This window comes from Lepisosteus platostomus, unplaced genomic scaffold (genome assembly GCF_059453375.1).
Source record: "Lepisosteus platostomus isolate fLepPlt1 unplaced genomic scaffold, fLepPlt1.hap1 Scaffold_66_H1, whole genome shotgun sequence".
NCBI lineage: Eukaryota > Metazoa > Chordata > Actinopteri > Semionotiformes > Lepisosteidae > Lepisosteus > Lepisosteus platostomus.
In genome coordinates, this window is record NW_028291680.1 from 62,254 (window position 1) to 205,394 (window position 143,141).

Here is a 143,141-nt window from a genome sequence, read left to right on the forward strand (position 1 = left end):
AGCGTTTAATAATTTCCTAAAATGAAAATGATTTACTTTATTTCCCTCACGGGATCAATAAAAGTATCTTTCATCTGTCTAAACTATGGGACAGAATTCTGGGGTCTCCCCATACCAGAGATTATGGTAGGGCTTCAGAATGGTGATTGGCTGACACCATCTGACACCCCTCTGATTGGAGAAAAAAGACGTGCTGGTTTGCTATATATACTGTACCAGGAAGAGGATTTCTTTCTATTCAAAATGTGTATTTTAAAAGTTTAAGAAGTAAAAACCTTACAGCGTACACAGATTTCTAAACTGATCAGGATCGTTATCTTTGTCTTATGCATAATAATGTTCACCGCTCTGTCCAGCAAATTAATAATAAACTTTATTTTATATAGCTTTTTAAACGAATAAGTAATTAGATTGCTCATAAACCTAATCACTTGCTTTTTCTTTTTATTTAGGCTCAGATTTCAACTATAGATCGTATTATTAATAACCATAATAACAACCAACCAACAAAAACAACCATATAAACATAATACCAACCAAAAACATAGATAACAACCACAATACAAAATCAAATAATCAAACCATTTTACTCTCGCAAAGTCCTCCAATTATCATAATCCCGCCCCTTATGCAAAACCAAACCTTCCTCCCATCCCAGTTTATCCTGTTTATCATAAACAAAATCCACCTCAATTTTCAACATAAAGCATTACACAAAATCAATACCTCAACACTCCATACTCAACAACGATAATTCACAAACAGCCAGAACATGTAACTACACATTCCCAAACAGACCTAAGTTCCATAGCCCCGCTGTTTATGCAAAACCAACATCCCTCCCCTGTTCTCTCTCTCCCCTGGCGGTTGTAATTGTTTTTATTTTCAAATAAATTTTAGCAAAGTCATGTATTTTAAAAATCTTAATATTTTTATATTTATGTCTTTATTTAGTGGTTTCATTAGTGACGAAGGCTAAACTTTCTTGGAAAAATGTCTTTTATGTAAACCATGTTTGCTATTAATTCATTCAGGGCTAAAATATGCTCATTGTCTTCTAATGAAAGAAGGGTTCCTTTCGCCGTAGTCGGGAGCCTAGCCTTTAACTAGTAAGTACTGTACTTACTGGGTTTTTGAGGGGGGGGAGGTGTCTTTCGCTGGAAATCTCGCCTCCTACTTTGAAAATACCCGTGAAACCGGTTCAATTCGTCACAGCCAGCACTCCTGCAGAGAGGGGGGTTGTACTTGCAGTGTATACAGTACACGCGTTATGCTCTTCGTTAATGTCTGTGAAGTTTTATTTAATCTCTGAGCCATACTGATTCTTCTGGAAGCCAGTTTCCACCAGGGAGTAAAAAAAAAACCACACTATGGTATTCTCTTCAATGCAGTGCAGTTAAAAACATACCTCTGATGCTGCTCCTAAATGAATATCGTTTATGACCATCAGAAGCTTTATGCTCCTTTTCTTTTTTCCAGTGGATTGAACAGGGAGAGGCATTTCATGATGTACTTTTCATTGATGAAACAACAGTGGCTCTGGAACAGTTTTCAACCAAGTCGTTTTATAAAAAGGGGAGATATGTACACGTTACTGAAGCTAAAAGTTTAGCCTTTGTCACTAATGTAACCACTAAATAAAGACGTATAGAAATCCCTACGTTACAGACTGTATATGGCTGGTATTGGTGGTTTAAAGAAAAAATACACACCAGTATTCCACTTTCTCCCTAAACATTTTTAGGATCAGAGTCTTACATGTGGTTATTTCAGAAACGTTTGTACGTGCTCCTTCTGACCATGTTACTGTTTACTGTTACTGACCATATTAAGTTTAAGTGCCTGTGGGCACTTTTCCTTTCCGTGGGGGGTGGACCGTCTTTCATTAGAAGGTTAGTCTGTTCTACTCTGAGAATGTAGAGGGGGTGGAAAGTGCCCGCGGTCATTTAATTAGTATTAAAATTCATACTGATTCCCGACATAGGAATATTCGTGTGTGGTCAAAAAATGGCATAAAAACGACAAAGTGAAGGCTGTGAAAACATTCACAATGTACTTTATACACAAAGCAAATATACCCCCCCCCACCCCCCTCTCAATTCAATTCAAGCTGCTTTATTAGCATGACAGATGGGTACAATCAGTGTTGGGTATTTACTTTGCTTTGAGATGCCACTTTTAGGTGATATATAAAATCAAGGCTTTAACTTGCTTTAACTCCGCAAGTAGTTCAGGTGGGTAGCTGCGTCAGCATGCGTAGGCTGCAAAGGAACAAGTAATAGGTTTATTCCATGCTGAAAAAAAGAAGAAAGAGAACACAACGTTTCGGCCGTGGAGCCTTCTTCAGGTGTGAGAGAGACAGGGCAGTAGGCAAAGGTAAAGTAGCGGGAGAACAAAGGTTGGGGGGAGGAGGAGTGAGAGGCGGGAGCAGGGGACAGAAAGAGAGGCCAATCAAGAGGTGTGAAGGCAGAATGGGTGCAGAGAGGTGTGAAATGAAACTTCCAATGAATGGAGAAAATTTAAAAGAACAGTAATCTGTCGTTAAGGGAAGGGAGAATGTGTGATCCTAACTGCAGAATAATTTTAGTTTCGGTGGTCTTTCTGATGTATGAGTTCGGAAAACCGTCTTTGAGAACACAGACGGAGAGATTAGTGTGGTCGTGGCCGTCAGAGGTGAAATCCCAAAATAAAGAGGTGTTTTCAGAGGTGTTTGATCCCAAAATAAATCTAAACGGGGAGAAAGCTATGCTGAAAGTTTATTAAGATACAGTTTAACTTGGAGCTCGTCGTCAGCTCAGCCTGGCACACGCCTTCTTCAAATAAAAGTGCCACCTGAATCACATGACTCCCAATTACCCATTCTTGTCAGACACTTTTTCTCTTAAATCATTCTCTTCAGCATCAACTGATTCAATAAAGTAAGTGTATATTGCACAAGGCCACTGTATTGTAAAATTCCCTCTCCCAAGCTATAAAAACCTGACACTATAAGCTCACAATCCTTCCTTGTAGAATTTCATATATTATGTGCTTTTCAGTGAAATGTTTTAACCTTTGTATTACCTCCATGCGATATCTACTCCCGACTTGCAGGTGATACAGCGAGCTCTGTTGCAAGGGAAAGTGCCTGGTGTGGATGGTTGTTGAGGGCGGTCAAGGGAGCTGTGAACAAGGAGGTTACGCAGATTAGGTGGGACTCAGACTCAGACTCCGACTCAGACTCCGCAAGTCTGAGTTCTTGTGTCTGTCCTATCCGAACCCGAAAGTATTACAATATGTATCTTTATAGCAGGTGGTGTACAGCTTTTTAGTATAGATTACACCTTTCTAAAATGTATTTAAAAAATAAAAACGATTACAATCTAATCTTTCCACGTTTGATCCCAAAATAAATCTAAACGGGGAGAAAGCTATGCTGAAAGTTTATTAAGATACTTAGAAGACAAAGATATCAATTTATGTTGCATTTGTCTGATTGTGAATCAAAAAACACATATATTTAAACCCGCATTTGCGATTTAAATCAAAACGTTATTTAAATCAATATAAATGTTTATATTGTAATGCCTAGGTGACTATTCATTGTTATTAAAATGACTTAAATTCGATCATGTTGTGATATTTAGAAATATAAATTTGTTTGGTGCGAGTGAGGTTTTATTTAATCTCTGACTCAGTGATGGCCTGGCATGGTGAGGTGCGCTGGCAGCTATGTGGTGTTACGCAGTGGTGGCCTGACACGGTGAGGTGCCCTGGCAGCTGTATGATGCAGTGGTGGCCGGGCACGGTGAGGTGCGCTTGCAGCTATGTGACGCAGTGGTGGCCTGACACGGTGAGGTGCCCTGGCAGCTGTATGATGCAGTGGTGGCCTGGCACGGTGAGGTGCGCTTGCAGCTATGTGACGCAGTGGTGGCCTGGCACGGTGAGGTGCGCTGGCAGCTGTGTGATGCAGTGGTGGCCTGGCACAGTGAGGTGCGCTTGCAGCTATGTGACGCAGTGGTGGCCTGGCACGGTGAGGTGCGCTGGCAGCTGTGTGATGCAGTGGTGGCCGGGCACGGTGAGGTGCGCTGGCAGCTGTGTGATGCAGTGATGGTCGGGTATGTAGAGGTGCACTGGCAGCTGTGTGGTGTGAAGCAGTGGTGGCCTGGCACGGTGAGGTGTGCTGGCAGCTGTGTGATGCAGTGGTGGCCTGGCACGGTGAGGTGCGCTTGCAGCTATGTGACGCAGTGGTGGCCTGGCACGGTGAGGTGCGCTGGCAGCTGTGTGATGCAGTGGTGGTCGGGTATGTAGAGGTGCACTGGCAGCTGTGTGTTGTGACGCAGTGGTGGCCTGGCACGGTGAGTTGCGCTGGCAGCTGTGTGGTGTGATGCAGTGGTGGCCTGGCATGGTGAGGTGCGCTGGCAGCTATGTGGTGTTACGCAGTGGTGGCCTGACACGGTGAGGTGCCCTGGCAGCTGTATGATGCAGTGGTGGCCTGGCACGGTGAGGTGCGCATGCAGCTATGTGATGCAGTGGTGGCCTGGCACAGTGAGGTGCGCTGGCAGCTGTGTGATGCAGTGGTGGCCAGGCACGGTGAGTTGCGCTGGCAGCTGTGTGGTGTGACGCAGTGGTGGCCTGGCACGGTGAGGTGCACTGGCAGCTGTGTGATGCAGTGGTGGTCGGGTATGTAGAGGTGCACTGGCAGCTGTGTGTTGTGACGCAGTGGTGGCCTGGCACGGTGAGGTGCGCTGGCAGCTGTGTGATGCAGTGGTGGCCTGGCACGGTGAGGTGCACTGGCAGCTGTGTGATGCAGTGGTGGTCAGGTATGTAGAGGTGCACTGGCAGCTGTGTGTTGTGATGCAGTGGTGGCCTGGCACGGTGAGGTGCACTGGCAGCTGTGTGATGCAGTGGTGGCCTGGCACGGTGAGGTGCGCTGGCAGCTGTGTGATACAGTGGTGGTCGGGTATGTAGAGGTGCACTGGCAGCTGTGTGTTGTGACGCAGTGGTGGCCTGGCACGGTGAGGTGCGCTGGCATATAATGAATATATTCATGTGCATCCAACACACAGTTCAACGCTAGCAACTACACAAAATCTAAAATCTGAGCTCAACTTGCCACTTACAGCACCAGCTAACTTTAGTAGTGACATTTTCATGGATCTTTTTAACAATAACATTTACAACATCAGACTTCAGACACAATTAAACAGGCCTCAAAAAAGTCTGGTACAAACATTTTCAGCATGGTGAAACATGGTGAACATTTCCACCACTGCGTCACACCACACAGCTGCCAGCGCACCTCACCGTGCCAGGCCACCACTGCATTACCCAGCTGCCAGCGCACCTCACCGTGCCAGGCCACCACTGCGTCACAACACACAGCTGCCAGTGCACCTCTACATACCCGACCACCACTGCATCACACAGCTGCCAGCGCACCTCACCGTGCCAGGCCACCACTGCATCACCCAGCTGCCAGCGCACCTCACCGTGCCAGGCCACCACTGCGTCACATAGCTGCAAGTGCACCTCACCGTGCCAGGCCACCACTGCATCATACAGCTGCCAGGGCACCTCACCGTGTCACACATATTTCAGCGCCATATATTTCATGGATATTATGGAATATAATGGATGGATATCTTAGTTATCTTTCTAGTTCACAGGTTTGCATGCATAATTTAATTTTGAAAGCCACTGAGACATCAGGTACTACTGTTGTATTTATGAAAAAGAAACAAAACAAAAAACATACTAACAACTGTGCCATCCTACTCCTTAGTTAATACATTTTATTATTCATAAACAGTTAACATTGTTAGCAAAATATTTTGAATTATATTTAACCCTATTTTTTCTTTAGTTTTTTATTTAACTTATTATATGATAGTCAGACTTAATGTATATTTGAACAATGAAAATATATTTTTACAAGATTTTACATTAAGCACTTAAAATTAATATGGTTAATAATAGTAAACTGTAACATGCTGTAACAAGATCGGTTAAACTGCGAAGAAAATGCTTTTAGAGAGAAAATGTTTCAGGTGTGAAGAACATAGATCTCCAATGCAATTTCAACCAAACCTGTTCCCACACACCCTGCCCCCACTACCATTAGAATATACACAAACATTTTAGCGTTTCATTCTGAGCAGAAGACCCTCACACCTGAAAAGTGCTGGCTGTGACGAATTAAAACGGTTTTACAGGTTTCAATCGCAGACCATGTGACATGGGACTCAGTAAACTACAGTAACACCGTATTTGATAACGCTATAAAAACGCTATAAAATAATGTGACTTGGCACAGAACAAGTTTACAGCACAGTACAAAAATAAATGCTGACCATGACTTTAGAAGCATAAATTGCCTTACACTCAATTTAAACACAAGCTGTCTTTAGCCCTCTAAGCTGGTTCATACAGAAATGTAGAGATCCAGGCTCAGAACACACAGCTTCATTAGCGAATACATATGCAGGACAACTAGAGAAGACGTTTTATAGAGGATGGATTTTTAGAAACATCCCATCAGACATCCCATCATATTCACAACGTGAAATCTAGAAAATAATATTACCTAACCAAAATCCGCAATATGGAAACAGAACCTGTGTAATTGTTGATAGATGATGTACTCGTAACATTTTTTCAAGACGAACTACAACATTTAAAAAATGACTTGTATGTACTTGATATCTCTAATCAATCCACGGGTCCCAGCACAAAACGAAACTAAAACGCATACCGTTTCGCGCTTCTTATTAGTTGCTCAAAAGTAATTTGACCGTATGAAATGCATAATATAAACCTAGAAACATATACGTGAGCAGTACTTAAGCACTGTAGTATCGGTGTTAAGACATACCTCTCAAATACTGTAAATCAAGTTAAAAATATCTCAAGACCGATTCTGGTCATAATGAAACCATGTTTCGTGTATGTTTTCTTTAAAGTACCGAGACCAGCCATATACTGTATGTTTATGTTCCAAAATTAATATCGTTTATGGCCTTCACACGCGTTGCAGTATGCTCCTATTCTTTTTATGCTCAGCTACTAAGATTTCCCTTCAGTGGTAAAATTAGATATGAATATTCAATACTTCAACGGGCACAGTTAAGACATTAAATATACATACTGTATACAGTACAGTTTTCATACGGTAATATGTTTATGTTACGCGATTAAAAAATAAATAAATAAAAATGAGAAGTCCAGCACCAGCTGGATTCAAACACACAACCTGCCAGTTGGTAGTCACGTACCTAGACCAGTAGGCTACAAGACAGCTCGCATGGACAGGCAGACGAAACAGCCCTACACAGCCCTGCCGCAGTACACGGATATAATCATACCGTTATTAAATTCTTGAGATACGCGATTCCATATTATATTCCCTTTTAATCAAATTCTAAAAGTATGCTTGTTGAGCTTACAATGTTTAGGGAGAAATGGAATACTGGTGTGTATTTTTTTCTTTAAAGTGCCGATTCCTGGAACACCCCTCTGAAGTGGTTCCATAGGAAAAGAAAGCGTTGATAAATACAAGTGTCTTTTAATACACTCTTTGCTGTGCTCTTGAGGATCCTTGTGATATTTTAAGCTCTAGTTGAATGATAGGTGTCGCATTTTAAATCATTTTTGTAGTTAGAAATTATGAAACGCCGTGTTAAAAGCAAGGAAGTTTTTATGACCGTTGAAGTAAAACAAAATGCCTGACAAAGTATGGCTTGGACAGATTCCAAGTGCTTGTACAAATGTGCTAAAGAAATTATACTTTGAGTATACAGCTTGTCCAAAGTCATCCATTATTAATACTATTAGTAATATCTTCAGTAAAGGCTTTGATGCATAAATATTTCTGATAAAGGTAGGTTGTGTACTTTTGTCCAACTGAGCAATCTTGCTTTCATAAAATATACCAACATTTTAATGACTGATGATTAACATGCTGTAATACACAGTTCAAAATTAAAGGCTCAAATGCTGTACATGAGAGGTTAAGCTCCCCCTGGCGGTTTTACAAAGCGACGCCGGATAGTTAGTCACGTGACACACGTGAACCGCATGATACCCCGGTGGGCGTGTCGCGGTATGCCGCGAAATACCTCACCCATTTTGAATGGCTGCATCTGTACACCGATACCTAGTGTTCTCGGTGCACTCCCAGTGTTCAGAGGATACCCAGTGTTCCCAGTGCACACCCAGTGTTCAGAGGATACCCAGTGTTCCCAGTGCACGCCTAGTGTTCAGAGGATACCCAGTGTTCCCAGTGCACGCCCAGTGTTCAGAGGATACCCAGTGTTCCCAGTGCACGCCCAGTGTTCAGAGGATACCCAGTGTTCCCAGTGTTTGAGTTCTGCTTCTCCGGTGTTTCCTCTAAAGCAGCTTTCCTCCCCCGGAAATGCAGTTGGCCTTTCTTACCCAGAGGGGAAAGCATTCCTTCTCTGATCTAGGGTGTTTTTTTTTGTCTGTCTTCTATATCTGTTACCTTGTTTAACAATCGCTAGCTACCGTCATTAGCCATTTTTAATAAAGGTCGTACTTTCGGGTCATTGCAGTTTGCACAGGCCCTGCTTCCTGTCGAAGAGGACATCTTGAACAAGAGTTTAACCTGCCCAGTGTAGACTTCAGAAACCCTTAATAGGTCTCCACCAACATATCCTGCGTTTTTCTGAAGGAAATACAAATGAAATGTAATATGAGCGTTATGTAACACAAGCATGATGTAGTATTGTGAGGATCACTTAGGGATAATTGTGTCTGGGCTCTGCCCACGACATCAGGGCACAACAAAGGCATCCCTTCTGTCCCCTTTAACCAATGTGCAAATAACTTATCTTTTATTCCTCATTTATGTAGAGGCTGGAGATCCTTAATGAAGTTATATACTTTCTCACCTGAACAATCAGTGCAACATGCATCACGATCTGAAAGAGAAACAGAGTTTGATGACGCCCTGCACAGCCATCCTGGCTACCTCAGCCCCTGCTGTCCCCTTTAAACAGCATATAATTTATTTTTAATTTATATAGAGGTCGGAAACCCTTAATGAAGTTATATACTTTCTCACCTGAACAATTAGCGCTGCTTTTATTAAAGTCTGAAAGAGAAACAGAGTTTGATTAGGTACAGAAAAGCCATCCTGGCCCAGTGTTCCCTAGTGCCTAGTGTTCAGAGGATACCCAGTGTTCCCAGTGCACGCCCAGTGTTCAGAGGACACCCAGTGTTCCCAGTGCACACCCTTGAAGTGGTGTTCCAGCCATACTCACTGTGACTTGTGGGAGCAGGAGTGGTGGTGCTGGATGTTCTTAAGTCTGGGAATGAATGAAAGACGTTAGTTCAGCACCAGCTCCAGACACCAGGTGGAGAGCTGACTTTGGTGTTGCAGGGAGAGCTTTTAAAAAATCGTTTGACAGCCCAGACTGATTAATTGATTGGTTCAGTTAATCCGGTGTTCAGAGGGTGCCCAGAGCACTCCCGGTGTTCACAGGATGCCCAGAGCACTCCCAGTGTTCAAAGGATGCCCAGCGCACTCCTAGTGTTCACAGTGTACACCCAGTGTTCAGAGGATATCCAGTGTTCCCAGTGTTCAGAGGATACTCAGTGTTCCCAGCGCACCCCCACTGTTCAGAGGATATGCAGTGTTCCCAGTGCACGCCCAGTGTTCAGAGGATATGCAGTGTTCCCAGTGCACCCCCAGTGTTCAGAGGATACCCAGTGTTCCCAGTGCATGCCCAGTGTTCAGAGGATACCCAGTGTTCCCAGTGCACGCCCAGTGTTCAGAGGATACTCAGTGTTCTCAGTGCACGCCCAGTGTTCAGAGGATACCCAGTGTTCCCAGTGCACACCCTTGAAGTGGTGTTCCAGCCATACTCAATGTGACTTGTGGGAGCAGGAGTGGTGGTGCTGGATGTTGTTTAGTCTGGGAATGAATGAAAGACGTTAGTTCAGCACCAACTCCAGAAACCAGTGGGAGAGCTGACTTTGGTTTTGCAGGGAGAGCTTTTAAAAAATCATTTGACAGCCCAGACTGATGAATTGATCATTGACATTTTGACTGATCTAATTGCTTGCTGGGTTGTCAGAGGGTTGGCTGATCTGACAGATCGATTCACTGATTTATCCCAGGCAGTTCCTGGTCCAGTCAGTCCGGGGGTCTGTGACTCTGGTCCAGTCAGTCCGGGGGTCTGTGACTCTGGTCCAGTCAGTCCACGGGGTCTGTGACTCTGGTCCAGTCAGTCCAGTGGTCTGTGTCCCCGGTCCAGTAAGTCCAGGGGTCTGTGTCCCCGGTCCAGTTCTGGACACTCCACTCAGAGCTCTTCCCAGGTCAGGGGGATCCCCTCCAGACCCCCCAGTGTGCAGCCCCACCTGGATGATGCTCCAGTCCGCTCAGCACACAGCAGCTCTCAGTGGGGAGGAGAGCAGAGGGATGGAGCCAGTTCAGAGAGGGGGGTGATAAGGAGGCCATGATGGGTCAAGACCAGGGGGGGAATCAGGCCAGGACACTGGGGTAACACCCCTACTGTCCTCCAGAAACACCCCGGGATTGTTAATGACCACAGAGAGTCAGGACCTCGGTTTGACGTCTCATCCGAAGGACAGCGCCTGTTTACAGTCCAGTGTCCCCGTCACTATACTGGGGCATCAGGACCCACACAGACCGCAGGGTGTGCGCCCCTTGCCGGCCTCACTAACACCTCTCCCAGCAGCAACCTCAGTTTTTCCCAGGAGTCTCCCCTCCAGGTACTGACCAGGCTTCCACCTGCTGGGCTCCAGTGGGGAGGGGGCTGCCAGCTGGGAGCTGCAGGGTGAGATGGCTGCTGGGCAAACGAGGGCTAAAGAGTTTCCTAGGACACCCTGGACTTCGTGGTCGACTTCCTGCTCTTCAGACGGAGGTGGCTTGAAATCTGTCCCGTTTCAAGGAGTATTGGACACGATGCCCCCCCTGCTATATCCCCGCCAACTGGTGGCACGCCGACGACGAGGGCTCTCGGCCTCAATCCGTCAACCACAAACTCTCCGGGATGAAAGAGAAGGACAGACTCTGTTCGTTAGTTTCGGGGGGGAGGGAAAAAAACAAAAGCTAAACAGATTTTTTTTAAATTTTTTTATTGATGCTTAACAAAAGAACAAAAATTACAATACAGATCAATGTCAAGGGTTTATTTAGTGACCCCCCCCCATCTTACAATCATCACAGGACCTTAAAATAATACTTAATAATACAAGGTCCCTTAGCTTCAGTCCAGACTGGGGTCTGGGGTCCCTCAGCTTCAGTCCAGACTGGGGTCCCTCAGCTTCAGTCCAGACTGGGGTCTGGGGTCCCTCAGCTTCAGTCCAGTCCAGTTTGGGGCCCCGCAGCTTCAGTCCAGCACAGACTGGGGTCCCTCAGCTTCGGTCCAGCACAGACTGGGGTCCCTCAGCTTCGGTCCAGTCCAGTCTGGGGCCCCTCAGCTACAGTCCAGTCCAGTCTGGTGTCCCTCAGCTTCAGTCCAGCACAGACTGGGGTCCCTCAGCTTCGGTCCAGCACAGTCTGGGGTCCCTCAGCTTCAGTCCAGACTGGGGTCCCTCAGCTTCGGTCCAGCACAGTCTGGTGTCCCTCAGCTCCAGTCCAGTCCAGTCTGGTGTCCCTCAGCTCCGGTCCAGTGCAGTCTGGGGTCTCTCAGCTTCGGTCCAGCACAGTCTGGTGTCCCTCAGCTCCAGTCCAGTCCAGTCTGGTGTCCCTTGGCTCCAGTCCAGTCCAGTCTGGTGTCCCTCAGCTCCAGTCCAGTCCAGTCCAGTCCTTGGTGGGGAAGGCGACTCCGATCTTAGCTGGCACAGAACCAGGAAAGGAACCTAGAAAGAATATTGTTATTGCAGGTGTGAGGGACACAGACACAGACGTCACCATGACATCAAACAGCAAGAGGAGACTTGCTTGACTCTTCCTTGAATCACAGACACGACCGGGCGGCGCCCCCCTGTCTGCTCACCTGCACCTCCTCTTCTTCTTCTTGTCCTTCCCGGCAGCCTGCTCCTCCTCTCCCTCGCTCTTCCTCTCCTGACCTACAGTCTCCACCGCCTCCATCAGCTCGTCCTGATCATCGCTCTCCACCGACACGCAGCTCAGGGAGTTTAAAAAGACGCACCAGCGCTTCTGAAGCAGAGACAGGAGAGTCACGTTAAGAGTCGGACTGGACACTCCAGTACATGAACACTGCACTGAGAGAGAGAGAGGGGTTCATACAGACACACAACTGGAAACTCCAGTACATGAACACTGCACTGAGAGAGAGAGAGAGGGGTTCATACAGACACACTGACTGGACACTCCAGTACATGAACACTGCACTGAGAGAGAGGGGTTCATACAGACACACTGACTGGACACTGACTGGACACTGGACAAGAGTAAAGAGAGGATCAGAGCATTACCCACCTTCTAATTCTTCTGTCTCACAGGAGGTGCTGATTGGACCTCCTCCAGCTGGAGTCCGAGGAGGGAGAGAGGGGGCAGGAGAGGGACAGCACAGGGAGAGGAAGAGAGAGACAGGTGAGTCAAGTGTCCCAAGAGCACAGAGACTCTGCTGAGATCACACTCGCGGTGAGTGAGCCTGGGTGTAGCCCACTAATACTGACCCACTGGACACCACAGGACAGAGAGGAGGAGGAGTAGAGAGACACACTGCCTGGACACCACAGGACAGAGAGGAGGAGGAGAGAGTCACACTGCCTGGACACCACAGGACAGAGAGGAGGAGGAGAGAGACATACTGACTGGACACCACAGGACAGAAAGGAGGAGGAGAGAGACACACTGACTGGACACCACAGGACAGAGAGGAGGAGGAGAGAGACACACTGAGGACAGAGAGGAGGAGGAGAGAGACACTGACAGACAGGGCTGAAAGAGAGAGAGACACTGAGACCCAGGGACAGACAAGACGGCGAAACTCCACCACAGACAGGACAGGAGGCAGGGTGGGACCAGCACTGACCTTCTTCCTCTCTCCTGCCGGAGGAGCTGTCTCCACCTCCTCTTCCTCCTGCAAGTCAAGAGACAGGCTGAGAGAGAGACGGGCTGGTGGGACATCGGCGAACAGAGCTGAAGGCAGAGAGTCAGGGAGACAGGCCCAGCTGGGACAACGCAGGACAGACAGAGAGACAGACAGAAAGGAAGGAGAGAGAGACAGAGATGAAGGCACAGAAAGACAGCGGGCAAAGAGAAAGATTGAGATTGAGGGACAAACAAACCGAGAGAGAGAGAGGAAGGAGAGAGAGAGAGACAGATCGAGGGACAGACAGACTGACAGACGGGGCTGAAAGAGAGAGACAGAGAGGCAGGGACAGACAGACAGCAGGGCGAGAGAGAGACAGAGATCGAGGGACAATAATTTGGTTTCGAAATTTATTCTGAAAATATACAATCATTCACTCCTGAAAAATATCGAGTTCAAATTATACATTATGTACAATATTGTAATCAACATATGGCTAATCATCAAAAATAAAAATAAAAAACTGTACTGGGGGACACAGCTGGCTGTGCTGCTCTGGACAGAACACACTGAGGTCCAGTTTCCACCTCCTGCAGGATCAAACGGCACCTCAACTGGCTCTCCAGTGAACAGAGGGACAGACAGAGAGGCTTCAGGCTGCAGGGTGACAGTGTCTCTGTGAGCTGAAAGACGATCAGGACAGAGGATGATATAAGAACACACTCTGTCAAGAATATAGAGCCCTCTAGTGACCCTACTGTAGACCTGCTTACCACCCACAGTGACGATCACAGTGCTGATACTGCTTCCCTTAAGGTCTCTCTCTGTGTAGTTGCCTTGATCAGCTGGAGTGAGGGAGCGGAGTGTCAGAGAGCTGTTCTGCACTGACACTCACTGTTCGTACCTGGGGCCAGGGAGCCCTGCGCTGCTCAGTAAGACTATACGAGACTGGACAGATCCTGCAGGATCAAACAGCACCTCCACTGGACCAGCAGTGTGGAGAGGGAGAGAGAGAGAGGCACCAGGCTGCAGGCTATGGACTTCCAAGTGAGCTGAAAAGGGACAGGTAGAAACATGTTGAATATTTAGTTTTACAACAATACCTTGAGTTTGGACTGCGATCAGCTTCATTTTGTATTTCAGCTGTGAAAATGCAATTTCAAAAATGCTCGCCCCAGTCATGTTAGGTTCAAGTTACAGTTGCATCACAACTCAATACATTTGCAATTCACTTCAAATGTTGTTTTTGTTTGATCCAGTCTGTCCTCACCTAAAGGAGATACTTACTTTTAACACCTTTTATTTCTTTTGGGAGGTTAACTGGCTTCTGAGATAATTGTTCCTGGTGTTTGTGCTGTGTATGCCTTGCAATGGAGGGGTGAGAAAAAATTGACTTATTACATTATAATGAATAATAATTGCTTACACTTATATAGTGCTTTTCTGGACACTCCACTCAAAGCGCTTTCCAGGACATGGGGACTCCCCTCCACCACCACCAATGTGCAGCATCCACCTGGATGATGCGACGGCAGCCATAGTGCACCAGAACGCTCCCCACACACCAGCTATCAGTGGGGAGGAGAGCAGAGTAATGAAGCCAATTCATAAATGGGGGTTATTAGGAGGCCATGATTGGTAAGGGCCAATGGGAAATTTGGCCAGGACACCGGGGTTACACCCCTACTCTTTTCGAGAAACACCCTGGGATTTTTAATGACCACAGAGAGTCAGGACCTCGGTTTTACGTCTCATCCGAAGGACGGCGCCAGTTTACAGTCCAGTGTCCACATCACTAGACTGGGGCATTAGGACCCACACAGACCGCAGGGTGAGCACCCCCTGCTGGCCCCATTAACACCTCTTCCAGCAGCCACCTTAGTTATTATTGTCGAGAAAGAAAGAATATTAGGAACATGAAAAGGCTGAATGTCTTAAATGCATTTTTTATACTGAAACAGAGAGGCACACACACGTCATTACAAACACACACCCGCACAGAGACGTCCTCAAGCGCCTTGTTCACAATTATGGGCTCCAACAGGAACAAAAAACGCCAGCCTGACAACTCGAGCATTCAAACCAAGAACCCAAACGTTGGCAGCCTGTGCAGAAAAGCATAAAGAACCACAAGCCTTCTCTTTTGGGAGGAAAAGCACACAGTCCCTCCCTCACACTCCTGATTTCCTTAAATAGCTCATTCTTCATCTCTGGCTCCTACATACAGTATAGCAGCACTCAGTCTGCTTTGAATAAGTCATAAGTCCAAGATTTGTTTTATCTGTTCCTCTTGTCTAGGCCTAGAGCTGCTTTTCATAAAAGAGCTGTTTGCATAAATAGCTAGGGTTACAGCTGAAGACACCAGCTTCATCCCCCAGTGTGTTATACGTCGGGAGCAAGAGAAGAGGGCCAGGCTGTGCCTTTTCATAGATTTTTCTTCTGAAAAGTCGGGTTCTCGGAGGCAGATTTAGCCCCTCATGCATTGTAGAGATAGACAGGCGCTCACAGCTAGAGAGATAGACACAGTTAGAGCTGCACCTTCACACAGAGTCAGACCTGTACAGAGACGTCCTCTTGTTTAAACAAATACACAAACCTGATGGTGCTCACAATGATCCAGACACACACACACACACACACACACACACACACACACACACACACACACACACGTGACATCAGCAGTCACTCTCGCACACTGGACCCCAGCTCAGTCCTCACCTCCAGCTCCTGCGAACCGCTTCGAACAAACTGCATGAAGAAAATTAGGTTGCGTTCCGGTAGCAGGCCATCCTGGGCACCAGTGTGAGTTACACACTCATTTGTAAAAGCCCTTCCGCATCGTCGGGCATGCTTCACAGTGCCGGACCTGGGGTGTGGGTGCTGTCTGTGTGGAGTTTGCATGTTCTCTCCCTGGTCTGTGGGGGTTTCCTCCAGGTGCTCCAGTTTCCACCCACAGTCTAGGGACAGGCTGCCACTTTCACTGGGCAGTGCACCGTCGCCGTGGCAGCATGGTGGGTCGGATCTGATTTCAGTCTTTATTCCCTTTTTTAGAGATCCTGTAACCAGGACCTGTTCACTGCCACGATGGACAGGGAAGCACGTCATCACTGGACATCCTCTTACCTCCTGTGGCAAAGGGCAGCTGATGAAGCTTTGTGCTCGCCGGATCATGGCAATCGCCACTCCACCCTGATCCTGGCTCAGCACAGGGCACCTGGGTTCACTCCCTTCAGACTAAAGAGACTCAGTTTCTTCAATCTGTCAGTGTGAGACACTCCCTTCAGACTAAAGAGACTCAGTTCCTCCGGCCTGTCAGTGTGAGACACTCCCTTCAGACTAAAGAGACTCAGTTCCTCCGGCCTGTCAGTGTGAGACACTCCCTTCAGACTAAAGAGACTCAGTTTCTTCAATCTGTCGGTGTGGGACGCCTACACCAGCTTCGAACGCCTGTACACAATACCGCGGACCGCCTGCCAGACCAAATTCTGGGCTTGCAGCAAACCACCCATTACATACACCGGTGTCTTCCCCGGGCCAGAGGAATTCAGGAACTCACGTTTACTCCGTCATCTCAGGCGATTCTCGCAGGGAGCAGAGACTTCCCAATCGATCAGAGAGAGTCGGGACTTTTTTTTTTAAAAAAGAGGAGTCCTTACCTCTTAGTAATGTGAGCGCTGACCGTCTCTCATGCGGATGGGAAGTTCTGCGCCTTCTGGAGCATCCGCCGACTACGCCAAATTTGTTGTAACAGAAGGAATAAGGTTCTGGATCCCGAGATGAAGTAAAACAGATGACTGTATTGCACGCAAGGAACAATAAAGCCGAAGTCTTGTTTCCCGCAAGAAACAACAAAACGGAAGTATTGTTCGATGTGCCGGTACAAACTTTTAGGTTACATAGTCCTTCCTAGCTGCTTCAGACGTCATTCGGTGTTATGGTAAGGGGGGGGTCATGATATTTGGCCAGTTAAGAGACCCTGGCCAAATGGTCAGTTTAAGATTATGCCCCCTCGCATCTGGAATCCTCATCAGTTAACCCCCTTTCCTGCCATAAACCCCTGTTGCTGCTAGGCGGCGCAGTCGTCGTGCACAAAGAATGCTTTGAAAAGCGTCAAAGGCAAGTCATTCCGAGTTGGTCGTTTGTGTTTTCCGTTCAGACGCGAAATGCTGAAATGATCTCTCGGCTCCTCGGTTGTCATTTCTGCTCCGTAAAGGGATCACAGCACGCGTCGGCTTCCAGCACGCTGGGTCGGGACACGATGCCGGGGGTCAGAGAGAGCGACGTCTTCCTCGTTAGTATAGTGGCAAGTATCCCTGCCTGTCACGCGGGAGACCGGGGTTCGATTCCCCGACGGGGAGTAACTTGCTTTTCTTTCACCTCCTTAGAGAAATGACTGCCTTTCAATTTTCTGTTTTCTTTCACAGCGTCGTGCACCTTTTCATTGCTCTCGCTTTCAGAGCCTCCGCACGGCACACGACTCGACATCAGGAAGCACATTGAAGTGAAAGCAGGAAGCGCTGCGACATGCACTGTGCAGATCCCGCCACACTAAGAGGTGAGTGGGTCTGTTCGATGCACAAAGAACGCTTTGAGAAGCGTCAAAGGCAAGTCATTCCGAGTTGGTCGTTTGTGTTTTCCGTTCAGACGCGAAATGCTGAAATGATCTTTCGGCTCTTCGGTTGTCATTTCTGCTCCGTAAAGAAATCACAGCACGCGTCGGCTTCCAGCACGGTGGGTCGGAGAGAGCGATGTCTTCCTCGTTAGTATAGGACCTGTCACCTGTCCCCACTTGTCACGCGGGAGACTGGGGTACATCAGGACGCGCATTGAAGTGAAAGCAGGATGCGCTGTGACATGCACTGTGCAGATCCCGCCACACTAAGAGGTGAGTGGGTCTGTTCGATCACAGCGCTAGGCGAATCCCCAATCCCCTTTTGTGCCTGGCGACAAAAGACGTCTGTTTCCACCCGGTTTCGAACCGGTGCTGATCTTTTGGAAAGCAGGAGGCAAAACCGAGTCGAACCGCCTGGGTGAAAACCAGGAACCCTAACCGCTAGACTATATGGCAGCGAACAACCATGCTGTTCCCGGCATCATGCAAGCAAACTACATAAATATGAGAAAACACGCAAGAGAGTTGTCACTCAGAGTGTCGAAGGGTCGATGTATACTGGGGCTCAGTTGAAATGCAACGTCAGGACTTTTCCGAATTATGTCACACGAAGAGAGCACAGCCCTTTCCGCCTTGCCGCGTGTGTCTCGGTAACTCGCTGTGATCGTATAGTGGTCAGTACTTTGCGTTGTGGCCACAACAACTCCTGTTCGAATCCGGGTCACGGCAGAATAGGGGCGTCTGCTTTTACTACTCACACGAATGAAGGCAAAAAAAGCCAATCGATGTGAATGAACAGCGCTTTACAGAGGAGTACTGCCTGACTGGATCGTTGATGAACGACAGAGGCCACTCCGACCTCTTCTCGGTTTTCTTCAATGACTTACTAAGGATTTTCTTCACATTCGCCCATGCAGGGGAAGCCAGTTACACCAAAGCAAATGCAGGAAAGTGCATTTCAAGCAGAGACAAGGAGGGACTTGTTTACACCGAGAGTGGGCGGAGAATGGAACAATGCGCCCAGTCCTGTTGCTGGAGCCAATTCTTGATGAGCTCTTGGGCTCACTAAGAGGCCCCCGCTGGATGCTAATCTTTCTGTTGTTCTTGCAGGTCCTGCGCTGCTTTTGAGCCGACAGAGCTCGTCCTGGTCTGTCGGCACAGCCCAATTGCAAATGATCGGCTCCGCGTACAGAAGGAACGTGCGTTTGGTACAAGAGTGCACGAAGGCACCGGAAATACATTGGGAACAAATGACCGGTCGCTCAAGACCTCTGTGAAGTACAGGAGCGTGCAAAACAAGGCTGTTTCCGCCCGGTCTCGAACCGGGGACTTTTCGCGTGTTAGGCGAACGTGATAGCCGCTACACTACGGAAACCTGCAGGGACCGCTGCTGGTGTCTCGCTTGCGTTTCGGGCTGAGAAAGGGACGCGTCACTTTAGGAAGGGGGCGCTGGAGAGAGGAACAAAGGGCGCGATGAAACAAAATGCCGAAACCCGGGATCGAACCAGGGACCTTTAGATCTTCAGTCTAACGCTCTCCCAACTGAGCTATGAGTAGCTATGAGTAGAATCCACAAGAGAGAGTTCTCACCTGAATAAGGTCTTTATTTCAATATTGCAATACTGGGAGCCCTGCTGCCACTTCGCAAAGTGCAACCAGAGACTCAATTTGTTACAAGCAGTACAGGGTTTTTATAAGACGTTGCGCTGTAAAAAAATTCAGCACTTGGTCCCTTCTAAAACTTCCCCTTTCTCTAAGAGAAAACAGATTACATCATAGAGCGAGAGAAGAAAAACTAGATTTGTTATTCAAAGCTTATCAGTTACTTTCAGCTAATTCTAATGACCCAGACAGCATATATTGTTTTGGTACATTGTCTTCTAAACTAACCTAAACAGTGTACTTTGTTGACGAACTGTTTTCTAAAATTCTGCACGCACTGTAGCACAGCAGTTACATCCTTGAAATATATTATCTAAAAGCACCAATATATTTTTTCAAAGCTCTCTACATTTTTAAGAATCAATTTACTTATTAGATTTCCACTTCAATTCCCTCCTTTTTATTCTTGAAAATGATTAAAAGTTAGATTCTTCATATGGACTCCCAGGAGGCTCCCATACTTCGGATTCTTGCGTTCTTACCAGAACATACTGATGCACAAACATATTCATTACCATATTTCAAAGCATTGGAATAATATATTTTGTACAGCAACACAAAAACAGAAAGACAAGTATCACAGCTACTATAATCGGTGTTAGTAACTTAAAGAAAAACATTCCCCCTGGCCCAAACAGTGATTCTAACCAGGAGAGAAATGGGTGAGGCTGTAGAATGAGGCATTAAAACACATACATAACAAGATGCATTACATTTCTTTAACTTTACAGTATGATTTATAAATTTGTACCACAAATTACTCATACCCCCCTCATTATCAGTTTCATTCAGCCAGTTTGTATACAAAGAGGCTTCGCGTTTAGATTCTTCCTCTTTCTGGGCTTCTGGGTGACAGGCTTCCACATAAAAAGGAAAAAGGCTGTGCACATCAGTCCCAAGCATGTGATCCCCATCTATCCCTGTGGAGACATCACTCCTGCTCTTTGCTCAGTTCGTTTGTGACCTTTTTACAGTGGGAAGCATGAATTCAGGGCACCTGGCACAACCCCCTCCACCTGAGTGAACACCATTTCTTTTTCCTGTCTTTCACCAGAATCCAGTCTCCTTATTCACGCATTAGTTCTTACAGCACAGGTAAATCCCTGTGGGCTGGAGCCCAGCATTTTTCTTAGGATTTTTTTACAAGATTGGTCAACAGCTGGGTAATAACTCTTAGAAAAATCTACACATTGTTCCACTGCCTCAGCTGTGCCGTTTTGCAGAACAATTCTAGCTGAAGTTGTAAAATTTCTCTTTGGTCCGTTCCTGCAAAACATCTTATTATGAACAAACAAACCATAATAATAATGTGCATCTATGGGAATCACTCCCAAGGGTAACCCCCCTTAAAACTATATTGTTCTACCCATCAGGTTCTGCCACTAGATAAGAGAACCTTTCCCATGAAATCATTTTTTGACCTTCATGATCCCTTCAGGGCGTACAATTAGCACAGAAGCAGCAGCTTTAGTCCACATGTTTTTCAAGCAGGATATTAACAGTATGATCATAACGAATAATACCAGACACACAAATATGTATTGAACCAGAGACCCGCTCCAGGTTCCTAGCACAGACTGTAGCCATGCACCAATGCCCCAATTATCTGGATTATAATTATGATATATATTTTTCTTCATCATAGATGTGCTTTGCTAAGTCATTAATTTGCTAATAATTGTCTAGAATACAAGTACTGTTTAGTCTTTGCTCACCTAAACAGCTGTCTATCACCCTAATAGAGAATGGCCTAAAACTGTGATTATAGCGAGGAGCATACAGTTATTTCCATTCTAATACATCTGAGTTACACTCAGACTAAAAGCAGGGCTATTTACCCATGCCAGTAAACCTAAATAATCACCTCTATCAAAGGGGATTACTCCCATGAGCATCTTTTATAGCAATACAATCCCAACATGAGCTCCGATTATTATTTGTGGCTGACTGATAAAGTATTGATTCCATATCCCCATTTTATCAAAGTAAAACTCATTACACTTAACAGGTACACTGTCATCCCCCTTCAGGAAGCTCAACAAACACAGAAACAGTTACAATATAATAATTAATGTTCACTCAGTCTCTGGTGCAGTGGTTCGGTGTCGGCGCAATGCGTAGATCCAGCGATCTCATCCTGTCACTCAGATGGCAGAGTCGGTAGTCAGTTGCACTTGATATGGTCCTTCCCAGCAGGGTTGCAACATCTGGCAGGGTATATCTTCCTCACCTACACCCCACTCGCCAGGTATCAGGTCGTGTCTTCCCTCTACTGGAGGTCTCCAAGTGTCCAGCACCTGTTCACCAGCCCCATGCACCACTTCAATTAACAACCTACAATACTACAATAGAGAATTAGCAAATTCAACAATCCATTAGCCAAATTCATCCCTCCAGGAAGTTTTGTTGATTGGCTTGTGATGACATCAAACAGGCTCTATTACACAGTTCTGTTTGATCCAGCCCGCATCCCATGGCGCTCCTTCAGTCTGATGTCTAGTCGATCTTTTAGAGTTCTGTTCCTTCATTGCACTGTTCCAGCAGACTGAGGGTGATCTCAGTCCATCTCACCCCGAATAATGCAGCCACAGCCTGTCCCTTGATCATAATACAAGCGGTAGGTCAGTGCCCACCGAGGGCTTATCTCCATCATCAAGTGTTTGGTAGACACAGAGGCAGTGACAGCAACCCACTGGGAAAACAGATGATAAGAGCCAAGGTTTCCCTTTACAATTGTAAATTGTAAACATTTGCTACTGCGTGAAAGGTTTCTCAGGAGCAGGCCTTTTGAGCTGTAGCACCTGCACCTGAACTGTAGTTGAGTTCCTTTGATAAGCATCACATTGAGTTACCACATAAGTGGCTACTGCTTCAAACACGGTCCCCACCCAGGTGTCCGACAGAGTGCATTTGTCGAGCTACAAAGGGCATTAGGCTGTGAGGGCATGCAGAGCGTCCAGTGTGCTGGCAGCACCACACTCTTTTCTAACCATGTCCTTTTCTCTGCTTTAGAGGCCTCAGCCTGAATATCCTGTAGCTGTCCCCTTTTCACCAACAGAGGTCTCACAGGGGTCTCAGACTCCTGTTCTACCTGGACTGTGCACCTGACAGCTACATCTGCAAAGTTGTTCCCTCGAGTTACTGGAAACATTTCTTTATTATGTGATTTATACTTTACCACAGCTACTTCAGCCAGTAGCTGCAAAGCCTGCACAACACATAAACACGGCCCCTTGGCCACCGCATCAAGGGGTCCTGAATAATAATAACCCACCAGACGATGCCTATCTCCATGCTCCTGCACCAGCACAATGGCTCACAACCCATTTCTTTCACTTACAGACAGATTACATACAGATGATACGTCTGAGGGAATCCAGTCCAGGGCCAGTGCCTGCAAAAAAGCTTGTCTCAAAACATCAAAACCGGTTTCTGCTGCAGGGGTCAAGGCAATTTTGTCTTTAGACTGCACTACCCCCCTTAAACCAATACGTCACTGGACAAGCTCGTTCTGAGAAGGCATTCACCCTGGCTTTATCATGTAGTTGGTTTTATACTCCTTTTTTTTTCAAGATCCAGTACTTGGAGTAGCCCGGCCTTATGGATTCCCTCATTAGGTAAAACAATCACAATATCACATAACTCTATTGAGTTAGGTTTACATAAATGCTATTTCATGCAGTAATTCCTTATAAAATGCTACAGTCTGGGCCTAAAATAGGTCTGGGGTGTCCCCCACCCACATCAGTAGTTGAAACTGTACATCTTTACCCAAGCAGACTCTGACAGCTTATATTTGCTTTAAACACAACCCTTGCACTCCTTCTCCTGTAGCCTCCTGTTACCTATTAGAAAACTTTATATCACATTTTTATGCTGTTTTAGTCTAAAAACAGAACAGCTGTGCTCCTGTGTCCCCCAGTTACTGCACACTGTAAGATTATTTCACTTTTATTTCATTCCTGAGATAAATTTAGGAAGGCTAAAGAGGGGTTTACTAGATTAAAGCTGTTAGTTCACGCACGGCTCTCGTTTCAGCTTCTGACATGTTCTTTAATTGTGAAATCAAGCATCTTTCTTCCAGATTTTTTTTTAGTAACTGCACACCAGCTTATTAGTAGTTTTGTCTTTGGGGTTTTATATCTCGGTATAACATGAAAGTCGCACAATAGTTTCGACAAACTGGCGGCTCCCTTTTCTCCTCCTTGGGAGTCTTTTTACCTCCCATTTGCAGCGCTCGCACTTCTGCATGCATGCTTCGCGAGTTATTAAATCAAATCTGTCTCCACTGTCCGTAATATCAGGAAAGCATAGTTGTACATTCTTGGCAACATCAGGTTTTAACACACTCAAGTAAATTTGGTTTATTACTGTGGAAGTATCTTCATTCACTTCCTTTTCATCGGCTAACCCCGAGTATACTATCCATAAAGCTATAAACCTTTCTGTAAAATCTGAAAACATCCTCACTTCCTTCTGCTGACATGCTGTTACTTTTCTCTAATCAGTTTTCGGTGGGTAATGCTCTTTCAAAAATCTCCACACTTATTCCCACCCTTCTCCCAGATTCTCTCTTAAGGCATTCTATTTCTTCTTTTGCTGTTTCTTTTTCTGCATATATAACTTCGTTTCGTTCAGCCATTGCTTTTAGCTTTTCCATCAGGGATTTTTGCGTCTCATCTATGATATTCTGTTGAATTCTCAAATATTCCTCTAAATATTGTTTATTTTTATCCAAATGTTCATACACTTTTCTACATTCCTGTTCAGCCTAAATTCCGTCTGACATATTTCTTTTAAGTTTCACTTTGGATTAATCAAACTTTTTTTTTTCTTCACACCAAACCATTTTCACGTCTCCCACGCGCCCCGCGGAACCCCCCAGTTGAGACAAACTGACGAACGATCACAATTCGGGAACACGGACCAGGTTCCAAATCCTGGCTTTAAACACACAGTTGAATCGAGTTACCATTTTCGGCTCTTCTGCGAGTACAGTTCTAGTAACTACCTTCAGCCGTACTGCAGTCGTGTACCAGGATGCAACACCTGGATTTTTTCGCATGGGCAGGGCGAGATGCTATTCCTTCAGCAATCCCTCCTTTTCTACCCCACCTTCACAAAACAGGCATCTAAAACACATACACCATTAACTCATTTTTCTGTTGTACTCGCTTCAGCTTCAGGAAAACCCTGAACCCACCACAGCAACATGGAGAGGACAAGGGACTTTTTAGAAAAGAGGAGTCCTTACCTCTTTTTAGAAGCGGCCGCCTAACTTTTCCTCTCCATGTCCGTGTGGTTTAATTTAGATGGATACTTCTTCATCATTTGGGTCACGTATCCGCCAATCTGCCTCCTCCTTTTTAGAGGACGTTGTAAACCTTTAGGAACAATATGATCTAGCAACAAGGTTATGTCACTGTAATTAAGCTTAAGACAATCAAGAAAAAGGCGCTTGCCTTTCTTCTAAATTCTTTACGATCATCAGGCAATTTAGGAAAAGACTTAACTAATGCAAATAATTCACCAGGAGACCAATGTCAATGTACTGTACATATGCTGGAGTTCCTTCTGGACCTGGAAAAGTGCACATTGGCATTTCACAAATAAGTGGCTCCGGACCGCTTTCTAATTTCGGTGGAGACTTTTTCTTTTTAGTACGCATGGCCATGACTTTAGCTGCAGCTTGCTGTTCTTTAGTTTCAAGACTAGTCTTATTTGAAGCTTCCCATTATTTCTGTGATTCCTCTTTCCATTACATAAGTTTTCCAATTCAATTTCTTTCCTTTCTTCTCCTTCTCTTCTAAGTTTCCCCTTCTTCAGGAAACTTCTTTTTCCTAATTCAACTTTCCTCTGTCCATTCTGATTCACTTACAAAGATCCTTCATAGTTATGGGCCCCTAATTATCATATATAAATTATGTGCAAATTCCCTTACACCTATTACCCTAGCTTTACAGTTCATGAACATAATTTTTTTTTACTCTAACCCAGGCTATAATTGTTTCTCTGAATTTGTCGTACATATACTTTTGCTGGACTGCTCAGTCCCATTTTCGTCTCTGAATTTTAATTTCCCATTTTTACCGATCGGTGCCTTACTTAGAACCTTATCACATTAACTACTCCTCAGAGCAAAAACCACACGTCTGTGTTAAGATAAGTTCTTTATATGAGTCCCAGACTCATCAAACCCGCGTGAGAACACCCCTGTGGCTCGCTTCTCAAACTATTAATTTTAAAGGATCACTTAATGACGTCAGACAGCTGCCAATTCTCCAGACGCGTCTCTGGAAGGATAAACAGTTTATCCTCCGAGGTTCGTCCAATTTGCTAAAATTGTCCGGGTCCGGATGAAGTTTCAGCAGCCGTTCGCGCTCAGGTTTGTGATCCCGGATGAGCCCCCAAATTGTCATGGAAATATAACTATCAAGGAAGCCACAAGAGAGAGTTCTCACCTGAGTAAGGTCTTTATTTCAATATTGCAATATTGGGAGCCCTGCTGCCACTTCGCAAAGTGCAACCAGAGACTCAATTTGTTACAAGCAGTACAGGGTTTTTATAAGACGTTGTGCTGTAAAAAACTTCAGCACTTGGTCCCTTCTAAAACTTCCCCTTTCTCTAAGAGAAAACAGATTACATCATAGAGCGAGAGAAGAAAAACTAGATTTGTCATTCAAAGCTTATCAGTTACTTTCAGCTAATTCTAATGACCCAGACAGCATATATTGTTTTGGTACATTGTCTTCTAAACTAACCTAAACAGTGTACTTTGTTGACGAACTGTTTTCTAAAATTCTGCACGCACTGTAGCACAGCAGTTACATCCTTGAAATATATTATCTAAAAGCACCAATATATTTTTTCAAAGCTCTCTACATTTTTAAGAATCAATTTACTTATTAGATTTCCACTTCACCGGCATCATGCAAGCAAACTACATAAATATGAGAAAACACGCAAGAGAGTTGTCACTCAAAGTGTCGAAGGGTCGATGTATACTGGGGCTCAGTTGAAATGCAACGTCAGGACTTTTCCGAATTATGTCACACGAAGAGAGCACAGCCCTTTCCGCCTTGCCGCGTGTGTCTCGGTAGCTCGCTGTGATCGTATAGTGGTCAGTACTTTGCGTTGTGGCCACAACAACCCCGGTTCGAATCCGGGTCACGGCAGAATAGGGGCGTCTGCTTTTACTACTTGCACGAATGAAGGCAAAAAAAAAGCCAATCGATGTGAACGAACGGCACTTTACAGAGGAGTACTGCCTGACTGGATCGTTGATGAACGACAGAGGCCACTCCGACCTCTTCTCGGTTTTCTTCAATGACTTACTAAGGATCTTCTTCACATTCGCCCACGCAGGGGAAGCCAGTTACACCAAAGCAAACGCAGGAAAGTGCATTTCAAGCAGAGACCAGGAGGGACTTGTTTACACCGAGAGTGGGCAGAGAATGGAACAATGCGCCCAGCCCTGTTGCTGGAGCCGATTCTTGATGAGCTCTTGGGCTCACTAAGAGGCCCCCGCTGGATACTAATCTTTCTGTTGTTCTTGCAGGTCCTGCGCTGCTTTTGAGCCGACAGAGCTCGTCCTGGTCTGTCGGCACAGCCCAATTGCAAATGATCGGCTCCGCATACAGAAGGAACGTGCGTTTGGTACAAGAGTGCACGAAGGCACCGGAAATACATTGGGAACAAATGACCGGTCGCTCAAGACCTCTGTGAAGTACAGGAGCGTGCAAAACGAGGCTGTTTCCACCCGGTCTCGAACCGGGGACCTTTCACGTGTTAGGCGAACGTGATAGCCGCTACACTACGGAAACCTGGAGGGACCGCTGCTGGTGTCTCGCTTGCGTTTCGGGCTGAGAAAGGGACGCGTCACTTTAGGCAGGGGGCGCTGGAGAGAGGAACAAAGGGCGCGATGAAACAAAATGCCGAAACCCGGGATCTTTAGATCTTCAGTCTAACGCTCTCCCAACTGAGCTATTTCGGCGGTGCGCAAAGCCCACAGCCACCTGCTCCAGCCCTGCTGTGTTGTGGCATGAGCGCACCAAGAGTAGCGGGAGAGTGTTGCAGGAACTTCACTCAGAAGGAAAGCCACCCAGCTGCGCCCTCTGAGCTCTGTCCAGCGCATCTTCCTCGCATGGACTCCTGCCTGCGACGGGCAGGAAACAATTAGCAAGAACAGAACGACACCCCATGGGTGTCTCATGACCGCACCTTAGGTTGTGACACGTGCAGGTGTGAGGGGTTGCCGGGCTACTTTGGAGCAGAGCTTGGGCGGAGGGGGCGGGAAAGCAGACAAAGAGGTGACACCTCAAGGTCTGCACGATCACAGCTCTCCGCCGCCCCAGGCTTCCGCTCGATAAGCTACTGGACACACCCGCCCCTCCTCACACAGACCGTGGAAAAGCCCCCGAGTGGGAGGGCTCGCTCTTCCTCCCAGGAGCTCTTGGACACGACGCCCAGACAGGGCGCGGGGAGCCGCCGCCTGCAAACACGGCTCCAGGCAGGACTCCACTCCGCAGGAGCCGCAGAGCAGAGGAGATGAGGGCAGCTTAGCTCCTGTGCAGAGACCTGAGCTGTTGCTGTGGATGCTGTGTTTTCTGCACTCGGGGTAGGAGTGAATGTTGAGTTGCCCTTAGAAATGAAGCAGAGCACTTCAACGGCACGGGTGTGTGTGTGTGTGTGCGCCCTGGTGATTCTGGGAGACAGATCGAACCTGGGCTAAAAGAGAGGGGGCTTAGCCCTCTTCCATTTGCTAGTTCAAAGTTGTACAACCCATTTGTATCTGCTAGGCGGCGCAGTCGTCGTGCACAAAGAACGCTTTGAAAAGCGTCAAAGGCAAGTCATTCCGAGTTGGTCGTTTGTGTTTTCCGTTCAGACGCGAAATGCTGAAATGATCTCTCGGCTCCTCGGTTGTCATTTCTGCTCCATAAAGGGATCACACCACGCGTCGGCTTCCAGCATGCTGGGTCGGGACACGATGCCGGGGCTTGGAAAGAGCGATGTCTTCCTCGTTAGTATAGTGGCAAGTATCCCCGCCTGTCACGCGGGAGACCGGGGTTTGATTCCCCGACGGGGAGTAGCTTTTCTTTCACCTCCTTAGAGAAATGACTGCCTTTCACTTCTCTGTTTTCTTTCACAGCGTCGTGCATCTTTTCATTGCTCTCGCTTTCAGAGCCTCCGCACGGCACACGACTCGACATCAGGAAGCACATTGAAGTGAAAGCAGGAAGCGCTGCGACATGCACTGTGCAGATCCCGCCACACTAAGAGGTGAGTGGGTCTGTTCGATGCACAAAGAACGCTTTGAGAAGCGTCAAAGGCAAGTCATTCTGAGTTGGTCGTTTGTGTTTTCCGTTCAGACGCGAAATGCTGAAATGATCTCTCGGCTCCTCGGTTGTCATTTCTGCTCCGTAAAGGGATCACAGCACGCGTCGGCTTCCAGCACGGTGGGTCGGGACACGATGCCGGGGGTTGGAGAGAGCGATGTCTTCCTCGTTAGTATAGGACCTGTCACCTGTCCCCACCTGTCACGCGGGAGACTGGGGTACATCAGGACGCGCATTGAAGTGAAAGCAGGATGCGCTGTGACATGCACTGTGCAGATCCCGCCACACTAAGAGGTGAGTGGGTCTGTTGATCACAGCGCTAGGCGAATCCCCAATCCCCTTTTGTGCCTGGCGACAAAAGATGTCTGTTTCCGCCCGGTTTCGAACCGGGGACCTTTCGCGTGTGAGGCGAACGTGATAACCACTACACTACGGAAACGGTGGTAAGACGTGCCCAGCGGCCCAGCGCTGAGCTTCTCCAATGCGATTCAGCTGCTTCCAGTGCCTTTATTGGAGTGCGCTGATGGACCGTGCTCTCTCTCCAGAGACCAGCACGCCTGTCATGGACGGAGCAGGAAAGGCGGCGCCACATTCTACAGCCCTCTCCACGCAATCGACGAAATCGGGCTACTGAAGTGGAGAAATTCGCCTCTCCAGAAAGTGCAAATATCATATAAACGGTGGTAAGACGTGCCCAGCGGCCCAGCGCTGAGCTTCGCCAATGCGATTCAGCTGCTTCCAGTGCCTTTATTGGAGTGCGCTGATGGACCGTGCTCTCTATCCAGAGACCAGCACGCCTGTCATGGACGGAGCAGGAAAGGCGGCGCCACATTCTACAGCCCTCTCCACGCAATCGACGAAATCGGGCTACTGAAGTGGAGAAAATCGCCTCTCCAGAAAGTGCAAATATCATCTTGGAGACTATAAATCCTATTGCCGAAGGTCAGCCCTGTCTACCAGAGTAACCCTCCCACAGCGATGATCAGCTCGTCTCACACGCGAGAAGTTTCGGTTGGAAACAAGCGCCCCCTCTTCTCGCACGTTTTGCACGTTCGAGTAGTTTTAATGCGACTCTTTCGTACACGGTGCTGATCTTTTGGAAAGCAGGAGGCAAAACCAAGTCGAACCGCCTGGGTGAAAACCAGGAACCCTAACCGCTAGACTATATGGCAGCGAACAACCATGCTGTTCCCGGCATCATGCAAGCAAACTACATAAATATGAGAAAACACGCAAGAGAGTTGTCACTCAGAGTGTCGAAAGGTCGATGTATACTGGGGCTCAGTTGAAATGCAACGTCAGGACTTTTCCGAATTATGTCACACGAAGAGAGCACAGCCCTTTCCGCCCTGCCGCGCGTGTCTCGGTAACTCGCTGTGATTGTATAGTGGTCAGTACTTTGCGTTGTGGCCGCAACAACCCCGGTTCGAATCCGGGTCACGGCAGAATAGGGGCGTCTGCTTTTACTACTCGCACGAATGAAGGCAAAAAAAAAGCTAATCGATGTGAACGAACGGCGCTTTACAGAGGAGTACTGCCTGACTGGATCGTTGATGAACGACAGAGGCCACTCCGACCTCTTCTCGGTTTTCTTCAATGACTTACTAAGGATCTTCTTCACATTCGCCTATGCAGGGGAAGCCAGTTACACCAAAGCAAACGCAGGAAAGTGCATTTCAAGCAGAGACCAGGAGGGACTTGTTTACACCGAGAGTGGGCGGAGAATGGAACAATGCGCCCAGCCCTGTTGCTGGAGCCGATTCTTGATGAGCTCTTGGGCTCACTAAGAGGCCCCCGCTGGATGCTAATCTTTCTGTTGTTCTTGCAGGTCCTGCGCTGCTTTTGAGCCGACAGAGCTCGTCCTGGTCTGTCGGCACAGCCCAATTGCAAATGATCGGCTCCGCGTACAGAAGGAACGTGCGTTTGGTACAAGAGTGCACGAAGGCACCGGAAATACATTGGGAACAAATGACCGGTCGCTCAAGACCTCTGTGAAGTACAGGAGGGTGCAAAACGAGACTGTTTCCGCCCGGTCTCGAACCGGGGACCTTTCGCGTGTTAGGCGAACGTGATAGCCGCTACACTACGGAAACCTGCAGGGACCGCTGCTGGTGTCTCGCTTGCGTTTCGGGCTGAGAAAGGGACGCGTCACTTTAGGCAGGGGGCGCTGGAGAGAGGAACAAAGGGCGCGATGAAACAAAATGCCGAAACCCGGGATCTTTAGATCTTCAGTCTAACGCTCTCCCAACTGAGCTATTTCGGCGGTGCGCAAAGCCCACAGCCACCTGCTCCAGCCTTGCTGTGTTGTGGCATGAGCGCACCAAGAGTAGCGGGAGAGTGTTGCAGGAACGTCACTCAGAAGGAAAGCAACCCAGCTGCGCCCTTTGAGCTCTGTCCAGCGCATCTTCCTCGCATGGACTCCTGCCTGCGACGGGCAGGAAACAATTAGCAAGAACAGAACGACACCCCATGGGTGTCTCATGACCGCACCTTAGGTTGTGACACGTGCAGGTGTGAGGGGTTGCCGGGCTACTTTGGAGCAGAGCTTGGGCGGAGGGGGGGCGGGAAAGCAGACAAAGAGGTGACACCTCAAGGTCTGCACGATCACAGCTCTCCGCCGCCCCAGGCTTCCGCTCGATAAGCTACTGGACACACCCGCCCCTCCTCACATAGACTGTGGAAAAGCCCCCGAGTGGGAGGGCTCTCTCTTCCTCCCAGGAGCTCTTGGACACGACGCACAGACAGGGCGCGGGGAGCCGCCGTCTGCAAACACGGCTCCAGGCGGGACTCCACTCCGCAGGAGCCGCAGAGCAGAGGAGATGAGGGCAGCTTAGCTCCTGTGCAGAGACCTGAGCTGTTGTTGCTGTGGATGCTGTCTTTTCTGTTCTCGGGGTAGGACATCAGGAAGCACATTGAAGCGCTGCGACATGCACTGTACAGATCCCGCCACTACTGGGCCCGATTTCCCCGGATCGAAACCGGGCGGAAACAGGCCCGTTTCGTTTGTTGCCACGCACACTGTTTGGGGGTTCGCCTAGCGCTGTGATCGAACAGACCCACTCACCTCTTAGTGTGGCGGGATCTGCACAGTGGATGTCGCAGCGCATCCTGCTTTCACTTCAATGCATGTCCTGATGTACCCTGGTCTCCCGCGTGACAGGTGGGGATACTTGCCACTATACTAACGAGGAAGACATCGCTCTCTGCTTAGTGTGCAAAACACTTACTTGCAGCATTGTGGGTGCTGTGGTTTAAATGATATTGGTTTGTGAACAGAATACCCCTATCCCAGTACATTGTGCCAGATTAAATAAACACACGAGAAAAAGAGATTCAGAACGCAAAGCTGTGTCAGTGTTCTGTGTAAAAAGTCGGTATGAACATCATGGGAGCTGTTTTTAATAAGCTGCTGAGTAAAGAATATTTTCATCTTCCTGCTGTCAGTAGTATTAAGTTGACTCTTACCTGAATGAAAACTGGACGTAAAGGAAGGGTTTCAGAATTCAGACAAAGCTTTATTCCCGTGCTTACAGTCTGAGTAATTTGAGACTGCGCTATTCTGTTGCCTATGGTCATATACGGGTTTTTCGCATGAAGCCGTATTGAACAGTATTTCTCGCGTTGTGAACTTGTGTATACAGCGGTCCCCCGGGTTCCAGTTAGTGCGTAATTACGCATCGATGAAAAACCGGAGGTTTAAAAAAAGATAATTAGCTCACTGATACTTTGATGTAGAGGCTGTGGAAATATCCACGTCGTGGTATTTAAAATGCAATTGGTTTGAAGGCGTTCTGTGCTTCCGTTGCGAAGATATGGACAAAAGACTATTCGTGCTTGGTCCAAGAAATGTAATATAAACGAAAAAGTAAAGGCTGAGAAAGCATTCACAATGTATTTTATGCACAAAGCAAGTATTCTCGCGATTCTAAGAGGTTTCGTGTAAACGCTACAGGCGTGGCAAAATCGTTTTCGAACTTCAAGCTAACTTTACCCCGGTGTTTTACCCTGCTCCTTTCTACACTGAACTGGTCATTTGGACACCGTAAGACAAGAGAGACACATTTCTATGTAATCAGGAAACCAGGAATCCTAACCGTTAGCCCGTTAGTGCCACAGAAAAAAAAAAAACGTTTCAGCAAGATAAAATTGCAGGATAAACACATTTTTTATTTTTCGTAGCGCTTGTGTTTTGTTTGATTTAGCGAATTTTATACACTTTATTTCTGACACATGACTTAAAAGGCTGGTAGAGTATATTTAATACAAGAGCGCTGAACAACAATTTTTATCTACCGTATTGTCATGTTTTTTTAAAAAAGCAAGTTAAATGCATATATAGTAAATGTTTTTCTTTTTCATATAATAGTGTTTATGGTCTGATAAACGTAATTCATTATTTAACGGACATTTGGTATAATTAAAAAAAATACTAATTCACGAATGTAAACATTTTTTACAATAACGTGTTCTATTGTGATCTTGCGCCCCATGCAGCAATATCACCAGACAGTTTAATGGTCTGTCGTCCTTTTACAGTTCTGGGTTTTATTCTGTCTTCAGATGCACCAGATGTATTTTTAAAATACGCAAATAACAATTCTGGTGCTGCGAGGCATTCTGATTAATTCAGATTCACTATTCACGTGTGTTATAGATATCATATAATGTTTTTGTATCCACGCAAAACCTCGCATGAAGTTGATAAACTTTGCTTGTAACATATTTAACAAGGTACAGTGCCAAACAATTAAAATACATCATAAAAGTACCCAAACTCATCTAATTTATGTATTTGAAACAAACGGATGGGAGACTTTAATATGGCTTTCTGGGAATTCACTTTTAGGAGTTTTCGGAAGTCAGGACCCAGATATACAGTGAGGGAGGAGTGCTTTGACTTCCTGCTTTCAGCTCGTGCATTGTTTCTACTTGTGACCACCAACAGAGAGAGCTTTAGCGGTTCACAGAAACGTCCCAGGAGTTTTCTGGGTTAAGATGGAAGAATAAATTTAATAAATGGAGATGTTATTGCCGCTGGGGAGTATGAAGGCGGTTTAGCGAGGCGGTGGCGTGTGGAGGGAGGAGACGCGCATTCCGCATGGGCAGCGCAGAGCAATGAGTCACACCTGCTGCGCGCTGAGTCCTGTCCTATATAACCGCTGAGCCCGGACACCCACAGCCTCTCCAGCCAGTGCTGGTGTTTTTTTTTTAAATAATACTTCAGAAGGTGCAGAAACGGACTCTTTTGCTCAGTTGAGGCTATAGGAATCTGTGTTTCTTTTCAGGCTGTCAGGAATAGAGCTTATTATATTTTTTTTTCTCAGACTAAACAGTATCATTGGGCTGAATTTCAGTTAAACGCCTAGTTTAGGAAGATCAAGAATGAGTTAGGGAAGACAGAGGTGGAGACTAATGGAAGTTATGAAAGCCATTAATGGGTTGTCTCTGCTTGAGCTTGATTTACACCTTCATAGTGCAAAGTCTAGGGGTTAATTGCAACAAACTGAAAGTGAAGTACTAACAGGCGTTCAACCCGTGTTTAGTACGCAGCTGTGGTCTGAAGTTGTGCTCCACCTTAAGTCCAATTGCAACGAACGTTGCTGCTGTGCTTAGTCCAGCACCGTACTAAACCTGTTCTCAATTGCAACGAACACAGAGTAATAGTTGTTGCCCTCTAGAAGTGACTAAACTAGTGAATTATTTTAAACCACCTCTTAATATGGCTTGAGCAACTTAGTACCGTACTTGGTGTAACGAAGAATCGCATTAGAAGGCTCCAGAATATAGGGGAAATAATATCGTTACCACGTACTGAATTTATGCGTCCGTCGCTTGGAAACATTGTAATATTTAATTAAAATTGCTTAACACTCATACCACATTAATCAACTTCGTTATTAATAAATGTGGGTATTTACAAAAGTGACACTTACTTATTATGTTGAATGTTAATCATTACTAGTAGCTGTGAAGTTTAAGGTGCTAGGGAGTGAAGAGAACAGAACTTAAGCTATTATTTATATAAATGTAGCGTGAGGCTTTTATGTGTTCTATAAAATCGAGGAGTCAACTGGATAGATTTGTTAAATATTTTAGTGATGGGTCTCCGTATTTGTGGTTATCGGAGGAAAGCAGGGATGAGGAGGAAATAGGTGGCACCCAAGTATGTTAAAGGAAAAAACTCGGCATCTTAAAAGTGATTTATGATGGTTTACAGTCCCTTTTCTGTCCTGTGGCTGTGATCCAATGACTCGTTCAATGTGGCTTCTTGTGTTTTTATGACTCCTGTTATAGTGCTGGTATTGTAATGTAGTTGGATAGTGCAAAGGTGTCAGAAGATACCGTTATAAAGGATAAGCATGAGTTAGCAAAACAACACGCCAGCAAGCACTTCCCCACTTTGAAAGGAAGATGCTGGAACTGATTCTGAGAAGGTCAGACGAACAATAATTGTTGTATATATTTGCTCAGGTAGTTTTATAAGTTTAATTTTCAGTTAAGTTCTGTTAAAAATAAATGAATGTCAAATCAATACAGTAGTGTCCTGTCTCAAGCCCACAGCCGCAGTTCTCATTTGTTTTGTGACTTATTGCAATTGAGTATCCCTCATTTGGTGAATTGTAGCCTCAATGCAATTCTTACATTTAAAAACTATATTTAAACTAAATTTCCTGACTAATTTTAAACAAGAGAAAGTAATTAGCATGGCCTATGAATTAACCTACTTATCAGATGCAATGTTCTGATGCACAGTCCCCTGCAATTCGGGCTAAATAGTACAACAACAGTGCTGAGCCCTGTGAACTGGATTAAGCACAAGATGAGCTGAGCTCCAACTTTGTTCCAAATGTTTATTAAGCACAAGTGGAGCTGAACTGAAAGGAAGACATTGGAACTGACTAAAAAATAACTTAATTTGAAATGTACACTCCTACTGATACAGGAGAGAGAGAAAATCAAAGTTCTGAAAAGTAAACACAAGGCACACCCTGCTAAAGAAATGTATTGCCTTTAAAAAAAAATGCTTAAGTCAGAGGAACACTTGTTTTTTTCTGTACGCAGTCTACCGCGAGTTACCGGTAAATACTGCTAGTTACCGTAAATTCACCTATAATACAGCAAGCAAAATAATAGTATCCAGAATTTCGGCAAGGTGGAGCTAATAAAGCTCAACCTCTCATGTTTGAGCTGTCGCCATCAAAGTCTTTAACGAAGATATTACTAATAGTAGTAATAATGAATGACCTTGGACAAGCTGTAAGTGTAAACTCAAAGTATTGCCCTGGTCCACATTCTTTTTTTTATTGACCGTCTTTGTAAAAGTAACACCACAGCATTTCGCAATCACGCATTTGTTTCCAATCATGCAAAGTACAGTAATTTTTGAGAATCGATCCACCATGCTTTTCACATGCTCATAAAAGAGATTGATTTAGGAACATAAACATATTACCGTATGCAAACTGTACTGTATACAGTATGTATATGTATATTTAATGTCTTAAATATGTGCCCGTTTAAGTATTGAATATGGAATTTTACCACTGAAGGGAAATCTTAGTGCCTGAGCATAAAAAGAATAGGAGCATACTGCAACGCGTGTGAAGGCCATAAACGATATTAATTTTGGAACTTAAACATACAGTATATGGCTGGTCTCGGTACTTTAAAGAAAACATACACACCAGTATTCCATTTCTCCCTAAAAATTTTAAGCATCGAAGTCTTTAACTAACGTGATACCGGAGTCAACAAGCATACTTTTAGAATTTGATTAAAAGGGAATATAATATAGAATCGCGTATCTCAAGAAATTAATAACGATATGATTATATTCGTGTACTGCGACAGGGCTGTGTAGGGCTGTTTCGCCTCTCTCTTCATGCGACTTCCCTTGTAGCCCACTGGTCTACGTGCCCGATTACCAACTCACGGGTTGTATGTTCAAATCCAGCTGGTGCTGGACTTTTCTTTTAACAAACATTTCTTCGAAAAAATAGAATAGCAATATTATGGACAATCAATTGACTTTTATATTTCAAAATATCACAACATGATTGATTCTAAGTCATTTTTGATAACAATGAATAGTCACCTTCTTCCCTTCTGACAACAGTCCCTGCTTCTGCTTCCTGCTTCTGTTGTGTGTGTGTAATAGAGTAAATTTTTATAGAGAAATGGAGGCTGGACAGTATGCGTTACAATATAAACATTTAGATTGATTTAAATCGTGTTTTGATTTAAATCGCAAATGCATGTTTAATTATATGTGTTTTTTTAATCATAATCAGACTAATGCAACATAAATTGATACAGTATGATACAGTACAATCGTTTTTATTTTTCAAATACGTTTTAGAAAAGTGTAATCTATACCTGCCCAGACTGTACGCCTTCCTATACCCCGCCCTGACCACTTTCACTCCTGTCCTGCTCTTCCCCGCGCACCCCAGCCGGGCACTCTTCGGCCTCTGCCCGGGACGAATGTATATTTTGATCTTTACACCCGGCGTGGCACCGAGGGAGCGTCTACATTTATAACTTAGTTTTTAAAATTAGTCAAGCAATATGAAGCATCTCCTTTTACTTTTTAGTCCCTTAAATACATTGAGCACAGCTTTCTCACCACTTAAGATTACTTTTTGATACCATCCTTACACAAAGCAGGAACTTTCCGATGACATACAGTACAAGTGGAAAGATTACAGATTTTAATCCTCTTTAATTTTGTTACGTTATACGTTTTAGGAACATTTCATCTAAACAAACACCACAAAACTATTCTCGATTGTATTTCTGAATGTTATGTTACATCTACAGTAGTTCACTGCTTTAAATACATCGAATTAAGAAAGCTAGATGTAGCACTTTAGATCTTTTTTTCTGAACCAGGGAAAATCTGATCATGTTTCTCTATAACAATAATAAAAAACATTATTTTACATATCACCTTTAAAAGTGGCATCTCAAAGCAAAAAAGTAGATGGTAAAAACAGTTAAAAGGGACCAAAGTAAATACCAGACAAACGCAAACACGTTTTTAATAGAAATGCTTTTATTCATTCAGCAGAGAGTGAGAGGGACATCCAGCAGAGAGAGACACACACACAGGTTCCATTGACAAACGTAATTGTTTTTTTACATTCCTCTTGTCTAACAGGAATGTTTTGTTTGTGGACAGACTGTTAGACGAGAGGAAAAGAGCACCTCCTTCTACGAAGCATTTAGTTGATCCGATCACGAATTATTTTCCAGTCACACAAAGTAAGGGTTGAGAATCTCCGATTCACCATGCTACTAATGGTTTCCCGGAGATTGCAAGGCAAGGCACTTTTGCCTCTGGACCCATCGAAATTTACAGACGTGGTCCACCCCCAGTAAATTTCAAAAGTCACAAGATTTCGAAACATGAGGGCGGCGTAGCGGTCGGCTCTTGCTTTCCCGTCTATGCCGATGCACTGCAAGTACAACCCCCCCTCCATCTCCTGAGTGATGGGTAGCAGTTGGACATCTGGGAGAATTATTCGTCCCACTGGCTTCTGTGAATTCCGCTGTGCTTCCTGGGGGGAGATAGACGGGGGGGACAGCATCAACCAATTCCCATGCGGTGGTGAACGGAGAGGCCGGGATGGAGTGTCCTGAGGCGGTGTGTGCTCTGCGGGGGGCAGAGCTTCCGCCAGGCATTGCAATCTGCGCGGCGGGGAGAGGCACTTTTCGGGAGACAGCTGCTCAACTGTTTGACTGCTGGAACATACTGTCTCCTTCCTCTCCATTTTCAGGAGTGTCTCTAGCCTCCCAGTCCTCCCCAGTAATGCATCGTACTGCTCCCGCTGCTGCCGAAATGTCTCCACACAGATGCTGCTTCTACAGGTTGGCACCCTGGCCAGTGGCCGAGAGCAGAGACCCACGGCCTGTGGCAAAATAACATAATTCATGTAAGAAATAAAGTCACACAGTAGTATTCATCAGTCGCGGAACAGAAGTCAAAATAAACTTTTCTTTTTTACTGTCCTGGTGGTAGATCATTTCGCCCGTGCCGTGTTTTCTTGAAGAACAGGCTACGAAGAAATAATTATAATTGAATTTAAAATTCAAAACGGCAATAATACCTTGTAATATACGCTGTAATCACGTATTTCAGATGAAGTCTGCTGTATTTGCTTACCCTTCGCTCTTTGGAAGCTGGGGCGGCAGAAGCACCCCGTCTCTTCCCGTAAAAGGTCTTGGTCTCCATACTGTACTGTGGTCGCTGTAGTGCAGGTTCGCAGTTTTTTTTGTGATGGGAGCTCACCCAATCCCTTTGTGTATTTATGCTATATTCACATGTACGGCTAGAATGTTCATTGTCTTCCAATGAAAGGCGGGTGCCTCTTGCCGAAGTCGGGAGACATTAGAGGCTTGCCACACCCGGACTGTTAAACCAACGCATTAGCACGTCAAACCCCATTGAGGAGCCGGGCGCAATAATTGTTTTGTCCCTTGATTTACTGATCTGCATTAATCATGGAAATCGAGTTCCTGCTCTTTGCAGACGACCTGGTCCCGCTGTCGCCCACAGAACAGAGGCTGCGCCAGAACCTGGCGCTGCTGGAGCAGCACTGTCAGACCTGGGCGCCAACAGTCAATCTGGACAAGACCAGAGTTATGGTTTTCCAGAAAAAAAGCGAGAACTCAGGGAAACAGGTACAAATTCACACTTAACAACACATTAACACCTAACAACGGGAGCAGGGACGAATAAGGCCAGTACCCACTATTGTTAAACATACAGAAAAGATTATTAAAGTATTGAATATTAGTATTGGCTTTAGTATTAGCCATACAGAAAATTAAAGTGCCCCTTTTCCATTCAGCAGGTGCCTGAGCCGCTGTGTCTTATCTTCTGACAGTCACCGTTGTGAATGTCTGTAGAGTGTATCTTATTTTTAGTACTAAAATAAATACTTAGTACTTTAGTACTAAGTACTAAAATACTAGTACCGAGGGAGCGTCTGCATTTATAATTTCGTTTTTAAAATTAGTCAAGCAATATGAAGCATCTCCTTTTACTTTTAAGTCCCTTAAATACATTGACCACAGCTACTCACCACTTAAGATTGCTTTTTGATACCATCCTTACACAAAGCAGAAACTTTCCGATGACATACAGTACAAGTGGAAAGATTACAGATTTTAATCCTCTTTAATTTTGTTACGTTATACGTTTTAGGAACGTTTCATCTAAACAAACACCACAAAACTATTCTCGATTGTATTTCTGAATGTTATGTTACACCTACAGTAGTTCACTGCTTTAAATACATCGAATTAAGAAAGTTATGTGTAGGACTTTAGATCTTTTTTTCTGAAGCAAGGAAAATCTAATCATGTTTCTCTATAACAATAATAAAAAACTTTATTTTACATATCACCTTTAAAAGTGGCATCTCAAAGCAATACAGTAGATCGAAAAACAGTTAAAAGGGACCAAAGTAAATACCAGACAAACACAAACGCGTTTTTAATAAAATGCTTTTATTCATTCAGCAGAGAGTGAGAGGGACATCCAGCAGAGAGAGACACACACACCGTTTTCCATTGACAAAATTGTTTTTTTTCAATTCCTCTTGTCAAACAGGAATGTTTTGTTTGTGGACAGAGTGTTAGACCAGAGGAAAAGAGCGCCTCCTTCTACGAATGCATTTTGTTGATCCGATCACTAATTCTTTTCCAGTCGCACAAAGTAAGGGTTGTAAAGCGCGAAGTAAAGCGCTGATTCTTATGGAATGTGTTCCGCCGGGGATTCAAAAAAATTATTTGACAAAATTTGTTTTTTTTCAATTCCTCTTGTCTAACAGGAATGTTTTGTTTGTGGACAGATTGTCCACAAACGTGAGACTGTCTTTCTCAGACTTACATTCCCAAATGTCCCCCGCCCCGGTCAACAATCCTAGGAAGAACACGAAACAGCCTGTTAATAAAATTTTTACAATTTTGTTCGGTCAGTTCTTCCTCCCAGAATTTATAGATTGCATCGATCAGTTCCTGCTTTGTGACGGGCTTAGCAGTTTTCCGAACGTAGTCTTTGAACGAATGCCAAACCATCTCTATCGGATTTAGATCTGGGGATTCGGCTGGAGTTTTCACACATTTCACTCCTTCTGCTCTGAGCCTCGCCCATGCTGCTGTGTGTTTCGGATCGTTGTCTTGAAAGAGACGGTGCCTTGATCCAAACTGCTCCCTGATATGTGGGGCAGCATGCTGTGGGACCACGACTTCCTCGAAGAATACACGGTCCATAATTCCTTCGAAAATAAGAAGTGGTCCCGGGCCTCTTCTAGATATACCCCGCAGACGTGAACCTTCAGTGGATGTTTGGGTTTTGGCTTGTCCACATATCTCCCCATTTTTGAAAACTGTTCCAGAGACACTGTTGTTTCGTTGGTGAAAAGTACATCCTGAAATGCCCCCCCCTGTTCAATCCATTGGAGCGCTTGCTTAAGTCTTTCCTCTTTGTTTTTTAGCCTTATCATGGGTCATGTGTTGGTTTTTCTGTATCTCCATCCAAGCCTCCTTTGTACTCTTCTTATCGATGTCGGGCTAATATTCGCACCGAGGTCAGCCCATAGCCGTCTTTGGACTTGCATCGCCGGTAGCTCATCATTTTCATCGGTCAGTTTGTTGATAGCTCGCACAATAGGACTTGAAAAAAAAGAGATCAGCAGTTAGCTTTAAAAATAATGTGCGTAGTTGTATTTACATGCAAGAAAGGTATTTTTAGAAATTTATTTACCTTTGAATCATCCTCGGTTTAGATTCTCTTTGCCTCCTCTCCCCTTTATAATGCCGTCTCACTGTGCTTTCAGAAACGAAGATGTCCATCGAAGCCAACTGCTGTACATTGTCCCGTGTTGACTTCCCGTTTCTTTTCATCTTCATTATTTGGTGTGAGAGAGTCTTCGTGATTTTGGTCATTGTCCGTCTCCTTACCAAAGCGATACAGTGGTGCAGCTTGAATTCTGTACCTATATACTGTATGGTATGGTACAGATAAAACTTACACCATACCGATGAGCTAATGCCAGGTAAAGACACTCCTATTTTATTTAAAACACAATACGCCAGGAAATGTGTCTGATGCATTAGCAAGTTAAAACAATTGGGTTCGAAAACCTGGGTGTAACACCATTTCCTTTTTCTGATCACTCGCTTTCTGGATACACATCTCACCTGTCCTGTTCTTTGTTTTCCTGGTTTGCTGATTATGCCTGCTGCGGTCCACTCCTACCCTCACACCTAAAGAATACCATTTTAAATTTCTTGGCACAGTTCATTAACCATTGTATGTGCTGTCTGTGCCCAAAATGCAATTTAAAAAAAGTCAAAAACCGCGCTCAAAATGCAATTTAGAGCTTTCTGGCAAGAGGAGACACCCAAATCAATGTAACATGCCACAGTTTGTGCATGAACAGGGTTATACTGCCTATTCCCTTTGATACCCGATTAAAAAAAAAATAAAAAATAAAAATAAATATAAAAAAAAATAAAAAATGTTTTGAATCCCTGGTGGAACCGGGCATCCATATGAATCAAGTAACAGGTTTATTCCATGCTGAAAAAAAAAAGAAAAAGTTATAAATGCAGACGCTCCCTCGGTGCCGCGCCGGGTGTAAATATCAAAATATACATTCGTCCCGGGCCGAGGCCGAAGAGCACCCGGCTGGGGTGCGCGGGGAAGAGCAGGACAGGAGTGAAAGGCGAGGTTAAGGAAGGTGTACAGCCTGGGCAGGTATAGATTACACTTTTCTAAAACGTACTTGAAAAATAAAAACGATTACAACCTAATCCTTCCACGTTTGATCCCAAAATCCCAAGAGATATAAATCTAAACGAGTAGAAAGCTATGCTGAAAGTTTATTAAGATACTTAGAAGACAAAGATACTGTATCAATTTATGTTGCATTAGCCTGATTATGATAAAAAAACACATAATTAAACACACGTTTGCGATTTAAATCAAAACATGATTTAAATCAATATAAATGTGTATATTGTAACGCATACTGTCCAGCCTCCATTTCTCTATAAAAATTTACTCTATTACACACACACAATTGAAGCAGGAAGCAGAAGCAGGGACCGTTGTCAGAAGGGAAGAAGGTGACTATTCATTGTTATCAAAAATGACTTAGAATCGATCATGTTGTGATATTTTGAAATAAAAAAGTCAATTGATTGTCCATACTATCGCTATTCTATTATTTCGAAGAAATGTTTGTTAAAAGAAATGTCCAGCACCAGCTGGATTTGAACACACAACCCGTGAGTTGGTAATCGGGCACATAGACCAGTAGGCTATAAGGGAAGTCACATGAAGAGAGAGGCGAAACAGCCCTATGCAGCTCTGTCGCAGTACACGAATATAATCATATCGTTATTCAATTTTTTAGATACGCGATTCCATATTATATTAGCAGAAAAGCTTAAAACTACCACTTTTTCACACGCTATTTCACATGCTAGTTAAATACTTGGATGCTTAAAATCGTCAGGGAGAAATGGAATACCGGTGTGTATTTTTCCTTTAAAGTACCGATTCCTGGAATCTGACTGGCTGACACCCTTCTGAAGTGATTCCATAAAATCTGGTATACGGAAAAGAAAGCGTTGATACATACAAGTATCTTTTAATACAGTCTTTGCTGTGCTCTTGAGGATCCTTGTGATATTTTGAGCTCTAGTTGAATGATAAGTGTCGCATTTTAAATCATTTTCGTAGTTAGAAATTATGAAACGCCATGTTAAAAGCAAGGGAGTTTTTAAGCCCGTTGAAGTAAAACAAAATGCCTGACAAAGTATGGCTTGGACAGATTCCAAGTGCTTGTACAAATGTGCTAAAGAAATTATGCTTTGAGTATACAGCTTGTCCAAAGTCATTCATTATTAATATTATTAGTAATATCTTCGGTAAAGGCTTTGATGCATATATATTTCTGATAAAGGTAGGTTGTGTACTTTTGTCCAACTGACCAATCTTGCTTTCATAAAATAGACCAACATTTTAATGACTGATGATTAATATGCTGTAATACACAGTTTAAAATTAAAAGCTCAAATGCTGTACATGAGAGGAAAATGCTCCCCCTGGCGGTTTTACAAGGTGACGCCGGATAGTTTCCGGCAATGACGTCAAATGACGCGATTAACCGCGTGATACTGCGTGACACCGCGACACGCCCACCGGGGTATGCCGCGAAATACCCCACCCATTTTGAATGGCTGCATCTGTACTCTTCTCTTTACCGCACGTATGGAGTTTGCGTGAGTGATGAGTAACGAGCTCGATCAGACCCAATCTACTGCTTTCATCCAAAACAGCCCTTTATTTGGCTTTAAACTCCACCTGTTACCCCTCACACTCAATGTTTTAGAAAAAGGGTTTTAATTTAAGCTTTGCCCAGCAGTGTTTGAGCAGAGAGAAGAAATAGAAGCGCCATTCGCGCCAGTTTAGCATAGTAACCACTAACTCCAATAATCCACTAATAATAATAATTATTATTATAAAAGCGAAAGAATCCCAGCTTCTGCATAAAAAAAACACAAAATTTAAATTTTAAAGTTTTTATTGATACACAAGCGATAACAACTTACACTATTAAGTTCTACATAAAATTAAATAAGATACAAAAGCAAAGAATAAAAACACTAGACAATTTTTGTGCAAGGCAAGAGGCATCACAAAAAAAGTTCCCAACATGACCTGCTAAAACATGACTTGTGATCCATCACCATTTGATTGCAACAAGCTTGGACCATAATGTAAACTTCCAGACCCTATCAGTCTCTTTCTCCCCAAATCTTCTCCGGTGGATCAAAATGTAGTCTCTCAAATAAGACAGCCTTCTGTATCACTGACAGAGGTGGAGTTTTTTCCATTCTATATACCAATGTAGTTCTAGTCTTCCATAAAGCTTCCCTTAGGCAACAGATGACCTGCCAGGCTTTTCTTTCTTCCGATTTCGATAGCTTCTCAAGTCCATATCCATAGAGCACTACCTGGGGGTCACTTATACCGCAAGCCAGAAAGCACCTTATCCAGCTGTTAGCCAATGTCCACACCTCTTTTGCGATGCCACAGTCCCACAGGACGTGCCGGATGGATTCTTCTTGTCCGCATCCTTCCACTGGACACCTTGATGTCTTCCCCATGCCTCTCGAATACATCACAGCCCTCGTTGGTAAAACTTCATGTGCAATCAACCAGCACATGTCTCTGTGTCTGTTCAACAAAACTGTGTGGCCAACCCTTTTCCAAACATGGCTGGGATCCCCAGCCACAAGGCCACGAATATGACATACTGCACCTCTACCCTGCACAACAAGTTCCAACCTTCTTGCACTTGTCAACACATCCAGGGCCTCATTTTCCAAATTCCATTCCCTTAAAAATTTCTTTATGATAAAATATGAATATGGGAGGTTAAAAGCAACAGGTGCTGTTAAAGGGACCTCTAAAACTTTCAATGTCCTTAAATAAAAACCACACAAAAAGCGAGACGTAAAGGATACTTTCCCCCTGTTCCCTACCGCTAAAGACAAATGTAATGATACATATTTGTACATTAGGAAAGTGAACAGTTCAGGCATTCCTTTTCCACCCATTTCCACCTTTTTTTCTACAACCACCCTCTTTACTCTCTCCCATTTTGACCTCCAGAATTGTGATTCCCACATTTTCCTCTTCACTCCAGTTTCCATATTGCATCAGCACACATTTATTTTTATTCAGCTTGGCCCCTGATGCGCCGCAAAACTGGGTTGTCACCTCCAAGCTATTTCTGACTCCCTTATAATCTGTACAAAAAACATTTACATCGTCCATGTATAGTACAGTTCTCACCTCTTGGGCCCCACTCCCAGGGATTTTAATGCGTTCAATCCCATTCTCCATTCTTAAGGCTTGTGCCAGTGGTTCTATGCAGCAAACAAAAAGGAGTGGGGATAACGGACAGCCTTGGCGAACACCGCAATTCACATTAACCACATTTGACATGCTTCCATTAATCATTATTCTACTTCCTATACCCTTATATAATAACCTTACCCAAGTGAGGAACCTGGTTGAAAGCCCCATCTTTGGTAGTACTCTAAACATATACTCATGAGAGATACGATCGTAAGCTTTCTCAAAATCCAAGTTTAAGACCGCTAATCCAATATTCCTCTCTCTCGCATAACCTATGGTATCTCTAATCAGTATTAGGCTGTCCGTGATCCTCCTCCCTGCCACACCACAAGCTTGATCTGGATGAATGACTTCACTCAGGACAGATTTTAATCGAAGCGTTAAACACTTGGAAAGCAGTTTAAGATCACAATTCAATAAAGTTATCGGTCGCCAATTTGCCAGGTCTGTGCGATCATTCTATTTGAATAGTAAGATCACAACTCCCGTCTTAAAGCTGTCCGGCAGTTCTTCTAAAAACTCAAATTCTTTAAAAATGGTTAAAAGATCCAATGCTAAATTATCCCAAAAGGCCCTGTAAAACCCAATGGGTAGACCATCCAACCCTGGAGTTTTACCCGTTTTGAAGGTCTTCAAACTTTCCATTAACTCTTCTACAGAAAGGCCTTTTGATAACACGGTATCATCTTTTACACTCTTTGGAATGACTTGCACAAATGTTTCTAAAAAAATCCTTAGACACTTCTTTCTTTCCAAACAACTCCCCATAGAAATCCTCAGCTACAGTCAACATGTCTTCCATACAAGTTTGCAAAACCCCCTCTCGTCCCTTCAATGCTGACATTAGTCCCCTCCCTGCAACCCTTTTCTTGAAAAAGAATCTCTTTCACTTTGCTTTGAAACATGATTTTTTTAATCTTTTCTCTAGAGAGATTTAAAAGCTCATTCTTTAATTCTTTGATTTCCTCACTGAAGTCCCACCCCGCTTCTAATAACTTAACATACCTCTGCAATCTCTTTTGGAATCCGTTTTCAACCCTTCGTATCCTAGCCTGTTTTCTCCTCCCCATCTCTATGAAGAATGCTTTTGTACGCTCCTTCACCTCCTCCCACCACTGTGCTCTTGTGCCAAACAGGTCATACAAAGACTGCCATTCCTTATATCTTTCCCTGAACCTGCTCCTCACTTCCTCATCCTCCAGAAGTGAAATATTCAGCTTCCACACACCCTTCCCCACAGTAACAACCGTTGGAATAGCAAGTGTACATGACAGTAAACAATGGTCAGAGAAAAAAACAGGGGTTAAGCCTGCAGTTGTGCAAGTAAAATCACGTATCAAAACAAAATCTATGCGTGAGGCTTGGGTCCCATTAGACTTGTGCCATGTGAAACCTGCCATCCCCTGACTATGAAGTTTGAGGGCATCTTTCAGTTTAAAATCTTTACATACCGTTAACATACCGTTTGCAATAATATTGATGATTTATCAAATTGGACCTGTCTCTCACCCCTCATTCTGCCTTCTCTTTCTAAAAGAGAATTTAAATCCCCAGCTAAAACCAGTGGTTCCCATCCCAATAAATATTCTCTCAATTCCTGGTGTGAGACACAAAGGTGTGAGACACAATGTAACAAATTATGAAAATCATGAAGTATAAGAAAATTATTTTTAATATGACCCTCTGAACATGGCATGTGAGGATTTATAGTCAACAAAATAGCACCCCTTCTGCTGAATTACTTTTTCCCTCCTTCCTCGTTACCAAAACATCTTAGTATTCCGACACTAAGGTAAGAGAGACAAAATCACTCATCACGAACATTTGTAATTACAAAACTTCACTGTTGCATTTCTGTGTTGTGACATGCTGAACATGGCATGTTAAAGTATATAGAAAACCTAGATCAGAGCAGGTTAAATGTAATTCATAGTGATTTATATTTTTTTAATTCTTTCTAAATGAAAAAATATGTTTTTCAGTGAATATGACACTTCAGTATTACATAAAATATGCTTCAATGCCAAAATAAATAATAATGGAAAAAATACCCACAGTGGACATTCATAGTGCGATTATAGGAATGTTATATATCAGGTGAGTAGCTGTGTCAGCATGCGTAGGCTGCAAAGGAAAAATTAAAGGATTATTACATGCTGAAAAGAGAAGAAAGGAAACAACGTGTTGGCCGTGGAGCCTTCTTCAGGTGTGAGCAAGACAGGACAGTAAGAAAAGATAATTTTCTTTTTATCTTTGCTTACTGCAGTTTATCTTTGATGACAACATCAAAGACATTAGGAAGTTTTATGGCTAACAGCTCCACATCAACTTCCTTTTATAACTAACCTCATCAGATCCCTCAACTCCCAACTCTTCCAATTTCTCACTTCAGAGAAAGATAAAAAACTCAATTATCCTCTTCAGAGAAAAACCATCAACACCCCTACCACCTCCACCAATCCTAACCTCGTTTTTACTATACCCTTTGACCTTTCCCTTTCACGCCTTTGCATCCTCAGCTAACATATTTTAAAATTACAATAGACTGTATAGTATTTATGTTTAAAATTAAGGTAAATATGTCAAAATATCAAAATCCAACTGCACAGTGCTATTGTAAGAATGCTTGTCAAGTTCTCAAACAAACCTGCATTGTATTTTTAAAATATTTCAGCAGAGGATTCAACTGGAGTATAAATGAAGATTCGACGATAATTTCTTTTGACTGAATATGGTTTTCTGGGGAGTTGCAATGTTGGGCATTATTGGACATTTCCAGGTGACCCTGACACGTGTTAAACACTCGCATTTCCTGCAAATATTAAAATGGTTATGGTTTCGCTGAGAAATCCAATGGACTGAAGACAACGTTTACATCGCAAAAGAACCCCGTCTCTGGGTGGACTCGAACCACCAACCTTTCGGTTAACTGCCGAACGCGCTAACCGATTGCGCCACAGAGACTGATTGGTAAGGTCATTTCTCGAATCACAAGTTTTCGGTTAAAAAAAAAATCTCTTCCCGTTTATTTTGCCAGCCTGTAATATTTCTTCTGCACTGATAACCAATAATTGAATTTCATTTTTCGCAAGCTGTGTGAATTTCATCAAAAACAAGTTTTCCAGAAAGGAAATGAACACATGCAATTAACGAAATCAAGCCCTTTGTGATTGCCCGAAATGATACGTTCTGTACCACAAGATAGGAAGAAAGACACGGCTGGGATTTGAATCTCGGTTCTTTTGTTTAATAGAGAAGCGCTTTAACCAACTAGGCTACGGTGACAGGACGACCTTCACCTTTTACAGCCGCTTGGACACACCGCTACTGACATCTGCGTTCAGTAAGCGCTGAACCTGCGCTCAGAGCAAATTGCCTCTTTTACATAGCAGCCCCGACACTGAGAAACGAAGAGAACTGACTTTTATCTGCCATTTTCATGTCCAATGCGTTTGACATCTCCCAAGGGCGACAGAGTTCTTTTGCGACACTATTTCTTCTTCTTTTTTATTTCTGTACGCTTTGATAAAAAACGAGAAATCGTGCAACGGAAAAATGTCTTTTTTTTCATAGAGAAAACATAATCACAAATGCGACCTACCTGGGCTGCTGTTTCTGGTTAATAATTATTATTGCGAGGAAAAAAAAAACAGCTCCTTGCATTAAGAGCAAGAGCAACCAACGCGCTCTCTTGTTGAATTGGGTTTTTTCCGTGGTGCTCTTCCTCAGATGCGAAGTTATTTGGCGAGCAAGGACCTCTGAGAAGGAGCCTGAATCCGTTAAGAACTCTGAAATTCTAATATCGCACTACCGTCTTGTGTACAGAGATCTGCTTCTTCCTTTTTGAGTGTTTTGGTGTTTAAGAGCACACTTCCTACCTCGAATGTTAGTTTCAGGAGATGTGTTACCAGATCACAGATCATCTTGAGAAGATTTGGGGATGCACTGGCTCAGTTATTTAAAGGAACCTATACCACCAACGCACTTCTGAGAAGCACCTGCACATTTTCGCAATCCTCTCTCTCACCTACAAAGTTATGAAGACACAGACGACCAACAAAAACTAATTTGATTCACTCAATTATTTGTCCATCTCTAAAGCCTGTGTGTATTGACAAGGCAATTCAAAAGCACATATTAAATAAGAACACGATCCTTCTTGTTACCATTCATGTGGTTGGAGCGTTGTTTCGCCCTTTAACATTCTTCTACAATATTTACAAAAGGGCTTTATCACTGGAGTTGTGTGCATCAGTCCATGAACATCAACTGTACTGCTGTACAATGTACAATGACGGGGACGCTAAACTGTAAACAGGTGCCGTCCTTCGGCTGAGACGTAAAACCGAGGTCCTGACTCTCTGTGATCATTCAGGAGAATGGTGGTGGTGGAGGGGAGTCCCCATTACCTGTAAAGCGCATTGAGTGGAGTATCCAGAACAGTGCTATATAAGTGTAAGCAATAATGATGATGATTATTATTATTATGTAAAATGCAATAAAAAATAAAACAAAATATCAAACTTTGATTCAAAATAGATTAATATAAAACTGATAAAGCTAATGCTTTTTCAGGGCAATATCTACTTTTTTTTTTAAAAAGCAAAGTCTGTCGCGACTGAAAGTTAGAGAAGGTATACCAGCGGGTGCCTTCATATCGTGAGCGTCAGTCTAGCCCGTAGCTGCGAGAAGGTTAAAAGCGCACAAGTGATTTATCTTTCGTCAAAGTAACTGCCGGAGCAGTAAGATGCAGAGCACAATCCAGCAGCTGTAGACGATGTTCTGGGAAGAGCTAATTCTGTTTTCAGCACAGGGAGTGAGAATGAGCTCAGCCCGGCTCCCAGCAGAATCTATCCTGGTTTGGTTACAGTGAGTCTGAGGCTCTTTGGATCGTAACGTAAAAAAAACAATTGCTCACATCGTGTGACTTCCACGACAGGAAGGAAAGATATCACTTTAAAAAATCAGAACTGAAGATTTGGATCCGGGGCCTCATACTTATAAAATTATTAAAATAATAATTATCAAAATATCAGATTGTGTTTCTGCAAAATTTCGTGCACAGTACGCCATTTTTATCTATAACAGTCACAACGAGGGCTTTACACGCAATCTGGGGTATTTTCCCCTTTTATATTTTTGCCACTTTATATCGAACCTGTTATACTCCCAGAAGTGCACAGTAGCTTGTACTTAATAAAAATGTACAATTCACCGCTGGTATAAACAGATGTGTGCCGTGTTTGCCTTTGCAAGCATTTGTTTAAAAAATAAGTTCACAATACGATAAAAACACAGAAAGCACAAACTTTATAATACAACGATACAAAATCAATACCAAATCATTATGCCAATTAAGTAACTATCCTTTGAAAACAGAGAACACCTTTATATCTACAAAAAACTTGACATTTGTATGTATTTTTGAATTACAAAGCAGACAGTGTAGTCCCTTAATTCAAAGATCAGATCTTGGCCAAAAAAAGACAATCAGACGTGGGCTGAATTCGGAACAGGAGCCTTTGCTTAGTCGATTATTGAGCTTTTGATCAATGTCTGAATAAAAAAGATTCGCTTTTTTAACTCTTTGATTAAATTACATGAAAAGCACCTTCCTTCGAGCCGGAATCGAACCAGCGACCTAAGGATTCCCTGTTGACCCCACTACAGTCCTCCGCTCTACCAACTGAGCTATCGAAGGGATGCTGTGGCATTGCTCTCTGGCACATACTGCCCAATGAAGTAAAATGTGAAATGGGTGATTTAAATCCCACTTCGACATCAAGTTTCCAACTCGTTTCCTTAGTCTCGTTTCCGAGTTCCTTAACTCGTTCCTAATTTACCTTGAATTTAAGCCACGAACCAGGATTCTACAGTATAAACTTCCAGGGATATTACAAAATGTTTGATGGGGCATCAATCATTCCAGGTGGAAATTGATTCCTTTTTTTTCTCGAGGGATCATATTAAACATTTCATTAGTATCGAGAGGAGGATCACCAGTAGACACAAAACAAACAGTTTCTTTCTGTCTTTATTAGAAAGTAGCGTTTGTGCTACATTAATAATATTTTCGTGGAAATAAAGAAGTTGTAAATTTTAAAAATTTATATTTGAATCGAAATGTGGTTTTGAGTTAAATATTAGCATGTTCATGTAATTAGTTTGTGTTTGTCATTACTATATATATTGCCATGTTACTAGAATTTGTAACTGAAGTTTACTAGTTGTGTTTTTTATGATGATTAGATATTTGAATACTATATTGTATATAATGTATAATTTGAACTACATATTGTTCAGGTGTGAATAATTGTATATTTTAAGAATACGTTTCTAAAACAAATCATTGGCTTTATTTACTAGTTTCTACACCTATAAAAATCTTTCTTTGATGTATAATAGACATCAAAGAAAGATGTCTATTATACATCAAAGATGAGCAGTGTGTGTCGTGTTCACAGCTGATAACTAGAAGATGTCTGGAAGAGGCAAAGGCGGAAAGGGACTCGGGAAAGGAGGCGCTAAGCGTCACCGTAAGGTTCTCCGTGACAACATCCAGGGAATCACCAAGCCCGCCATCCGCCGCCTGGCTCGCCGTGGGGGAGTGAAGCGGATCTCCGGGCTGATCTACGAGGAGACCCGCGGGGTGCTGAAGGTGTTCCTGGAGAACGTCATCCGCGACGCCGTCACCTACAACGAGCACGCCAAGAGGAAGACCGTCATTGCCATGGACGTGGTGTACGCGCTGAAGCGCCAGGGCCGCACCCTGTACGGCTTCGGAGGCTAAACAGGAGAGGAGCTTCACTACCGGACCCCGACGTATAAACCCAAGTGACCCAGTGACATTTGTCACTGCTGAGGTTGCTTTATGGGTCTATTTTCTATACCGTGCTGATCAATTGGAAATCAAATTGCAAAAAAGACCCGTTCCCACACCTAAGGTCAAATATTAGGAATCAAAACTGCTAGAGTGTATGGAAGCACACAGCTTTATCAAGATTTCCAAGTGCAAGATCTTTTTATTCATAAAAGACCCTATTTATGTTGTATGAGAAATATTAATATTAATACAGAATCTTTTTTCACCAAATAAATGGGCTTCCTGACTTCAGAAAGCCTTCTAGACAAATACTAAAAGAGCAAAAATTCAATTTGGTAAATGAAATGAAAACACATACCCTACCAAACCTTGAGTACAGGCCATTCAGGATGATAATACAAAACCATTTATAATTCAACAAATAAAACCTGTCAACTGGTAATCACCACTTATCATAAAAAAATAAGTAGCAATACACAGTAGGGGACTCTTGGGTGCAAGTTAAATCCATGCAAGAAGGGGGTTTAGTGTTATATTTCCAAATCAGATATGCAAATGAGAGATCTGCCCCAGCCACTCCCAAAGCTCCCTTGGTCTGGAATGGAGCTGCTCCCCTCTTCTAGTTATTCACACTGGAGTTAGGTTACATATTAGCACATTTCATCTAACAGTTGCTGCAGAAACAAAAACGTAAACAAATGACCTGGAATGTGACCACACCTATTAGAATGTAGTTCAACAGATAACTTGTAAACCTTGTCATAAGATTTTTTTTGTTCTACAAAATATACTTTATTCCGCAAAAAAAAAACATCTCAAAAGGAACATCTCACACATATTAGCACTCCATGTAATAAAAAACAACGGCGGAACGGAGATTGATTGTTCATTATCAATCTTTGCAAGTGGGGGCGGATTTGCGCAATTAAGAGAGTCCCTCCAAACCTACCACTTGCTATTGTCCTTTAATCCCTGTATAGGGCCCAAAGTCCTTTCCAGCGCTCCCTCGCCGTGGGGTAACCCCATTTGGTGACGTGGTGCTTCGTCTTCCTCCTGAGGTCCGCCAGGATCCTCTCCTCCAGCTCCCTCGCCCCCCACTTTATGTTGTGCCGGATGAGAGTGTTCCTCGCCTTCCACAGTCCTTGTTTTGTGAGGGACAGCAGCAGCCCCCGCAGGTCCTGTGTCCCCTTGTCCAGTCCGGTGGGTGCCAGCCCCCAGCAGAATGTACTGGTAACTGAGCACTGCATCCGTTCCCAGGAGTTGCATAATGTTGTCCATTCTGCCCCACACCGCCTTGGCGAAGAGGCAGCTCCAGAACACGTGCTCCTGAGTCTCCTCGACAAAACACGCGTACCGGGGGCAATGCGGATTCCTGGAGATCGAGTGTCTGTAGAGGACCTTTCTGGTAGCCAGTCTCTTGTGTACAGCCATCCAGTTGAGGTCCTTCAGTTGGTTTCCAAGTTCTTTGGGCTGCGTCCTTTCCCAGACTTGTCTTTGTACAAGTCTCTGTGGTTGGTGCAGAGCTCTGGCTGTCTCGTGGCCTCGTACCTCCTGCTCCACTTGACAGCGCGGATGTAGAACTTCGGTCGCCTTCTGCCTTGGGCCCAGTGTTTGACCACTGGACCAAGTGCCTCATTGGGACGGAGAGCCACAGCCTGACAAAGTACTCGTACTTGTGGCCGATGGGCTCCCGCTGCGCCCGACAGAAGTTGCAGAAAAAGATGCAGTCGAGTTTCAGGGGGAAATGTGGGACATCTCGACCCCCTTTCTCGATCGGCTGACACATCCGGTTTCTCGTGATGTACTCGTACTTGCCGCCCCAGACGAAGCCAAAGATCATCCCTTGCAGCTCTCGTCTGAGTCTGGCCAGCAGCGGGTACACCGCAGACCCAGCATCGCATTCACCTTGGCGATCCTCTCGGTCCGGTTGATGGTCTCGTTGTCCTAGCTCTTGAAGGAAACCCCCAGTATTTTGAGAGGCTCCGTGCAGAGCTCGAGACCCTCCGGCTCCGTCGTCCTGTGCTTTCAGGGCCCGGAGAACTTCAGTTTGCTCTTTCGGCGGTTGAGCTTCGACCCCAAGGCTCTGGAGTATTGCTCCATGACCTGCAGGGCTCTTCTTAGCCCCCTGTCCGACCTCAGGAACAGCATCGTGTCGTCAGCGTGCTGGGAGATCTTCAGGGCTTCCCCCGCACCTCCCGGTATCTCCAGGCGGTTGATGACAGGGTCCCGTCTCACCGCCTCTGCTAGGGGCTCTGTGAAAAGAACATAGAGAAGGGGTGAAAGGGAGCAGCCTTGTCATACTCCGGATTCCTGGGGAATGAAATCCCCCAGGTTTCCTTTCACGTTGACTCTGCTGCCTATGTCAGAGTACAGTATATTAATCCAGTGGCTGAAACTCTCTCCGAAACCGAAGCGTTCCAGCACCCTAAACAGATAGCTATGGTTCACTCTGTCGAAGGCTTTCTCCTGGTCCAGTCATGGGCATATTCCGGTCCTCGCCCCAGGCGCTGGTGTCTCTGGTCAGCTGGAGGTTCCAGCTGACGGATCGCCCTTCCACCCACACGTCTGGTTGCTGTGGATGATGTGGGGAAGGGCGGTTCTCAGTCTGGCGGTCAGAAGCTTGGACGGGATCTTTACGTCCATGCAGAGCATCGTGATCGGCCTCCAGTTTTTGAGGTCGTCGGCATCTCCTCCCTTAAAGAGCTGGGAGGTGATGCCCTTCCTCATGGTGTTTCCGAGTTTCCCCCGCGGAAGATCTCCTGCACCACTTCCACCAGATCTGCCGCCAGGGTGTCCCAGAAGCATGTGTAGAATTCCTTGGGGAGTCCATCCGGTCCCGGCACCTTGCCATTCTCCATGGACAAGAGCGCAGCCTTCAGCTCCTCGGCCGTGATTGGACCCTCCAAGTCCTCCCTCACCTCCTCTGGTACTCGTGCCTTCAGCCCCTCCAGAAAAGCATCACCTGCCTTCACCTCTGTCTGCTTTTCTGAAAAGAGCTCCTTGTAGAAAGTGGTGGTCGCTTCTACCTTGTCACTCTCGTCCAGCACTTCCTCTCCATCTCCCCGTCTCAGGCTGTAGATCACCCTCTTTTTCTGGGCTTCTCGGACCTGATTGAAGAAATAAGAGGAATAGGTTTTATTATTTTCATAATGCTCCCTTTGTGCCTTGACCAGGAAAGCCTTGGCTTTCTTGGTGTGCAGCTTGCGGATCCTTTCCTTCAGGTCCCATGCCCAGGCTGAATTGAAGGCTCCTCCCCTGTTAGCCAAGCTGTACTCCTCCTCTAGTTGTTTCGGGAGTTGCGCAGCTTCCTTCCTCTCCCTGGCCACCTTCCGTCTGCAGTACGTCTGCGCCAGCGTTCGGGTCCTGTCCTTCATGAACTCCCACCATTCCACCACGGAGCTGTAGCCATCCTTCATGTCGACCCAGCTTGCGTAGTCTTTACTGAACAGTGCCCTGAAGTCGTCTTCCTCCAATATCTCCCGGTTCAGCTTCCAATACCGACGACCGAATGCCGGCAGGTTGGTGTTAGCCACCACTGTCACGCACTCATGGTCGGAATACCACTCCGGGGACACCGTCGCCGACTCCAGGGAGCAGGTCGTGTGCAGAAAGATGTAGTCCAAGGCGGCTGCACACTCCCCGGGAGTTTTTCCCGTCGTTAGGGCGGCACCGTCTGAAACCGTCTACCAGGGAGAACTGCTTGAGTAGCGACTCCAGCTCTGCTGAGCTAGCGTCGCTCCCCTTCTCCCGGTCGACGTTGAAGTCCCCGCCAAGCACCACCTGTCTGTTGGTGGTGCAGCAGCTGGCCAGGTCAGCAAACACTTCCTTCCGGAGAGAGGGTTCCATCGGAGCATAGACGTTAATTGCTCTCAATTTCTGCCCCCTCCAGTCGATGTCTACGACCAGGATCCGGCCCTGCACCACCGAGAAGGAGGAAACCAGCGTCATCTCTGGGTTTCCGAGGAGGATTCCCACTCCGGAAGAATGGACCCCTCCTACGCTCCAGCATGATTCTCCCTTCGTCCATTCCCTGCTGAATGTCAGCTTGTCGCTTTCATCCTTCAGGTGGACCTCCTGTAAGAAACAAACTGAGAAAGACTTTGAGGCCAGATCATGAAAGACTCCCCGTCTTTTCACCGGGTCTCTTAGCCCTCTCACGTTAGTTGTTAGAAAGATAAGTTTCACAGTCATGATTAAACAAGTGAAAGTTGAACCTCCTCTCTTTGTGCTTACAGTGGGGAAAACTTGGGATTCTACATCTGGGCACTGTTTAGCCTAGATGTAACTCCTCTTGTTTGGGTCCTGGGGGGAATATGCTGGGCTCCCTCCAGGTCTCGCTGGGGACTGAAAGGTAAACATGCTGGACAGGTCCAGCCCTACCATCAGTCCCGGCTCCAGGGCGGCTTCAAAGTAATCCTCGTCTTCCTTGAGGATACTCTCCACCACCATTTCGGGAAGGCTTTTTTCTTCCCTTTCTCCAGGAGTTTGGGGGACCTCCAGTTGCTCCTGGGCCTTGGGGGAGGGGGTTCCGACTTCCTGGGCTGCCTCTTCCTGTTGTTCCTGGGCCTCAGGGGAGGGGGTTCCGACTTCCTGGGCTGCCTCTTCCTGTTGTCCCTGGGCCTCGGGGGAGGGGGTAACCTCTTCCTGGGCTGCCTCTTCCTGTTGTCCCTGGGCCTCGGGGGAGGGGGTAACCTCTTCCTGGGCTGCCTCCTCCTGTTGTCCGTGGGCCCTGGGGGGGGAGGGTTTCCATTTCCTGGGCTGCCTCCTCCGGTTGTTCCTGGGCCTCGGGGGAAGAAAGTTCCGTTTCCTCTAGGAGGAGGAAACAGTTCTCCCTTACCACTCTTTTCTTTTGTCCTTCCGAAGGTGGATCCTCTTTCCCTTCTTGCTGGGAGTTATCCAGGGCCCTTCCTCCGGTCAGCCATTTTGTCCGTTGTCCTGGCGGCCATCTTGAGGCACTGGTGCGGCTGGGGGTGTGGCCTTGGCAATTTCGGTTCTCTGCGGGGGAGGTGCGGGTTCTTTGTTCTCACCTCTCTCCCTTTGTCTTGAGACCGGTTTCTGCCGGTCGGCTTCCACCACCTGCGCAAAGGAAGGTTTGCTTACCTTGCATTAGTGAAGGAGGTGTCCCTCGGCGCCGCATCCATCGCACTTTTTGGCTGCCCGGCAGGTTTTTGCCAGGTGCCCCTCTTTGTTATAGTTGTGACATCTGACGATGTCACACGTGTTCTCTTTGTGGCTGGACTGTCTGCACTTCTTGCAGAAATCCGGCATCCTGGGGTAGTAAAGCTACCCCCTGTCGGCTCCGATGTTGAAGTGGGCCGGGGGGTGCTGGAAACCGTCTACGCCCTCTAGGTCCTCTTTCAGGAGGACTCGGTACAGGTGTTTGCTGTACCAGACGCCACAACTGTCCCTGATCTCCGTCGGTTTGTCCACCACAGTTACATACCTCCCTAGGTACGCTGTTACCAGTTCCATTGGTACGTAGGGGTTGTATGTGAGGACTTTTAATGGTCCTCTGGTTTGTCTTCCTCATAGGCTCCGGCCTGAAATCAGAGAAACCGGGGTGCTTACCTTTTTCATTTGATCATTTTCGTTGCCTTTTCATATGAGGCGTCCGTGGCCATGTAGGCCTCCATGTATCTCTCTGCCTTGTTGTCTTGCAGGCAGTAGAGATCTCCGGCCACCAACTGCAGGATCCCTCTTAGGAAGGTAATGAAAATGGATTTCGCAGTTAGCATCGTCTCTGTTTTCTTGGTCCAGTGGAACCGGATCAGTGTCTTCTTGTCTGCCATCTGGAAAGGAGAAAAAAGAAAAAAGGAGAGAAAGAGAGAGAGCAAGGTCCTGTGGAGAGGAGGGTTTAGCTGCTAAAGGAGCAGTGAGGGAGCCCTGGCCTTTGTCCTTGTGGGCAAAGCCCAGCTAGGTGCAGGCGCAGGAGGAGAGAGAGAGAGGGAGAACATTGCTGCCGGATCCCTCCCAGCTCAGCTGCTGCTTGGCCTTAACCCCCTGGGCTCAAGCTAGGGCGATACCAGCTCAAGCGCTCTTCAGGATCTTCGATCGCCTTCTAGAACTTTGGAAAGACAAGAACTGCGGGCATGCCACTTGAACTTGATCTTAGCCAAAAGGCCAATAAAATTGGATTCCAGCTCACTGGCCCTGCAAAACTTAGTTCAAGACTTTAAACTCTCAGACACATATAGATGTATATATCCCACAACAGCAGGATATACATGGTCAGGGAGGAATAGCAGCTCCAGAATTGACTATTGCTTTGTCTCAGAGAGAGAGTGAAAGTTGTTGGGGTCACTCTTCAGCCTGTCTTCTTCTCAGATCATCAGGCTTTAGGTACGCTGGGCAAACGTTCCGAGGTCAAATTCTTCCAGCACGGGGTACCTTTAAAACGGAGACGACGGCACCGAAATTTTTTGGCGCGCCTTCTCTTTAAAGCCCTGGCCAAATATGAAGACAGTACGTACAGTTATAATTCAAACGGAATTAAAAACTACACATCCCAGTAACCATGGTGGTGCTTGTGATCATTGCGTTTAACCAACGAAACAGGGCGAAAAATCAGTCACATGACTTTGGGGCAGAGTTTCGAAAGCTTAACCTATCAGCAACAAAGCGAAATTTACACGATAGGCTACCTCAAACTGTCAGTTACACGACTGCGTATGTCGCTTAAGCCACTCCTATTTGGCATTTTACTTATGGAGGCGAGAAGACGCCCCCCCCCCCTCTTTGGGTGCCTGATTTGCCGCCATCTTTAACCGCTTCGTGTCCAAATCGCAGTAGCTACGCATACGAAATAACGTTCATCCCAGCTACAAAACATATATATTTTTGTGGTAAGAGGGAGCAAAACATCAGTATTTACTGCTTTTAATTAGTGTACGATTTATAGTTGAAATCTGAGCCTAAATATAAAGTTAAAATCTCGACAAAGCAATGTAGGAAATACAGAGAAAATAAATCCTTTCTGACATCTAAAATCAGTTTCGATCAAGGTCTCTAAAACGAACAAGAAAAAGAGGATTTTCGGAGGGCAATTACGCTGTATTTATAGAGAATAAGTGATTTATGATCAATCTAATTTCTTGTTCGTTTAAAACAGTGAAATGTCAGCTGCAAAAGATCGCACCAGAAACAGCACTCTCTCTGCCTGTCATAGACGTTCAGGAAAGGCTGAATGAAGTCATGGTGATCAATAATAACAGTTGTAGGACAAGAAACAAAAGATAGTGAAAACTTAAGATTTTTAAGGCTAAAACTCAAATTCATTCTACAAATTAAGGCAAATGAAAATTCAGGACGTGAAAGTGCTAGAGGTGTAAAAAAATACAAAAATGCACATGAGCAAAACGTTTTAGAAATGGAGCAAACAGAATAAAAGCCATGCCTATAGTACAGAAGAGGGATGCAGGAACACTTGCTTAGATATACAGAAAAATCACAAAAAGGTGTATGTTACAAAAGAACATGTAAACATGTACATCAATTTCCCTTCGCGATCAATAGTCTTATCTATAAACATGAAACAGAGGAATCAGAAATTAGCATGCATAAAAAACAGCAATTCTGTCAGTGAGCCCTAAATAAATTAATAGCAACTATGGTTTCATGGAGGGCTTCTCAGATAGTTGGGCATTTAGGTAAACTGCCAGGTGAAAGGACTTGTAAACATATTTTGTTAAAGCAAGTCAGTTTTTTCCGCAACACATAAAAGACATTTTTCCAAGAAAGTTTAGCCTTTGTCACTAATGAAACCACTAAATAAAGACATAAATATAGAAATCTTAAGATTCGTTTTATTTAATGTTGGTAGCAGGATGAACTGTCAGGTTGAGCTAAGAATTGAGTTATTTCAAGATGAAAATTTTCAGAATAATTGCAAATCTAGCAGGATAGAGAAAGCACAGAAAACTGGCAGTTAGATTGATCAGATTAGTATGAAAAGTCATTTAGCAAAGGGAATGAGAAGAGTGACAAACTAGTATACTTTAGATCTTTTTTTCTGAACCAGGGAAAATCTGATCATGTTTCCCTATAACAATAATAAAAAAACTTTATTTTATATATTACCATTAAAGGTGGCATCTCAAAGCAATACAGTAGATGTAAAAACAGATAAAAGGACCTCAGATTACAAAGTAAATACATATAAGAAAGACAAGCAGTTAGAGGTGCTACCAAAATTAGAAAATGAAGCAGATACAGACACTAAGTCTTCTGAAAAGAAAGGTTCTGAGGTTAGATTTAAATGCACTCAGGGTACGTGACTGATATCACTGGGAATACAAATTGAGAGCTCTGGGGTGCAGCTAGAGAAGACCCTGTCACCCACAGAATGTAGATGTTCTTGAGGACAGCTAGAAGACCAGAGTCAAAAGGACAAAGGTGGGGGAGTAGACAGATAATAAGCCATATACTGTAGGTACAGAATGAGGATGAGGAATTTGAAGTTGACTCGAAACCTGATAGGTAACCAGTGCAAGGACTTGAAAACAGGTGTAATGCATCCCTGATAGGATTCTTGCTGTCATATTCTGAACATATTGAAGATTACTCAGTGTGGATTTAATTTCCCCAGTGAACAGGATGTGCATTTATTAATTCTAGGAAAAAAAGCCTTTCTTAATTTCTCTAGTTCCCTTTAAAATAAACTATTATCCCACAATGCAGAGTATTAAATGGCCAGTATTTACACATGATATTTGTGATTTAAAGAAATTAACACAAGCAGCTTTTGGGGATTTAAGTGTTGGCTGAGTTATTGCAGGATAAAAGACTAGAGATGTTGGTAAGAAGAAGATAATTTGGGGAAAGCTAAGGAATACACTGATAACAAGAACACTTCCTAATGGGGTTAGGCATACTTTTGATGAAGAGGATGAAGTTAACAGACTGTATGTTTACATAGATACTGAAATGAGGATTGTATTTTAGATTTTGTGCAGTTACTAGTATTGAACTGTGTGTTGGATGCACATGAATTGAAGGAATGGGCAAACATAGCTGATGCGGATCCACAGAGCCAGCATATTAAGATGTTTTTAATTAGAGGTAATTTGTTTAAATAACTAGGTATGGATACTGATGTGCATGAGAGGTGAAAGGCCAGCACTATAAAATATTTTATTCTCAGTGAGATGCTGCCATTTCATAGTGGGTTTCTAACACTGTGTATAGTTCCATCTATTTCTAATCTCTTTATCCAGTACAGAGGATTTGGAGCCTATCCCAGTAAGCAACGGACACAAGGCAGAATACACCCTGGACATAGCGCCAGTCCATCACAGGACAGACAGACACAAACACACACACACCAGGGCCAGTTTTCCCATAAACCAATTAACTTACCAGTATGTTTTGGAGTGCGAGAGGGAGTCATATCACACATATGGAGAAAAACCATGTAACCCAGAGAGAACATGCAAACCCCACACACACAGGATGGGAGGAATTGAATCTAGGACCCCAGTGCTCCAAGATAGCAATGCTAACCACTTTGCCACCATTATAAATGGATGGATATCTTAGTTATCTTTCTAGTTCACAGGTTTGCATGCATAATTTAATTTTGAAAGGCGCTGAGACATCAAGTACTACTGTTGTATTTATGAAAAAGAAACAAAACAAAAAGCATACTAACAACTGTGCCATCCTACTCTTTAGTTAATACAATTTATAATTTATAAACAGTTAACATTGTTAGCAAAATATTTTGAATTATATTTAACCCTATTTCTTCTTCAGTTTTGTATTTAACTTATTATATGATATATGACTTATTAGTCAGATTTAATGTATATTTGAACAATGAAAATATATTTTTACAAGATGCGGGGGAAAGTGCAACAACTTATTACAGTGCTAAATTTAATATTGATTGCTAATAGTTTATGCTAACACCTAACTTTCTTAATTAGGTGTAATTAAAACAGTGAACTAAGTGTAACATACCATTCAGAAATACAATCGAGAATAGTTTTGTGGTGTTTGTATGGATGAAACGTTTCTAAAATGTATAACATAACAAAAATAAAGACGAATGTAATCTGTAATCTTTCCAATTGTAATGTCATTAGACAGAACAAGAAGTTTCTGCTTTGTCTAAGGATGGTATCAAAAAGTAGTCTAGGTGGTGAGAAAGCTGTGCTTGATAATTAAGTTACTTAAAAGTAAAAAGAGATGCTTCATATTGCTTGATTAATTTTAAAAACTAAGTTATAAATGCAGACGCGATCGCTGCCATAAGCGCTCCAGGCAGTAGAACGTTCGTTCTGTGCTGCTGAGCTCCGCGCCTCCTCCCTCTCTCTGTGCCGCGCCCCTCTCTGACGGAGCGCAGTGGGCGGTACGCTATTTTCAGAGCCTCTGATTGGGAAAAAAAGACCTGCTGATGAGTTTCACACAACAGGAAGAGAAAAGAATGGGATTTTTTCTCTTCGAAACGTGTGTTGTCTTTATGAAATTCGTGAATTTTAAACGTTTAATTAAGAAGTAAAAACCTTACAGCGTACACAGAGATTCTGAGCTGATCACGAGGAAGAAAAATCACCCATTTTTCGCGCATAAAAAGTGGTTTTTAACTCTCGAAACCCATTTTTATAGGTTTTAAAGTCGTGCAATGTCTAAGTTGAGCAGGAACACATCATTATATCTCGTTTTTTATTTCTTTTTTAAAAATTTTAAAAATCGTTTGCCCAGCCTACTTTAGGGTGTAGAGTGGAACTCAAGGGCGGGACTGTCTTTGGCCCAGGCCTCTGGAAACTCAACACAAAGCTGCTAGAGAACGAGGGGGTAGTATCCCGCTACAAGGAGAAACTATCACAGTGGCTGTCCTTGCAGTGTCTGTATGGGTCAGTAGGAGAGTGGTGGGAGGAGGTGAAGGTGAGGACAAAGGCCTTTTTCATGGCTGAGGGAAGGAAGGCTGCTGCCAGACGGAGAGGAGTGCTAGCCAGGAAACAGAGGCAGCTGCAGCGTCTCTACACGATGCTGCACAGTGGCTTCGATGTGCTCGAGGATATCACCCTCTTAAAAAAGGACATCCGGAGCATAGCGAAAGAAAGTAGTCGAGGAGTGCTGTTAAGAAGCAGAGTGCAGTTCTTGGAAGAAAATGAGAAGTGTACTCGCTTCTTTTTCAGGAAAGTGGTAGGCTCCAAGTCTGTCATGGAAAGTGTAGTTGATGAGGAGGGACGAGAGAGAACAGAGCCGAGTGCTATCCTCTCCTGCACCGAGGCCTTCTACTCAAGACTGTACAGCTCTACAGAGGTAAAGGATGAAGAAATTCATTTTTTTAAATCAAAGTTAGAAAACGTTTTGAGTGAAGAAGATAAGGAAGTACTTGAGAGGAATTTGACAGTAGAAATGCTGAGACAGGCTATGGAGAGCTTACAAAAGGGGAAAACTCCGGGTGCTGACGGGCTCCCTAAAGACTTTTACTGCACCTTTTGGGATCTGCTTCAGGATCCGCTACTGCTCCTATTCGAGGAAAGCTATAAGACAGAATTGCTGCCTGACTCCTTAAGAGAAGGCACTATCTCTCTCTTGTTTAAGAAAGGAGCAAAGAATGACATAAAGAACTGGAGACCCTTCAACCTGTTAGGCATGGACACTAAGATCCTGTCCAAAGCCCTTTTCCTGCTCCTACAAAATGTAGTGGCCTCACTGGTAGGGAAAGAACAGACTTGTGGGATAGCAGGATGCCTGATGAGCGACAACCTGGCCTTGTTGAGGGATGTCTGTCTGTACTCAGAGGATCGCTCCCTCCCTCTGTGCATTTTAGGTGTAGACCTAGAAAAGGCCTTTGACCGCCTAAACCGGCAGTACTTAACATCGGTACTTGAGCACATGAAGTTTGGCCCCATCATGAGAAAGTGGATTAACCTGCTGTACACAGGTAGCAACAGCAGAGTAATGGTTTATGGCAATAGATCAGGCCTCTTTGAAGTCTGTTCAGGGGTGAGGCAGGGCTGCCCATTACCCCCCTTGTTATTCGTTTTGGCTATGGAGCCCTTAGCCTGTGCCTTGCGCCAGGATCAGGCCATTAATGGGATACCAGTGCCTGGAAGTGGGGCAGGAGAGGTAAAGACATCTCTATACATGGATGATGTCACCCTGCTCCTCTCTGGCAATGCCTCAATTAGCAGAGCTCTGCAGTGCTGTGATCGTTTCTCTTTGGCTTCCTCTGCAAAAATTAACAAATCTAAGAGTGAGATTTTTTATCAGAACTGGAGGGAGCCAAAAGAAGGACATGATCTCAGGCTGCAAGAGAAGAGAATTAAGGTCCTGGGGGTGTATTTTGGAGAAGAGATGGGAACAGTAAATTGGCAGAACAAATTGCCAATCTTAAACAAAAAACTGATGCAATGGAAGGACCGAGACCTCACTAGACAGGGAAGGTGCTGGTCATCAAAGCTGAGCTCTTGCCTGTCTTGAATTTTCTGGCTTCTACCTTCCCAATCCCACACCGTGTTGCGGCGGTGCTGAGGAGATTGATGTTTCAATTTCTATGGGGTGGGAAGCAGGAAAGACTCAGAAAGGAAATACTGTACAGGCCGCTACCCTCAGGGGGGAAGTCTGTCCCAGATGTTGCTACGAAGCTGCTGTCCATTTTCCTGGCCTCTGTGCTGTGCGTACCTGGACTTATTTTTCCAGGCTCTGGGTAGGTAGGGAGGTGTTCAGAGTGTGGGGTGTCAGACCCAAGCTGGATGTCCCACTCTCTGACACATGCCCCGCAATTTATGGGACAGTTAAAAGTTTTCTAAGATCTCGCCCAATTGGCCATATTCCCCTCCGAGATGTCAGCGTCCAAAAACTGGAAGATTTCGTTACACCCCTGTGGGCATTTTAACATCAGCCCAAACAAGGAAGGTGTGGAAACACACATCCTCTAAGTTTCTGTGTAACATTCACAGAGATTTAGCCTGGAGTGTCGTCCACCAGTGCTTACAGGTACGAACTTTCTTGAACCGTAGGGGCCTCACCCCCAGCCCTCGCTGCGTTAGGGTGGGCTGCGGCGAGGAGGAGACTGTGACCCATCTCCTGTGGTCCTGCTTTTTGCTAAGGCCTTCTGGGCACAGTTTGAAGATTGGTTGCAAGCTCTCTCGCCCCAATTTACCCTGACCGCTGCTTTCGTCAAACACGTCAGGAGGAAGTTTGACAGGATCTGGGCCGTGGTGAACAGTGGGAAAGACGCCCTGTGGAGAGTGAGGAACATGGGGCTGTTCAAAGGCATCGAGGTCCCAGTCAAGGCAGCAGGTAGCCTGGCCCTGTTCATCACCCGAGAGAACTATTACCTCAGAGATCTGTGGAGAGAAGGGAGGGAGGAAGCAGAAAATCTGGGGGAAATAGAGAGCATAGGTCAATATCTCAAGAAACTGTGAAAAACATTATCATGTTTAAGTAAAGAATGTGATTTGCACCAGCAAAAAATATATTGTTGCTATGTAACTGGTACTGTGTCAAAATGTAATGAGATGTGATCATATATACTGTTTTAAATATGTATATTAATGTAAAGCTTTCTAATTTGTGATGTCCTGTATTTTTTTGTGAAAAGAAAATAAAGTTCTTAAAAATCGAAATCGGTTCACCCAGAGCGAGACTCGGCCATTGCTGTGCTGACCCCTGCGAATTCCCCAAATGTGGGAATCTCGACTGCATAATTTCTGGTAGTGGGGGACTGCGTTCACGCTCTCCCCTGATGTGCTTGGTCCAATATCAGATACGGAAGAGTTACAACACCACGAGCTGCGATAGGATCCCAGTTCGAAAGGAGTCGATGCCACTGCTGGTTCCCGGTTTCTTTTAGTTAGAGGTCCGGAGAAGCATTTCAAGCTGGTTACACTACTCCTTCCGGACATTCATTCCCTTTTCAAAGTCAGTCGTTTTGCTGTAGTCTGCATTATTTAGGCTGATTATCGAGGTTAGCCTTTATTTGGTCATGGGGGCCTCGGTACTGTATGCTAATTCTCAAGGCAGTTTCACCCGTTTTCTGATTGCTAGGTTCTGTACCAGTGCAGACATGTCAAACAGTGAATGGCTGTACCTCTATTGGATCTGTGCTCAATGAATGAAATCAGTAATAAATGAATATATGTATAGTTATACGAAAAACAAGTGGTTTATCGACTCATCTTCATTTGCAGATTTAGAGGCAGCTTCGATATTCGTTTTACAAACGGGTTTTTTTTTATATGGGTCACACACATGCCATAGCAACAAAACACCTCTAGAGATGAGGCTATAGATCAACTTTCCATCCTCCAAATTTTCCTCCCAAAGTCTACGGCACCAATGGCAACCTCTGCTGGCTGAGAGAGTAAGAGCTTGCAGCACCTGGTATTCCCAGGTGGTCTCTCACCCAAGTACTAACCAGGCCCAACCATGCTTAGCTTCCGACATCAGACAAGATCGGGCACATTAAGGGTGGTGTGGCTGCAATCGAAAGCCATGGCGCCTGACTCGCCTGACTGGGAGAGGAGGTCACACACTGTATTATTATTTTTGAGAGACAGGCTCACTGTCTGTTCCTCAGGCTGGGACAGGAGATCATAATCTGCTTTATTATTATTGAGAGACTGGCTCACTCCTGTCTGTTCCTCAGGTTGGGACAAGAGATCACACACTGTATTATTATTGAGAGACGGGCTCACTCCTGTCTGTTCCTCAGGCTGGGACAGTGGATCACATACTATATTATTATAACTGAGAGACAGGCTCACTTTCTATTCCCCAGACTGGGACAGAAGATCACACACTGTATTATTATTGAGAGACAAGCTCACTGTCTGTTCCTCATGCTGGGACAGGAGATCACATAGTTTATTAATATTATTGTTGAGAGACATGCTCACTGTCTATTCCTCTGGCGGGGGCAGGAAATGACACACTGTATTATTAGTTTTGAGAGACAGGCTCAGTGTTCCCCAGGCTGGGACAGGAGATCACACACTGTATTATTATTATTATTATTATTATTATTATTATTATTATTATTGAGATACAGGCTCACTGTCTGTTCCTCTGGCTGGGACTTGAGATCACACACTGTTCTATTATTATTGAGAGACAGGATCACTGTCTGTTCCTCAGGCTGGGACAGGAAATGACACACTGTATTATTATTATTGAGAGACAGGCTCGCTGTCTGCTCCTCAGGCTGGGACAGGAGGTCACACACTGTATTATTATTATTGAGAGACAGGCTCGCTGTCTGCTCCTCAGGCTGGGACAGGAAGACACACACTGTATTATTATTATTGAGAGACAGGCTCACTGTCTTTTCCTCAGGCTGGGAAAGGAAGTCACACACTGTATTATTATTATTGAGAGACTGGCTCACTCCTGTCTGATCCTCAGGTTGGGACAGGAGATCACACATCGTATATGTTACGGATTCGGTAAGAGAAACCGAAACCAGTGAGAGAACCCACTTGCAGGAGCTGACAAAGCCAAGCCGTGATCCAAAGAAAGCCGTAGTCGAAGGAACGAGCCGAGAGTCCAGGGGAAGCCAGAGATCCAAAAGGGAACGAGTTACCGAAGTCAAAGCGTGATCCGAAATCGTAGACAATAGAGCAATCCGATAGTCCAGGGGTAGCCAGAGATCCAAAACAGAGCGTGAGTAACGAAGCCAAGCCGTGATCCGAAAAGCTGTAGTCAAAAGGGGAAAAACCGTAAACGGAAAGCCAAGAAGAACACTAGGTAGAAGAAGGAGTAGGGCAACCAGGAAGCTCGAAAGGGAAACCAATACTGAGCAAGGAGGTAGGGAAAGACATGTGCTTAAGTAGGATGAGACGGGGGTGTGGTGGTGAATAGGAAAACTGATAGGAAAACTTATTATTATTAGGATTATTATTGAGAGACGGGCTGACTGTTCCTCAGGCTGGGACAGGAGATCACACAGTTTATTCATATTATTGTTGAGAGACATGCTCACTGTCTGTTCCTCTGGTTGGGGCAGGAAATGACACACTGTATTATTATTATTGAGAGACAGGCTCGCTGTCTGCTCCTCAGGCTGGGACAGGAGATCACACACTGTTGTAGTGTGCTCTCACGAGGCACCAGTTCTGTAGGGGTTTGGGCATTTACTGGGACAATTATTAATTGTGGCAGTAAATCACAAAATTGATTCTTTTAATGGTCTTAGAATCCAACCATGCGATATAACTCAAAAAACGCACACACAGGTACTAATACACGAGGATACATTTATCAATATATGGAATATGCATGTAAACTTAACAGATCTTATCGTAAAGGTTATCAGAATACAAAAGATATATATTCATTCAGTTACAGTTACACATATCAAGAGGACATACGTTCAGTATATCATTCATTTAGAATCGTAATTGAACTTGTTTAAAACTTCTACATTAGATACTCAAAACAAGAACATAACTCTTAGGAATTAAATTGATATCAACTGGTTGGGATAACAATTGAATTATCGAGCAGTAATGCAGTGAAGTGGAGTACTCATCCAATCTCTGGGGATTTAGGTCTCTTGCGGGCTCAATGGCTCCGTGCATGGCTGTGCTGTGTGGCTTGAGACGTTGCGCTGCTGATGCTCTCTGAAGACCGGCTAGTTAGTTTTGGCTGAAACTAGCGAAGTTTGTGCACAGGAGAAAAGATGACTGTGGGTCCCAGCAAGTCAGGAAGAAGACCAGTTCGTTCCTGATGAAGCGATAGTTCTGAATAGTGATTCAGCTGTCCACAGTTCCGACCTGTTCACGAGGCTTGCTGCTGGTGCTAACCTCGGGTGGATCCTTTGGTTACTCTCTGGCTACCTCCGCTCTCGACACTTAGAACAAAGCAAAGTTCTGGCACTCGGACACACTTGCCGTTCCGTGGTTGTCCAGGCTGAGTCTCAGGATGGTCAGGAGGCGCGCTGCGAGAATGTTCTGCCCTTGGGAGCCTTTCTGCTCCTAGGCCGTCCCGCCCTGGAATTATCTCACAGCCCTGGAATTCTCCTTTGAATTCCCTTTAGAATAGTCTTGGAGCTTTGTGTTGCCTGTTTTTACCTGGAGGAACTTCAGCTCGTTTATTGGATGAAAGTTTCATGGGCATCAGAGACCCACGTGGGTTACTCTGCCCTACCAGTCCCTGATTGGTTGATCAAGGTGAGATATGAGTCACTTACTCCTGACACTTAGGAATGCAGTCCAGATGTCCATCTGGCACTCCCTAGACAGATAGGCGCCAATGGATGCCCATTGATCATGATAGCCAGGCTAAGCTAAATGCATTCCCATTTGGGAGCTGTCCCTTATCAAAAGAAAACATCTTTAAATCAGCCTGCCTGAATAGCTTCTCTGTGGCTGCACCACAGAGATGAAGAGAGAGATGGGGCCTCATTTGGGAAAGCACAGCAACACTTAATTCTGTCTTATTAACAAGCATTGCCGCTACAATTAGTAGGAAGAAAGATACAATGTTTTGAAAATGTCATATGTTTTAAAGGATTAAAGGGAAAAGAAATACTTTATATACGCAAACTAATTCAACTGAGCTCCTCTAAACAATATCGCCTGAAGAATTGCCAAAGCACAGTGTATCAATTTGGGTGACACTGGGGGAAAAGGATCACAACATTGAAAACCACAAGGCTTATTTTCAACAGCAAAATTTGTGCTTGAAAATATTTGACAAAAAAAGGAATATTACACGCACGGAAACCAATATTTACCACTAGGATAGAATGCAGCATAGAACAGTTGGATAGAAGGTTAGTGTAACTCTATAGTGCATCACAGAGGTCAGTCTCTTCCCCCTCATTATGCAGGCTGACTTCACTGTCCTCCAGCGATAGTCAGCTGTAATCACTGATGCAGACATGATGTTAATACTCTGACAGCATCTTGGCTGATTTGGTTAAAGTGTTTTCCTATTAAACAGGAGATTCTGCGTTCAAATCCCAGCAGTGTCTTTCTTCCTGTCTTGTCTTACAAAATGTATCACTATGGATGATTACATGCAGCTTGATTTTGTTTAATGCAAGTTTTCATTCCCTTTCTGATGGCTCTCTACAGTAATTTTTAAAAGTACTAATCGGGATGGATTACTGTACATATCCTCAGTAAAGGGGAATATATAAGTAGTGACTATCCAAATTGCATTTTTGTGTGAAACACATTTCAGAAAATCGAAAACCAATTTTCAAAACTCACAATAACAAGACAAAGGCAAAACATAAGTTCACTTGCACTTTATGCATATTTACCACAACCTTGCCTTCTGATCATAAAAAGTCTTAATTTTAATATAGCAGTTTTAAATGGGACATTCAGAACATGGCATATGAGAATATATGGTTAACCGAGGATGAGCAAAGGATGATCGCACTTTCTGCTTATTGCTATGAACCTACCCCTGGTTATAAAAATGTCTCAAAATTCTGACACTGAGGTGTGAGACACAATGTAACAGGCTCTCATAATCCCGAAATACAAGAAATTTTACTGTAGCGTTTTATAAATTTGACCCTGTGAACATTGCATGTCCCTCCTTCCTCATTACCAAAACATCTCAATGTCCCGGCACTATGTACATTTGTAATTACAACACTTCACTGTTTCATTTATGAGTTGTGACATTGTGAACATGGCATGTTAAAGTATATAGAAAATCTAGATCAGAATAGGCTAAATGCAATTCCTAGTGATTTATCATTTTCTTACTTTCTAAATGAAAACAATATTTTTTCAGTGATTATGACACTTCAGTATGACATAAAATATGCTTCAATGACAGAATAAATAATAATAATAAATAATCATGGAAAAAATACCCAAAGTGGACATTCATAGTTGTGATTATAGAATGTTAGATATCGGGTGGGTAGCTGCGTCAGCATGCGTAGGCTGCAAAGGAACAAGTAAAGGACTATTCCTGCTGAAAAGAGAAGAAAAGAATCACAATGTTTCGGCTGTGGAGCCTTCTTCAGGTGTGAGAAAGACAGGGCAGTAAGCAAAGATAATTTTCTTTTTATCTTTGCTGAATGCAGTTTATCGCTGATGACAACATCAAAGACATTAAGGACATTAAGGAGTTTTTACGGCTAACAGCTCCACATCAACTTCCTTTCATAACTTTCATAACTAACCTCATCAGATCCTTCAACTCTTTTCTTGGGTGAATATGGTTTTCTGGGGAGTTGCGATGTTGGGCATACAGTAACTGGACATTTCCCGGTAATTCTGACACCTGTTAAGCACTCGCATTTCCTGCAAATATTAAAATGGTAAAGGTTTCGCTGAGAAATCCAATCGACCTTTGCGAAGACAATGTTTACATCGCAACAGAAACCTATCCTTTGGTGGACTCAAACCACCGACTTTTCAGTTAACAACCGAATGCGCCACACAGACGGAATGGTGGGTTCGTGTCTCACATCACAACTTTCCGGTTAAAAAAAAATATTTTTTTGCCAGCTGGCAATATTTCTTCTGCACTGATAATCAAGAATTGAATTTAATTTCTCGCAAGCTGTGTGAATTTCTTGAAATACAAGTTTTCCAGAAAGGAAATGAATACATGCATTTAACGAAATCAAGCCCTTTGTGATAGTCCGAAATGGTACGTTATGTACCACAAGATAGAAAAAAAAACATGACTGGGATTTTAAGCTACTGTACGTGACCTATGGTACCAGACCGGGGTAAAGTTAGCTTGAAGTTCGAAAACGATTTTGGCACGCCTGTAGCGTTTACACGAAACCTCTTAGAATCGCGAGAATACTTGCTTTGTGCATAAAATACATTGTGAATGCTTTCTCAGCCTTTACTTTTTCGTTTATATTACATTTTTTGGACCAAGCACGAATATTCTTTTGTCCATATCTTCGCAACGGAAGCACAGAACGCCTTCAAACCAAATGCATTTTAAAGACCACGACGTGGATATTTCCACAGCCTCTACATCAAAGTATCAGTGAGCTAATTATCTTTTTTTAAACCTCCGGTTTTTCATCGATGAGTAATTACGCACTAACTGGAACCCGGGGGACCGCTGTATACACAAGTTAACAACGCGAGAAATACTGTTCAATACGGCTTCATGCGAAAAACCCGTATATGACCATAGGAAGCATAACTGTGCAGTCTCCAATTACCCAGACTGTAAGCACGGGAATAAAGCTTTGTCTGAATTCTGAAACCCTTCCTTTACGTCCTGTTTTCATTCAGGTAAGAGTCAACTATATGCAAAATACTACTGACAGCAAGAAGATTAAAATATTCTTTACTCAGCAGCTTATTAAAAACAGCTCCCATGATGTTCAAACCGATTTTTTACACAGAACACTGACACAGCTTTGCGTTCTGAATCTCTTTTTCTCGTGTGTTTATTTAATGTGGCACAATGTACTGGGATAGGGGTATTCTGTTCACAAACCAATAGCATTTAAACCACAGCACCCACAATGCTGCAAGTAAGTGTTTTGCACACTAAGCAGAGAGCGATGTCTTCCTCGTTAGTATAGTGGCAAGTATCCCCACCTGTCACGCGGGAGACCAGGGTTCATCAGGACATGCATTGAAGTGAAAGCAGGATGCGCTGTGACATGCACTGTGCAGACCCGCCACACTAAGAGGTGAGTGGGTCTGTTCGATCACAGCGCTAGGCGAATCCCTAAACAGTGTGCGTGCAACAAACGAAACGGGCCTGTTTCCGCCCGGTTTCGATCCGGGGAAATCGGGCCCAGTAGTGGCGGGATCTGTACAGTGCATGTCGCAGCGCTTCAATGTGCTTCCTGATGTCCTACCCCGAGTGCAGAAAAGACAGCATCCACAGCAACAACAGCTCAGGTCTCTGCACAGGAGCTAAGCTGCCCTCATCTCCTCTGCTCTGCGGCTCCTGCGGAGTGGAGTCCTGCCTGGAGCCGTGTTTGCAGGCTGTGGCTCCCCGCGCCCTGTCTGTGCGTCATGTCCAAGAGCTCCTGGGAGGAAGAGAGAGCCCTCCCACTCGGGGGCTTTTCCACGGTCTGTGTGAGGAGGGGCGGGTGTGTCCAGTAGCTTATCGAGCGGAAGCCTGGGGCGGCGGAGAGCTCTGATCGTGCAGACCTTGAGGTGTCACCTCTTTGTCTGCTTTCCCGCCCCCCCTCCGCCCAAGCTCTGCTCCAAAGTAGCCCGTCAACCCCTCACACCTGCACTTGTCACAACCTAAGGTGCGGTCATGAGACACCCATGGGGTGTCGTTCTGTTCTTGCTAATTGTTTCCTGCCTTTCGCAGGCAGGAGTCAATGCGAGGAAGATGCGCTGGACAGAGCTCAGAGGGCGCAGCTGGGTGGCTTTCCTTCTGAGTGACGTTCCTGCAACACTCTCCCGCTACTCTTGGTGCGCTCATGCCACAACACAGGAAGGCTGGAGCAGGTGGCTGTGGGCTTTGCGCACCGCCGAAATAGCTCAGTTGGGAGAGCATTAGACTGAAGATCTAAAGATCCCGGGTTTCGGTATTTTGTTTCATCGCGCCCTTTGTTCCTCTCTCCAGCGCCCCCTGCCTAAAGTGACGCGTCCCTTTCTCAGCCCGAAACGCAAGCGAGACACCAGCAGCGGTCCCTTCAGGTTTCCGTAGTATAGCGGCTAACACGCGAAAGGTCCCCGGTTCGAGACCGGGTGGAAACAGCCTCGTTTTGCACGCTCCTGTACTTCACAGAGGTCTTGAGCGACCGCTCATTTGTTCCCAATGTATTTCCGGTGCCTTCGTGCACTCTTGTACCAAACGCACGTTCCTTCTGTACGCGGAGCCGATCATTTGCAATTGGGCTGTGCCGACAGACCAGGACGAGCTCTGTCGGCTCAAAAGCAGCGCAGGACCTGCAAGAACAACAGAAAGATTAGCATCCAGCGGGGGCCTCTTAGTGAGCCCAAGAGCTCATCAAGAATCGGCTCCAGCAACAGGGCTGGGCGCATTGTTCCATTCTCCGCCCACTCTCGGTGTAAACAAGTCCCTCCTGGTCTCTGCTTCAAATGCACTTTCCTGCGTTTGCTTTGGTGTAACTGGCTTCCCCTGCATGGGCGAATGTGAAGAAGATCCTTAGTAAGTCATTGAAGAAAACCGAGAAGAGGTCGGAGTGGCCTCTGTCGTTCATCAACGATCCAGTCAGGCAGTACTCCTCTGTAAAGCGCCGTTCGTTCACATCGATTGGCTTTTTTTTGCCTTCATTCGTGCGAGTAGTAAAAGCAGACGCCCCTATTCTGCCGTGACCCGGATTCGAACCAGGGTTGTTGCGGCCACAACGCAAAGTACTGACCACTATACTATCACAGCGAGTTACCGAGACACACGCGGCAGGGCGGAAAGGGCTGTGCTCTCTTCGTGTGACATAATTCGGAAAAGTCCTGACAACTCTCTTGCGTGTTTTCTCATATTTATGTAGTTTGCTTGCATGATGCCGGGAACAGCATGGTTGTTCGCTGCCATATAGTCTAGCGGTTAGGGTTCCTGGTTTTCACCCAGGCGGTTCGACTCGGTTTTGCCTCCTGCTTTCCAAAAGATCAGCACCGTGTACGAAAGAGACGCATTAAAACTACTCGAACGTGCAAAACGTGCGAGAAGAGGGGGAGCTTGTTTCCAACCGAAACTTCTCGCGTGTGAGACGAGCTGATCATCGCTGTGGGAGGGTTACTCAGGTAGACAGGGCTGACCTTCGGCAATAGGATTTATAGTCTCCAAGATGATATTTGCACTTTCTGGAGAGGCGATTTTCTCCACTTCAGTAGCCCGATTTCGTCGATTGCGTGGAGAGGGCTGTAGAATGTGGCGCCGCCTTTCCTGCTCCGTCCATGACAGGCGTGCTGGTCTCTGGAGAGAGAGCACGGTCCATCAGCGCACTCCAATAAAGGCACTGGAAGCAGCTGAATCGCATTGGTGAAGCTCAGCGCTGGGCCGCTGGGCACGTCTTACCACCGTTTCCGTAGTGTAGTGGTTATCACGTTCGCCTCACACGCGAAAGGTCCCCGGTTCGAAACCGGGCGGAAACAGACATCTTTTGTCGCCAGGCACAAAAGGGGATTGGGGGTTCGCCTAGCGTTGTAATCGAACAGACCCACTCACCTCTTAGTGTGGCGGGATCTGCACAGTGCATGTCACAGCGCATCCTGCTTTCACTTCAATGCGCGTCCTGATGTACCCCAGTCTCCCGCGTGACAGGTGGGGACAGGTGACAGGTCCTATACTAACGAGGAAGACATCGCTCTCTCCGACCCCCGGCATCGTGTCCCGACCCACCGTGCTGGAAGCCGACGCGTGCTGTGATTCCTTTACGGAGCAGAAATGACAACCGAGGAGCCGAGAGATCATTTCAGCATTTCGCGTCTGAACGGAAAACATAAACGACCAACTCGGAATGACTTGCCTTTGACGCTTCTCAAAGCGTTCTTTGTGCATCGAACAGACCCACTCACCTCTTAGTGTGGCGGGATCTGCACAGTGCATGTCGCAGCGCTTCCTGCTTTCACTTCAATGTGCTTCCTGATGTCGAGTCGTGTGCCGTGCGGAGGCTCTGAAAGCGAGAGCAATGAAAAGGTGCACGACGCTGTGAAAGAAAACAGAGAAGTGAAAGGCAGTCATTTCTCTAAGGAGGTGAAAGAAAAGCTACTCCCCGTCGGGGAATCGAACCCCGGTCTCCCGCGTGACAGGCGGGGATACTTACCACTATACTAACGAGGAAGACATCGCTCTTTCCAACCCCCGGCATCGTGTCACGACCCAGCATGCTGGAAGCCGACGCGTGCTGTGATTCCTTTACGGAGCAGAAAAGACAACCGAGGAGCCGAGAGATCATTTCAGCATTTCGCGTCTGAACGGAAAACACAAACGACCAACTAGGAATGACTTGCCTTAGACGCTTTTCAAAGCGTTCTTTGTGCACGACGACTGCGCCGACTAGCAGATACAAATGGGTTGTACAACTTTGAACTAGCAAATGGAAGAGGGCTAAGCCCCCTCTCTTTTAGCCCAGGTTCGATCTGTCTCCCAGAATCACCAGGGTGCACGCACACACACCCGTGCCGTTGAAGTGCTCTGCTTCATTTCTAAGGGCATCTCAACATTCACTCCTACCCCGAGTGCAGAAAAGACAGCGTCCGCAGCAACAACAGCTCAGGTCTCTGCACAGGAGCTAAGCTGCCCCCATCTCCTCTGCTTTGCGGCTCCTGCGGAGCGGAGTCCTGCCTGGAGCCGTGTTTGCAGGCGGCGGCTCCCCGCGCCCTGTCTGTGCGTCGTGCCCAAGAGCTCCTGGGAGGAAGAGAGAGCCCTCCCACTCGGGGGCTTTTCCACGGTCTGTGTGAGGAGGGGCGGGTGTGTCCAGTAGCTTATCGAGCGGAAGCCTGGGGCGGCGGAGAGCTGTGATCGTGCAGACCTTGAGGTGTCACCTCTTTGTCTGCTTTCCCGCCCCCCCTCCGCCCAAGCTCTGCTCCAAAGTAGCCCGGCAACCCCTCACACCTGCACGTGTCACAACCTAAGGTGCGGTCATGAGACACCCATGGGGTGTCGTTCTGTTCTTGCTAATTGTTTCCTGCCCGTCGCAGGCAGGAGTCCATGCGAGGAAGATGCGCTGGACAGAGCTCAGAGGGCGCAGCTGGGTGGCTTTCCTTCTGAGTGACATTCCTGCAACACTCTCCCGCTACTCTTGGTGCGCTCATGCCACAACACAGGAAGGCTGGAGCAGGTGGCTGTGTGCTCTTTGCACCGCCGAAATAGCTCAGTTGGGAGAGCGTTAGACTGAAGATCTAAAGATCCCGGGTTTCGGCATTTTGTTTCATCGCGCCCTTTGTTCCTCTCTCCAGCGCCCCCTTCCTAAAGTGACGCGTCCCTTTCTCAGCCCGAAACGCAAGCGAGACACCAGCAGCAGTCCCTGCAGGTTTCCGTAGTGTAGCGGCTATCACGTTCGCCTAACACGTGAGAGGTCCCCGGTTCGAGACCGGGCGGAAACAGCCTCGTGTTGCACGCTCCTGTACTTCACAGAGGTCTTGAGCAACCGGTCATTTGTTCCCAATGTATTTACGGTGCCTTCGTGCACTCTTGTACCAAATGCACGTTCCTTCTGTACGCGGAGCCGATCATTTGCAATTGGGCTGTGCCGGCAAACCAGGACGAGCTCTGTCGTCTCAAAAGCAGCGCAGGACCTGCAAGAACAACAGAAAGATTAGCATCCAGCGGGGGCCTCTTAGTGAGCCCAAGAGCTCATCAAGAATCGGCTCCAGCAACAGGGCTGGGCGCATTGTTCCATTCTCCGCCCACTGTCGGTGTAAACAAGTCCCTCCTGGTCTCTGCTTCAAATGCACTTTCCTGCGTTTGCTTTGGTGTAACTGGCTTCCCCTGCATGGGCGAATGTGAAGAAGATCCTTATTAAGTCATTGAAGAAAACCGAGAAGAGGTCGGAGTGGCCTCTGTCGTTCATCAACGATCCAGTCAGGCAGTACTCCTCTGTAAAGCGCCGTTCGTTCACATCGATTGGCTTTTTTTTTGCCTTCATTCGTGCAAGTAGTAAAAGCAGACACCCCTTTAGGGAGCCTGTCAGCACCCGGCGTTTTCCCCTTCTGTAAGCTCTCCATAGCCTCTCAGCTCTTCTACTGTCAAATCCCCCTCAAGTACTTCCCTATCTTCTTCACTCAAAACGTTTTCTAGCTTTGAGGTAAAAAAATGAATTTCTTCATCCTTTACCTCTGTAGAGCTGTACAGTCTTGAGTAGAAGTGTCACGCCCTCTGCAGCCAGAGGGCGGTCCTTCTATGTCCTATCCCTAGTTTCTGGTCTGCTGTCCTTCCTGTCCCTCTCTTTCCCTTGGCTAAATATTTCAGGGTCTTGCACTCTGTCCTCGCTCAGCACTGACGTTCGGATGTCCTGAGACCCGCCTAGCACCAGGGCGCCCCACGTCCGCTCCCTGAGGGCACAGGTTTCTATACGGCATTCCTGAACTCTTTGCACTAATGAGCCCGGGCCTTTTTCCCGTATCGCCGCTAAGCATATGGGTCTTTTTCCGCCCTCCTGCTCCCCACGGTTAGTCCCCTTGGACGTCCGTGACAAGAAGGCCTCGATGCAGGAGAGGATAGCACTCGGCTCTGTTCTCTCTCTTCCCTCCTCATCAACTACACTTTCCATGACAGAATTGGAGCCTACCACTTTCCTGAAAAAGAAGCAAGTACACTTCTCATTTTCTTCCAAGAACTGCACTCTGCTTCTTAACAGCACTCCTCGACTACTTTCTTCCGCTATGCTCCGGACATCCTTTTTTAAAAGGGTGATATCCTCGAGCACATCGAAGCCACTGTCTCGTGTAGAGACGCTGCAGCTGCCTCTGTTTCCTGGCTAGCACTCTTCTCCGTCTGGCAGCAGCCTTCCTTCCCTCAGCCATGAAAAAGGCCTTTGTCCTCACCTTCACCTCCTCCCACCACTCTCCTACTGACTCGTACAGACACTGCAAGGACAGCCACTGTGATAGTTTCTCCTTGTAGCGGGATACTACCCCCTCATTCTCTAGCAGCTTTGTGTTGAGTTTCCAGAGGCCTGGGCCAAAGACAGTCCCGCCCTGGAGTTCCACTCTACACCCTAAAGCCTGATGATCTGAGAAGAAGACAGGCTGAAGAGTGACCCCAACAACTTTCACTCTCTCTGAGACAAAGCAATAGTCAATTCTGGAGCTGCTATTCCTCCCTGACCATGTATATCCTGCTATTGTGGGATATATACATCTATATGTGTCTGAGAGTTTAAAGTCTTGAACTAAGTTTTGCAGGGCCAGTGAGCTGGAATCCAATTTTATCGGAGAGCTAGACTGCCTATCTGTGTGCTCTAAGATACAATTAAAATCCCCTCCCACTATCACGTCTGTGCTACATAACAATAGGGGAGAGAGTGCTTTGAGTAGCTCCACCCTTCCTCCAACGTCAGTAGGACAATACACATTGATTAGACGCAGGTTAACGGTCCCCCATTCCACATCCACACACAGCAACCTGCCATCTATGACCCTCTGAATACTTTTCAATTTGAATGCCCATCCTTTGAAAAGAATGGCCACGCCAGAGGTTCTGTTGTTATTGTCCCCTGACCAATCAGAAGGCCCTTTATCCCACCTATCTTCAAAGCTTTTATACCTCTCTTGATTTACTTCTTTTTCTTTTTCTTCTTACCAATTTCCTGCCAGCCATCCTCTGAATGAGCCTTCATCAGGGTGGCAGCAGTAATAGCGTTCACGGAGTCCATTTCAGGGAAGGGGGTAGAGGGAGGGGTGGAGGGGTTCCAGCTGTCCCCATCACCATGCTCTCCTTCCTCCTCGCTCGGGGAGAAAACAGAGTCATTTTTCCTTTTCCTCAAGTCCAGCTCCTGGGAGCACTGAGGGGAAAGGGGTGCAGCCGATGCACCAGTCTCCTCTTCCCCCTCACCCACCAGCTGCTGCAGATCCTCCGTGATGGACTGGCTGGACCCGCTCCACCGGGAGGCCCCACACTGGCCCTCGTTCTGAGGAGCAGGAGTGGGGGAGGGGTCCTCGCTGTTCTCGGGGGTTTTCAAACCCTCGTGCTTGTCTGGTGCAGTCTGCAGTTGTGGGGGCGTAGTGGATTTCTCTTCCACCGGCCCCGGAGCCACAGCAGGACTGATCCTGGCTGGAGGCTGAGAGTCTTTGTCCAACAAGGGTTCTTTGTTTGACTTGTTATTTGCTTTGGATTTTCAGGCCGGTTTGGCTGAAACAAGCACTGCCTCATCCTTTCTCATTTTGAGTTTATTGGCGTAGGCGTGAGGGCAGTTCTTAAAAACGTGTCCTTCCAAGCCACATAAATTGCAATTTGGCAGCATTGAACAGTCAGAGGCTAAATGTCCCTGTTTGCCACAGGTCATGCAGCATTTCACAGTGCAGGACGATGCCAGGTGTCCCACAGCACCACAGCGCTGACACACCTTTGGTTGTCCCACATAAAAAACATAGCCATTGCAGGCGCCCAGCCGGATTGTAGAGGGCAGGTGCCTTAAGCCTCCATTTACATTGTCCGGTAGCAAACGAACCTCGAATTTCCTTGCTCCTGTTTTTATACTGTCAACATCTCTAACCTCAGTTCCATGGTGGACAGTGCAGTACTGGTTAAGCCAGGTGTGAATGTCCTCCGTCTTTGCCAGATCCGAGAACATAACAACATGCACCGTTTTCCTCTCTCTCTGTGTCAGAGGCTGCAAGTTGATCTTCTCAAGGGCAGGAACTTTCCCTCTTTTTGCCTCAAACACATCCACACATCGTTCAAACAGAGAATAGGTAGCAAAAACAACCTCAAATGCTTTCTGACCTGGGAGAGCGAAGATGAAATCCAAGTGCCGAGGTTCAAAGCCAAGTTCCTTCTGCAACACTTTTCTGCTGAACTGCATGCGATCCATGAAGAGGTCATCCAAAAGCTCAAAACGCACAGCATTCTTGCGGGATCCAAAAGTTGCCATTTCGTAAACTGCAAAACAAACACTGCTTCCACAAAACAAGAAAACAATCCAACTACTCCACCTACAGGATGATCAAGGTATCTCCCCTGCCAGGTAAGTATAAGTTATATAAGGCCCTGCAAGCGGCCCACAGCCACAGCACAAAGCGCGCAGCCTAGGCCAGCTACTCGCCCCACAAGCCACTGCCTCCTGCTGGGCCCACTCTTTCGCACACTCACACGCCACACTAACACTCAAAAGGGTGGGCAAAACGAGAAAACGAGCGCGCCGTTTCCTACACATCTGCAGTCGCCAATGCGCATTCGCAGCATGTCCCGGGATGCAATTTGGCCTCATTTGCATAACACCAGACCCACAAATCGCTACGCAAGCTTGCGTCGTGTGCCTGCCACACACCGAACAAACACCGGAGCCTTTTAAGCAATTTCCAAAAAATGGGCCTGCTCGCCTGCCCACAAGGCTCCGTCTCTTACCCGCTCTCCAGAGACTGCTGCCTTCTGTGCTGTTCTCTCGGCACCGCTGCAGCGCACACAACTCCTGCAGCGCGGGGAGAAAGTTTCCACGCTCCGCCGCAGGGAAGGCTCGCTCCGTGCGCACATGTCCTTTCAATGCCAGTTCAACAAGTGCTCCGCATTAGCAGCGTCGGGGCTCCGGCGTGTCGCACCTCACCTCACCTCGCACAGCCCCCTCCTTGAATGTCTGGCGCTGGGCATGCCCCGCTCTCCTCCACCTTATCTTATCGCGTGTGACCACCGACAATGGCCACAATGCCGGGGAATGGCACCTGTAAAGTGTTAATTGGGGCACAGGAACAGCCCGTCTCGTCTCGGGGGCCAGCTTTTAAGACAATACAGCAAACACAGCGGGGCGGGGGAAGTAGACGACACGACACATGCAGGTACATTCAGCTCCGGCGGGAACGAGTCATTTGTCGGTCTTTTCAAGTGCTGGGAGCCGAGTAATCCTTCGCTTGTATCGTTTCTCCCCGGTGACTAGATCTCACCCTGCGACTCTCGACTGGGCTCACCCACGGCAACCCAGCAGGTGTGAGCCTAGCCGGCACCCGGATGGGAGATTCCCCCCAGAAAAGCTCAGGTTGCTGCTGCTCCTACAAGAGGTGTGACTGGGACCAGTAGGGAGCACTCACCCTGCGGTCTGTGTGGCTTTCTTATGCCCCAGCATCCTGATGGCGACACTCTGCTGCACAAACAGGCGCCGTCCTTCGGGGGAGGCATAAAACCCAGGTCCCAACCCTCCTTGGCCATTAAGAAATACCAGGGCGTCTCTCAAAAAGAGACTCCGGGGGTGTCTCTCTGGTGTTAGTGTTCCCCTTTACCAATCAGTCGGGGTCTCCTCCTAATCCCCGTCTCATATGTAACAATCAATGACGAGGCCCCCCTGTCCCGCGATATTGTACTTGTCTCCTGGCTGCTGGCTGGCGCCGTGAGATTTAGTACTCGCGCAAGAGACAGGGGGCAGAGCGCGAACGCGGTCCCCCGCCCCCCACAAAGTGTGCGCTCCAGGTTCCCTCTCGGGGCTCTGCAACACAGCGGAAAGGCAGCGAGAAGGAGCCTCTTGCTCTGACGCCGCAAGGCCACAAGAGTGCGGAGGCGCCATGTGCCCGGCCGACGTGTTGGACTGGTGCGCTTTATGTGCTGAAATAAACACGCGACAGCCCAGAAATGTTTTCAGAGTGCTGTGCACTGGAGGTTTTTGTCTTGTGAAGACTTGCCTTGTGCTCCTCCGTGCAGTTTGTTTGTTCTCCTCAAGTGCGGGACAAGCCAACACAAGGGAGCACATTCGCCAACATCCAGGTACGCAATGCGATTTGGAAAGAGGCTCCTTTCCAAAGAGTTGCACACGAACGATCCTTCAGTCCTGCTCGGGGGGCACAGAGCCCCAGCCACACACAGCTTCAAGTAGCGAGTTAGGCACGATGGCTTTTCCTTGTGGCCACACCACCCTGAATGTGCCTGATCTCATCTGATCTTGGAAGCTAAGCAGGGTTGGGCCTGGTTAGTACTTGGATGGGAGACTTCCTGGGAATACCAGGTGCTGCAAGCTTTTGCTCTCTTGGCCAGCAGGGATCGCCGTTGGTGCCGTAGGCTTTGGGAGGAAAACCTGGAGGATGGAAAGGTGATCTATAGCCTCATCTCTAGAAATGTTTTGTTGCTATGGCATGTGTGTGACCCATATAAAAAAAAACCCGTTTGTAAAACGAATATCGAAGCTGCCTCTAAATCTGCAAATGAAGATGAGTCGATAAACCACTTGTTTTTCGTATAACTATACATATATTCATTTATTACTGATTTCATTCATTGAGCACAGATACAATAGAGGTACAGCCATTCACTGTTTGATATGTCTGCACTGGTACAGAACCTAGCAATCAGAAAACGGGTGAAACTGTCTTGAGAATTAGCATACAGTACCGAGGCCCCCATGACCAAATAAATTGGCCTTAATAATGCAGACTACAGCAAAACGACTGACTTTGAAAAGGGAATGAATGTCCGGAAGAAGTAGTGTAACCAGCTTGAAATGCTTCTCTGGACCTCTAACTAAAAGAAACCGGGAACCAGCAGTGGCTTTCGAACTGGGATCCTATCGCAGCACGTGGTGTCGTAACTCTTCCGTATCTGATATTGGACCAAGCACATCAGGGGAGAGCGCGAACGCAGTCCCCCACTACCAGAAATTATGCAGTAGAGCCTCGCCCTGGGTGAATCGATTTTTTAAGAACTTTTAAAAGTTCACAAAAAAATACAGGACATCACAAATTAGAAAGCTTTACATTAATATACATACTTAAAACAGTATATATGATCACATCTCATTACATTTTGACATGGTACCAGTTACATAGCAACAATTTCTTTTTTTCTGGTGTAAATCACATTCTTTACTTAAACATGATAATGTTTTTCACAGTTTCTTGAGATATTGACCTAAGATCTCTATTTCCCACAGATTTTCTGCTTCCTCCCTCCTTTCTCTCCACAGATCTCTGAGGTAATAGTTCTCTCGGGTGATGAACAGGGCCAGGCTACCTGCTGCCTTGACTGGGACCTCGATGCCTTTGAACAGCCCCATGGTCCTCACTCTCCACAGGGCGTCTTTCCCACTGTTCACCACGGCCCAGATCCTGTCAAACACGTCAGGAGGAAGTTTGACAGGAGAGATGCCGTTGTAGCGGCAATGCTTGTTAATAAGACAGAATTAAGCGGTGGTATGCTGTCCTAAATGAGGCCCCATCTCACCCTCCATCTCTGTGGTGCTTGTGTATTAGCATGAGCGTTTTTTATTCTGATCAGGAACAGTTTTACAAGTCCGCAAAGGATCGAGGAAAGGTTTATCGCCAGCTGAAAAGAGACACAGCGCTTCGGCTGTGGAGACTTGTTCGGCTGGCGTTCTGGGAGTCGCGTTTTTCAGAATTGTATTGAGATCGTTTTCCACAGAGCTCAGATGTCAAAGCACAGCAGCAGCTCTCCACAGCGATCCTCTATAGCGCCCTTTCTCCCGCAGCTCCGTCCTCATTGGAAGGAAGCAAGAGTGAAAGGCTGAAGTGAAATAGAGCGGAACGAAGGCAGTGAAGAGAGAGAACGTGGTAAGAAGAGAAAAACGCAAGGGAAAAAAAGATGCGTCGTAAAAGAGGTGACAGAGCTGTCCTCTCTATAAGAAGGGTGCCAGCGAGCCTTGCTCTCGCTTACGGCCACATCCCCTTGAGCACGCCTGATCTCGCCTGATCTCGGAAGCTAAACAGGGATGGGCCTGGTTAGTACTTGGATGGGAGATCTCCTGGGAATACCAGGTGCTGTAAGCTTTTAAGCACAGGAGGCGCCCTATCCCCGTTCGCTCGCTCATTCCCCTGTTCACACGTGCAGTGCGGCTTGTCCGTCTGTTTATTTGTCAGCTTTGGCGAGATACTGGTGCTTGTGTATTAGCGTGAGCGTTTTTTATTCTGATCATGAACAATTTTACAAGTCCGCAAAGGATCGAGGAAAGGTTTATCGCCAGCTGAAAAGAGACACAGCGCTTCGTCTGTGGAGACTTGTTTGGGTGGCGTTCTGGGAGTCGCGTTTTTCAGAATTGTATTGAGATCATTTTCCACAGAGCTCAGATGTCAAAGCACAGCAGCAGCTCTCCACAGCGATCCTCTATAGCGCCCTTTCTCCCGCAGCTCCGTCCTCATTGGAAGGAAGCAAGAGTGAAAGGCTGAAGTGAAATACAGATGCAGCCATTCAAAATGAGCGTTAAAAACCCGCGGTTCAGTAACCAACCCGCAGGGCACCGTAGGGCACCGCGGTAAGTGATTGGCTGGCCAAAATGACCGACAGGGGCACTCGTGGTGCATTGGTTGGTAGTGAAAAGATTTAATCATTTAATGTCTTTACTGTGCACGTTTCAATACGCTTAGTTTTGAATATTTATATGGAATTTTACCACTAAAGGGAAATTTTAGTAGCTGAGCATAAAAAGAAGAGGAGCATAACGCATCTGAAGGTCATAAACGATATTAATTTAGGAACATAAACATTACTGTATGTACATAAACTGTACTGTGTATGGCTGGTCTTGATAGTTTAAAGAAAAAATACACACCAGTCTTCCATTTCTCCCTAAACATTTTAAGCATGAAAGTTTTATGAAACGGTACCCAAACATGTGATTGCTGTATAGAATGAATTTTAATTTTTAAAAATTATTTAACACGAAAATTAAGCTGTCAACCGTTGCTACCCAACGCAGAAACACAGCCACTAACTAGCAAAGAGAGGACATTAGCTAGCCAATATGATAAAGAAATAAATGATTATTTTGTATATTTCTTTTGCACATTTATTTGAACATTTCCATCGATTGTACAAGCACTTGGAAACTGTCCAATCCCTAGTTCATCAAGCATTTACCGGTCTGGCGCCGGTCTGTGTCTTCTAGGATATAATGCCAGCGAACTCTTGTTTTTATGTCCACTATAACTACGCTGGGCAAACATTCCAAGGTCAAATTCTTCCAGCACGGGGGTACCTTTAAAGCGGAGACGACGGCACCAAATTTTTTTGGCGCGCCTTCTCTTTTAAGCCCTGGCCAAATATGAAGACAGTACGTACAGTTATAATTCAAACGGAATTAAAAACTACACATCCCAGTTACCATGGTGGTGCTTGTGATCATTGCGTTTAACCAACGAAACAGGGCGAAAAATTAGTCACATGACTTTGGGGCAGAGTTTCGAAAGCTTAACCTATCAGCAACAAAGCGAAATTTACACGATAGGCTACCTCAAACTGTCAGTTACACGACTGTGTATGTCGCTTAAGACACTCCTATTTGGCATTTTAGTTATGGAGGCGAGAAGACGCCCCCCCCCCCCCTTCTCTGGGTGTCTGATTTGCCGCCATCTTTAACTGTTCGGTGTCCGAATCGGAGTAGCTACGCGTACGAAATAAAGTTAATCCCAACTACAAAACATATATTTTTGTGGTAAGAGGGCGCAAAACATCAGTATTTACTGCTATTAATTACTGTACGATTTATAGTTGAAATTTGAGCCTAGATATAAAGTTAGATATAAAGTTAAAATCTCGACAAAGCAATGTAGGAAATACAGAGAAAATAAATCCTTTCTGACATCTAAAATCAGTTTCGATCAAGGTCTCTAAAACGAGAAAAGAAAACGAGGATTTTCGGACGGCAATTACGCTGTGTTTATATAGAATAACTGATTTATGAGCAATCTAATTTCTTGTTCGTTTAAAATAGTGAAATGTCAGCTGCAAAAGATCGCACCAGAAACAGCACTCTCTCTGCCTGTCATAGACGTTCAGGAAAGGCTGAATGAAGTCATGTCAAGTACAATAATTCGGTGATCAATAATAACAATTGTAGGACAGTATATAAGGAGGATAAGGATTTTGAAGTTGACTCGAAATCTGATAGGTAACCAGTGCAAGGACTTGAAAACAGGTATAATGCATCCCTGATAGGATTCTTGCTGTCATATTCTGAACATATTGAAGATTGCTCAGTGTGGATTTAATTTCCCCAGTGAACAGGATGTGCATTTATTAATTCTAGAAAAAAAGCCTTTCTTGATTTCTCTAGTTCTTAGTTTCTCTAGTTCCCTTTAAAATAAACTATTATTCCACAATGCAGAGTATTACATGGCCAGTATTTACACATGATATTTGTGATTTAAATAAATTAACACAAGCAGCTTTTGGAGATTTAAGTGTTGGCTGAGTTATTGCAGGATAAAAGACTAGAGATGTTGGCAAGAAGAAGATAATTTGGGGAAAGCTGAGGAATACACTTATAACAAGAACACTTCCTAATGGGGTTAGGCATACTTTTGATGAAGATGATGAAGTTAACAGACTATATGTTTACATAGATACTGAAATAAGGATTGTATTTTAGATGATGTGTAGTTGCTGGCATTGAACTGTGTGTTGGATGCACATGAATTGAAGGAATGGGCAAACATAGCTGATGCGGATCCACAGAGCCAGCATATTAAGATGTTTATAATCAGAGGCAATTTGTTTAAATAACTAGGTATGGATACTGATGTGCAAGAGAGGTGGAAAGGCTGTTTCCTTAAGCCAGCACTATAAGATATTTTATTCCCAGTGAGATGCTGCCATTTCATAGTGGGTTTCTAACACTGTGTATAGTTCCATCCACACAGTGCCTTTACTTCCATCCATTTCTAATCTCTTTATCCAGTACAGAGGATTTGGAGCCTATCCCAGTAAGCAACGGACACAAGGCAGAATACACCCTGGACATAGCGCCAGTCCATCACAGGACAGACAGACACAAACACACACACACCAGGGCCAGTTTTCCCATAAACCAATTAACTTACCAGTATGTTTTGGAGTGCGAGAGGGAGTCATATCACACATATGGAGAAAAACCATGTAACCCGGAGAGAACATGTAAACCCCACACACACAGGATGGCAGGAATTGAACCTAGGACCCCAGTGCTGCAAGATAGCAATGCTAACCACTTCGCCACCATTATAAATGGATGGATATCTTAGTTATCTTTCTAGTTCACAGGTTTGCATGCATAATTTAATTTTGAAAGCCACTGAGACATCAGGTACTACTGTTGTATTTATGAAAAAAACACAAAACAAAAAACATACTAACAACTGTGCCATCCTACTCCTTAGTTAATACATTTTATTTTAACATTGTTAGAAAAATATTTTGAATTATATTTAACCCTATTTTTTCTTTAGTTTTGTATTTAACATATTATATGATAGTCAGACTTAATGTACATTTGAACAATGAAAATATATTTTTACAAGATGCGGGGGAAAGTGCAACAGCTTATTACAGTGCTAAATTTAATATTATTGATTGCTAATAGTTTATGCTAACACCTAACTTTCTTAATTAGATGTATTTAAAACAGTGAACTAAGTGTAACATACTATTCAGAAATACAATCGAAAATAGTTTTCTGGTGTTTGTTTGGATGAAACGTTTCTAAAATGTATAACGTAACAAAATTAAAGACGATTTAAATCTGTAATCTTTCCACTTGTAATGTCATTAGACAGAACAACACGTTTCTGGTTTGTTTTAATTAGCTAGTAATAGTTAGTAGTTAGTAGTTTTAATTTAATTAGTATTGCAATTCGCACTGATTCCCTTGCGAAGATATGGACTTAAGAATATTCGTGCCTGGTCAAAAAATGGCATTAAGCACTTAAAATTTATATGGTTAATAATAGTAAACTGTAACATGCTGTAACAAGATCGGTTAAACTGCGAAGAAAATGCTTTCAGAGAAAATGTTTCAGGTGTGAAGAACATAGATCTCCAATGCAATTTCAACCAAACCTGTTCCCACACACCCTGCCCCCACTACCATTAGAATATACACAAAGCACTGAAATCTTTCGAGCTAATGATCAAGTGACCCGAGAGAGAGCGAGAGAAACACCAAGGGGTGCGGAACCAGGGAACTATTTACATGGAAAACGGGCGATCTCCCCAGACTCCCCAGTCCGCCCGTTTCACTGTTACCTGGATACCTCTTTATTTAGAACTCACTAACACTGATTTTTAGTTTAGAAGGATTCAAGTAGGGTTTTAGATGAAAGGCAGCGACCTTAATCAAGCCCAAATCATAATTGAACCCATTCAGAGCCTACATTACATTTTAGCGTTTCATTCTGAGCAGAAGACCCTCACACCTGAAGAAGGCTTGCGTTTTCTCTCTTCTCTTTTAAGCATGTGTACGATGTGTAATACAATTACAATGTGTAATTACAATGCTGTAATACAATTTGAATCGTATGAGGGTGGGGGGGGAGGGGGAGGTGTCTTTCGCTGGAAATCTCGCCTGCTTCTACTTTACGAGTACAACCCCCTCTCTGCCGGAGTGCTGGCTGTGACGAATTAAACCGGTTTCACAGGTTTCAATCACAGACCATGTGACATGGGAGTCAGGAAACTAACACACAGCGCCACCGGATTTGATAACGCTATAAAAACGCTATAAAATAATGTGACTAGGCACAGAACAAGTTTACAGCACAGTACAACATCACTGAAGTCAACTCCTAGGTACTGTAACTGTCGTGTGGATATTTTCACAATAATCAGACAAAGGTTTAAGCATCGCTTGTTCTAGATAAAACTGCAAAAAAAAAAAAACAACAACCCATAATGTACTTCTTTGCGGCTCTGTTTGCCCAAATCATATATTCACAACGTGAAATTTAGAAAATAATATTACGTAACCAAAATCTGCAATATGGAAACAGAACCTGTGTAATTGTTGATAGATGATGTACTCGTAACATTTTTACAAGACGAACTACAACATTTAAAAAATGACTTGTATGTACTTGATATCTCTAATCAATCCACGGCGACATTGTTAAAGCAGAGTCCCAGTAAAACGAAACTAAAACGCCCTGGGCATACCGTTTCGCGCTTCTTATTAGTTGCTCAAAAGTAATTTGACCGTATGAAATGCATAATATAAACCTAGAAACATATACGTGAGCAGTATTTACGTACTGTAGTATCGGTGTTAAGACATACCTCTCAAATACTGTAAATCAAGTTAAAAATATCTCAAGACCGATTCTGGTCATTATGAAACCATGTTTCGTGTATGTTTTCTTTAAAGTACCGAGACCAGCCATATACTGTATGTTTATGTTCCAAAATTAATATCGTTTATGACCTTCACACGCGTTGCAGTATGCTCCTATTCTTTTTATGCTCAGCTACTAAGATTTCCCTTCAGTGGTAAAATTAGATATGAATATTCAATACTTAAACGGGCACAGTTAAGACATTAAATATACATATACATACTGTATACAGTACAGTTTTCATACAGTAATATGTCTATGTTCCTAAATCAATCTCTTTTATGAGCATGTGAAAGGCATGGTGAATCGATTCTCAAAAATTACTGTACTTTGCATGATTGGAAACAAATGCGTGATTGCGAAATGCTGTGGTGTTACTTTTACAAAGACGGTCAATGAAAAAAAGAATGTTGACCAGGGCAATACTTTGAGTTTACACTTACAGCTTGTCCAAGGTCATTCATTATTAGTACTATTAGTAATATCTTCGTTAAAGACTTTGATGGCCACAGCTCAAACATGAGAGGTTGAGCTTTATTAGCTCCACCTTGCCGAAATTCAGGATACTATTATTTTGCTTGTCATATTATAGGAGAATTTATGGTAACTAGCGGTATTTACCGGTAACTTGCGGTAGACTGCGTACAGCGTACCGGAAAATAATGCGGTATCGCCCACGCATTTTGAATGGCTGCATCTGTATGTCCCCCAGCTCTGAGCCCATTGGGCCTGCTGGTGTGACCAGAGCTGCAGCGTCGCCATGCTGGTGGGGGTCAGTTCGGCTTTTCTGTTGGAATGAACAGGGGGGTTACATGATGGTGCTGTCTGTGGTCTGGCTGTCCTGCTGGTCTGGATGAGGGGTGCGTAGTGTGGTGCAGGTACTTGTCCCATCCTGCTCTTGGTCCAGGTTGGAGGGTTGCACTGATTCTGAGTCTTGTTAGCTGGTATGGATGGGTTTGGGGGTGTTGATACCAGAGTGGTCCAGGGGGGGTGCAGGTGTCTCGGGGGCATTCTTGTTTTTCTGTGAGTTCAGGTTGATTCTGTTGGTTTTGCCACGAATCTCCCTCACGCAGGCAAGCGCTCCCTCATTCCTACGAGCTCTCCCCGTACCAAACGTGCACGTGTCAATCAGTCCTCTGCTTAAACCCTCATCTGCCCCCCGGTCATTGCTCACGATTGAGATTCTCTCCCGGAGCTTATGTACTAACTACACCTTTGCCTTACTACGACTTCTCCCCTGGACCTCGACCCCGCTTTTCCGACTACCGCTTTAGCCACTCGATTTTGTACCTTCGCCTGTTTTACGCTTTCTCGGATCCTGACCCAAGCCTGTCTCTTCGTTTACACCTCTGTCTACCGACGCAACTTCTACGCCTTCCCGGACTCCGACCCCTGCCAGTACCTCGACTACGCCTTCGCCTGTCGATTCTGTGCCTATGCCTGTACTACGCCTTCCCGGACTCGGACCCCTGCCTGTTTACTCCGATTATGCCTGTGTCTCACGCCAACCCTACCAAGGGCACCGCATTGGATCCCTATCCTCAGCAGTCAGCCCCTGCGTGACAGGTTCTGAGTGTCTTGGTTACATCCATTTGTGTGTATAGATGAAAAAGCTATTGAAGAGCACCCCAACACCCCCCACCCATCTCGGTGGAAGTTGCCATGTTCAAAAAATCCTAAAAAGATAATTAAAGTTGCACACAACAAAGCATGACTGTGAAAGGTCAGGAGGCCTGACTAGTGAGCACAACACTTGATTACAGTAAAAAAAATAAAGAAATGTTCTACAACTCAAAGCGAGGTTGTATAAGGTTAGGTGAAATGTCTGGTGTAAAACACCTGGTTGCAGCACTGTGGCTGTTGTGCTTGAAGAGCTATTGACTCGTGAATAGCACCCCCCTATCCCCATGTACCGCCTGTCTAATGGTGCCATATTGAAAACCTCATAAAAAAATAAAGAAAGGGGCCACAGCCACAGCAAGGTTGCATAAGGTTAGGGGGCCTGTGTGGTGTGTAAAACACTTAGTTTCAGCAGTGTGGCTGTTGTATTTGAAATTCTATTGAGCCATGAAGACGACCCACCTGTCCCAGTGTATTACCTGTAGTGTTATCTTCAAAAAATCATAAAAAAATAAAGAAAGGTGCCACAGCCACAGCAAGGTTGTATAAGGTTAGGGGGCTAGACTGGTGTGTAAAACACTTGGTTTCAGCAGTGTGGCTGTTGTATTTGAAATGCTATTGAGCCATGAAGACGACCCCCCTATCCCAGTGTCTTACCTGTACTGTTATCTTAAAAAAACCAAAACAAAGCTGGGAAAAGTCAGAGGACCTGCTTAGTGTGCAAAACACTTACTTGCAGCATTGTGGGTGCTGTGGTTTAAATGCTATTGGTTTGTTAACAAAATACCCCTATACCAGTGCATTGTGCCACATTAAATAAAAGCACGAGAAAAAGAGATTCAGAACACAAAGCTGTGTCAGTGTTCTGTGTAAAAAGTCGGTTTGAACATCATGGGAGCTGTTTTTAATAAGCTGCTGAGAAAAGAATATTTTAAACTTCCTGCTGTCAGTAGTATTGTCAATATAGTTGAACCACACCTGAATGAAAATAGAACGTAAAGGAAGGGTTTCAGAAATCAAACAAAGCTTTATTCCCGTGCTTACAGTCTGGCTAATTGGAGACTGCGCTGTTCTGCTTCCTATGGTCATATATGGGTTTTTCGCACGAAACCGTATTGAACAGTATTTCTCGCGTTGTGAACGTGTGCACACAGCAGTCCCCGGGTTCCAGTTAGTGTGTAATTACGCATCGATGAAAAACTGGAGGTTTTAAAAAAGATGATTAGCTCACTGATAGTTTGGTGTAGAGGCTGTTGAAATATCCACAAGTTGTGGTCTTTAAAATGCATTTGGTTCGAAGCCGTTCTGTGCTTCTATTGCAAAGATATGGACAAGAGAAAATGTGAGCATGGTCAAAAAAATGTCATAAAAATGACAAAGTGAAGGCTGAGAAAGCATTCACAATGTATTTTATACACAAAGCATGTGTTTTTGTAACTCTAAGAGATTTCGCGAAAGCGTTACAGGTATGCCAAAATCGTTTTCGAACTTCAAGCTAACTTTACCCCGGTACAGGCGTACTGGTCTCTGGAGAGAGAGCACGGTCCATCAGCGCACTCCAATAAAGGCAATGGAAGCAGCTGAATCTCATTGGCGAAGCTCAGCACTGGGCCGCTGGGCACGGTTTACAACCGTTTCCGTAGTGTAGTGGTTATCACGTTCGCCTCACATGCGAATGGTCCCCAGTTCGAGACCGGGCGGAAACAGCTGCTTCTTGCAAGCTCCTGTACTTCACAGAGGTCTTGAGCGACCTGTCATTTGTTCCCAATGTATTTCCGGTGCCTTCATGCACTCTTGTACCAAATGCACGTTCCTTCTGTATGCGGAGCTGATCATTTGCAATTGGGCTGTGCCGACAGACCAGGACGAGCTCTGTCGGCTCAAAAGCAGCGCAGGACCTGCAAGAACAACAGAAAGAATAGCATCCAGAGTGGGCCTCTTAGTGAGCCCAAAATCTCATCAAGAATCGGCTCCAGCAACAGGGCTGGGCGCATTGTTCCATTCTCCACCCACTCTCAGTGTAAACAAGTCCCTCCTGGTCTCTGCTTGAAATGCACTTTCCTGCGTTTGCTTTGGTGTAACTGGCTTCCCCTGCATGGGCGAATGTGAAGAAGATCCTTAGTAAGTCATTGAAGAAAACCAAGAAGGGGTCGGAGTGGCCTCTGTCGCTCATCAACGATCCAGTCAGGCAGTACTCCTCTGTAAAGCGCCGTTCGTTCACATCGATTGGCTTTTTTTTGCCTTCATTCGTGCAAGTAGTAAAAGCAGACGCCCCTATTCTGCCGTGACCTGGATTCGAACCGGGGTTGTTGCGGCCACAACGCAAAGTACTGACCACTATACGATCACGGGGAGTTACCGATACACGCATGGCAGGGTGGAAAAGGCTGTGCTCTCTTCGTGTGACATAATTTGGAAAAGTCCTGACGTTGCATTTCAACTGAGCCCCAGTATACATCGACCCTTCGACACTCTGAGTGACAACTCTCTTGCGTGTTTTCTCATATTTACGTAGTTTGCTCGGATGATGCCGGGAACAGCATGGCTGTTCGCTGCCATATGGTCTAGCGGTTAGGGTTCCTGGTTTTTACCCAGGCGGCCCGGGTTCGACTTGGTTTTGCCTCCTGCTTTCCAAAAGATCAGCACCGTGTACGAAAGAGCCGCATTAAAACTACTCGAACGTGCAAAACGTGCGAGAAGAGGGGGCGCTTGTTTCCAACCGAAACTTCTCGCGTGTGAGACGAGCTGATCATCGCTGTGGGAGGGTTACTCTGGTAGACAGGGCTGACCTTCGGCAATAGGATTTATAGTCTCCAAGATGATATTTGCACTTTCTGGAGAGGCGATTTTCTCCACTTCAGTAGCCCGATTTCATCGATTGTGTGGAGAGGGCTGTAGAATGTGGCGCCGCCTTTCCTGCTCCGTCCATGACAGGCGTGCTGGTCTCTGGAGAGAGAGCACGGTCCATCAGCGCACTCCAATAAAGGCACTGGAAGCAGCTGAATCACATTGGCGAAGCTCAGTGCTGGGCCGCTGCACCACAGAGATGAACAGAGATGGGGCCTCATTTGGGAAGGCTCAGAACACTTAATTCTTTCTTATTAATAAGCCTCGCTGCTACAACACATATGCAGTTTGAGCACACATAAGACGATAACCAAGTACCACAAACTACCAGGCATCTAGTATCATTAGCAGTTCAGGTGGGGAGCTGCATCACCATGTGTAGGCTGCAAAGGAACAAGTAATAGGTCTATTCCATGCTTAAAAGAAAAGAAAGAAAATACAACATTTCAGCCGTGGAGCCCTCACACCTGAAGAAGCCTCCACGGCTGAAACGTTGTGTTTTCTTTTTTCTCTTTTCATCTAGTGTCATTAGCCTTTTAACAGTTCCTGTCAAAATAAAATAGAAATGGATAACATTCTAGAGAGAGTTTGAAATACCAAGGTACAATTTAAAACATATCTCTTCCACTACAACCACAATATTTTGGAGAGATCGTTGAACCTCACTGTTCTGACATGTCCGTTAGCCTCCGTCCTGCTTCAGCAATGAATGTGGCGGGGCACATTCTGAGGGAGATGAGGTCAATCAGGTGGCAGGAAAACCAAGCTAAGCTTTTTTTTGAGATCCTGAAAACGAAAGAAGGGCCATGTATATGTGTGCAGCTGGATATGTAATTGCAGGTGGCGTAGCAAATTCTGCTGAAGCCCCACTGCCTGGTGTGGACGGTAGCTGTGCATGTTGCAGCACGTGAGATCAAGGGGGCATGTCATGTGTTTCAGCACTTCACTCCATTCAGTAGCACATGATTCCCTGAGTTCTTTGGATGACCTGTGGACCGATCTTTCACGATGAAGAATTCCTTAAGAAGAATAGATCTCGGCCCACCATCCCAATGCCTCCGTCTCAAAACAGCAACCTCCAACTGCCCTTAGTCTGCAAGGCAGTCCTTTCAAATGCGATGACAACGCCGGGACCTTCGTTGCCTATTGTACGAGCTGAACTTTTGTGCTCATCAATTCAACGCTCTTTCCATCAACTCATCTTGTCTTTTGACGCTTCGTGTTTTGCGCTCCTTTGACTATCGGCATATCGGGTGACTGCAAACACTGAAGTTCTTGCTTACGGAGTGTGGAACATTGTTTTCAGATGACGAGACTGACGCACTACCAATTACGCCAACAAGCCCAGCTGCAGTACACACACCGGAAAGTTTGCCTCACATGGATTTCAGTCGCCCGTTCCCTAATCTTTAGACGCCCTCTGCTGAATGTTGCATTTGCCTTTTGATCTCACCGATACATTTTTGGTCTGTTTCTGTTGCGAGTCCGTCTTTCAGATCTCACCAAGCACAAGTCTCTGTGGCTGAAGTGGCCTCTCTGCTTCAGCATCGTGCCCTCACTCAGCCATTAAAAATGTCACTCGGACTTCTGACATGCTGACATGAAATGTCAAGAGAGAGGGGCGGAGTGACGCTTAAGCCAGAGAGAAGATGAAAAGGGGGCGTGGCTGCGAAACGCTTGACAGCTGCACGATGCTCTCCATGTAAGGCGGGACCACAGGCTAAAGGACGCCTTTCGGCACATCAAGCTCTAAGCACACACCTGGAGGATGCGGGAATTGATCCTGCTATCTCCCACATGCAAAGCAAGCGCTGTACCATACAAGCCAACCCCCCTCGCTGGGACTTATGCCTCGGCGTCACCTAGTGCCGCTTGTTCCCCTCTTACCGGGCACAGTTCACTGCCCTTCGTCTGCAAGGCAGTCGTGTAATTGCAGCTTTCTTGACTTATTGATGAAGGTCTGACTGGACGAGCGAATGGCGCCTCTCCCCATCCTCAAGCTCGCTGACAGATTGAAATGGAAAGTGCTGCTGTGGCTCGTTGGTCTAGTGGTATGATTCTCGCTTAGGGTGCGAGAGGTCCCGGGTTCAACTCCCGGACGAGCCCTCGTGTGCTCTTTTCCTCCTCTTCCACAAGACTGGGAACTGATATCCACATCACTTCGCAGAGTCTGCTTATGGCAAACGATGGAATGTGACTAATGACTGAACGAGCCTGGTGAATTCTCATCACGTGGCACAATGAGAGCGTGCAGTCAGCTGTCCAAGGCGGCAACCTCATTGCTCGTTCAAAAGAACACGTACTGAAAACTCATCACCACTGTGTCGTAGATGAGCACCGCGATCGCTTGTTGTCATGCGTCCTTACTTGGGAAATGCAGAAGCAAAAACTGCCCTCTCTCAGCCACCGAAACGTGTGCGGCTCGCCTTGCGCTCTCTGCGCCTCACATATTTGTCGAGCTGTCTGCTCTTCTTTCTGTTGAAGTAATCAAGTTACGGGGCGTCCTGCAGCCTATGATGTTCTCACTGAGAGCTTTCAAGATTTGAAGGAAAACTACGAGCTTGATGGCTCAAGCCGAACGAATGTGATTGTTAAGCAATCGATGATCAAAAGCACGTCTTCTAACAATTCGTGAGAGTATTATCAGCACTGTTTTCACTCGGATATACTTTTCACTTGCTAAGCTGACAAATTGGACGAGAAAATGCCGGAGACGCACTCAGTGCAGACTGAGGTTGGGAAGGAGGTGTGGCCCTTCAACGCTTGACAACTGAAGGACATTCTCTCCGCAACGGAGGAGCACCTGTCAGAAGTCGCAGAAGCTAAACAAGAGCACCGGGCTTCCGGAGATCCAAACTCAGACCTGGAGGATGCGGGCATCGATCCCGCTACCTCTTGCATGCTAAGCGAGCGCTCTACCATTTGAGCTAATCCCCCTCGCTTCATGCGTCTCGGCATCATGTCTTACCGCCTCTGCCCCTCTTACCGGGCACCGCCCACTGCCCTTGGTCTGCAAGGCAGTCCTTTCAAGTGCGATGACGACGCTGAGACCTTCGTTGCCTATTGTACGAGCTGAACTTTTGTGCTCATCAATTCAACGCTCTTTCCATCAACTCATCTTGTCTTTTGACGATTCGTGTTTTGCGCTCCTTTGACTATCGGCATATCGGGTGACTGCAAACACTGAAGTTCTTGCTTACGGAGTGTGGAACATTGTTTTCAAGTGATCGCTGTTCTGTCATGTTGACGCCGAGTGAATCTTTCTTTGGCAACATGGGCAGGCTGACAACAGTGCGAGCGAAAGTAATGGCAAATTTCTTGACTTATTTCTGAATGTGAATGTTCTTTAGAAAAGGGATGCGGCGTTGCTTCTCGCCCGTGTAAAGGTCACGCATTCCAGACGTGGTTATGAGCGAACAGTTGCCGCAAGTGTTTGAAAAGAGCAAGAGAGGAAGCAGCCCTGCCCCGTGTGAGGATCAAACTCAGGCCCTTCAGATGACGAGACTGACGCACTACCAATTACGCCAACAAGCCCAGCTGCAGTACACACACCGGAAAGTTTGCCTCACATGGATTTCAGTCGCCCGTTCCCTAATCTTTAGACGCCCTCTGCTGAATGTTGCATTTGCCTTTTGATCTCACCGATACATTTTTGGTCTGTTTCTGTTGCGAGTCCGTCTTTCAGATCTCACCTAGCACAAGTCTCTGTGGCTGAAGTGGCCTCTCTGCTTCAGCATCGTGCCCTCACTCAGCCATTAAAAATGTCACTCGGACTTCTGACATGCTGACATGAAATGTCAAGAGAGAGGGGCGGAGTGACGCTTAAGCCAGAGAGAAGATGAAAAGGGGGCGTGGCTGCAAAACGCTTGACAGCTGCACGATGCTCTCCATGTAAGGCGGGACCACAGGCTAAAGGACGCCTTTCGGCACATCAAGCTCTAAGCACACACCTGGAGGATGCGGGAATTGATCCTGCTATCTCCCACATGCAAAGCAAGCGCTGTACCATACAAGCCAACCCCCCTCGCTGGGACTTATGCCTCGGCGTCACCTAGTGCCGCTTGTTCCCCTCTTACCGGGCACAGTTCACTGCCCTTCTTCTGCAAGGCAGTCGTGTAATTGCAGCTTTCTTGACTTATTGATGAAGGTCTGACTGGACGAGCGAATGGCGCCTCTCCCCATCCTCAAGCTCGCTGACAGATTGAAATGGAAAGTGCTGCTGTGGCTCGTTGGTCTAGTGGTATGATTCTCGCTTAGGGTGCGAGAGGTCCCGGGTTCAACTCCCGGACGAGCCCTCGTGTGCTCTTTTCCTCCTCTTCCACAAGACTGGGAACTGATATCCACATCACTTCGCAGCTTCTGCTTATGGCAAACGATGGAATGTGACTAATGACTGAACGAGCCTGGTGAATTCTCATCACGTGGCACAATGAGAGCGTGCAGTCAGCTGTCCAAGGTGGCAACCTCATTGCTCGTTCAAAAGAACACGTACTGAAAACTCATCACCACTGTGTCGTAGATGAGCACCGCGATCGCTTGTTGTCATGCGTCCTTACTTGGGAAATGCAGAAGCAAAAACTGCCCTCTCTCAGCCACCGAAACGTGTGCGGCTCGCCTTGCGCTCTCTGCGCCTCACATATTTGTCGAGCTGTCTGCTCTTCTTTCTGTTGAAGTAATCAAGTTACGGGGCGTCCTGCAGCCTATGATGTTCTCACTGAGAGCTTTCAAGATTTGAAGGAAAACTACGAGCTTGATGGCTCAAGTCGAACGAATGTGATTGTTAAGCAATCGATGATCAAAAGCACGTCTTCTAACAATTCGTGAGAGTATTATCAGCACTGTTTTCACTCGGATATACTTTTCACTTGCTAAGCTGACAAATTGGACGAGAAAATGCCGGAGACGCACTCAGTGCAGACTGAGGTTGGGAAGGAGGTGTGGCCCTTCAACGCTTGACAACTGAAGGACATTCTCTCCGCAACGGAGGAGCACCTGTCAGAAGTCGCAGAAGCTAAACAAGAGCACCGGGCTTCCGGAGATCCAAACTCAGACCCGGAGGATGCGGGCATCGATCCCGCTACCTCTTGCATGCTAAGCGAGCGCTCTACCATTTGAGCTAATCCCCCTCGCTTCATGCGTCTCGGCATCATGTCTTACCGCCTCTGCCCCTCTTACCGGGCACCGCCCACTGCCCTTGGTCTGCAAGGCAGTCCTTTCAAGTGCGATGACGACGCTGAGACCTTCGTTGCCTATTGTACGAGCTGAACTTTTGTGCTCATCAATTCAACGCTCTTTCCATCAACTCATCTTGTCTTTTGACGCTTCGTGTTTTGCGCTCCTTTGACTATCGGCATATCGGGTGACTGCAAACACTGAAGTTCTTGCTTACGGAGTGTGGAACATTGTTTTCAAGTGATCGCTGTTCTGTCATGTTGACGCCGAGTGAATCTTTCTTTGGCAACATGGGCAGGCTGACAGCAGTGCGAGCGAAAGTAATGGCAAATTTCTTGACTTATTTCTGAATGTGAATGTTCTTTAGAAAAGGGATGCGGCGTTGCTTCTCGCCCGTGTAAAGGTCACGCATTCCAGACGTGGTTATGAGCGAACAGTTGCCGCAAGTGTTTGAAAAGAGCAAGAGAGGAAGCAGCCCTGCCCCGTGTGAGGATCAAACTCAGGCCCTTCAGATGACGAGACTGACGCACTACCAATTACGCCAACAAGCCCAGCTGCAGTACACACACCGGAAAGTTTGCCTCACATGGATTTCAGTCGCCCGTTCCCTAATCTTTAGACGCCCTCTGCTGAATGTTGCATTTGCCTTTTGATCTCACCGATACATTTTTGGTCTGTTTCTGTTGCGAGTCCGTCTTTCAGATCTCACCTAGCACAAGTCTCTGTGGCTGAAGTGGCCTCTCTGCTTCAGCATCGTGCCCTCACTCAGCCATTAAAAATGTCACTCGGACTTCTGACATGCTGACATGAAATGTCAAGAGAGAGGGGCGGAGTGACGCTTAAGCCAGAGAGAAGATGAAAAGGGGGCGTGGCTGCGAAACGCTTGACAGCTGCACGATGCTCTCCATGTAAGGCGGGACCACAGGCTAAAGGACGCCTTTCGGCACATCAAGCTCTAAGCACACACCTGGAGGATGCGGGAATTGATCCTGCTATCTCCCACATGCAAAGCAAGCGCTGTACCATACAAGCCAACCCCCCTCGCTGGGACTTATGCCTCGGCGTCACCTAGTGCCGCTTGTTCCCCTCTTACCGGGCACAGTTCACTGCCCTTCGTCTGCAAGGCAGTCGTGTAATTGCAGCTTTCTTGACTTATTGATGAAGGTCTGACTGGACGAGCGAATGGCGCCTCTCCCCATCCTCAAGCTCGCTGACAGATTGAAATGGAAAGTGCTGCTGTGGCTCGTTGGTCTAGTGGTATGATTCTCGCTTAGGGTGCGAGAGGTCCCGGGTTCAACTCCCGGACGAGCCCTCGTGTGCTCTTTTCCTCCTCTTCCACAAGACTGGGAACTGATATCCACATCACTTCGCAGCGTCTGCTTATGGCAAACGATGGAATGTGACTAATGACTGAACGAGCCTGGTGAATTCTCATCACGTGGCACAATGAGAGCGTGCAGTCAGCTGTCCAAGGCGGCAACCTCATTGCTCATTCAAAAGAACACGTACTGAAAACTCATCACCACTGTGTCGTAGATGAGCACCGCGATCGCTTGTTGTCATGCGTCCTTACTTGGGAAATGCAGAAGCAAAAACTGCCCTCTCTCAGCCACCGAAACGTGTGCGGCTCGCCTTGCGCTCTCTGCGCCTCACATATTTGTCGAGCTGTCTGCTCTTCTTTCTGTTGAAGTAATCAAGTTACGGGGCGTCCTGCAGCCTATGATGTTCTCACTGAGAGCTTTCAAGATTTGAAGGAAAACTACGAGCTTGATGGCTCAAGTCGAACGAATGTGATTGTTAAGCAATCGATGATCAAAAGCACGTCTTCTAACAATTCGTGAGAGTATTATCAGCACTGTTTTCACTCGGATATACTTTTCACTTGCTAAGCTGACAAATTGGACGAGAAAATGCCGGAGACGCACTCAGTGCAGACTGAGGTTGGGAAGGAGGTGTGGCCCTTCAACGCTTGACAACTGAAGGACATTCTCTCCGCAACGGAGGAGCACCTGTCAGAAGTCGCAGAAGCTAAACAAGAGCACCAGGCTTCCGGAGATCCAAACTCAGACCTGGAGGATGCGGGCATCGATCCCGCTACCTCTTGCATGCTAAGCGAGCGCTCTACCATTTGAGCTAATCCCCCTCGCTTCATTCGTCTCGGCATCATGTCTTACCGCCTCTGCCCCTCTTACCGGGCACCGCCCACTGCCCTTGGTCTGCAAGGCAGTCCTTTCAAGTGCGATGACGACGCTGAGACCTTCGTTGCCTATTGTACGAGCTGAACTTTTGTGCTCATCAATTCAACGCTCTTTCCATCCACTCATCTTGTCTTTTGACGCTTCGTGTTTTGCGCTCCTTTGACTATCGGCATATCGGGTGACTGCAAACACTGAAGTTCTTGCTTACGGAGTGTGGAACATTGTTTTCAAGTGATCGCTGTTCTGTCATGTTGACGCCGAGTGAATCTTTCTTTGGCAACATGGGCAGGCTGACAGCAGTGCGAGCGAAAGTAATGGCAAATTTCTTGACTTATTTCTGAATGTGAATGTTCTTTAGAAAAGGGATGCGGCGTTGCTTCTCGCCCGTGTAAAGGTCACGCATTCCAGACGTGGTTTTGAGCGAACAGTTGCCGCAAGTGTTTGAAAAGAGCAAGAGAGGAAGCAGCCCTGCCCCGTGTGAGGATCAAACTCAGGCCCTTCAGATGACGAGACTGACGCACTACCAATTACGCCAACAAGCCCAGCTGCAGTACACACACCGGAAAGTTTGCCTCACATGGATTTCAGTCGCCCGTTCCCTAATCTTTAGACGCCCTCTGCTGAATGTTGCATTTGCCTTTTGATCTCACCGATACATTTTTGGTCTGTTTCTGTTGCGAGTCCGTCTTTCAGATCTCACCTAGCACAAGTCTCTGTGGCTGAAGTGGCCTCTCTGCTTCAGCATCGTGCCCTCACTCAGCCATTAAAAATGTCACTCGGACTTCTGACATGCTGACATGAAATGTCAAGAGAGAGGGGCGGAGTGACGCTTAAGCCAGAGAGAAGATGAAAAGGGGGCGTGGCTGCGAAACGCTTGACAGCTGCACGATGCTCTCCATGTAAGGCGGGACCACAGGCTAAAGGACGCCTTTCGGCACATCAAGCTCTAAGCACACACCTGGAGGATGCGGGAATTGATCCTGCTATCTCCCACATGCAAAGCAAGCGCTGTACCATACAAGCCAACCCCCCTCGCTGGGACTTATGCCTCGGCGTCACCTAGTGCCGCTTGTTCCCCTCTTACCGGGCACAGTTCACTGCCCTTCGTCTGCAAGGCAGTCGTGTAATTGCAGCTTTCTTGACTTATTGATGAAGGTCTGACTGGACGAGCGAATGGCGCCTCTCCCCATCCTCAAGCTCGCTGACAGATTGAAATGGAAAGTGCTGCTGTGGCTCGTTGGTCTAGTGGTATGATTCTTGCTTAGGGTGCGAGAGGTCCCGGGTTCAACTCCCGGACGAGCCCTCGTGTGCTCTTTTCCTCCTCTTCCACAAGACTGGGAACTGATATCCACATCACTTCGCAGCGTCTGCTTATGGCAAACGATGGAATGTGACTAATGACTGAACGAGCCTGGTGAATTCTCATCACGTGGCACAATGAGAGCGTGCAGTCAGCTGTCCAAGGCGGCAACCTCATTGCTCGTTCAAAAGAACACGTAATGAAAACTCATCACCACTGTGTCGTAGATGAGCACCGCGATCGCTTGTTGTCATGCGTCCTTACTTGGGAAATGCAGAAGCAAAAACTGCCCTCTCTCAGCCACCGAAACGTGTGCGGCTCGCCTTGCGCTCTCTGCGCCTCACATATTTGTCGAGCTGTCTGCTCTTCTTTCTGTTGAAGTAATCAAGTTACGGGGCGTCCTGCAGCCTATGATGTTCTCACTGAGAGCTTTCAAGATTTGAAGGAAAACTACGAGCTTGATGGCTCAAGTCGAACGAATGTGATTGTTAAGCAATCGATGATCAAAAGCACGTCTTCTAACAATTCGTGAGAGTATTATCAGCACTGTTTTCACTCGGATATACTTTTCACTTGCTAAGCTGACAAATTGGACGAGAAAATGCCGGGGACGCACTCAGTGCAGACTGAGGTTGGGAAGGAGGTGTGGCCCTTCAACGCTTGACAACTGAAGGACATTCTCTCCGCAACGGAGGAGCACCTGTCAGAAGTCGCAGAAGCTAAACAAGAGCACCGGGCTTCCGGAGATCCAAACTCAGACCTGGAGGATGCGGGCATCGATCCCGCTACCTCTTGCATGCTAAGCGAGCGCTCTACCATTTGAGCTAATTCCCCTCGCTTCGTGCTTCTCGGCATCATGTCTTACCGCCTCTGCCCCTCTTACCGGGCACCGCCCACTGCCCTTGGTCTGCAAGGCAGTCCTTTCAAGTGCGATGACGACGCTGAGACCTTCGTTGCCTATTGTACGAGCTGAACTTTTTTGCTCATCAATTCAACGCTCTTTCCATCAACTCATCTTGTCTTTTGACGCTTCGTGTTTTGCGCTCCTTTGACTATCGGCATATCGGGTGACTGCAAACACTGAAGTTCTTGCTTACGGAGTGTGGAACATTGTTTTCAAGTGATCGCTGTTCTGTCATGTTGACGCCGAGTGAATCTTTCTTTGGCAACATGGGCAGGCTGACAGCAGTGCGAGCGAAAGTAATGGCAAATTTCTTGACTTATTTCTGAATGTGAATGTTCTTTAGAAAAGGGATGCGGCGTTGCTTCTCGCCCGTGTAAAGGTCACGCATTCCAGACGTGGTTATGAGCAAACAGTTGCCGCAAGTGTTTGAAAAGAGCAAGAGAGGAAGCAGCCCTGCCCCGTGTGAGGATCAAACTCAGGCCCTTCAGATGACGAGACTGACGCACTACCAATTACGCCAACAAGCCCAGCTGCAGTACACACACTGGAAAGTTTGCCTCACATGGATTTCAGTCGCCCGTTCCCTAATCTTTAGACGCCCTCTGCTGAATGTTGCATTTGCCTTTTGATCTCACCGATACATTTTTGGTCTGTTTCTGTTGCGAGTCCGTCTTTCAGATCTCACCTAGCACAAGTCTCTGTGGCTGAAGTGGCCTCTCTGCTTCAGCATCGTGCCCTCACTCAGCCATTAAAAATGTCACTCGGACTTCTGACATGCTGACATGAAATGTCAAGAGAGGGGCGGAGTGACGCTTAAGCCAGAGAGAAGATGAAAAGGGGGCGTGGCTGCGAAACGCTTGACAGCTGCACGATGCTCTCCATGTAAGGCGGGACCACAGGCTAAAGGACCCTTTTCGGCACATCAAGCTCTAAGCACACACCTGGAGGATGCGGGAATTGATCCTGCTATCTCCCACATGCAAAGCAAGCGCTGTACCATACAAGCCAACCCCCCTCGCTGGGACTTATGCCTCAGCGTCACCTAGTGCCGCTTGTTCCCCTCTTACCGGGCACAGTTCACTGCCCTTCGTCTGCAAGGCAGTCGTGTAATTGCAGCTTTCTTGACATATTGATGAAGGTCTGACTGGATGAGCGAATGGCGCCCCTCCCCATCCTCAAGCTCGCTGACAGATTGAAATTGAAAGTGCTGCTGTGGCTCGTTGGTCTAGTGGTATGATTCTCGCTTAGGGTGCGAGAGGTCCCGGGTTCAACTCCCGGACGAGCCCTCGTGTGCTCTTTTCCTCCTCTTCCACAAGACTGGGAACTGATATCCACATCACTTCGCAGCGTCTGCTTATGGCAAACGATGGAATGTGACTAATGACTGAACGAGCCTGGTGAATTCTCATCACGTGGCACAATGAGAGCGTGCAGTCAGCTGTCCAAGGCGGCAACCTCATTGCTCGTTCAAAAGAACACGTACTGAAAACTCATCACCACTGTGTCGTAGATGAGCACCGCGATCGCTTGTTGTCATGCGTCCTTACTTGGGAAATGCAGAAGCAAAAACTGCCCTCTCTCAGCCACCGAAACGTGTGCAGCTTGCCTTGCGCTCTCTGGGCCTCACATATTTGTCGAGCTGTCTGCTCTTCTTTCTGTTGAAGTAATCAAGTTACGGGGCGTCCTGCAGCCTATGATGTTCTCACTGAGAGCTTTCAAGATTTGAAGGAAAACTACGAGCTTGATAAAAGAATCAATTTAAATGTTTCTTGAAAAACGGATCCTTCTAAATATCGGAAGTCCAACGTCTCATGGAAACTGTCTGTGTAACGGTCTAACGTGATAACGTGATAACCACTACACTCTGGAAACGGTGGGAAATTGTGCCCAGTGGCCCAGTGCTGAGCTACGCAAATGCTATTCAGGGGCTATTCAGGGGCCAATGCTATTCGATGTGAATTGAATGCTATTCAACTCGCCAATGCTATTCAGGGGTGGAAAAGGGTGGAGCCGTGTGTGTCTTTTGTTCAAAGACACCCCCATCTCAGAGCCGTACAGGCCTTCCTCCCGCAGGTCCACAAAGATGTTATTTTTTAAGAAGATTCTGCGAAAGTCGGCCATCCGCCTCTCAGCCCTGCAGTAGGCCAGGCTGAGAGAGAAGCAGTCCTTCACCCTGGCAATGCACAGCCTGACAAGGTCTGGCTTCAGGCCATTGTACATCATGAGGTTCCTCCTCTCCCAGACAGCTGTCCTCGTTAGGCTGAGGAGGAGGTTCACTAAAATGGCGTTAACCCCCCTCTCAGACCCGCGGTACCCAAAGAGGAACAGCTCTTTCCAGGGCACCCCGTCAAGAACAGCTCCTCGAACAGAGCGAAACAGGCCATCCAGCAGATCCGTCAAGTATGCCCTGGCTCGAGCTGGGGGAAGATCTTACCCCAGAACACCTCTGAGACCGGCACTCTGAAGCGTTTCGCCACCATCAGCCTGTAGAACATGCTGGTGGTGAACCCCAGGAGGTCCACCCCACGGTCCCCCCACTTCACCCTCAGCTCCGGCCAGGCTGGGCCTGCTGCCCCGTCTTGTAGATGGAGCTTCTCCAGCCAACTGTCCGGGAGACCGAGTTTGAGCTGCTCGTAATCCTGACGGATCTTACTGACAGGCAGCTCGTCGTCGACCTCTCGCACAGCGTCGACAATAGCCTAGGTGGGCAGAAATCCGTCCTTTACTTCATAAAGAAGATCCTTGACCTTGGATATGCCAGCCTCGTAGAGCTGCCTGTTCCATCGAGACACCAGCAGGGGGTCGAGGAACAGAGGCTGTTCCAGAATCTGGGCCCGGGTCTCCGGCGTGTAGGAGACATGCTTGGACATGAACTACCCCCTCGCCAGCAGGACCTCCCTGTAAAAGGAGGGCAGATGTTTTATCAACCCCGGAGTCAGCCTCACCAGGAGAGTCTCCTGCCCCAAGCCCCCGCAAGTCTCGAGGTAGCTTCCCATACCAATCTTCCAAATGCTGACATTATCCAGGTCAAGGAACTTCTTCACTACTTTCAGCCTAAAGCTTTTCAGCTTCAGGCCTACATCACACAGCTTCAGCCCACCCCTGGAGATTTTCCCAATGAGGGTGTCATGAGTGACCCGCGGAGGCTTCCCCTCCCACACGAATCCCACCTAATCTCATTCTCTACCCGTTCAGGAAGAGGCATCACAGACAGTGGGTACCACAAGAGGGACAGGCACAGTGTGTTAACGAGCAGGACCCTTCCCTTCAGGGTCAGGGACCTGTGTCTCCACCGATTTAATTTGCCCTCATCTTAATGAGCTTCTCCTTCCACAGGAGAAGCCCAGTGGCCTGCTCATCAGCGTTAATGTAGATGCCAAGGACCTTCAGGTGACCCGTCTCAACCCTGAAAGGGTAACCGAAGAGCGGGGCAAGGTCTGCCCTCCCCACCGGCATGACCTCAGACTTCTCCAAGTTTACCTTGGCGCCCGAGGCAGCGCAGTAGGCCTGCACCACCTCTAAAATGGCCGAGATCTCCGCCACCTCTGCCAACGTCAGTCTGGTGTCGTCAGCATATTGGTAGATCAACGAGGTGGCGGTGCCCCCAGGCAAGGTCACTGGAAAGAAGCTCGTGAGGGAACCATTCACCTTGACACAGCTCACGATCCCCTTGTACACGAGCCTCACCCAGGAGATGAAGGCCTCGCCGAAGCCAAAGCTCTTCAAGACCTCAAACAGGAAGGAATGCTCCACCCTGTCGAAGGCCTTCTCCTGGTCCAGTTTCAGGACGTATCCACCCCTCGGCTGCTCCCGCATAAGGTCCACAACATCTCTGATGGAGCACACCGTGTCCGCGATGTCTCTCCAATTGACGCAGTAGGTCTGCGAAGGCGACAGGATCCTGGGCAGAACCTTCCCGAGCCTGAGGGAGAGAACACGAGTTAGTATCTTATAGTCTGTGTTCAACAGACTGATCGGGCGAAAGTTTTTCAAAAGGGAGGGATCCCCCTGCTTTTTGTAGACAAGAGAGATCACCCCCCTTCTCATAGATGGGGTCAGAGCGCCGGTCCTGGCAATCTCCTGGAACACCTCCAGAAGGAGGGGCCCCAGGGACTGCTGAAAGTGTCTGTAGAGCTTGGAGGAGAGCCCGTCCCACCCAGGGCTCTTGTTAGGAGACGAGCCCCGAAGTGCTTCAAGCACTTCCTCCAAGCTCAGCGCACTGTCACAGAGCTCACGATCGCTCTGTGACAGGCGGGTACTCACCCAAGCCAGCATGGCCCAGGTCTGCTGCTCATCCACCACTTCGGCCAGAACAAGGCGCTATAAAAAGAAAACACCTCATTCCTAACGGCCTCGGGGGCAGAGAGCCGCACACCGTCCTCTCCCACCAGCTCCTCGATGAAGGAGCTGCGCTGCCTCTCCTGCTCCAGGCCGAAAAAGAACATCGTGCTCTTATCGCCCTTGGCAAGATACTGGGCTCTGCTGCGCACCCTGGCTCCTCTCCACTTCTCCTCCTCCAGGGCTTGTAGCTCACCCCTCAGCTCCAGCAAGAGCTCGCAGCCCCCGCCGTGATCTGCCAGGAGCCCGAGCTCTGAGGTGATCCGAGCCCGAAGCTGTCTCTCCCGCCTGGCCTTCTCCCGCCCCCGGGACAGGCCATACTAGATACTGAACTCTTTGATGGCGTACTTGAGATTATCCCACCAGACCAGCTTTTCTGACCTATACAGGGGACACTGCAGCTGCTGCCGGATAAGGTCTTCTATGCCCTGACAGAATGAAGCCTCCCCAGGAGCGCCTTATTAAAGCACCAGAGGCCGGGGCACCGGTCCTCCTGTGCCCCTGCTAGAGAAAAGTGAAGCACAGCATGGTCGCTCAGGGTCATGAACACATAGCGCATCTGGCTCAGGCACGGGAAGAGACTCATGTGCCCCTGCAACAGGTTGATCCGGCTCTGTCTCAAGACACCTTCGACGACCTGCCGCCGAGAAAAGTCCCTCCGCGCACACTAAGCCTGACGCCACGCATCCACGAACCAGTGAGCTTCCACACTGCGCTCCAGGAAGCTGCGAGCAGCACTGCTCTTAAAGGTCATCCCAACCGCGACATCGAGCGCACTCAGTGCACAGTTAAAATCTCCGACGACCAGCCCTGGCTGCTGAAAGCAGCTCGCCTCCAGCTGCTTGAAGAAGGCGAGCCGCTCAGCTTCCCCATTGGGGGCGTAGATGTTGCTCAGCAGCACGGACTGTCCAGGAAACCCAAGACAGACCTGCAGGAGCTGGCCCTACGTGTCGCGGTGCAGGAGCCTTGCGCTCTCGTACACTCCCCTCCTCACCAGCACAGCCACCCCCCTCCTGCACAGGCTGGAGGTGTTGCTGTAAAACAGCTCCCCGTCCCACTGTGCTCGCACCTTCCGGACACACTCCTCGTCCCAGAAGGTCTCCTGGAGGCAGACAACATCCGTCCGCCCCAGCAGAGCTAACACTGCCCCCAGCTTTGCTCAGTCCCTCAGCCCGTTGGCGTTTAAAGAGGCGAAAGTTGCCATCACGCATATGGCCATAAGAGTGAAGTTAATTCTCCGGTCCTCACAACAGTTCCCCCGCCCTTTCTGCCACATTCTCATTGCCAACACTTGCCGCTTCCTCCCCACCTCCTGTCTCCGCCACCGCAGAGACATCAGGGATGGGTCTGCGGACAACTCTTGAACTGGGCTTCAGGTTGGGCTGAGGCCTGACGTGGTGCCACTGGATTCCAGCCTTCGAGGGCCCAGGCGGTTGTACCCCGGCTTGCCCACAGCTGGGGAACCGCTGACGGTGATGGTGGTGGTGGTGCTGGTGCCGTTGCCTCCTCCCTCTGCCTCTCTCCCTGCACAGGCTTGGGTGTCAAAAGCCCACTGGTACGCTGAGGGGCAGCCTCTGGTGGTGGTGGTGCCCGTAGGATCTCAGCTGCACCACGCTGCACCGCCGCATGTTGTGGAGCAACCTCCCTCTGCTTCTCTTGCGGCACAGAGTGGGATGCAGCAGGATTGTTAGGGCAACGGGGCGCCTCTGCTGGTGGAGATGCTGGCTGGTCCCCGGCTCCTTTCTGCTGCGCTGTACCCAGGATTGGAGGGGCCTCCTCTGCCTCTCTCCCATCACCGGCTGGGGCGTTGCTGGCTCACTGGGGTCCTGGGGCGCCGCTGCTAGCAACTCTCCATGCTCAGCTGCAGTGGCCACTCGTAGTCCATCTTCAACCCCCTCAGCGTTGCGGGCAGCTGCTCCTGCGGCGGCTGGATCTTCCGGCTCTGGCTCGCAGTTGCAGCTCATGAGCGCATGGAGGCAGTCCGGGCACTTGGCAGCGGTGCATTTCCTGGCGCGATGGCCGGGCTGTCTGCACTCATAGAAGAGGAACTCAGGGCAGTCCTTGGCGATGTGCCCCAAGTCCAGGCAGACATGACACACCCTTTGTTGCTGGTCGTGGAGGACCCTGAAGTACTGCCCCCCCTCTGCCGTGGCGAAGCGGGTGCTGTATGGCAACGAGGCTACATGATCGGGAAAGCGAATCCGAACAAACCTCGTGCCATCAGCAATGGTGGTCCCGGGGTAGTGGCGCATCCTGATGTCCGAAATGACTCTCACCCCCCAGCTACTCAGCTTCTCCTTGATAGTCTAATCTGAGATATATGCCGGGAGGTGGAGGAAGGACACCACTACCTCCTTCCGCTCCAGCCAGCGGCAGTAGCAGGGTGTGCCCTGCACATCCAGCCCCACAGCCACCGCGTCCGCATGTTCTTTTGAGTCCAGAGTCAGTTCAAACTCTTTTGGCGTCTGGGGGCGGCAGGCAAAAAGAGAGCCCTCCCCACAGACGCCGTACACAGCTGCGATAATAGCACCCGCAGACGGTTTCTCCACGCCGCTCACATCCACCACAACAGTATGCGCCCTTGCAAAAACCCGCCAGGGGGGTCGGTCCAAATTCCTCATCTTTCTCTTACCTACACTACAATAACATTCTCTGCCTCCATGTTTTTTCCTTCCATTAAAACACAAACAGGACTCAGAAAGCAACAAAAAAGCAACAAAAAAACCCCAAAAGTCTCTCCCCTCCCCAAACAGAGCTAGGCTGAAGGGGAGGGCTTCAAAAATCAACCAAAAACACCAAAAAAACACAAAAAAACAAAGTCTAACTTAAGACAAACAAATCCTCTGTTCCTCTTCTTCTTCTCCTTCTTATAGAGAGAACAGCTCCGTCACCTCTTTTACGACGCTGCTTTTTTGAGAGCTGCTGCTGTGCTTTGACATCTGAGCTCTGTGGAAAACGATCTCAATACAATTCTGAAAAACGCGACTCCCCGAACGCCAGCCGAACAAGTCTCCACAGCGGAAGCGCTGTGTCTCTTTTCAGCTGGCGATAAACCTTTCCTCGATCCTTTGCGGACTTGTAAAACTGTTCATGATCAGTTTTACAAGCTCCTGCGCTTAAAAGCTTACAGCACCTGGTATTCCCAGGCGGTCTCCCATCCAAGTACTAACCAGGCCCATCTCTGTTTATCTTCCGAGATCAGGCATGCTCAAGGGGGTGTGGCCGTAAGCAAGAGCAAGGATCGCTGGCACCCTTCTTATAGAGAGGACAGCTCCATCACCTCTTTTACAACGCTGCTTTTTTCCCTTGCGTTTTTCTCTTCTTCCCACGTTCTCTCTCTTCACTGCCTTCGTCCCCGCTCTATTTCACTTCAACCTTTCACTCTTGCTTCCTTCCAATGAGGACGGAGCTGCGGGAGAAAGGGCGCTATAGAGGATCGCTGTGGAGAGCTGCTGCGGTGCTTTGACATCTGAGCTCTGTGGAAAACGATCTCAATACAATTCTGAAAAACGCGACTCCCCGAACGCCAGCCGAGCAAGTCTCCACAGCCGAAGCGCTGTGTCTCTTTTCAGCTGGCGATAAACCTTTCCTCGATCCTTTGCGGACTTGTAAAACTGTTCATGATCAGAATAAAAAAAACGCTCACGCTAATACACAAGCACCCGTGTCTCGCCAGAGCTGACAAATAAACAGACGGACAAGCCGCACTGCACTTGTGAACAGGGGAATGAGCGAGCGAGCGGGGATAGGGCACCTCCTGCGCTTAAAAGCACCTGGTATTCCCAGGCTGTCTCCCATCCAAGTACTAACCAGGCCCATCCCTGTTCAGCTTTCAAGATCAGGCATGCTCAAGGGGGTGTGGCCGTAAGCTAGAGCAAAGCTCGCTGGCACCCCACTTATAGAGAGGACAGCTCTGTCACCTCTTTTACGACGCTGCTTTTTTTCCCCTGCGTTTTTCTCTTCTTCCCACGTTCTCTCTCTTCACTGCCTTCGTCCCCGCTCAATTTCACTTCAGCCTTTCACTCTTGCTTCCTTCCAATGAGGACGGAGCTGCGGGAGAAAGGGCGCTATAGAGGATCGCTGTGGAGAGCTGCTGCTGTGCTTTGACATCTGAGCTCTGTGGGAAACGATTTCAATACAATTCTGATAAACGCGACTCCCAGAACGCCAGCCGAACAAGTCTTGAAGTGGAAATCTAATAAGTAAATTGATTCTTAAAATGTAGAGAGCTTTGCAAGAAATATATTGGTGCTTTAAGATGTAGCGGTGAGGCTTAAATAATAAGGCAGAATTAAGTGTTTCTGAGCTTCCCAAATGAGGCCCCATTTCTCTGTTCATCTCTGTGGTGCAGCCACAGAGAAACTATTCATGCAAGATGTTTTCTTTTGATAAGGACAGCTCCCACAGGGGGATGCACTTAGCTAAGCCTGGCTATCATGATCAATGGTCATCCATTGGCGCCTATCTGTTTAGGGAGTGCCAGTTGGACATCTGGACTGCATTACTAAGTGTCAGGACTAAGTGACTCATATCTCACCTTGATCAACCAATCAGGGACTGGTAGGGCCGAGTAACCCACGTGGGACTCTGATGCCCATGGAACTTTCAGCCAATCAATGAGCTGAAGTTCCTCCAGGTAAAACAGGCAACACAGAGAGCCTGGGAGATTGAGATTCAGATTCAGATTCAGACAAGATTCAACAATTCTAAAGGGAATTCAAAGGAGAATCCCAAGGGCAGGACATTCTCACAGCGCGCCTCCTGACCATCCTGAGACTCAGCCCGGACAACCACGGAACGGCCAGTGTGTCCGAGTGCCAGAACTTTCCTTTGTTCTAAGAGTCTAGAGTGGAGGTTGCCAGAGAGTAACCAGCAGCAGGCCTCGTGAACAGGTCGGAACTGTGGACAGCTGAATCACTATTCAGAACTAGCTCTTCATCAGGAACGAACCAGTCCTCTTCCTGACTTGCTGGGACCCACAGTCATCTTTTCTCCTGTGCACAAACTTTGCTAGTTAAGCCAACAGTGAGCATCAGCAGCGCACCGTCGCAAGCCGCACAGCACAGCCTGGCACGGAGCCAGAGAGCGCGGATTGGACAGCAACAGCCTGCAACTGTTTCTTTGTGCCCGCAGGAGATCTGAAATCCCAAAGATTGGATGAGTATTCAACTTCAATGCATTACAGCTCGAGAATTCAATTGTTATCCAAACCAGTTGATATCAATTTAATTCCTAAGAGTTATGTACTTGTTTGAGTATCTAATGTAGAAGTTGTAACCAAGTTCACTTTACGAAACGGTCTTAATGAATGATATACTGAATGTATGTCCTCTTGATATGTGTAACACTTTGTAACTGATTGAATATATACCTTTTGTATTCTGATAACCCTCTCGATAAGATCTGTTAGGTTTACATGCATATTCTATGTATTAATAAATGTATCCTCGTGTGTTAGTACCTGTGTGTGTGCGTTGTTTGAGTTATGTCGCATGGTTGGATTCTAAAGCCATCAAAAGAATGAACTTTGTGATTTACTGCTACAATTAATAATTGTCTCAGTAAATGCCCAAACCCTACAGAACTGGTGCCTTCAGAGACCCACTATGATTACATATTTGGCGTCCCTGGACCGGTTTTCCCTACATTATTTGGCGTCCCTGGGTCAGCTTAATCTACAAAGATAATATATTTCAAGGATGTAAATGCTGTGCTACAGTACGTGCAGAATTTTAGAAAACAGTGTATCAACAAAGTACACTGTTTAGGTTACTTTAGAAGACAATGTACCAAAACAATATATGCTTTCTGGGTCGTTAGAATTAGCTGAAAGTAACTGATTAGCTTTGAATAACAAATCTAGTGCTTCTTCTCTCGCTTTTTGATGTAATCAGTTTTCTCTTAGGGAAAGGGGAACTTTTAGAAAGGACAAAGCGCTGAGCTTTTTTACAGCGCAACATCTTTTAAAAACCCTGTACTGCTTGTAACAAATTGAGTCTCTGGTTGCACTTTGCGAAGTGGCAGCAGGGCTTGCAATATTGAAATAAAGACCTTACTCAGGTGAGAACTCTCTCTTGTGGCTTCCTTGATAGTTCCATGACAATTTGGGGGCTCGTCCGGGATCAGAAACCTGAACGCGAACGGCTGCTGAAACTCCATCTGGACCCTGACAATTTTAGCAAAATTGGACGAACCTCAGAGGATAAATTGTTTATCCTTCCAGAGACGCGTCTGGAGAATTGGCAGCTGTCTGACGCCAGTAAGTGATCCTTAAAAATTAATAGTTTGAGAAGCGAGCCACAGGGGTGTTCTCACGTGGGTTTGATTAGTCTGGGACTCATATAAAGAACTTATCTTAACACAGACGTGTGGTTTTTGCTCTGCGGAGTAGTTGATGTGATAAGGTTCTAAGTAAGGCACCGATTGGTAAAAATGGGAAATTAAAATTCAAAGATGAAAATGGGACCGAGCAGTCCAGCAAAAGTACATGTACGACAAATTCAGAGAAACAATTATAGCCTGGGTTAGAGTAAAAAAAATGTTTTATGTTCATGAACTGTAAAGCTAGGGTAATAGGTGTAAGGGAACTTGCACATAATTTATATATGATAATTAGGGGCCCATAACTATGAAGGATCTTTGTAAGTGAATCAGAATGGACAGAGGAAAGTTGAATTAGGAAAAATAAGTTTTCTGAAGAAGGGGAAACTAAGAAGAGAAGGAGAAGAACGGAAAGAAAGTGAATTGGAAAGCTTATGTAATGGAAAGAGAAATCACAGAAATAATGGGAAGCTTCAAAAAAGACTAGTCTTGAAACTAAAGAACAGCAAGCTGCAGCTAAAGTCATGACCATGCCTTCTAAAAAGAAAAAGTCTCCACCAAAACTAGAAAGCGGTCCGGAGCCAAAGCCTTTTCACTTGTTCGTGAAATGCCAATGTGCACTTTAACAGGTCCAGAAGGAACTCCAGCATATGTACATTGACATTGGTCTCCTAGTGAATTATTTGCATTAGTTAAGTCTTTTCCTAAATTGCCTGATGACCGTAAAGAATTTTGAAGAAAGGCAAGCCTTGTTCTTGATTGTCTTAAGCCTAATTACAGTGACATAACCTTGTTGCTAGATTATATTGTTCCTAAAGGTTTACAACGTCCTCTAAAAAGGAGGAGGCAGATTGGCGGATATGTAACCCAAATGATGAAGAAGTATCCATCTAAATTAAACCACACGGACATGGAGAGGAAAAGTTAGGCGACCGCTTCTAAAAAGAGGTAAGGACTCCTCTTTTCTAAAAAGTCCCTTGTCCTCTCCATGTTGCTGTGGTGCTGAAGCAAGTACAACAGAAAAATGAGTTAATGGTGTATGTGTTTTTAGATGCCTGTTTTGTGAAGGTGGGGTAGAAAAAAGGGATTGCTGAAGGAATAGCGTCTCGCCCTGCCCGTGCGAAACAATCCAGGTGTTGCATCCTGGTACACGACTGCAGTATGGCTGAAGGTAGTAACTAGAACTGTACTCACAGAAGAGCCGAAAATGGTAACTCGATTCAACTGTGTGTTTAAAGCCAGGATTTGGAACCTGGTCCGTGATCCTGAATTGTGATAGTTCGTCAGTTTGTCTCGACTGGGGGGTTCCGCGGGGCGCGTGGGAGAAGTGAAAATGGTTTGGTGTGAAGAAAAAAAAAAGTTTGATTAATCCAAAGTGAAACAAAGAAATATGTCGGACGGAATTTAGGCTGAACAGGAATGTAGAAAAGTGCATGAACATTTGGATAAAAATAAACAATATTTAGAGGAATATTTGAGAATTCAACAGAATATCATAGATGAGACACAAAAATCACTGATGGAAAAGCTAAAAGCAATGGCTGAACGAAACGAAGTTATATATGCAGAAAAAGAAACAGCAAAAGAAGAAATAGAACGCCTTAAGAGAGAATCTAGGAGAAGGGTGGGAATTAGTGTGGAGATTTTTGAAAGAGCATTACCCACCGAAAACTGATTAGACAGCATGTCAGCAGAAGGAAGTGAGGATGTTTCAGATTTTACAGAAAGGTTTATAGCTTTATGGATATTATACTCGGGGTTAGCCGATGAGAAGGAAGTGAATGAAGATACTTCCACAGTAATAAAACAAATTTACTTGAGTGGGTTGATGTTGCTGATGATAAAACCTGATGTTGCCAAGAATGTACAACTATGCTTTCCTGATATTACGGACAGCGGAGACAGATTTGATTTAATAACTCGTGAAGCATGCATGCAGAAGTGCGAGCGCTGCAAATGGGGTAAAAAGACTCCCAAGGAGGAGAAAAGGGAGCCGCCAGTTTGTTGAAATTATTGTGCGACTTTAATGTTATACCGAGATATAAAACCCCAAAGACAAAACTACTAATAAGCTGGTGTACAGTTACTAAAAAAAAGGTGTTTTTTGGAGAAATTGTAAGAAAGAGGCTTGATTTCACAATTAAAGAACATGTCAGAAGCTGAAACGAGAGCCGTGCGTGAACTAACAGTTTTAATCTAGTAAACCCCTCTGTAGCCTTCCTAAATTAATCTCAGGATTTAAATAAAAGTGAAATAATCTTACAGTGTGCAGTAACTGGGGGACACAGGAGCACAGCTGTCCTGTTTTTAGACTAAAACAGCATAAAGATGTGATATAAAGTTTTCTAACGGGTAACAGGAGGCTACAGGAGAAGGGGTGCAAGGGTTGTGTTTAAAGCAAATATAAGCTGTCACAGTCTGCTTGGGAAAAGATGTACAGTTTCAACTACTGATGTGGGTGGGGGACACCCCAGACCTATTTTAGGCCCAGACCGCAGCATTTTATAAGGAATTACTGCATGAAATAGCATTTATGTAAACTAACTCAATAGAGTTATGTGATATTGTGATTGTTTTACCTAATTACGGAATCCATAAGGTCGGGCTACTCCAAGTATTGGATCTAAAGAGGAAAAAAAGGAGTATAAAACCAACTACATGATAAAGCCAGGGTGAATGCCTTCTCAGAACGAGCTTGTCCAGTGACGTATTGGTTTAAGGGGGGTAGTGCAGTCTAAAGACAAAATTGCCTTGACCCCTGCAGCACAAACTGTTTTTGATGTTTTGAAACAAGCTTTCTTGCAGACACTGGCCCTGGACTGTATTCCCTCAGACTGATCATCTGCATGTAATCTGTCTGTAAGTGAAAGAAATGGGTTGTGAGCCGTTGTGCTGGTGCAGGAGCATGGAGATAGGCATCGTCTGGTGGGTTATTATTATTCAGGACCCCTTGATGCGGTGGCCAAGGGGCCGTGTTTATGTGTTGTGCAGGCTACCTGCCTGGCTGTATAAACTGTGAATAATCTGGTGTAGAACTAGCAGACCGAATGAAAATATTTAATTGAAACTTGTAAATATGCTAAATGGAAAATTGTAGCAATTTATATAGACTGTATATATACATTTGGTGTATGCCACAATTTTGGATGGCAGTGAAGGAATAGGGATTTCCCCAACATGGAAGGGACTCCAATCAAGAATGCTGGGTTTGTCTCTGAACTGTTAGAAGCTTTGCAGCTACTGACTGAAGTAGCTGTGGTAAAGTATAAATCACATAATAAAGAAATGTTTCCAGTACCTCGAGGGAACAACTTTGCAGATGTAGCTGTCAGGTGCACAGTCCTGGTAGAACAGGAGTCTGAGACCCCTGTGAGACCTCTGTTGGTGAAAAGGGGACAGCTACAGGATATTCAGGCTGAGGCCTCTAAAGCAGAGAAAAGGACATGGTTAGAAAAGAGTGTGGTGCTGCCAGCACACTGGACGCTCTGCATGCCCTCACAGCCTAATGCCCTTTGTAGCTCGACTAATGCACTGTGTCGGACACCTGGGTGTGAGTCAAATGGTGTGCTGGTTACCCAAACCTGGGTGGGGACCGTGTTTGAAGCAGTAGCCACTTATGTGGCATCTCAATGTGATGCTTATCAAAGGAACTCAACTACAGTTCAGGTGCAGGTGCTACAGCTCAAAAGGCCTGCTCCTGAGAAACCTTTCATGCAGTACCAAATGTTTACAACCTTGGCTCTTATAATCTGTTTTCCCAGTGGGTTGCTGTCACTGCCCCTGTGTCTACCAAACACTTGATGATGGAGATAAGCCCTTGGTGGGCACTGCCCTACCGCATGTATTATGATCAAGGGACAGGCTGTGGCTGGATTATTCGGGGTGAGATGGACTGAGATCACCCTCAGTCTGCTAGAACAGTGGAATGAAGGAACAGAAAAGATTGACTAGACATCAGACTGAAGGAACACCATGGGATGCGGGCTGGATCAAACAGAACTGTGTAATAGAGCCTGTTTGATATCATCACAGGCCAATCAACGAAACTTCCTAGAGGGATGAATTTGGCTAATGGATTGTTGAATTTGCTAATTCTCTATTGTAGTATTGTAGGTTGTTAATTGAAGAGGTGCACGGGGCTGGTGAACAGGTGCTGGACACTTGGAGACCTCCAGTAGAGGGAAGACACGACCTGATACCTGGCGAGTGGGTGTGGGTGAGGAAGATATACCCTGCCAGATGTTGCAACCCTGCTGGGAAGGACCATATCAAGTGCAACTGACTACCGACTCTGCCATCTGAGTGACAGGATGAGATCGCTGGATCTACGCATTGCGCTGACACCGAACCACTGCACCAGAGACTGAGTGAACATTATTATATTGTCACTGTTTCTGTGTTTGTTGAGCTTCCTGAGGGGGGGTGACAGTGTACCTGTTAAGTGTAAGGAGTTTTACTTTAATAAATGGGGATATGGAATCAATACTTTTTCAGTCAGCCACAAATAATAATCAGAGCTCCTGTTGGGATTGTATTGCTATAAAAGATCCTCATGGGAGTAATCCCCTTTGGTAGAGGTGATTATTTAGGTTAATTGGCATGGGTAAATAGCCCTGCTTTTAGTCTGAGTGTAACTCAGATGTATTAGAATGGAAATAACTGTATGCTCCTCGCTATAATCACAGTTTTAGGCCATTCTCTATTAGGGTGATAGACAGCTGTTTAGGTGAGCAAAGACTAAACAGTACTTGTATTCTAGACAATTATTAGCAAATTAATGACTTAGCAAAGCACATCTATGATGAAGAAAAATATATATCATAATTATAATCCAGATGATTGGGGCATTGGTGCATGGCTACAGTCTGTGCTAGGATCCTGGAGAGGGTCTCTGGTTCAATACATATTTGTGTGTCTGGTATTATTCGTTATAATCATACTGTTAATATCCTGCTGGAAAAACATGTGGACTAAAGCTGCTGCTTCTGTGCTAATTGTATGCCCTGAAGGGATCATGAAGGTCAAAAAATGATTTCATGGGAAAGGTTCTCTTATCTAGTGGCAGAACCTGATGGGTAGAACAATATAGTTTTAAGGGGGGGTTACCCTTGGGAGTGATTCCCCTAGATGCACATTATTATTATGATTTGTTTGTTCATAATAAGATGTTTTGCAGGAACGGGCCAATGAGAAATTTTACAACTTCAGCTACAATTGTTCTGCAAAATGGCACAGCTGAGGCAGTGGAACAATGTGTAGATTTTTCTAAGAGTTATTACTCTTCTGGTGAAAGACTTCAGGAAAAAGAAGTGGTGTTCACTCAGGTGGAGGGGGCCGTACCAAGGCTGCTGACCACTGCGACTGCTGTGAAAGTCACGGAAAGGGTGCCCTGAATTCATGCCTCCCACTGTAAAAGGGTCACAAACGAACTGAGCAAAGCGCAGGAGTGATGTCTCCACAGGGATAGATGGGGATCACATGCTTGGGACTGATGTGCCCAGCCTTTTTCCTTTTTATGTGGAAGCCTGTCACCACCCAGAAAGAGGAAGAATCTAAATGCGAAGCCTCTTTGTATACAAACTGGCTGAATGAAACTGATAATGAGGGGGATATGAGTAATTTGTGGTATAAACTTATAAATCATACTGTAAAGTTAAAGAAATTTAATGCATCTTGTTATGTATGTGCTTTAATGCCTCATTCTACAGCTTCACCCATTTCTCTCCTGGTTAGAATCACTGTTTGGGCCAGGGGGAATGTTTTTCTTTAAGTTACTAACACCGATTATAGTAGCTGTGATACTTGTCTTCCTGTTTTTGTGTTGCTGTACGACATATTATTCCAATGCTTTGAAATATGGTAATGAATATGTTTGCGTATCAGTATGTTCTGATAAGAACGCAAGAATCCGAAGTATGGGAGCCCCCTGGGAGTCCATATTGTAACGCCCTCGCCTGGTGGTGAGGAGGAAGCGCCCCTAGGCGCTCGTAGTACCGCTGGGCATGCTGGGAGTGGTAGCCGGGGAGAGTCTGAGGGTCAGCACGATGACCAGCGGCTGACCCTACCTGTGTAAATAATGTCCTAGTAATTCTAGTGCCCTGTGTAGTCCTGTAAAAGTATAGTGTGTTGTTAGGTAATTACCACCCTAAATATGTGTACGTGTTCCGTCAGTCTCCTCATGTGTGTGTAGATCCTGTGTTTGGTTTTGTGTGGTTGTAAATGAATAAAGCTAATGTTTGTTTGGGTGGGACGGGCTCTCCTCCAAGCTCTACAGACACTTTCAGCAGTCCCTGGGGCCCCTCCTTCTGGAGGTGTTCCAGGAGATTGCCAGGACCGGCGCTCTGACCCCATCTATGAGAAGGGGGGTGATCTCTCTTGTCTACAAAAAGCAGGGGGATCCCTCCCTTTTGAAAAACTTTCGCCCGATCAGTCTGTTGAACACAGACTATAAGATACTAACTCGTGTTCTCTCCCTCAGGCTCGGGAAGGTTCTGCCCAGGATCCTGTCGCCTTCGCAGACCTACTGCGTCAAGTGGAGAGACATCGCGGACACGGTGTGCTCCATCAGAGATGTTGTGGACCTTATGCGGGAGCAGCCGAGGGGTGGATACGTCCTGAAACTGGACCAGGAGAAGGCCTTCGACAGGGTGGAGCATTCCTTCCTGTTTGAGGTCTTGAAGAGCTTTGGCTTCGGCGAGGCCTTCATCTCCTGGGTGAGGCTCGTGTACAAGGGGATCGTGAGCTGTGTCAAGGTGAATGGTTCCCTCACGAGCTTCTTTCCAGTGACCTTGCCTGGGGGCACCGCCACCTCGTTGATCTACCAATATGCTGACGACACCAGACTGACGTTGGCAGAGGTGGCGGAGATCTCGGCCATTTTAGAGGTGGTGCAGGCCTACTGCGCTGCCTCGGGCGCCAAGGTAAACTTGGAGAAGTCTGAGGTCATGCCGGTGGGGAGGGCAGACCTTGCCCCGCTCTTCGGTTACCCTTTCAGGGTTGAGACGGGTCACCTGAAGGTCCTTGGCATCTACATTAACGCTGATGAGCAGGCCACTGGGCTTCTCCTGTGGAAGGAGAAGCTCATTAAGATGAGGGCAAATTAAATCGGTGGAGACACAGGTCCCTGACCCTAAAGGGAAGGGTCCTGCTCGTTAACACACTGTGCCTGTCCCTCTTGTGGTACCCACTTTCTGTGATGCCTCTTCCTGAACGGGTAGAGAATGAGATTAGGCAACTGGTGGTGGGATTCGTGTGGGAGGGGAAGCCTCCGCGGGTCACTCATGACACCCTCATTGGGAAAATCTCCAGGGGTGGGCTGAAGCTGTGTGATGTAGGCCTGAAGCTGAAAAGCTTTAGGCTGAAAGTAGTGAAGAAGTTCCTTGACCTGGATAATGTCAGCATTTGGAAGATTGGTATGGGAAGCTACCTCGAGACTTGCGGGGGCTTGGGGCAGGAGACTCTCCTGGTGAGGCTGACTCCGGGGTTGATAAAACATCTGCCCTCCTTTTACAGGGAGGTCCTGCTGGCGAGGGGGTAGTTCATGTCCCAGCATGTGTCCTACATGCCGGAGACCCGGGCCCAGATTCTGGAACAGCCTCTGTTCCTCGACCCCCTGCTGGTGTCTCGATGGAACAGGCAGCTCTACGAGGCTGGCATATCCAAGGTCAAGGATCTTCTTTATGAAGTAAAGGACGGATTTCTGCCCACCCAGGCTATTGTCGACGCTGTGCGAGAGGTCGACGACGAGCTGCCTGTCAGTAAGATCCGTCAGGATTACGAGCAGCTCAAACTCGGTCTCCCGGACAGTTGGCTGGAGAAGCTCCATCTACAAGACGGGGCAGCAGGCCCGGCCTGGCCGGAGCTGAGGGTGAAGTGGGGGGACCGTGGGGTGGACCTCCTGGGGTTCACCACCAGCATGTTCTACAGGCTGATGGTGGCGAAACGCTTCAGAGTGCCGGTCTCAGAGGTGTTCTGGGGTAAGATCTTCCCCCAGCTCGAGCCAGGGCGTACTTGACGGATCTGCTGGATGGCCTGTTTCGCTCTGTTCGAGGAGCTGTTCTTGACGGGGTGCCCTGGAAAGAGCTGTTCCTCTTTGGGTACCGCGGGTCTGAGAGGGGGGTTAACGCCATTTTAGTGAACCTCCTCCTCAGCCTAACGAGGACAGCTGTCTGGGAGAGGAGGAACCTCATGATGTACAATGGCCTGAAGCCAGACCTTGTCAGGCTGTGCATTGCCAGGGTGAAGGACTGCTTCTCTCTCAGCCTGGCCTACCGCAGGGCTGAGAGGCGGATGGCCGACTTTCGCAGGATCTTCTTAAAAAATAACATCTTTGTGGACCTGCGGGAGGAAGGCCTGTACTTCCGGCTCTGAGATGGGGGTGTCTTTGAACAAAAGACACACACGGCTCCACCCTTTTCCACCCCTGAATAGCATTGGCGAGTTGAATAGCATTCAATTCACATCGAATAGCATTGGCCCCTGAATAGCCCCTGAATAGCATTGGCGTAGCTCAGCACTGGGCCACTGGGCACAATTTCCCACCGTTTCCAGAGTGTAGTGGTTATCACGTTAGCCTCACATGTGGAATGTCCCCAGTTCAAAACAGAGCAGCTTTTTTTGTTGCCACGCACACTGTTTGGGGATTCGCCTAGCGCTGTGATTGAACAGACCCACTCACCTCTTAGTGTGGCGGGATCTGCACAGTGCATGTCGCAGCGCTTTCTGCTTTCACTTCAATGTGCTTCCTGATGTCGAGTCGTGTGCTGTGCAGAGGCTCTGAAAGCGAGAGCAATGAAAAAGTGCACAGCGCTGTGAAAGAAAACACAGAGAAGTGAAAGGCAGTCCTTTCTCTAAGACCGGGGTAAAGTTAGCTTGAAGTTCAAAAATGATTTTGGCACACCTGTAGTGCTTTCGCGAAATCTCTTAGAGTTACAAAAACACTTGCTTTGTGTATAAAATGCATTATGAATGCTTTCTCAGCCTTCACTTTGCCATTTTTATGACTTTTTTTTACCACGCTCAAATATTGTTTTGTCCATATCTTCACAATGGAAGCACAGAACGTCTTCAAACCAAATGCATTTTAAAGACCACAACTTGTGGAAATTTCCACATTCTCTACATCAAACTTTCAGTGAGCTAATTTAGTTTTTCATCGATGCGTAATTACGCACTAACTGGAACCCGGGGGACCGCTGTGTGCACATGTTCACAATGCGAGACATACTGTTCAATACGGCTTCATGCGAAAAACCCGTATATGACCTTAGGAAGCAGAACAGTGCAGTGCAGAACAGTGCAGTCTCCAATTACCCAGACTGTAAGATGTTCAGCGAGCCGCACACGTTTCGGTGGCTGAGAGAGGGCAGTTTTTGCTTCTGCATTTCCCAAGTAAGGACGCATGACAACAAGCGATCGCGGTGCTCATCTACGACACAGTGGTGATGAGTTTTCAGTACGTGTTCTTTTGAATGAGCAATGAGGTTGCCGCCTTGGACAGCTGACTGCACGCTCTCATTGTGCCACGTGATGAGAATTCACCAGGCTCGTTCAGTCATTAGTCACATTCCATCGTTTGCCATAAGCAGACGCTGCGAAGTGATGTGGATATCAGTTCCCAGTCTTGTGGAAGAGGAGGAAAAGAGCACACGAGGGCTCGTCCGGGAGTTGAACCCGGGACCTCTCGCACCCTAAGCGAGAATCATACCACTAGACCAACGAGCCACAGCAGCACTTTCCATTTCAGTCTGTCAGCGAGCTTGAGGATGGGGAGAGGCGCCATTCGCTCGTCCAGTCAGACCTTCATCAATAAGTCAAGAAAGCTGCAATTACACGACTGCCTTGCAGACGAAGGGCAGTGAACTGTGCCCGGTAAGAGGGGAACAAGCGGCACTAGGTGACGCCGAGGCATAAGTCCCAGCGAGGGGGGTTGGCTTGTATGGTACAGCGCTTGCTTTGCATGTGGGAGATAGCAGGATCAATTCCCGCATCCTCCAGGTGTGTGCTTAGAGCTTGATGTGCTGAAAGGTGTCCTTTAGCCTGTGGTCCCGCCTTACATGGAGAGCATCGTGCAGCTGTCAAGCGTTTCGCAGCCACGCCCCCTTTTCATCTTCTCTCTGGCTTAAGCGTCACTCCGCCCCTCTCTCTTGACATTTCATGTCAGCATGTCAGAAGTCCGAGTGACATTTTTAATGGCTGAGTGAGGGCACGATGCTGAAGCAGAGAGGCCACTTCAGCCACAGAGACTTGTGCTAGGTGAGATCTGAAAGACGGACTCGCAACAGAAACAGACCAAAAATGTATCGGTGAGATCAAAAGGCAAATGCAACATTCAGCAGAGGGCGTCTAAAGATTAGGGAACGGGCGACTGAAATCCATGTGAGGCAAACTTTCCGGTGTGTGTACTGCAGCTGGGCTTGTTGGCGTAATTGGTAGTGCGTCAGTCTCGTCATCTGAAGGGCCTGAGTTTGATCCTCACACGGGGCAGGGCTGCTTCCTCTCCTGCTCTTTTCAAACACTTGCGGCAACTGTTCGCTCATAACCACGTCTGGAATGCATGACCTTTACACGGGCGAGAAGCAACGCCGCATCCCTTTTCTAAAGAACATTCACATTCAGAAATAAGTCAAGAAATTTGCCATTACTTTCGCTCGCACTGCTGTCAGCCTGCCCATGTTGCCAAAGAAAGATTCACTCGGCGTCAACATGACAGAACAGCAATCACTTGAAAACAATGTTCCACACTCCGTAAGCAAGAACTTCAGTGTTTGCAGTCACCCGATATGCCGATAGTCAAAGGAGCGCAAAACACGAAGCGTCAAAAGACAAGATGAGTTGATGGAAAGAGCGTTGAATTGATGAGCACAAAAGTTCAGCTCGTACAATAGGCAACGAAGGTCTCAGCGTCGTCATCGCACTTGAAAGGACTGCCTTGCAGACCAAGGGCAGTGGGCGGTGCCCGGTAAGAGGGGCAGAGGCGGTAAGACATGATGCCGAGACGCATGAAGCGAGAGGGATTAGCTCAAATGGTAGAGCGCTCGCTTAGCATGCAAGAGGTAGCGGGATCGATGCCCGCATCCTCCAGGTCTGAGTTTGGATCTCCGGAAGCCCGGTGCTCTTGTTTAGCTTCTCCGACTTCTGACAGGTGCTCCTCCGTTGCGGAGAGAATGTCCTTCAGTTGTCAAGCGTTGAAGGGCCACACCTCCTTCCCAACCTCAGTCTGCACTGAGTGCGTCTCCGGCATTTTCTCGTCCAATTTGTCAGCTTAGCAAGTGAAAAGTATATCCGAGTGAAAACAGTGCTGATAATACTCTCACGACTTGTTAGAAGACGTGCTTTTGATCATCGATTGCTTAACAATCACATTCGTTCGACTTGAGCCATCAAGCCCGTAGTTTTCCTTCAAATCTTGAAAGCTCTTAGTGAGAACATCATAGGCTGCAGGACGCCCCGTAACTTGATTACTTCAACAGAAAGAAGAGCAGACAGCTCGACAAAAATGTGAGGCGCAGAGAGCGCAAGGCGAGCCCCACACGTTTCGGTGGCTGAGAGAGGGCAGTTTTTGCTTCTGCATTTCCCAAGTAAGGACGCATGACAACAAGCGATCGCGGTGCTCATCTACGACACAGTGGTGATGAGTTTTCAGTACGTGTTCTTTTGAACGAGCAATGAGGTTGCCGCCTTGGACAGCTGACTGCACGCTCTCATTGTGCCACGTGATGAGAATTCACCAGGCTCGTTCAGTCATTAGTCACATTCCATCGTTTGCCATAAGCAGACGCTGCGAAGTGATGTGGATATCAGTTCCCAGTCTTTGTGGAAGAGGAGGAAAAGAGCACACGAGGGCTCGTCCGGGAGTTGAACCCGGGACCTCTCGCATCCTAAGCGAGAATCATACCACTAGACCAACGAGCCACAGCAGCACTTTCCATTTCAATCTGTCAGCGAGCTTGAGGATGGGGAGAGGCGCCATTCGCTCGTCCAGTCAGACCTTCATCAATAAGTCAAGAAAGCTGCAATTACATGACTGCCTTGCAGACGAAGGGCAGTGAACTGTGCCCGGTAAGAGGGGAACAAGCGGCACTAGGTGACGCCGAGGCATAAGTCCCAGCGAGGGGGGTTGGCTTGTATGGTACAGCGCTTGCTTTGCATGTGGGAGATAGCAGGATCAATTCCCGCATCCTCCAGGTGTGTGCTTAGAGCTTGATGTGCCGAAAGGTGTCCTTTAGCCTGTGGTCTCGCCTTACATGGAGAGCATCGTGCAGCTGTCCAGCGTTTCGCAGCCACGCCCCCTTTTCATCTTCTCTCTGGCTTAAGCGTCACTCCGCCCCTCTCTCTTGACATTTCATGTCAGCATGTCAGAAGTCCGAGTGACATTTTTAATGGCTGAGTGAGGGCACGATGCTGAAGCAGATAGGCCACTTCAGCCACAGAGACTTGTGCTAGGTGAGATCTGAAAGACGGACTCGCAACAGAAACAGACCAAAAATGTATCGGTGAGATCAAAAGGCAAATGCAACATTCAGCAGAGGGCGTCTAAAGATTAGGGAACGGGCGACTGAAATCCATGTGAGGCAAACTTTCCGGTGTGTGTACTGCAGCTGGGCTTGTTGGCGTAATTGGTAGTGCGTCAGTCTCGTCATCTGAAGGGCCTGAGTTTGATCCTCACACGGGGCAGGGCTGCTTCCTCTCTTGCTCTTTTCAAACACTTGCGGCAACTGTTCGCTCATAACCACGTCTGGAATGCGTGACCTTTACACGGGCGAGAAGCAACGCCGCATCCCTTTTCTAAAGAACATTCACATTCAGAAATAAGTCAAGAAATTTGCCATTACTTTCGCTCGCACTGCTGTCAGCCTGCCCATGTTGCCAAAGAAAGATTCACTCGGCGTCAACATGACAGAACAGCGATCACTTGAAAACAATGTTCCACACTCCGTAAGCAAGAACTTCAGTGTTTGCAGTCACCCGATATGCCGATAGTCAAAGGAGCGCAAAACACGAAGCGTCAAAAGACAAGATGAGTTGATGGAAAGAGCGTTGAATTGATGAGCACAAAAGTTCAGCTCGTACAATAGGCAACGAAGGTCTCAGCGTCGTCATCGCACTTGAAAGGACTGCCTTGCAGACCAAGGGCAGTGGGCGGTGCCCGGTAAGAGGGGCAGAGGCGGTAAGACATGATGCCGAGACGCATGAAGCGAGAGGGATTAGCTCAAATGGTAGAGCGCTCGCTTAGCATGCAAGAGGTAGCGGGATCGATGCCCGCATCCTCCAGGTCTGAGTTTGGATCTCCGGAAGCCCGGTGCTCTTGTTTAGCTTCTGCGACTTCTGACAGGTGCTCCTCCGTTGCGGAGAGAATGTCCTTCAGTTGTCAAGCGTTGAAGGGCCACACCTCCTTCCCAACCTCAGTCTGCACTGAGTGCGTCTCCGGCATTTTCTCGTCCAATTTGTCAGCTTAGCAAGTGAAAAGTATATCCGAGTGAAAACAGTGCTGATAATACTCTCACGACTTGTTAGAAGACGTGCTTTTGATCATCGATTGCTTAACAATCACATTCGTTCGACTTGAGCCATCAAGCTCGTAGTTTTCCTTCAAATCTTGAAAGCTCTTAGTGAGAACATCATAGGCTGCAGGACGCCCCGTAACTTGATTACTTCAACAGAAAGAAGAGCAGACAGCTCGACAAAAATGTGAGGCGCAGAGAGCGCAAGGCGAGCCCCACACGTTTCGGTGGCTGAGAGAGGGCAGTTTTTGCTTCTGCATTTCCCAAGTAAGGACGCATGACAACAAGCGATCGCGGTGCTCATCTACGACACAGTGGTGATGAGTTTTCAGTACGTGTTCTTTTGAACGAGCAATGAGGTTGCCGCCTTGGACAGCTGACTGCACGCTCTCATTGTGCCACGTGATGAGAATTCACCAGGCTCGTTCAGTCATTAGTCACATTCCATCGTTTGCCATAAGCAGACGCTGCGAAGTGATGTGGATATCAGTTCCCAGTCTTGTGGAAGAGGAGGAAAAGAGCACACGAGGGCTCGTCCGGGAGTTGAACCCGGGACCTCTCGCACCCTAAGCGAGAATCATACCACTAGACCAACGAGCCACAGCAGCACTTTCCATTTCAATCTGTCAGCGAGCTTGAGGATGGGGAGAGGCGCCATTCGCTCGTCCAGTCAGACCTTCATCAATAAGTCAAGAAAGCTGCAATTACACGACTGCCTTGCAGACGAAGGGCAGTGAACTGTGCCCGGTAAGAGGGGAACAAGCGGCACTAGGTGACGCCGAGGCATAAGTCCCAGCGAGGGGGGTTGGCTTGTATGGTACAGCGCTTGCTTTGCATGTGGGAGATAGCAGGATCAATTCCCGCATCCTCCAGGTGTGTGCTTAGAGCTTGATGTGCCGAAAGGCGTCCTTTAGCCTGTGGTCCCGCCTTACATGGAGAGCATCGTGCAGCTGTCAAGCGTTTCGCAGCCACGCCCCCTTTTCATCTTCTCTCTGGCTTAAGCGTCACTCCGCCCCTCTCTCTTGACATTTCATGTCAGCATGTCAGAAGTCCGAGTGACATTTTTAATGGCTGAGTGAGGGCACGATGCTGAAGCAGAGAGGCCACTTCAGCCACAGAGACTTGTACTAGGTGAGATCTGAAAGACGGACTCGCAACAGAAACAGACCAAAAATGTATCGGTGAGATCAAAAGGCAAATGCAACATTCAGCAGAGGGCGTCTAAAGATTAGGGAACGGGCGACTGAAATCCATGTGAGGCAAACTTTCCGGTGTGTGTACTGCAGCTGGGCTTGTTGGCGTAATTGGTAGTGCGTCAGTCTCGTCATCTGAAAACAATGTTCCACACTCCGTAAGCAAGAACTTCAGTGTTTGCAGTCACCCGATATGCCGATAGTCAAAGGAGCGCAAAACACGAAGCGTCAAAAGACAAGATGAGTTGATGGAAAGAGCGTTGAATTGATGAGCACAAAAGTTCAGCTCGTACAATAGGCAACGAAGGTCCCGGCGTTGTCATCGCATTTGAAAGGACTGCCTTGCAGACTAAGGGCAGTTGGAGGTTGCTGTTTTGAGACGGAGGCATTGGGATGGTGGGCCGAGATCTATTCTTCTTAAGGAATTCTTCATCGTGAAAGATCGGTCCACAGGTCATCCAAAGAACTCAGGGAATCATGTGCTACTGAATGGAGTGAAGTGCTGAAACACATGACATGCCCCCTTGATCTCACGTGCTGCAACATGCACAGCTACCGTCCACACCAGGCAGTGGGGCTTCAGCAGAATTTGCTACGCCACCTGCAATTACATATCCAGCTGCACACATATACATGGCCCTTCTTTCGTTTTCAGGATCTCAAAAAAAAGCTTAGCTTGGTTTTCCTGCCACCTGATTGACCTCATCTCCCTCAGAATGTGCCCCGCCACATTCATTGCTGAAGCAGGACGGAGGCTAACGGACATGTCAGAACAGTGAGGTTCAACGATCTCTCCAAAATATTGTGGTTGTAGTGGAAGAGATATGTTTTAAATTGTACCTTGGTATTTCAAACTCTCTCTAGAATGTTATCCATTTCTATTTTATTTTGACAGGAACTGTTAAAAGGCTAATGACACTAGATGAAAAGAGAAAAAAGAAAACACAACGTTTCAGCCGTGGAGGCTTCTTCAGGTGTGAGGGCTCCACGGCTGAAATGTTGTATTTTCTTTCTTTTCTTTTAAGCATGGAATAGACCTATTACTTGTTCCTTTGCAGCCTACACATGGTGATGCAGCTCCCCACCTGAACTGCTAATGATACTAGATGCCTGGTAGTTTGTGGTACTTGGTTATCGTCTTATGTGTGCTCAAACTGCATATGTGTTGTAGCAGCGAGGCTTATTAATAAGAAAGAATTAAGTGTTCTGAGCCTTCCCAAATGAGGCCCCATCTCTGTTCATCTCTGTGGTGCAGCGGCCCAGCACTGAGCTTCGCCAATGTGATTCAGCTGCTTCCAGTGCCTTTATTGGAGTGCGCTGATGGACCGTGCTCTCTCTCCAGAGACCAGCACGCCTGTCATGGACGGAGCAGGAAAGGCGGCGCCACATTCTACAGCCCTCTCCACGCAATCGATGAAATCGGGCTACTGAAGTGGAGAAAATCGCCTCTCCAGAAAGTGCAAATATCATCTTGGAGACTATAAATCCTATTGCCGAAGGTCAGCCCTGTCTACCAGAGTAACCCTCCCACAGCGATGATCAGCTCGTCTCACACGCGAGAAGTTTCGGTTGGAAACAAGCGCCCCCTCTTCTCGCACGTTTTGCACGTTCGAGTAGTTTTAATGCGGCTCTTTCGTACACGGTGCTGATCTTTTGGAAAGCAGGAGGCAAAACCGAGTCGAACCCGGGCCGCCTGGGTAAAAACCAGGAACCCTAACCGCTAGACCATATGGCAGCGAACAGCCATGCTGTTCCCGGCATCATCCGAGCAAACTACGTAAATATGAGAAAACACGCAAGAGAGTTGTCACTCAGAGTGTCGAAGGGTCGATGTATACTGGGGCTCAGTTGAAATGCAACGTCAGGACTTTTCCAAATTATGTCACACGAAGAGAGCACAGCCTTTTCCACCCTGCCATGCGTGTATCGGTAACTCCCCGTGATCGTATAGTGGTCAGTACTTTGCGTTGTGGCCGCAACAACCCCGGTTCGAATCCAGGTCACGGCAGAATAGGGGCGTCTGCTTTTACTACTTGCACGAATGAAGGCAAAAAAAAGCCAATCGATGTGAACGAACGGCGCTTTACAGAGGAGTACTGCCTGACTGGATCGTTGATGAGCGACAGAGGCCACTCCGACCCCTTCTTGGTTTTCTTCAATGACTTACTAAGGATCTTCTTCACATTCGCCCATGCAGGGGAAGCCAGTTACACCAAAGCAAACGCAGGAAAGTGCATTTCAAGCAGAGACCAGGAGGGACTTGTTTACACTGAGAGTGGGTGGAGAATGGAACAATGCGCCCAGCCCTGTTGCTGGAGCCGATTCTTGATGAGATTTTGGGCTCACTAAGAGGCCCCCTCTGGATGCTATTCTTTCTGTTGTTCTTGCAGGTCCTGCGCTGCATTTGAGCCGACAGAGCTCGTCCTGGTCTGTCGGCACAGCCCAATTGCAAATGATCAGCTCCGCATACAGAAGGAACGTGCATTTGGTACAAGAGTGCATGAAGGCACCGGAAATACATTGGGAACAAATGACCGGTCGCTCAAGACCTCTGTGAAGTACAGGAGCTTGCAAGAAGCAGCTGTTTCCGCCCGGTCTCAAACTGGGGACCATTCGCATGTGAGGCGAACGTGATAACCACTACACTACGGAAACGGTTGTAAACCGTGCCCAGCGGCCCAGTGCTGAGCTTCGCCAATGAGATTCAGCTGCTTCCATTGCCTTTATTGGAGTGCGCTGATGGACCGTGCTCTCTCTCCAGAGACCAGTACGCCTGTACCGGGGTAAAGTTAGCTTGAAGTTCGAAAACGATTTTGGCATGCCTGTAGCGCTTTCGCGAAATCTCTTAGAGTTACAAAAACACATGCTTTGTGTATAAAATACATTGTGAATGCTTTCTCAGCCTTCACTTTGTCATTTTTATGACATTTTTTTGACCATGCTCACATTTTCTCTTGTCCATATCTTTGCAATAGAAGCACAGAACGGCTTCGAACCAAATGCATTTTAAAGACCACAACTTGTGGATATTTCAACAGCCTCTACACCAAACTATCAGTGAGCTAATCATCTTTTTTAAAACCTCCAGTTTTTCATCGATGCGTAATTACACACTAACTGGAACCCGGGGACTGCTGTGTGCACACGTTCACAACGCGAGAAATACTGTTCAATACGGTTTCGTGCGAAAAACCCATATATGACCATAGGAAGCAGAACAGCGCAGTCTCCAATTAGCCAGACTGTAAGCACGGGAATAAAGCTTTGTTTGATTTCTGAAACCCTTCCTTTACGTTCTATTTTCATTCAGGTGTGGTTCAACTATATTGACAATACTACTGACAGCAGGAAGTTTAAAATATTCTTTTCTCAGCAGCTTATTAAAAACAGCTCCCATGATGTTCAAACCGACTTTTTACACAGAACACTGACACAGCTTTGTGTTCTGAATCTCTTTTTCTCGTGCTTTTATTTAATGTGGCACAATGCACTGGTATAGGGGTATTTTGTTAACAAACCAATAGCATTTAAACCACAGCACCCACAATGCTGCAAGTAAGTGTTTTGCACACTAAGCAGGTCCTCTGACTTTTCCCAGCTTTGTTTTGGTTTTTTTAAGATAACAGTACAGGTAAGACACTGGGATAGGGGGGTCGTCTTCATGGCTCAATAGCATTTCAAATACAACAGCCACACTGCTGAAACCAAGTGTTTTACACACCAGTCTAGCCCTCTAACCTTATACAACCTTGCTGTGGCTGTGGCACCTTTCTTTATTTTTTTATGATTTTTTGAAGATAACACTACAGGTAATACACTGGGACAGGTGGGTCGTCTTCATGGCTCAATAGAATTTCAAATACAACAGCCACACTGCTGAAACTAAGTGTTTTACACACCACACAGGCCCCCTAACCTTATGCAACCTTGCTGTGGCTGTGGCCCCTTTCTTTATTTTTTTATGAGGTTTTCAATATGGCACCATTAGACAGGCGGTACATGGGGATAGGGGGGTGCTATTCACGAGTCAATAGCTCTTCAAGCACAACAGCCACAGTGCTGCAACCAGGTGTTTTACACCAGACATTTCACCTAACCTTATACAACCTCGCTTTGAGTTGTAGAACATTTCTTTATTTTTTTTTACTGTAATCAAGTGTTGTGCTCACTAGTCAGGCCTCCTGACCTTTCACAGTCATGCTTTGTTGTGTGCAACTTTAATTATCTTTTTAGGATTTTTTGAACATGGCAACTTCCACCGAGATGGGTGGGGGGTGTTGGGGTGCTCTTCAATAGCTTTTTCATCTATACACACAAATGGATGTAACCAAGACACTCAGAACCTGTCACGCAGGGGCTGACTGCTGAGGATAGGGATCCAATGCGGTGCCCTTGGTAGGGTTGGCGTGAGACACAGGCATAATCGGAGTAAACAGGCAGGGGTCCGAGTCCGGGAAGGCGTAGTACAGGCATAGGCACAGAATCGACAGGCGAAGGCGTAGTCGAGGTACTGGCAGGGGTCGGAGTCCGGGAAGGCGTAGAAGTTGCGTCGGTAGACAGAGGTGTAAACGAAGAGACAGGCTTGGGTCAGGATCCGAGAAAGCGTAAAACAGGCGAAGGTACAAAATCGAGTGGCTAAAGCGGTAGTCGGAAAAGCGGGGTCGAGGTCCAGGGGAGAACTCGTAGTAAGGCAAAGGTGTAGTTAGTACATAAGCTCCGGGAGAGAATCTCAATCGTGAGCAATGACCGGGGGGCAGATGAGGGTTTAAGCAGAGGACTGATTGACACGTGCACGTTTGGTACGGGGAGAGCTCGTAGGATTGCGGGAGCGCTTGCCTGCGTGAGGGAGATTCGTGGCAAAACCAACAGAATCAACCTGAACTCACAGAAAAACAAGAATGCCCCCGAGACACCTTCACCCCCCCTGGACCACTCTGGTATCAACACCCCCAAACCCATCCATACCAGCTAACAAGACTCAGAATCAGTGCAACCCTCCAACCTGGACCAAGAGCAGGATGGGACAAGTACCTGCACCACACTACGCACCCCTCATCCAGACCAGCAGGACAGCCAGACCACAGACAGCACCATCATGTAACCCCCCTGTTCATTCCAACAGAAAAGCCGAACTGACCCCCACCAGCATGGCGACGCTGCAGCTCTGGTCACACCAGCAGGCCCAATGGGCTCAGAGCTGGGGGACATACAGATGCAGCCATTCAAAATGCGTGGGCGATACCGCATTATTTTCCGGTACGCTGTACGCAGTCTACCGCAAGTTACCGGTAAATACCGCTAGTTACCATAAATTCTCCTATAATATGACAAGCAAAATAATAGTATCCTGAATTTCGGCAAGGTGGAGCTAATAAAGCTCAACCTCTCATGTTTGAGCTGTGGCCATCAAAGTCTTTAACGAAGATATTACTAATAGTACTAATAATGAATGACCTTGGACAAGCTGTAAGTGTAAACTCAAAGTATTGCCCTGGTCAACATTCTTTTTTTCATTGACCGTCTTTGTAAAAGTAACACCACAGCATTTCGCAATCACGCATTTGTTTCCAATCATGCAAAGTACAGTAATTTTTGAGAATCGATTCACCATGCCTTTCACATGCTCATAAAAGAGATTGATTTAGGAACATAGACATATTACTGTATGAAAACTGTACTGTATACAGTATGTATATGTATATTTAATGTCTTAACTGTGCCCGTTTAAGTATTGAATATTCATATCTAATTTTACCACTGAAGGGAAATCTTAGTAGCTGAGCATAAAAAGAATAGGAGCATACTGCAACGCGTGTGAAGGCCATAAACGATATTAATTTTGGAACATAAACATACAGTATATGGCTGGTCTCGGTACTTTAAAGAAAACATACACGAAACATGGTTTCATAATGACCAGAATCGGTCTTGAGATATTTTTAACTTGATTTACAGTATTTGAGAGGTATGTCTTAACACCGATACTACAGTACGTAAATACTGCTCACGTATATGTTTCTAGGTTTATATTATGCATTTCATACGGTCAAATTACTTTTGAGCAACTAATAAGAAGCGCGAAACGGTATGCCCAGGGCGTTTTAGTTTCGTTTTACTGGGACTCTGCTTTAACAATGTCGCCGTGGATTGATTAGAGATATCAAGTACATACAAGTCATTTTTTAAATGTTGTAGTTCGTCTTGTAAAAATGTTACGAGTACATCATCTATCAACAATTACACAGGTTCTGTTTCCATATTGCAGATTTTGGTTACGTAATATTATTTTCTAAATTTCACGTTGTGAATATATGATTTGGGCAAACAGAGCCGCAAAGAAGTACATTATGGGTTGTTGTTTTTTTTTTTTTGCAGTTTTATCTAGAACAAGCGATGCTTAAACCTTTGTCTGATTATTGTGAAAATATCCACACGACAGTTACAGTACCTAGGAGTTGACTTCAGTGATGTTGTACTGTGCTGTAAACTTGTTCTGTGCCTAGTCACATTATTTTATAGCGTTTTTATAGCGTTATCAAATCCGGTGGCGCTGTGTGTTAGTTTCTTGACTCCCATGTCACATGGTCTGTGATTGAAACCTGTGAAACCGGTTTAATTCGTCACAGCCAGCACTCCGGCAGAGAGGGGGTTGTACTCGTAAAGTAGAAGCAGGCGAGATTTCCAGCGAAAGACACCTCCCCCTCCCCCCCCACCCTCATACGATTCAAATTGTATTACAGCATTGTAATTACACATTGTAATTGTATTACACATCGTACACATGCTTAAAAGAGAAGAGAGAAAACGCAAGCCTTCTTCAGGTGTGAGGGTCTTCTGCTCAGAATGAAACGCTAAAATGTAATGTAGGCTCTGAATGGGTTCAATTATGATTTGGGCTTGATTAAGGTCGCTGCCTTTCATCTAAAACCCTACTTGAATCCTTCTAAACTAAAAATCAGTGTTAGTGAGTTCTAAATAAAGAGGTATCCAGGTAACAGTGAAACGGGCGGACTGGGGAGTCTGGGGAGATCGCCCGTTTTCCATGTAAATAGTTCCCTGGTTCCGCACCCCTTGGTGTTTCTCTCGCTCTCTCTCGGGTCACTTGATCATTAGCTCGAAAGATTTCAGTGCTTTGTGTATATTCTAATGGTAGTGGGGGCAGGGTGTGTGGGAACAGGTTTGGTTGAAATTGCATTGGAGATCTATGTTCTTCACACCTGAAACATTTTCTCTGAAAGCATTTTCTTCGCAGTTTAATCGATCTTGTTACAGCATGTTACAGTTTACTATTATTAACCATATAAATTTTAAGTGCTTAATGTCATTTTTTGACCAGGCACGAATATTCTTAAGTCCATATCTTCGCAAGGGAATCAGTGCGAATTGCAATACTAATTAAATTAAAACTACTAACTACTAACTAATACTAGCTAATTAAAACAAACCAGAAACGTGTTGTTCTGTCTAATGACATTACAAGTGGAAAGATTACAGATTTTAATCGTCTTTAATTTTGTTACGTTATACATTTTAGAAACGTTTCATCCATACAAACACCACAAAACTATTTTCGATTGTATTTCTGAATAGTATGTTACACTTAGTTCACTGTTTTAAATACATCTAATTAAGAAAGTTAGGTGTTAGCATAAACTATCAGCAATCAATAATATTAAATTTAGCACTGTAATAAGCTGTTGCACTTTCCCCCGCATCTTGTAAAAATATATTTTCATTGTTCAAATGTACATTAAGTCTGACTATCATATAATATGTTAAATACAAAACTGAAGAAAAAATAGGGTTAAATATAATTCAAAATATTTTTCTAACAATGTTAAAATAAAATGTATTAACTAAGGAGTAGGATGGCACAGTTGTTAGTATGTTTTTTGTTTTGTTTCTTTTTCATAAATACAACAGTAGTACCTGATGTCTCAGTGGCTTTCAAAATTAAATTATGCATGCAAACCTGTGAACTAGAAAGATAACTAAGATATCCATCCATTTATAATGGTGGCGAAGTGGTTAGCATTGCTATCTTGCAGCACTGGGGTCCTAGGTTCAATTCCTGCCATCCTGTGTGTGGGGGGTTTACATGTTCTCTCCGGGTTACATGGTTTTTCTCCATATGTGTGATATGACTCCCTCTCGCACTCCAAAACATACTGGTAAGTTAATTGGTTTATGGGAAAACTGGCCCTGGTGTGTGTGTGTTTGTGTCTGTCTGTCCTGTGATGGACTGGCGCTATGTCCAGGGTGTATTCTGCCTTGTGTCCGTTGCTTACTGGGATAGGCTCCAAATCCTCTGTACTGGATAAAGAGATTAGAAATGGATGGAAGTAAAGGCACTGTGTGGATGGAACTATACACAGTGTTAGAAACCCACTATGAAATGGCAGCATCTCACTGGGAATAAAATATCTTATAGTGCTGGCTTAAGGAAACAGCCTTTCCACCTCTCTTGCACATCAGTATCCATACCTAGTTATTTAAACAAATTGCCTCTGATTATAAACATCTTAATATGCTGGCTCTGTGGATCCGCATCAGCTATGTTTGCCCATTCCTTCAATTCATGTGCATCCAACACACAGTTCAATGCCAGCAACTACACATCATCTAAAATACAATCCTTATTTCAGTATCTATGTAAACATATAGTCTGTTAACTTCATCATCTTCATCAAAAGTATGCCTAACCCCATTAGGAAGTGTTCTTGTTATAAGTGTATTCCTCAGCTTTCCCCAAATTATCTTCTTCTTGCCAACATCTCTAGTCTTTTATCCTGCAATAACTCAGCCAACACTTAAATCTCCAAAAGCTGCTTGTGTTAATTTATTTAAATCACAAATATCATGTGTAAATACTGGCCATGTAATACTCTGCATTGTGGAATAATAGTTTATTTTAAAGGGAACTAGAGAAACTAAGAACTAGAGAAATCAAGAAAGGCTTTTTTTCTAGAATTAATAAATGCACATCCTGTTCACTGGGGAAATTAAATCCACACTGAGCAATCTTCAATATGTTCAGAATATGACAGCAAGAATCCTATCAGGGATGCATTATACCTGTTTTCAAGTCCTTGCACTGGTTACCTATCAGATTTCGAGTCAACTTCAAAATCCTTATCCTCCTTATATACTGTCCTACAATTGTTATTATTGATCACCGAATTATTGTACTTGACATGACTTCATTCAGCCTTTCCTGAACGTCTATGACAGGCAGAGAGAGTGCTGTTTCTGGTGCGATCTTTTGCAGCTGACATTTCACTATTTTAAACGAACAAGAAATTAGATTGCTCATAAATCAGTTATTCTATATAAACACAGCGTAATTGCCGTCCGAAAATCCTCTTTTTCTTTTCTCGTTTTAGAGACCTTGATCGAAACTGATTTTAGATGTCAGAAAGGATTTATTTTCTCTGTATTTCCTACATTGCTTTGTCGAGATTTTAAATTTATATCTAACTTTATATCTAGGCTCAAATTTCAACTATAAATCGTACAGTAATTAATAGCAGTAAATACTGATGTTTTGCGCCCTCTTACCACAAAAATATATGTTTTGTAGTTGGGATTAACTTTATTTCGTACGCGTAGCTACTCCGATTCGGACACCGAACAGTTAAAGATGGCGGCAAATCAGACACCCAGAGAAGGGGGGGGGGGGCGTCTTCTCGCCTCCATAACTAAAATGCCAAATAGGAGTGTCTTAAGCGACATACACAGTCGTGTAACTGACAGTTTGAGGTAGCCTATCGTGTAAATTTCGCTTTGTTGCTGATAGGTTAAGCTTTCGAAACTCTGCCCCAAAGTCATGTGACTAATTTTTCGCCCTGTTTCGTTGGTTAAACGCAATGATCACAAGCACCACCATGGTAACTGGGATGTGTAGTTTTTAATTCCATTTGAATTATAACTGTACGTACTGTCTTCATATTTGGCCAGGGCTTAAAAGAGAAGGCGCGCCCAAAAAATTTGGTGCCGTCGCCTCCGCTTTAAAGGTACCCCCGTGCTGGAAGAATTTGACCTTGGAATGTTTGCCCAGCGTAGTTATAGTGGACATAAAAACAAGAGTTCGCTGGCATTATATCCTAGAAGACACAGACCGGCGCCAGACCGGTAAATGCTTGATGAACTAGGGATTGGACAGTTTCCAAGTGCTTGTACAATCGATGGAAATGTTCAAATAAATGTGCAAAAGAAATATACAAAATAATCATTTATTTCTTTATCATATTGGCTAGCTAATGTCCTCTCTTTGCTAGTTAGTGGCTGTGTTTCTGCGTTGGGTAGCAACGGTTGACTGTTCTCAGGCGGAAGATGTAAACAGCTTAATTTTCGTGTTAAATAATTTTTAAAAATTAAAATTCATTCTATACAGCAATCACATGTTTGGGTACCGTTTCATAAAACTTTCATGCTTAAAATGTTTAGGGAGAAATGGAAGACTGGTGTGTATTTTTTCTTTAAACTATCAAGACCAGCCATACACAGTACAGTATATGTACATACAGTAATGTTTATGTTCCTAAATTAATATCGTTTATGACCTTCAGATGCGTTATGCTCCTCTTCTTTTTATGCTCAGCTACTAAAATTTCCCTTTAGTGGTAAAATTCCATATAAATATTCAAAACTAAGCGTATTGAAACGTGCACAGTAAAGACATTAAATGATTAAATCTTTTCACTACCAACCAATGCACCACGAGTGCCCCTGTCGGTCATTTTGGCCAGCCAATCACTTACCGCGGTGCCCTACGGTGCCCTGCGGGTTGGTTACTGAACCGCGGGTTTTTAACGCTCATTTTGAATGGCTGCATCTGTATTTCACTTCAGCCTTTCACTCTTGCTTCCTTCCAATGAGGACGGAGCTGCGGGAGAAAGGGCGCTATAGAGGATCGCTGTGGAGAGCTGCTGCTGTGCTTTGACATCTGAGCTCTGTGGAAAATGATCTCAATACAATTCTGAAAAACGCGACTCCCCGAACGCCACCCGAACAAGTCTCCACAGACGAAGCGCTGTGTCTCTTTTCAGCTGGCGATAAACCTTTCCTCGATCCTTTGCGGACTTGTAAAATTGTTCATGATCAGAATAAAAAACGCTCACGCTAATACACAAGCACCAGTATCTCGCCAAAGCTGACAAATAAACAGACGGACAAGCCGCACTGCACGTGTGAACAGGGGAATGAGCGAGCGAACGGGGATAGGGCGCCTCCTGTGCTTAAAAGCTTACAGCACCTGGTATTCCCAGGAGATCTCCCATCCAAGTACTAACCAGGCCCATCCCTGTTTAGCTTCCGAGATCAGACGAGATCAGGCGTGCTCAAGGGGATGTGGCCGTAAGCGAGAGCAAGGCTCGCTGGCACCCTTCTTATAGAGAGGACAGCTCTGTCACCTCTTTTACGACGCATCTTTTTTTCCCTTGCGTTTTTCTCTTCTTACCACGTTCTCTCTCTTCACTGCCTTCGTTCCGCTCTATTTCACTTCAGCCTTTCACTCTTGCTTCCTTCCAATGAGGACGGAGCTGCGGGAGAAAGGGCGCTATAGAGGATCGCTGTGGAGAGCTGCTGCTGTGCTTTGACATCTGAGCTCTGTGGAAAACGATCTCAATACAATTCTGAAAAACGCGACTCCCAGAACGCCAGCCGAACAAGTCTCCACAGCCGAAGCGCTGTGTCTCTTTTCAGCTGGCGATAAACCTTTCCTCGATCCTTTGCGGACTTGTAAAACTGTTCCTGATCAGAATAAAAAACGCTCACGCTAATACACAAGCACCACAGAGATGGAGGGTGAGATGGGGCCTCATTTAGGACAGCATACCACCGCTTAATTCTGTCTTATTAACAAGCATTGCCGCTACAACGGCATCTCTCCTGTCAAACTTCCTCCTGACGTGTTTGACAGGATCTGGGCCGTGGTGAACAGTGGGAAAGACGCCCTGTGGAGAGTGAGGACCATGGGGCTGTTCAAAGGCATCGAGGTCCCAGTCAAGGCAGCAGGTAGCCTGGCCCTGTTCATCACCCGAGAGAACTATTACCTCAGAGATCTGTGGAGAGAAAGGAGGGAGGAAGCAGAAAATCTGTGGGAAATAGAGAGCATAGGTCAATATCTCAAGAAACTGTGAAAAACATTATCATGTTTAAGTAAAGAATGTGATTTACACCAGAAAAAAAGAAATTGTTGCTATGTAACTGGTACCATGTCAAAATGTAATGAGATGTGATCATATATACTGTTTTAAGTATGTATATTAATGTAAAGCTTTCTAATTTGTGATGTCCTGTATTTTTTTGTGAACTTTTAAAAGTTCTTAAAAAATCGATTCACCCAGGGCGAGGCTCTACTGCATAATTTCTGGTAGTGGGGGACTGCGTTCGCGCTCTCCCCTGATGTGCTTGGTCCAATATCAGATACGGAAGAGTTACGACACCACGTGCTGCGATAGGATCCCAGTTCGAAAGCCACTGCTGGTTCCCGGTTTCTTTTAGTTAGAGGTCCAGAGAAGCATTTCAAGCTGGTTACACTACTTCTTCCGGACATTCATTCCCTTTTCAAAGTCAGTCGTTTTGCTGTAGTCTGCATTATTAAGGCCAATTTATTTGGTCATGGGGGCCTCGGTACTGTATGCTAATTCTCAAGAAAGTTTCACCCATTTTCTGATTGCTAGGCTCTGTACCAGTGCAGACATGTCAAACAGTGAATGGCTGTACCTCTATTGTATCTGTGCTCAATGAATGAAATCAGTAATAAATGAATATATGTATAGTTATACGAAAAACAAGTGGTTTATCGACTCATCTTCATTTGCAGATTTAGAGGCAGCTTCGATATTCGTTTTACAAACGGGTTTTTTTTTATATGGGTCACACACATGCCATAGCAACAAAACATTTCTAGAGATGAGGCTATAGATCACCTTTCCATCCTCCAGGTTTTCCTCCCAAAGCCTACGGCACCAACGGCGATCCCTGCTGGCCAAGAGAGCAAAAGCTTGCAGCACCTGGTATTCCCAGGAAGTCTCCCATCCAAGTACTAACCAGGCCCAACCCTGCTTAGCTTCCAAGATCAGATGAGATCAGGCACATTCAGGGTGGTGTGGCCACAAGGAAAAGCCATCGTGCCTAACTCGCTACTTGAAGCTGTGTGTGGCTGGGGCTCTGTGCCCCCCGAGCAGGACTGAAGGATCGTTCGTGTGCAACTCTTTGGAAAGGAGCCTCTTTCCAAATCGCATTGCGTACCTGGATGTTGGCGAATGTGCTCCCTTGTGTTGGCTTGTCCCGCACTTGAGGAGAACAAACAAACTGCACGGAGGAGCACAAGGCAAGTCTTCACAAGACAAAAACCTCCAGTGCACAGCACTCTGAAAACATTTCTGGGCTGTCGCGTGTTTATTTCAGCACATAAAGCGCACCAGTTCAACACGTCGGCCGGGCACATGGCGCCTCCGCACTCTTGTGGCCTTGCGGTGTCAGAGCAAGAGGCTCCTTCTCGCTGCCTTTCCGCTGTGTTGCAGAGCCCCGAGAGGGAACCTGGAGCGCACACTTTGTGGGGGGCGGGGGACCGCGTTCGCGCTCTGCCCCCTGTCTCTTGCGCGAGTACTAAATCTCACGGCGCCAGCCAGCAGCCAGGAGACAAGTACAATATCGCGGGACAGGGGGGCCTCGTCATTGATTGTTACATATGAGACGGGGATTAGGAGGAGACCCCGACTGATTGGTAAAGGGGAACACTAACACCAGAGAGACACCCCCGGAGTCTCTTTTTGAGAGACGCCCTGGTATTTCTTAATGGCCAAGGAGGGTCGGGACCTGGGTTTTATGCCT

The 143,141-nt window shown here is 46.2% G+C and overlaps 1 protein-coding gene, 18 non-coding genes and 4 pseudogenes across 19 annotated transcripts; 9 read left to right on the forward strand and 14 right to left on the reverse strand.

Moving 5' to 3' along the window:
* Nucleotides 1–28,946: 28,946 nt before the first annotated feature.
* On the reverse strand, nucleotides 28,947–29,019 carry trnav-cac (transfer RNA valine (anticodon CAC)). The gene has a single exon. It is a non-coding gene; the product is annotated as a tRNA-Val (tRNA).
* A 1,581-nt stretch (nucleotides 29,020–30,600) lies between these two features.
* Nucleotides 30,601–30,673, reverse strand: trnav-aac (transfer RNA valine (anticodon AAC)). The gene has a single exon. It is a non-coding gene; the product is annotated as a tRNA-Val (tRNA).
* Nucleotides 30,674–48,415: 17,742 nt separating this feature from the next.
* On the reverse strand, nucleotides 48,416–48,489 carry trnan-guu (transfer RNA asparagine (anticodon GUU)). Its single transcript has one exon. It is a non-coding gene; the product is annotated as a tRNA-Asn (tRNA).
* Nucleotides 48,490–51,138: 2,649 nt separating this feature from the next.
* Nucleotides 51,139–51,226, reverse strand: trnay-gua (transfer RNA tyrosine (anticodon GUA)). Its single transcript is given in 2 exon segments — nucleotides 51,139–51,174; nucleotides 51,190–51,226. It is a non-coding gene; the product is annotated as a tRNA-Tyr (tRNA).
* Nucleotides 51,227–52,003: 777 nt separating this feature from the next.
* Nucleotides 52,004–52,315, forward strand: LOC148632093 (histone H4-like). Its single transcript, XM_088623903.1, has one exon. It carries the CDS (start codon nucleotides 52,004–52,006, stop codon nucleotides 52,313–52,315), a length of 312 nt encoding a protein of 103 aa, XP_088480029.1.
* A 306-nt stretch (nucleotides 52,316–52,621) lies between these two features.
* On the reverse strand, nucleotides 52,622–52,677 carry LOC148632094 (U7 small nuclear RNA). Its single transcript, XR_015934476.1, has one exon. It is a non-coding gene; the product is annotated as a U7 small nuclear RNA (small nuclear RNA).
* Nucleotides 52,678–66,670: 13,993 nt separating this feature from the next.
* LOC148632095 (5S ribosomal RNA) lies at nucleotides 66,671–66,789 on the reverse strand (annotated as a pseudogene).
* Nucleotides 66,790–74,545: 7,756 nt separating this feature from the next.
* Nucleotides 74,546–74,617, reverse strand: trnah-gug (transfer RNA histidin (anticodon GUG)). The gene has a single exon. It is a non-coding gene; the product is annotated as a tRNA-His (tRNA).
* Nucleotides 74,618–75,257: 640 nt separating this feature from the next.
* On the forward strand, nucleotides 75,258–75,330 carry trnav-cac (transfer RNA valine (anticodon CAC)). Its single transcript has one exon. It is a non-coding gene; the product is annotated as a tRNA-Val (tRNA).
* A 616-nt stretch (nucleotides 75,331–75,946) lies between these two features.
* trnad-guc (transfer RNA aspartic acid (anticodon GUC)) lies at nucleotides 75,947–76,018 on the reverse strand. Its single transcript has one exon. It is a non-coding gene; the product is annotated as a tRNA-Asp (tRNA).
* Nucleotides 76,019–82,716: 6,698 nt separating this feature from the next.
* LOC148632099 (5S ribosomal RNA) lies at nucleotides 82,717–82,835 on the forward strand. The gene has a single exon (XR_015934475.1). It is a non-coding gene; the product is annotated as a 5S ribosomal RNA (ribosomal RNA).
* A 1,643-nt stretch (nucleotides 82,836–84,478) lies between these two features.
* LOC148632100 (5S ribosomal RNA) lies at nucleotides 84,479–84,597 on the forward strand (annotated as a pseudogene).
* Nucleotides 84,598–96,408: 11,811 nt separating this feature from the next.
* On the forward strand, nucleotides 96,409–96,480 carry trnap-agg (transfer RNA proline (anticodon AGG)). The gene has a single exon. It is a non-coding gene; the product is annotated as a tRNA-Pro (tRNA).
* A 2,117-nt stretch (nucleotides 96,481–98,597) lies between these two features.
* trnap-agg (transfer RNA proline (anticodon AGG)) lies at nucleotides 98,598–98,669 on the forward strand. Its single transcript has one exon. It is a non-coding gene; the product is annotated as a tRNA-Pro (tRNA).
* A 2,117-nt stretch (nucleotides 98,670–100,786) lies between these two features.
* trnap-agg (transfer RNA proline (anticodon AGG)) lies at nucleotides 100,787–100,858 on the forward strand. The gene has a single exon. It is a non-coding gene; the product is annotated as a tRNA-Pro (tRNA).
* A 2,117-nt stretch (nucleotides 100,859–102,975) lies between these two features.
* On the forward strand, nucleotides 102,976–103,047 carry trnap-agg (transfer RNA proline (anticodon AGG)). Its single transcript has one exon. It is a non-coding gene; the product is annotated as a tRNA-Pro (tRNA).
* Nucleotides 103,048–105,162: 2,115 nt separating this feature from the next.
* On the forward strand, nucleotides 105,163–105,234 carry trnap-agg (transfer RNA proline (anticodon AGG)). Its single transcript has one exon. It is a non-coding gene; the product is annotated as a tRNA-Pro (tRNA).
* A 6,173-nt stretch (nucleotides 105,235–111,407) lies between these two features.
* On the reverse strand, nucleotides 111,408–111,516 carry LOC148632106 (5S ribosomal RNA; annotated as a pseudogene).
* A 12,742-nt stretch (nucleotides 111,517–124,258) lies between these two features.
* On the reverse strand, nucleotides 124,259–124,330 carry trnap-agg (transfer RNA proline (anticodon AGG)). The gene has a single exon. It is a non-coding gene; the product is annotated as a tRNA-Pro (tRNA).
* A 2,118-nt stretch (nucleotides 124,331–126,448) lies between these two features.
* Nucleotides 126,449–126,520, reverse strand: trnap-agg (transfer RNA proline (anticodon AGG)). The gene has a single exon. It is a non-coding gene; the product is annotated as a tRNA-Pro (tRNA).
* Nucleotides 126,521–128,637: 2,117 nt separating this feature from the next.
* trnap-agg (transfer RNA proline (anticodon AGG)) lies at nucleotides 128,638–128,709 on the reverse strand. The gene has a single exon. It is a non-coding gene; the product is annotated as a tRNA-Pro (tRNA).
* Nucleotides 128,710–140,544: 11,835 nt separating this feature from the next.
* Nucleotides 140,545–140,663, reverse strand: LOC148632110 (5S ribosomal RNA; annotated as a pseudogene).
* A 1,643-nt stretch (nucleotides 140,664–142,306) lies between these two features.
* Nucleotides 142,307–142,425, reverse strand: LOC148632111 (5S ribosomal RNA). Its single transcript, XR_015934479.1, has one exon. It is a non-coding gene; the product is annotated as a 5S ribosomal RNA (ribosomal RNA).
* Nucleotides 142,426–143,141: the final 716 nt, after the last annotated feature.

Coding starts and splice junctions, on each gene's coding strand:
- LOC148632093 (XM_088623903.1), top strand. CDS start 52,004: ATGTCTGGAAGAGGCAAAGGCGGAAAGGGACTCGGGAAAGGAGGCGCT.